Genomic DNA, 144,179 nt, shown 5'->3' on the forward strand with positions numbered 1-144,179 from the left:
CCAAGGAGGTTTGAGGGCTTTGTTTATCTTGGGACTAAATGCTGGAGCCCGTGGCAGAAGCATTACAGTGCTAGGAAATTGCACACCTCTCTGTGTCTTTGGTTCCCTATACCTGAAGGAGTGAGAATAAAGATTTAAACAACTTTGATCTAAAGTATGCCTCTCGGGAATTACACATCCTATTTGATTTCAAAAATCCTTTCTATGCTTGTGCTTTTGATTACCCTAGGAATTGTTCTTACATGTTTAATCCATACTGCTTTTATTGTCTGTTAAGAATATCTATATATATTGTGTGTCTATACATAAAAGGTATATTAGGCTGGAAACTACTGAGTGAGGGCTACGCCCTGACAGACGCCTCTGCCTCTTTTGAGCCAAGCGTCGCTCTCGGAAGTCACAACGTCGTCGTACCATTTATGTTTTTTTGGCTAGTTTATAATTTAATCAAACAGTTTTCTAGAATAATTTTACTCTTCCTACCTATCTTTTACTTATACTTAGCCCTGTTTTACAAAGCTTTACATTACGGTAAAAGATTTAAACTATAGGAACTTATTCTAGCATCCTGTTCTTAGGAATCATAGTAATAGAGTTATTTGGATATTTTGTCTTTCTGCCAGAAAAATTAGAAAATATTCTAGAATCTTATATATTTTTAATTGCTAATATTAGAGTCAGAATTTTAGACGCATGATATTTGTTCTAATAGCTTTAGTGATAGTTATTTGTAATCTTTTCATTTTTAATTGTATCTGTTTTACTTTATCTTTATATTCCTATAGAAGGTTTGTAGAAACCCCTAGACAAGTTTTTACACCCAGAAGACAAAGACTTCAAACACAAAGACCTTCAAATACTCCTGATTTAAATAATCCTGATTAATTTAAATAGAGTACCCCCTTCAATTTGGTATCAGAGCCTATAAGACCTGGAACCTTTCAGAAAAATAGATTATTTAGACCTTAGACTTCCTACAAGATTTGATACAAAATATATAGGACCTAATACTCTTAGGTGTCATTTTAATAGTGAAGAACATATTCTACACAAAAATAACCCTCAGCTCAATAGCATTGTAGACCTTATTATAAGTCTAGGAAATAATCTACAAATTAAATTAACAGAAATAGAAATCAATTTAAACAAAATACAAGAATAAACAAGAAACTTAAGAATAAGAACAGACAAATTAGCAGGAAACCTAGATTATCTTAAAACGAGTAAAGGATCCTAGCAAAACATAGATAAAGAAATAGATTTAATTACCCAAAAATTAAATTTTGTCAAAATAGAACCTAGAATATCAACAACTACAAAATCATGACACTTTCACAGCGAGGTGAAGGAATCACCTCAGAAATAGGAAGTTCCTCTAGAAACCTTAATATAATAGATAGGATAACAGGAAGAAGAAGTGTAGATCAACGAGACATACAATTAGATTAAATAATAGATATATATCAAGATATTACTTTATTCAGTAACAATCAAGTTAACCTTCTTAATCCTAGACAACTATATAGAACAGGACCTTTAGATTTCAACACTGGATTATTTAGACATTATAGAGAAATTCAAATTAGCTGTGTAGGAAAAGATTCAGTAAACATAAATTTAATAGTAGAACAAGCCTTCAAAGAAATTAAGAAATTATATACTTTGATTCATTTAGGTTTAAAGGATTAGGGAGAAAACATTTAGGAACTAAAACTCTTCTTAGCATCTATGATGATAGATGGGCAGATCCTAAAAAGGCTATGTTAGGGATTACCGAAGTAGACATGAACTAGAACGGAGGAATATTTTATTGCTCCCCTGATTTTCTTATAGGATTACAAGATTTTAGGAAATATATTAAAATAGGTATTCAGACAAAAGGATATGAATCCTTTGTAGGAAACAATCTTTTATTATGCATTGGATTTTTAGGGAGATGCACTTGTTCTAGTACTACTAGGTTTAAAGTCAAGATAGACGATATAGTAAATCTAATAGGTAAGGGAATTAAACTAATTAAGTCCATCAAATATTCCCCAGATGTCTTAGCAGGATTAGAATGGAACCTGAAATTTAGAGAAGAAAAAATAATTAGTCCTGAAAAAAGTATTATGTACACTGATACAGAAGGTAATATAAATATTAGACTTAATAGTTATGAACAAAAGAGTACAGAAGATACAAAGTCAATTTCTAGTGAAAATTATGACTTAGTTGATATACAATTAGAAACAGATGAAATAATATACCCTAAAGAATTTGAATTAAAACTGACAGAAAGAGAACTTCTTCATCTAGAAGAAGACTTAATAAAAAATGGAAAAATCCAAGAAGAAGAATATCTCTATTATGACCAAGAAGCCAACATAAGAATAGGAAAAATGCCATTGGAACCTAAAGAAGATGAAAAAATAGAAACAGAAGAAACTCTTAAGTATCAAAGAATATATGGATGAAGAAAGCTCTAATTCTATTCCTCGTAATAGCTATACCACTTACCCAAGAACTCCTCCTAGAGAAGTATATTACTCAAGAAATATGCCAAGGATTCCTTATAGTGATCCAGTAAACTTCGATCATAGGATACGTCCTAAAGGAAAAAGAAAGGAGACAGAAAGACCTATAAAGTTTCAAGAAATGGACAAAGGAAAAATTCTTAATCTTTCAGCCCATGATCCTCAATAATGGACAACAGTATTAGATCTTTGGAAAAACCAGGTAGTCTCAAACTATATCCAAAACTTTCAATCCCAAGATTTAGAAGAAAAGTATAGATACTTAGAAACATTTTTAGGAGAAAGTGTAAAAGACTTATGGGAAAGCTACAAAAGAGGAAATCTAGAAGAATTTGGTCATTTAATGAGTCTTGGATCCAATCCATATAATTTTGTTAATAAAGTTTATCAGTTAGTAACAGGAGATGATCCCAACTTAGGATTCATTACATTACAAAAAGATGCAGTAGTTTACTTAGAACAATTTAGTCTCCATAATTACAAATATGTTAAGAAATTCCTCCAAGATTACTTTTATTATGCATGCATATCAAGGAATGCATTTAATAAAGATTTAGGTACAAAGTTATTCAGGAAATTACCAGGAGCCTTAGGAAAAGAAATTTATGACAAATGGCAAAATCTAGAAACAACAAACCCAACAGCAGTTTACTCTATAGGGCAAAGAACTAAATTCATTATGACCATTCTTCAAAAAAATGTACAGACATCTATAGGGCAAAGAACTAAATTCATTTTGATGAGGATCGTCGTGAAGGTATTACTTTTATTCGTTTTTTCGTTTTGTTATAGCTTTTTGTTTTTAGTTTACTTTAGGTGCTTGAATTGTGTTTATGGGTACGGAATATGGATCATGAAGATGAAAGCAAACTGACGAAGAGGGGATTTTCTAAACTTGAATTAAAGCCTGATCATGCAAACCGCCCTTTATGGGCTTGCGCTGATGGCCGGATCTTTCTTGAGACATTATCACCATTGTATAAGCAAGCCAATGATTTCCTCATTGCAATTGCTAAGCCCGTTTGCCGGTATTTAAGATGTCCTTCTATTTTCTTCTACTTAAAACTCTGTGTGGTTGCTCATTTTCATTTTGTTGGAAAAATGTTGTGCAGGCCAGAGTCTATGCATGAGTATAACTTGGCGCCTCATTCCTTGTATGGTGCTGTTTCTGTTGGGCTCGAGACTGAAACTATAATTACTGTTTTGAACAAGCTATCAAAGACTAAGCTCCCTAAAGAAATGATTGATTTCAATTATGCTTCAACTTCTAATTATGGGAAAGTAAAACTTGTACTTAAGAAGAACCGGTACTTTGTGGAGTCCCCTTTCCCGGAGGTGCGAATCTAGTCTCGTATTCTATCACAAGTGGTTTATTATTATTATTGATGTTGTTATTATCATTATTATTATTCTTATGGTGATGAGGGGAATTTGGAACTTATGCTTTAAATGATACTTGCAGGTGCTGAAGACTTTGCTGAAGGACGAGGTTATATCTAAAGAGAGAATTTATTCCAATGAGGTAATTTAGTTTGCTGTTATTTTCTTCATGCATGTCCACTATATTTTTCTGAGGTGTTATTCTGAGTTGTGCCTTTTTTTTTTTAGTCTTTTCTCTTATCTTTTTGGCGAGTGACATAAAATTTACATAGGAGTTTCTATGGATTCATCTATATGCCTATTCTTTACATATTTTACTATTATTCAAAATGGTTGAATTTACCATTTAAATCATGAAGTTGTTTGCTTGTTACAGTGGAAGAAAATAACTTCTGATCTTGTTCTTTTTCATAGAAGGGAAGTGGAGTTTGAACATCTCTTTTGAAAAAAAAAATTGTGTTGTTAAATAATTTAATCATTTTTTGCCTGCATAGTGAATCAAAACTATCATCTCCAAAGCCACTATCACACTACAGCATGGAGAGATTATTTGTCACTATGGCTAAACCTTCAGATAAATGGTTAAATTTCTATGATAGATCATGAGAACTTTGACACAATTCTGATGGTGATGCAAACTCTTGATCTACTGTTTAGGGTTCACAAGGAAGTGATGTATTTACAGTTAGCAAAGCTTTGAGTGAAATGGATGGTGGTGGTCATCAGAAGTTGTTCACTGATGCTGATGTGGCAGCAGTAGCTGAAGAGAAAGAAACCCATTCTTTTGAAATAGATCCTGCTCAGGTAGGGTGGTCTATGAATGATGATGTATATTTAAGTGATTAGTGGTTATAATTTTTTTGACCTAACTTAAACATTTACAGGTTGAAAGTGTCAAGCAAAGGTGCTTACCAAATGCATTAAATTATCCCATGTTGGAGGAGTATGACTTCAAAAATGATACAGTAAGCTTTATTTCTCACAAATGCTTGATGTTCTGCCAGTTTTGTTCCTTGTCACACATCATGGGTATGTTGTTGACTTGATGTTGCTAACTGCAGGTGAACCCTGACTTAAACATGGAATTGAAGGCTCAGCCACGCCCATACCAGGAAAAGAGTCTCAGTAAAATGTTTGGAAATGGTGAGGCCTATTGTAAGACAATATTTTTCAGGTCAATATAACTCTCCAGCAATATAATTCGTCATTTTTTAATTTAATTTTTTATATAGTTTGAACTTAGGTTTTGAATGTTTATTGAATCTGATTTGATAATTAATGTTTATTGAATATTTGTTTTCCGGATATTTGATTAAATTAGCTAATTAGGGTATGATTATAATTGAGGTTGGATTTTGGTATTTTAATCCGATTTTTGTCTTTCACTCTATGCGCCCGAGAGGGGCTAGACGCAAGGATTGAGAAATCGGATTTGTGGTTACGTGGCGCTCGAGAGAGGCACGAATCACCGTAAAATCCAAAATTGACGTTTCCTATTGTGCAAGTAGTTAACCAGATGATTGCTTGATAATTTAGGATATAATTAGTGTTTAGTTAATATTAATTCATCATATTTGGTTAGGCTAGTTGACTGAAGAATACACAAAATTCAGTCCTCCCTGTGGATATGACCCTCGGTTCCCGTTAAATTACATGAACGATTCGTACGCTTGCGAGGTATTAAAGCCGATGTAACTAAATTCTACATCAAGTTTTTGGCGCCGTTGCCGTTGATCACTATGAATAAATGTAAACTGTGAAATTGGTTTTAAACTATATATTTAGTTTTACACATTGGATTAATTGAAGAAACAAATACATACATAGGAATTAAGCAAAATCATTTAAAATTAAAAGCAAAAGTTAACAAACTTATTCACCACCCTTCTAAATTTGTTCCTTGTCAACCTTACAAACTATGCCTAATATATACAAAGCATGTGAGAGCATGTAACATATTGTGGCCTTTTATCTCCAACTCAGTTTTTTTTCTAAATTTCACATCTATTAAAATCCCAACCCCAAAGTTAGGAGTCTCACAATGAGAATCTGCACCAGATAGAAAAAGGAACTGTTGGCCATCTCTATGTAGGATCCCTTTTGTTCCTCGTAATAGACTACTCAGTCCCTCCCCCACCCCCCACCAAACACAAAAACCCTAGTTTCGATTTCCACGCTTTGATCCTCAGATCATCATTCCCATCATCATCGTCATCTTCGATATCATCTGTGACTGAGTCCTGGGCCCAGACTGACATCTTCTTGTCGCTATCAGCCACCATCGCCAACCAGCGCTTGCATGCCTGGCCATGTGTGCGCCAAAGGGCACGTCCATGTCTTCTCACAGTTCTTCGTTTCAGATGCACTTAGAACGAATTAGACACTCCATCTTCAGTTGTTTTAAGTTCAGTAAATCCATATCTGAGCTCTCAATGGGTACATCTATGTCTGCATGGATATGGTAAACCTTGGGAATTGACGTAGTCAATATAACAAACACATGCAGAAGCAGCATATACTGATCAACAAACCCAGATGCATCGCTAGCTCCGACTCCCGTGAGGGGTTCGGTTCTGGCATGCCATGTCCATGTCGACGATTCTACTTTCACGGTGGGGTTGTTTCCAGCTATGTTTCAGTTCCCCTCTACCTCCTTTTGTAGGCAGTAGAGTTATTGCTACTATTCCATTCTTGACCAGTTCTTACAATGGATGCCTGAAACAGCATCGTTCCTTGCTCTGTTGCAGTAGGTACATAGACACCTCTGTTGGCATTTCACCATTACAAGAAAGAGAAAAAAAGGGGTCTTGATTCCATTTCCATGGAGATTACATTTTCCTTCTTTTGAGTGGCTGCTCAACAAAATTCACATGTGAGACTGTCTTCCACTATCAAACAGTTGTTCAGAGAGAGCATGGTCCCAACAAAGTTACTCAGAGACCCAAATGATCTGTCTGATGAAAAAAAAGGAGGGTTTACAGTTCTTTCCATGAAGATCCAAGTCAAGGAGGACGACAAAGGACAGAGATGTTGTTTTCTAACGTGGGTTATTCACACTGTAGAGATTGGCATTGTATCAAGTCGAGACAAAAAGCCAAAACAAGAATGGTCAAGGAAGACAGGATTTCTTGATATCTGAAACGCATGGAGCTCAAGGACAGTATAAGAAGAATCTCAAGCAAAGCATATAATGAGAACGAGGTAAGTTAAAGCTGGAGAGTTTTTTAACTCTCTGTGAGAATTTTGAGGGTTTCTAATCTTTTAGAAACAAGAGCTATTCTGGAGTTTCTTCAATGGGATTCTCCTGAATTTTATTTTAAAAGCCCCTGATGGGAGTAAGGAATGTTAGCATGTGCTCTCATAATGCCCTTACTCAATTTGAATTGTGAACAAACTCGGGGCCTTATTTAAATGTGTTTTTGGAGTTCAACCAGTAGAGATGAAAGACAAATAGTAGGACATTTTTATCAAATTTTGAGCTTTTGGGGTTTGGAGAAGGAGACTCTCTCTCTCTCTCTCTCTCTCTCTCTCTTTTTCCCGACTATATTTGTTTTAAATTCATGCAAGTTAAAATGTCAGTGAGGAGAACCCAATCATTGCAAGAGATTGGACTTTCTAATGTGGGTAGGAGGGGCTGTTCGAGGCACCTGAGGGTCCCAAGGAGGTGAATTCATTCCAAAGAATCTCATGTGGTACTAACTTAAAAGGCTCTATTCTTGGAAAGATTTTTTTTTTAATTGGTTTTCTGCTGTTAATTTTGCTGGCACTGGGCTAATAGAGGCATGGCTTGTTAATAGACATTATATTTGGAAAAATTCAGATGACAAAATAAAGTTATGATCTTTTTTTAATTAAGAACATAAAAAAAATGAAGTAAGAGAGATGAAGATAAGGAAAAAGAAAGAAGTAAAGTAGTAGAAGACAAAGGAAGAAGAAGAAAGAAAAGAGAAACATTTAAAGAGGGCAAACTTGAAAAATTTGACTACACCTCACTCATGCATTGCATTTACTTAAATATGAGAGTGATTACATGATTACAAAATTACCCCCAAGGTTCTCAATAAACTACACTCGTACATATTTTAATTAACTTTTAACACTCCTCCTCAAGCTAAGAAATATGCATCAAATAATACCAGTTTGGAGCACGAGGTATCACACTAAGCTCCATGCAATGCCTTAGTAAATATATTTGTCAATTGATGTTCAATTCTCATATGAGGGGTTATGATTCTTCCACTTAGTACACTTAATCTTTGGTGAAATGACCATATAATTTGATGAACTTCGTTCGTTCATAAAAAACAAGATTATTGGCTATAAAGATAAAGGTCTGATTATCACTTGATAACTATCAATCAAATTTACCTCCACACCAAATTTTGACAAAAGAGATTGTATCTGGATCATTTCACAAGTGATAGGTGCCATAGATTTGCATTCAGCCTCTGTACTTGATCTTGTTATTACTTCTTGTTCATTTACTTTTCAATGCTCCAAATGTTCCCAACAAAGGTACAATAACCAGTGCTTGACTTCATGTCACCTTTCATCCAACATAGTCTCTAGCATAGTAGTCCATCACTTTTATGTGATGCTAATACTTACAAAATATTTTCTCCCTAGTCCTCCTTTTAGATGCTAAAGTATTCATTGAACAACCTTTGCATGAACTTTTCTATGTTTTCCCATAAACCTACTAACTAGTCCCACAACATACAATATATCAACCTCATCACCAATAACATATATGAGCTTTCCAACTAAGCATATATAAGAAGTTAGATCTTTTAAAGGAGGAGAACTAGCATAAAATAAATCAAGATTAGGTTCTAGTGGTGTATCAACTAGTTTAGCTCCCAATAATCCAATTTCACTTAGAAGATAAATTATAGATTTCCTTTGAGACAAAATAATACATGATTTGTTTCTTGCCACATCTATTTCCAAAAAAAGTATTTAAGAATCCCAATGTTTTTAATTTGAAAATGCTTTTGAAGATAGGCATTAATCTTAACAAGTCCACCTTTGTCATCTCCAGACAAAATTTTATCATCACTATCAATATCACACAACTTGTTACTCTTTCCAAAATAAATATAGATTGATCATAGTTACTTCTATGAAATCCAAACCCTAGAACAACACGATTGAATTGCTCAAACTATGATCGAAGGGTTTGTTTCAACCCATAAATGGCTTTATGCAATTTGCATGCTTTACTTAACTCTCCCTAAGCAACAAAACTAGGTGGTTGTTCTATATAGACTTTTGCATTGAGATCATTGTATTAAAAATGTCATCCAATTGTTGAAGTGAGCATCCCGTTTTCACAACCATAGATATCAAATTGGTTTGAATTTAATTTGGCAACTAGGAAAAATCTCACACGATAGTCAATGCCGTAAGTTTGTATGTAATCTTTAGTTACCAATTGATCTTTGACTTGAATGGTAAAGACCCATATGCAATCCACATTTTTGGCATTTAGGGGAGGAATATAAAGAGATACCAAGTACTCTAAGACACAAGAGCAATACTTTCATCTTCAATTCTAGATTTTCAATGAGGACTCTAAAAAGCTTCGACACAACTAATGGGAACACATGAAACATCAAGAGTAGACAAAACAAACCTTATAGCAAGAAGAGAATCAATCAAATGATGACAAAAACTTTGAGATGGGAAATCAAGTACATTGTCTAACTCCCTTCCTAATAACAACAAGCAAATGCAAATTAGGAAATAAGGAAGAGGAGGACTCTCCTTTGGAAGAAATGACTATAGGGAGCCTTGAAGAGGAGCATCACAATTTTCAACTCTGCCATTATCTATATCTTCCAATGCATTCATTGGTAGGACAATAAGTACTTCCCCATGAGAATGATATTTGAACATGTTGGGCCGGTAGTTAAGGATTATCTTAAAAGAAGGAAACATATATCGAAACATACTAAGTTCTACTTTGAGGGTCATAACATCTATATACCCTTTCTCAAATCTAGGGTAACCCATGAAAAACACTGAATGGATCAATAATACATTTTTTTCTTGGATGGACTTGAATTATTATTAAATTCCATGGTTTAATCCATATGAACTAGGTTTTATAACTTTATATAAAATTTGACTTTTACGATCTTTAAGGTCTTCCACTTTACTTGCCATCTTCATAATAGTTTTCTTTCAATTTTTTCTTTGGGGTATTGACTCAACAACTTAAATCTTCTATTTTCTCGCTCCAACTCATACCATAGACCACTAGAGTGTGTAATAAAGGGTATGTATCTAACAACATCAATACTTTTCTTCACTTCAATTTCCAATTTAATGCACAATTGATGGCAATTCAGCTGTTGTAAGAGATGATTTAGTTAATTTTGATAGTTGCATAAGACATTAACATCAATGCTTAACGATCATTTGTGTCGACTTAGGAAAATAAAACGGTGAGAAAATTATTTTTTCTTTTACTAATTTTCTCATTGGATGATGTTTTTATTGACAAATTCCCTTAGAAAATTTTCTTGCATTTGTGACGCCATTGAAAATAAAATAAAATAATAATTACGTAGCTGTAGTGTTTACAATTGGAACAAAATAAGAAATTAAATATAGAAAATGAGCGATCAACATAAATCTTCTTGGCTTACTTTTCCCATGATATCAGATTAAACAATAAGAAACATAGTTATTTTTTTTAAAGAAAAGAAGATAAAAAAGAAAACTTTTTCTATTCATTAAATAGTGCAAATATTAGAAAAAAATTCAAAAAAAAAATTCCTCTATTTATTTTTCTTATAATGTTCTATCGGCATATACACACCCTTAAATTTTTTATGACTCGTTACATGTAATCTCCATAACATAAGTAAAATATGTGCTAGCTAGGGTATACCTTGTTATTTTTCAATCATGTTTCTCATGACCTCCACAAACCTGAGGTTACATTGTCCTCATCAAAGACTCAGGTCCAACACATAATCAAAACTAGGAGTGTGCGAAAAAAAAAAAACTTAAATTTACTCCGTTGGGTGGAGAAGGGATAGAAGGGGAAAACCCTAAGTTCAGGTCAAGTTTGGGACTCGAGGTCCAACACATAATCAAAGTTAGGAGTGGGCAAAAAAAAAAAAAACTTAAATTCACTCCGTTGGGAGGAGAAGGGATGGAGGGAAAGAAACCGAAGTTGGAGGTAGGCTTGGGTTTTCCCAAATTTGACCTAAACTTGATGGAAATACCTTATTGATATTTTTTTAAAATTAAAATAACATATATATAAAACTTATCTATTTTTTTATTTTTTATTATTTATATTTTGACATTGTATAATAATTTTATGCATTGTATTCTTTAATTATTTTTATATTTAAAAAATATTTTAATTGGAGAATTACTAGGTTGATTTGGGAATGAGACAAAGGATAATGTTTGATTTCTAAACCGTTCGGGTCTCCGAGTTGGGGTTCGGGTTCTCAAAACCCGAACCATGCTTTCCCCTCTGAATTAACCCGCTTTTTCTTTGGCCGGACCAGCTCAAACGGCGTTGGTTAGACGAATCGAGGCCAGCAGGGTAAGAAGTCTGGGTAAGAAGTCTGTGTGTTTTTTTTCTCCCTCATTATTTGGGTTTTTATCGACCTCGCTCTGCAACTCTGCTGCTGTCTTCTCGTCGATGGCGGTTAGGGCGACAGTATCTCGTTTCCCGACCGATCCCGATGCACAGGAAGCCTCCGGCCTTCCTTGGGGAGTCACCGTTTCCCCATTTTCTCCAGTTGACGAGCTTGGTAACCCCCCTGTTTCCGGGTCCAACGGTAACCTTGTTCCTCGCTGCGATTAGGGCGACGGTATCTCGTTTCCCGACCGATCCCGATGCACAGGAAGCCTCCGGCCTTCCTTGGGGAGTCACCGTTTCCCCATTTTCTCCGGTTGACGAGCTTGGTAACCCCCCTGTTTCCGGGTCCAACGGTAACCTTGTTCCTCGCTGCGATAATTGCTGGGCTTATTTCAATTCCTACTGCGAGCTTGAACAATGGGCTGGGACTTGTTCTCTCTGTGGCACTCTTAATGGGTTAACGTCAGAAACAATCGTTCGTTACTCTCAACCGGAGTTATGTGCAGAGATGTGCTCTTCCTTCATAGATCTCGAGCTACCTGGTAGAGTTCCGTTTTATTATAATTGAACCCGAGTTTTACTAGATCATTTAGCTGTGAGAATTTAAGTCTAATAGCGTTTGATCTTACCAGATGACGGCGAGGAAGCTGTGAAGGCTCGGCCGGTTTATGTTGCAGCAGTGGATCTTGCATGTAAGATCCGATAGTCTTTGTGATGATACCCTTCATTTCATATGCGAACTTTGCTACATTTTATCTTTATCGATGTTACTACTGCATTTTGTTTTTTTTCGAAAGTGTTTATTAGTACCTTATATAGAGTTTGTATTTCGTAGATCGAGGTGTAAGTGTTGTAGGGGTGTCTTCTTTTGTTACTGTTAAATGTTTAACCATGGTTTACTGATAAGATGGCTCATGTATTGAGGTGATTATGTTGCTATGTTTGTATGTTTACGTTACCTGTTAGGAGCCAAATGTTGCCTGAAGATTTATTGGGAGAAAAGATAATTGGCATTCTTCTTTTTTCATTTTTGGTGTCATCAAGCATTAACAAATGGCTACTTCATTAAAGATACTGTTCATGTTTCAGGAACATTGTATAGTTCAATCACTTGAATGCTCATCCACTAAATATTTATGACCCTACATCCATTATGGTATTGCATTACAGTTCTTCTAGCCTTTTTTATTTTTTCTAAATGGATCATAGTAAGCAAAACTTTCTCAAAGATGTCTCAAAAGCCCATCTAAAAGTTGTTTGCGGCTGTGATGCAAAAGCAAGATGATGAGGGTAATCTTGTGTTCATGGTTATCATTCATGGATATTACATGGAGGCGGAATTATAATCATAAATCTTGTCTTCTACAAGTTCAACATGATGAGTTGGCATGAGGCTCAAAACTGTATTAATTATTTTGCACATTTATTAGTGATATAAAAATTTTAAGTTCTCAACATGCTCTATCCCTTACATTGTGCTAGAATTCACTTACTAGTTTTTTGTTGTACTTCTGAACATAAATGCAGCATCTGAGGAGTTTTTGGAGTTGATCAAAAGTGCGCTACTGGCTGCTTTAGAAGGTGGGCAATTGTTTATCTCAGTATTGGCCTTCATAAGGTGATCAATATTTTAGAAGATCACCCTCAGCTTTTCACACATTTGTGGTTGCATTGGTAATTATTTTTCTTGTTTATGATAATGTTTTAATACCAATTACCTTTTACATTTGCAGCACTTGGGCCGGGTTCTCTGTTTGGGCTTGTTATATTCAGTCATAAGATAGGCTTATACGATGTGCAAGGACCCATACCAGTTGTCAAAAATGTCTTTATTCCCCCCAGATACAGATGCTTCATTGCCCTTTGAGCTTGAAGATGCCATGCCATTGTTTTCTTTCTTGGCTCCTGTATGTTTATGATGGACAATGTCAACATACCCTTGACTTCAAATTGTTAAAAAAAAAAGAATCTCTACCAACACTACAATCAATTGGAAAATGGATTTTAGTGAAGGTTTGGTTCATTCTCCAAGGACTGAAGCCTTGGAAAGACCGAATAGCTGCAGCCTTGGAAACACTGAAACCTACAACTTCATGGGAAAGAACTATAGCTGCTGGACAAGGACTTGATGGTATATTATTAGGTGGCAGAGGTTTTGGTGCTGCAATGGAGGCTCTAATTAACTACCTTGGATCAGAATACGGAAATACATTTGCACTGGGTATGGTAAAGTCCAATTCTTACTTCCCTGTGCTTCTTTTACATTATCATGGACCAAAATAAATTAACATATGTTTCTTTTATAGTCATCTTTGTTCTAACTATTTAGTGATGTTTGTTGAAAATCAAGTAAATGCATATTACCTGTAAATGGATTTACAGAATGACATTTTGTTTCTTAGGAAGTGGTCTTGAATTGCAAAGCCTCCATCCTTGGATGAGAAAAGGCTATGAGGAAATTTCTGTTAATCTTTCAACTTATTGACATCTGGTGGCACCAGATTTAGATCATCAAACATTCTTGCAGTTACTGCCACCAAAGTGTGTCATCCATGTTTGATGTCTTCCTCTTTTCCATGCACAAGATATATCTGGTTCTATTTTCCTTATGGGTAGACTTATTCTTTCAACTAAAATCTATCATTAATTTTTTTCTAATAAAATCTTTTTCATTATTGAAAAAATGGCCTGTACCCCTTATTGCTGGATGCTCTCTCTTTAAAAAAGTTGAGTGTTTTCATTGTTCTTTTCCCATTGATGTTCATTAGTCATATGCATGCAACTTATTGTGAGGGATAAATCTGGAGAGTCATTCCTTGTTTTTCTATTCGTATTTTTGAAGATTTCTGCTTTGAATCTAGGATTGTCTTTATCCCTCACTATGAAAAGTATATGTTCATTCTATTAATTATGTCTTGTGAAACCATAATGGCTGGAAATGAGCTAAATGTTGCCAATTGAAAGAATTGGTTTTTCAATGGTTGATTATCGGTTTCCTGGAAAAGCACTGGTCACAATTTTTTTGGATACTTCCTCTTACCAGGTAATAACATGTTCTTTTCCTTGGGTGAAATGTTTCCTCTCAAGGGCGACAATAGGGGCCTGGAAGAATATCTTGTCTCAATTTACCTTTCTGAATTTTGTTTTCTTAAAATTGATTGTACTAATTGTATTAGTATTTATAAACATTCGTTTATTGGTTATGTGGCTCCAAAATCGACTGCATTAGTGACTATCAGCATTTGTTTATTAGATATTTATGTGGGTCAAAAATTGATTGCAGCTAGGGTTTTTACATTTTTGTCTGGTCCTCCTGATTATGGAGCTAGTCAATTAGATACAAGGCGTTATGGTGAGCAATATGCCAGTAAAGGAGAGGATGCAGACTGTACACTGCTTCCTGAGCAGACACCCTTCTACAAAGAACTGGTAAATTGCCTTATGCCTATATACACCCAAGTGCTGAAATGGTTGAGTTTTGTAGAATCTACAGATCTTTGGAAAAATAACCCATGATGACTTTGCACAGGCAGCTGTTGCTGTTCAATCGGGGGTTTGTGTGGACATATTTGCTGTTACCAATGAATATACAGACTTAGCTTCATTAAAATTCCTTAGCATCGAGAGTGGCGGTTCACTGTTTCTGTACTCTAATACTGATGACTCTACACTTCCTCAGGACATGTAAGTTGATTTGCTTATATCCATCATTTTGAGAAATCATACTTTTTTTTTTTTTTTTGTGAATGAACGTGGAATCACTTTTTTTGAATGATTAAAGAATAATTTTTTTTTTGAAATGATGTAGAATGACATTAACTGTTCATCTGCAATCAAGAGTAAAATTCACTCTTAATTACTCAGAAAATATTTTTTTCATAGGGATCATTTTTTTTTTAAATCGATTTTGGTGAGACGATTTGGCCTGCTCATTCATTCATGGGGTGCCATACTGTGAAAAGATCATGCTTGTAATGTTAGAGCTTAGGTGTTGCATGGGTTCAGTTATGCAGTGGAAAGTTGAATTTACTTTTACCTGTGTCGGCCTAGTTGCGTCCTTGGGATAACCCACACTAGTCAGCCTCCCTTGCATACAAATAGTTGGCACACAATAAACCTTTTCTCATATACACAAATCTGTCTACATACAAGATATTCGAGCGCTCCTTTAAGTCTCTATGTCAATGTCTGATTGATTGGCACTCATCCAGCCCCCCTAAATATAGTTGGGGAAATTGTTGGACACATGTCCCTTCGAATGGTCATGTGCTTCTTGGCGCATGCCTCCTCATGTACAACCGCCCCAGCTAACACCCTATGGCCCACGTGACTAGAAATCGTTTAGGAATCATTATAAGCTGAATTTTGATGGTAGCGCCTTTGGGAACCCGGGTTTGGATGATTTTGGAGGGGTGATTTTTGATCCGGGCGGCATTGCCATACTCTCTTACTGTGGCCCTCTCGGAATTGCTGACTCGACCATTGCTGAGCTCTCTGGTCTCCTTCACGGCTTGTGTATTTTTAATGATAGCTTTAGTGGTCTCCTTATCATGGAGGGAGACTCCAAGGTCGTCATCGGATGGTGCTCCACCTCATCCTTCCCCCCGTGGCGTCACTGGCAGATTTTTCTTGATATTTTGGATATTGTATCCACCATTTCTTGTACTTCGTCTCATATACTTAGATCAGCCATTTCGGTTGCTGATTTGTGTGCCTAGGTCCCCCCTTCAATCTCTTATTGTTAGGGGAGGTCTCCCTTGATGTATCTTCCCTTTCTTTAAAATAAGTTTATCATCATTAAAAAAAAAGTTGGCTGCCACTAATCTGACTTGCCTCCATGCCTTGGTGTTCAGGCACTAGCCTGTATGTGCCCAGCCTATACGTGCAGTGCCTAGGGGTGGCATCAAGTCGAGTCGAGCTGAGTTTGAATCTGCATATGTTCAAGCTGAGCTTGATTTAAATACTTCGAACTCAAGCTAGAGCCGAGCCCAGCCTTAAGCTTAAAATTGGAATTGAGCTTGAGCAGGGTTCAAGCTCCAACCTACATTTAAAACTTTGCATAAAATACAAGTCAAATAAACTGTGCATAAAATTATGCATAAATTTTACTTAAAATTGGGCATGACCTTTGTACATAAACTCTGCATAAAATTGTCTATAAACTCTGCATAAAATTGTTTATAAACACTGCATAATATTATGCCAATGTGACTTATATAAAAACATGACCTATATACAAAATGTGACTTTTATATACATTTCCCACTCTCTTGAGCCTACCCAAACTCGAACCTGTATATGTTCGAGCTTTGCTTGATTTGAATACTTTGAACTTGAGTTCGAGCTCAAGTTTAGCTTTGAGACTAAAATTGGAATCGAGCTCAAGCCCAAGAATTTTAACCAAATTTGAGCTCAAGCTCGAGTTGGGTTTGAACTTTAACCTACATTTAAAACTTTCCATAAAATACATATTTAATATTAAGTTCAAAGAATCCTAAATGTATGGAAAACAAATAGAGATAATCTTGCATATCAGAGTTATTAAGAAACGAAATATGACTAGATCTATAACTCATAAAGGATCTCCAAATAATTTGTATTGCATAAATTCTATACTACATTGCATGGAGAGAATAAGGATGAAGGAGATCAAATGGGAGAAATGAGCTTACCTGTGGCTGACATATATTCCGTGACTTTCGTCTGCAACGCCCAGGTCAGCAATGTCTAAATGCGGTTGTGCGATGAAGAGTTTGAAAGCGCTGAAGATGAAACATGGCAGAAATTGGTTGAGGAAGGACTGAAATACGAAACTTCTGTAAAAATCTGAGCATGCATATTACTAGTGGTTGGTAATATGCATGCTCTCTTTTATTTTCTTTTCCATTTTCCTTGTGCATCCAAACAAGAGAAACCACATTTCTCTTTTTTTCTCTCTTATTTTTCATGGGCATCCAAACAAGAGAATCGATCTTTTAGTCCCATTCCTCTTCTTGGGTAAATCTTTCTCAACGTCCGTCATTTTTGAATAACTGGTGCGCCCAACACTGTCAATAATACCATACGGTTTGACATTGTGCATAGCCCCTTTAGGGAAAAACCTCGCGGAAGGGAGCCAGTCCTGGTTATGAAAAAGCTGAGTCTCATCCCTCTCCAACCACAGATCGTAGCCTCCAGAAAACTGAGACCTGTTAGCCAAAGCCTTCAACTGCTCGTCGGCTTTGATGGAAAAGAGAGTTGGGGCTCGCTCAAGCTCAGAAACTGCGGCTCTTAAGTTCCGCCCACTGCTTCATTTTGTAAATCTGGCACTCACGGCAAAGACGGGCCTTTACGAGTTGTTTGGCTTTTGTGGCCTGCATCCGCTTCCACTGTCATTTCGAGACTCCGCCGAGGTAGGTACAAGGCCCCCCACCCAGTTTGTCACGAGGTCAGATGAGCCTAAACTCACTTAGGCTAGCGGAACTCCAACTCCCGTGATGGCCTACCTTCAATTTGTCAAAGGTAGTACAGCCTCTCACCCCTTAGATCAACGTTGCAAACTCCTTCCTCTCAAATGAAGCACTAGGAATGAAAAGATAGAAAGACAATGGAATAGGAAGAGAAAGTAACCTTGTAGTAATACTAGAGAAGATTACAAGGAGTGGCCGTCCAAGGTGGAAGGCCAGCACTCTACAAAAACTCTCTTTCTCGTCTATGCTGAATGAATCTACAACGGTTGAATGCCTTGGTATTTATAGGCTTCAACCCCTCCCTTCTCTCATGCTTCCGTCCAATGAGAGCAGAGCTCCTCCCTTATCAAATCTCCTTAATTTGCTCCTCCATTCAAATCCCTTGATTTGCTCCTTTTTCTTAAAATTCGTTTTACCATTGTTATTTTCCTTAGACACTTTGTTAGCCGAATCATTCTTTCTCTCATATTCGGTTAACTTTTCAGCAGTAGATAAAGCTGAAGCTAATGTCTTTACTTTCCGTCTTCTCAATTCTTGCTCAGCCCACGGGAAGTAAAGACATTAGCTTCAACTTTATCTACTGCTAAAAAGTTAACCGAATATGAGAGAAAGAATTATTCGGCTAACAAAGTGCCTAAGAAAAATAACAATGGTATAACGAATTTTAAGAAGAAGGAGAAAGGGGAGAAGAAGTCATGGGCAAAGGACGCCAAGGCTAGGTCGGAAGAGAAGAAACGAGGGGACAAACAGAAAAAGAAGGTCCATTGTTTCATATGCGAGGGATTGTCTTAGAAAGAGGTATACAATACTAAATTGGAAATTATGGCCAGAAAAATAGAAAACTGTGAGGCAGAAATAACTCTTCTCAAACATAGATTAGATAAAATAGAAAAAGATTCTTATGATGGTATCACTGTAGGGTTAGAAGAACCAGAAACTTCCTACGTACAACCAAGATAAATCTATTTCCAGTATCCTTGTTAGAGCAAAGATTATTTTCCCTAACAAACAGTCCCTCGTGTTAGATGCTTTAGTAGATTCCGGCTGTACCAAATGTATTATCCATAGAAGATTAGTTCCTCTTCAGTTCCTTAAGAAAACCAATAAATAAGTGTTTAGCCAACAGGTAGATGGTATCTATCACCCATATACAACCTATTTTGATGAAGGCAAAATCCAGTTCTTTACCAATTATTCAACTTTTTCTGGATCTTATCCTTTACCTTTAACATGGGTTAGAGATCTCAAAGTCAAAGTAGACTTTATTTTAGGTCTTAATTTTATTCTTTATAACAATGGTTCTCTTTACTTCTTGTTTGCAACGTCCTTTTTACAACTATCTTTAGAATTAATGTTCTGTCTTTTAGGGCAAGTGTTGGCTCAGTGTTCTGTCTGACAGAACATTAAAAGACAGAAGCGTTTTAGGAACTACCTTCTGGAAGTTTTTACAACTATCCTTTCCTTCTCTTACGATTGCTTTCATGCTTATACTTTTCATAATATTAGTACTTACTGCTTTTATTGTGTGTTGAGTATTTTCGTTTTTGTTCATATTTACTACTTTATTTTAAGACGTTATTACAGAAAGGTATATAAGGCTGGAAACTACTGGGTGAGGGCTAAGCCCTGACAAACGCCTCTGCCTCAGTTGAGCCAAGCGTTGCTCTCGGTTGTCACAACACCGCTGTACCTTTTTATGTATATTTGGTTAATTAATAAGATAATAAAACAGTTTTTGAGATTTGTTTTGCGAATATTACCTATATATTACTTATACTTGGGATTATTATATAATACCTTAAGAGATTATTGTGCAATATCATAGGAACTTATAGCTACATATTGTTCTTGGTAATAATAGCATTAGAATTATTTGGATATTTTATATTTCTCCCATAACAAGTAGATAATCTTTTAGCCTCTGATGTATTCTTATTCCTTAATATTTTAGCCAGAATCATAGATAGTACCTTAGATACATGATTTTTATCTTTATAGCTTTAACAATAGTCTTTTGTAATTTAGTTATTTTTATTTTTGTCTGTTTTACCTTATCTTTATATTCATACAGAAGATTTGTAGAGACTCCAAGGCAAATATTTATACCTAAAAGACAAGTAATTAGAAGAACCCCAAATAATTCACCTCTAAATACTCTAGATTAAAGCAGATTATAGCAGTACCCCTCCAAATTGGTATCTACAGGGAGGGAGGGAGGGAGGGAGGGAGGGAGGGAGGTTAAGTGTTCTGACAGAACAATAAAGACAAAAGTGTTTTAGGAACTACCTTCTGGTTAAGTGTTCTGACAGAACATTAAAATACAGAAGCGTTTTAGGAACTACCTTCTGGAAGTTTTTACAACTATCTTTTCCTTCTCTTACGATTGCTTTCATGCTTATACTATTCATAACTAGGCATCGTTCTTGTTACCTTAATACTTACTGCTTTTATTGTGTGTTGAGTATTTTCGTTTTTGTTCATATTTAATACTTTATTTTCAGACGTTATTACAGAAAGGTATATAAGGCTGGAAACTACTGGGTGAGGGCTAAACCCTGACAAATGCCTCTGCCTCAGTTGAGCCGATCATTGCTCTCGGTTGTCACAACGCCGCTGTACCTTTTTATGTATATTTGGTTAATTAATAAGATAATAAAACTGTTTTTGAGATTTGTTTTGCGAATATTACCTAGATATTACTTATACTTAGGATTATTATATAATACCTTAAGAGATTATTGTGCAATATCATAGGAACCTATAGCTACATATTGTTCTTGGTAATAATAGCATTAAAATTATTTGAAAATTTTATTTTTCTCCCTAACGAGTAGATAATCTTTTAGCCTCTGATATAATTTTATTCCTTTATATTTTGGCCTGAATCATAGATAGAACCTTAGATACATGATTTTTATCTTTATAACTTTAACAATAGTCTACTGTAATTTAGTTATCTTTAGTTTTATTTGTTTTACCTTATCTTTATCTTCATACAGAAGATTTGTAAAGACTCCTAGGCAAATATTTATACCTAGAAGACATGTAATTAGAAGAACCCCAAATAAATCACCTCTAAATACTCCAGATTAAAGCCGATTAAAGTAGTACCCCTCGGGAGGGAAAGAGGAAGGGAGGCTAAGTGTTCTGTCTGACAGAACATTAAAAGACAAAATCGTTTTAGGAATTACCTTCTGGAAGTTTCTACAACTATCTTTTCCTTCTCTTACGATTGCATTAATGCTTATACTTTTCATAATATTAGGCATCGTTCTTGTTACCTTAATACTTACTGCTTTTATTGTGTGTTGAGTATTTTTCGTTTTTGTTCATATTTACTACTTTATTTTAAGACGTTATTACAGAAAGGTATATAAGGCTGGAAACTACTGGGTGAGGGCTAAGCCCTGACAAACGCCTCTGCCTCAGTTGAGCCAAGCGTTGCTCTCGGTTGTCACAACGCCGCTGTACCTTTTTATGTATATTTGGTTAATTAATAAGATAATAAAACAGTTTTTGAGATTTGTTTTGCGAATATTACCTATATATTACTTATACTTAGGATTATTATATAATACCTTAAGAGATTATTGTGCAATATCATAGGAACTTATAGCTACATATTATTCTTGGTAATAATAGCATTAGAATTATTTGGATATTTTATATTTCTCCCAGAACAATTAGATAATCTTTTAGCCTCTGATATATTCTTATTCCTTAATATTTTTGCCAGAATCATAGATAGAACCTTAGGTACATGATTTTTATCTTTATAGCTTTAACAATAGTGTTCTGTAATTTAGTTAACTTTAGTTTTGTCTGTTTTACCTTATCTTTATATTCATACTGAAGATTTGTAGAGACTCCAAGGCAAATATTTATACCTAAAGGACAAGCAATTAGAAGAACCCCAAATAATTCACCTCTAAATACTCCAGATTAAAGCAGATTAAAGTAGTACCCCTCCGAATTGTTATCTAGAGGGAGGGAGGGAGGGAGGCTAAGTGTTCTGACAGAACATTAAAAGTCAGAAGCGTTTTAGGAACTACCTTTTGGCTAAGTGTTCTGACAGAACATTAAAAGACAGAAGCGTTTTAGGAACTACCTTCTGGAAGTTTTTACAGCTATCTTTTCCTTCTCTTCCGATTGCTTTCATGCTTATACTTTTCATAATATTAGGCATCGTTCTTGTTACCTTAATACTTATTGCTTTTATTGTGTGTTGAGTATTTTCGTTTTTGTTTATATTTACTACTTTATTTTAAGACGTTATTACAGAACGGTATATAAGGCAGGAAACTACTGGGTGAGGGCTAAGCCCTGACAAACGCCTCTGCCTCAGTTGACCCAAGCGTTGCTCTTGGTTGTCACAACACCGCTGTACCTTTTTATGTATATTTGGTTAATTAATAAGATAATAAAACAGTTTTTGAGATTTGTTTTGCGAATATTACCTATATATTACTTATACGTAGGATTATTATATAATACCTTAAGAGATTATTGTGCAATATTATAGGAACTTATAGCTACATATTGTTCTTGGTAATAATAGCATTAGAATTATTTGGATATTTTATATTTCTCCCAGAACAATTAGATAATCTTTTAGCCTCTGATATATTCTTTTTCCTTAATATTTTAGCCTGAATCATAGATAGAACCTTGGATACATGATTTTTATCTTTATGGCTTTAACAGTAGTCTTCTGTAATTTAGTTATCTTTAGTTTTGTCTTTTTTACCTTATCTTTTTATTCATACAGAAGATTTGTAGAGGCTCCATGGCAAATATTTATACCTAGAAGACAAGTAATTAGAAGAACCCCAAATAATTCACCTCTAAATACATCAGATTAAAGCAGATTAAAGTAGTACCCCTCGGGAGGGAGGGAGGCTAAGTGTTCTGTCTGGCAGAACATTAGAAGACAGAAGCGTTTTAGGAACTACCTTTTGGAAGTTTTTAGAACTATCTTTTCCTTCTCTTACAATTGCTTTCATGCTTATACTTTTCATAATATTAGGGACAGAACATTAAAAGACAGAAGCGTTTTAGCAACTACCTTCTGGAAGTTTTTACAACTATCTTTTCCTTCTCTTATGATTGCTTTCATGCTTATACTTTTCATAATATTAGGCATCGTTCTTGTTACCTTAATACTTACTGCTTTTATTTTGTGTTGAGTATTTTCGTTTTTGTTCATATTTACTACTTTATTTTAAGACATTATTACAGAAAGGTATATAAGGCTAGAAACTTTTGGGTGAGGGCTAAGCCCTGACAAACGCCTCTGCCTCAGTTGAGCCAAGCGTTGCTCTCGGTTGTCACAATGCCGCTGTACCTTTTTTATGTATATTTGGTTAATTAATAAGATAATAAAACAGTTTTTGAGATTTGTTTTGCGAATATTACCAATATATTACTTATACTTAGGATTATTATATAATACCTGAAGAGATTATTGTGCAATATCATAGGAACTTATAGCTACATATTGTTCTTGGTAATAATAACATTAGAATTATTTGGATATTTTATATTTCTCCCAGGACAAGTAGATAATCTTTTAGCATCTGATATATTCTTATTCCTTAATATTTTAGCCAGAATCATAGATAGATCCGTAGATACATGATTTTTATCTTTATTGCTTTAACAATAGTCTTCTGTAATTTAGTTATCTTTAGTTTTATCTGTTTTACCTTATCTTTATATTCGTACAGAAGATTTGTAGAGACTCCTAGGCAAATAGTTATACCTAGAAGACAAGTAATTAGAAGAACCCCAAATAATTCACCTCTAAATACTCCATATTAAAGCAGATTAAAGTAGTACCCCTCCGAATTGGTATCTACAGGGAGGGAGGGAGGGAGGGAGGGAGGCTAAGTGTTTTGACTGAACATTAAAAGACAATAGTGTTTTAGGAACTACCTTCTGGCTAAGTGTTCTGACAGAACATTAAAAGACAGAAGCGTTTTAGGAACTACTTTCTGGAAGTTTTTACAACTATCTTTTCCTTCTGGTTGCGATTGCTTTCATGCTTATACTTTTCATAATATTTGGCATCGTTTTTGTTACCTTAATACTTATTGCTTTTATTGTGTGTTGAGAATTTTTCGTTTTTGTTCATATTTACTACTTTATTTTAAGACGTTATTACAAAAATAGGATTAGATACAAGGTGAAGGATTTACCTTGGAAATTGGAAGTTCTTCTAGAAATCTTAATATAATAGACAAAATAACATGTAGGAGAAGTGTAGACCAAAGAGATATACAATTAGACGAAATAATAGATATAGATCAAGACATTACTATATTTAGCAAGAATTAATTAAACCTTCTTAACCCCAAACAATTATATAGAACAGGACCATTAAACTTTAATACCGGATTATTTAGACATTACCGAGAAATCCAGATTAGTTGTGTAGGACAAGATTCTGTTAACATTAACTTAATAGCAGAACAAGCCTTTAAAGAAATAGGGGTAAAAGGATTCATTTAGGTCTGATTGTAATAGGGGTAAAAGGATTAGGACGAAAATATCTAGGAACTAAAACCTTACTTAGTATCTACGATGATAGATGGGCAGACCCTAAAAAGGCAATGTTAGGAATCATTGAGGTAGATATGAATCAAAATGGAGGAATATTTTATTGCTCCCCAGACTTCCTTTTTGGACTACAAGATTTTAGAAAATATATCAAAATAGGTATTCAGACAAAAAGATATGAATCCTTCGTAGGAAACAATCTTTTATTGTGTATTGAATTCTTAGGAAGGTGTACTTGTTCTAGCACTACTAGGTTCAAGGTTAAAATAGACGATGTAGTTAATTTAATAGGAAACAAAGGAATAAAATTAATTAAGCCTATTAAATATTCTCCAGACATTTTAGCAGGATTAGAATGGAACCTTAAATTTATAGAAGAAAAAATAATCAGTCCTGAAGAAAGTATCATGTACACAGATACTAAAGGTAACATAAATATTAGATTTAATAGCTATGAACAAAAGAATATAGAAGATACGGAATCAATCTCTAGTGAAAATAATGACCTAGTCAATATAGAATTAGAAACAGATGAGATAATATACCCTAAAGAATTATATGTATATATATATATATATATATATATATATATATATATTCAGAGAGAGAGAGAGAGAGAGAGAGTCTGGTCTGTAGCTTTTATACCTAGGGCTTTTTAATAGGGATCATTTTTTTTTAAATCGATTTTGGTGAGGCAATTTGGCCTGCTCATTCATTCATGGGGTGCCATACTGTGAAAAGATCATGCTTGTAATGTTAGAGCTTAGGTGTTGCACGGGTTCAGTTATGCAGTGGAAAGTGGAATTTACTTTTACCTGTGTCGGCCTAGTTGCGTCCTTGGGATAACCCACACTAGTCAGCCTCCCTTGCATACAAATAGTTGGCACACAATAAACCTTTTCTCATTTACACAAATCTGTCTACATACAAGATATTCGAGCGCTCCTTTGAGTCTCTATGTCAATGTCTGATTGATTGGCACTCATCCAGCCCCCCTATATATAGTTGGGGAAATTGCTGGCCACATGCCCCTTCGAATGGTCATGTGCTTCTTGGCGCATGCCTCCTCATGTACAACCGCCCCAGCTAACACCCCATGGCCCACGTGACTAGAAACCATTTAAGAACCATTATAAGCTGAATTTTGATGGTAGCGCCTTTGGGAACCCGGGTTTGGATGATTTTGGCGGGGTGATTTTTGATCCGGGCGGCACTGCCATACTCTCTTACTGTGGCCCTCTCGGAATTGCTGACTCGACCATTGCTGAGCTCTCTGGTCTCCTTCACGGCATGTGTATTTTTAAGGATCGCTTTAGTGTCTCCTTATCATGGAGGGAGACTCCAAGGTCGTCATCGGATGGTGCTCCACCTCATCCTTTCCCCCATGGCGTCACTGGCAGATTTTTCTTGATATTTTGGATATTGTATCCACCATTTCTTGTACTTCGTCTCATATACTAAGATCAGCCATTTCGGATGCTGATTTGTGTGCCTAGGTCCCCCCTTCAATCTCTTTTTGTTAGGGGAGGTCTCCCTTGATGTATCTTCCCTTTCTTTGAAATAAGTTTATTATCATTAAAAAAAAAGTTGGCTACCACTAATCTGACTTGCCTCCATGCCTTGGTGTTCAGGCACTAGTCCGTATCTGCCCAGCCTATACGTGCAGTGCCTAGGGGTGACATCGAGTCGAGTCGAGCCGAGTTTGAATCTGCATATGTTTTAGCTGGGCTTGATTTAAATACTTCAAACTCAAGCTAGAGCCGAGCCCAGCCTTAAGCTTAAAATTGGAATTGAGCTTGAGCAGGGTTCAAGCTCCAACCTACATTTAAAACTTTGCATAAAATACAAGTCAAATAAACTGTGCATAAAATTATGCATAAATTTTACTTAAAATTAGGCATGACCTTTGTACATAAACTCTGCATAAAATTGTCTATAAACTTTGCATAAAATTGTTTATAAACACTGCATAATATTATGCCAATGTGACTTATATAAAAACATGACCTATATACAAAATGTGACTTTTATATACATTTCCCACACTCTTGAGCCTACCCAAACTCGAACCTGTATATGTTCGAGCCTAGCCAAACTCGAACCTGTATATGTTCGAGCTTTGCTTGATTTGAATACTTTGAACTTGAGTTCGAACACAAGCTTAGCTTTGAGACTAAAATTGGAATCGAGCTCTAGCCCAAGAATTTTAACCAAATTTGAGCTCAAGCTCGAGTTGGGTTTGAACTTTAACCTACATTTAAAACTTTCCATAAAATACTTATTTAATATTAAGTTCAAAGAATCCTAAAAGTATGGAAAACAAATAGAGATAATCTTGCATATCAGAGTTATTAAGAAACGAAATATGACTAGATCTATAACTCATAAAGGATCTCCAAATAATTTGTATTGTATAAATTCTGTACTACATTGCATGGAGAGACTAAGGATGAAGGAGATCAAATGGGAGAAATGAGCTTACCTGTGGCTGACATATATTCTGTGACTTTCGTCTGCGACGCCCAGGTCAGCAATGTGTAAATGCGGTTGTGCGATGAAGAGATTGAAAGCGCTGAAAATGGAACATGGCGGAAATAGGTTGAGGAAGGACTGAAATACGAAACTTCCGTAAAAATCTGAGCATGCATATTACTAGTGGTTGGTAATATGCATGCTCTCTTTTCTTTTCTTTTCCATTTTCCTTGCGCATCCAAACAAGGGAAACCACATTTCTCTTTTTTTCTCTCTTATTTTTCATGGGCATCCAAACAAGAGAATCGATCTTTTAGTCCCATTCCTCTTCTTGGGTAAATCTTTCTCAACGTCCGTCATTTTTGAATAACTGGTGCACCCAACACTGTCAATAATACCATACGGTTTGACATTGTGCATAGCCCCTTTAAGGAAAAACCTCGCGGAAGGGAGCCAGTCCTGGTTATGAAAAAGCTGAGTCTCATCCCTCTCCGACCACAGATCGTAGCCTCCAGAAAACTGAGACCTATTAGCCAAAGCCTTCAACAGCTCGTCGGCTTTGATGGAAAAGAGAGTTGGGGCTCGCTCAAGCTCAGAAACTGCGGCTCTAAGTTCCGCCCACTGCTTCATTTTGTAAATCTGGCACTCACTGCAAAGACGGGCCTTTACGAGTTGTTTGGCTTTTGTGGCCTGCATCCGCTTCCACTGTCATTTCGAGACTCCGCCGAGGTAGGTACAAGGCCCCCCACCCAGTTTGTCACGAGGTCAGATGAGCCTAAACTCACTTAGGCTAGCGGAACTCCAACTCCCGTGATAGCCTACCTTCAATTCGTCAAAGGTAGTACAACCTCTCACCCCTTAGATCAACGTTGCAAACTCCTTCCTCTCAAATGAAGCACTAGCAATAAAAAGATAGAAAGACAATGGAATAGGAAGAGAAAGTAACCTTGTATTAATACTAGAGAAGATTACAAGGAGTGGCCGTCCAAGGTGGAAGGCCAGCACTCTACAAAAACTCTCCTTCTCGTCTATGCTGAATGAATCTACAAGGGTTGAATGCCTTGGTATTTATAGGCTTCAACCCCTCCCTTCTCTCATGCTTCCGTCCAATGAGAGTAGAGATCCTCCCTTATCAAATCTCCTTAATTTGATCCTCCATTCAAATCCCTTGATTTGCTCCTTTTTCTTAAAATTCGTTTTACCATTGTTATTTTCCTTAGACACTTTGTTAGCCGAATCATTCTTTCTCTCATATTCGGTTAACTTTTCAGCAGTAGATAAAGCTGAGGCTAATGTCTTTATTTCCCGTCTTCTCAATTCTTGCTCAGCCCACGGGAAGTAAAGACATTAGCTTCAACTTTATCTACTGCTGAAAAGTTAACCAAATATGAGAGAAAGAATTATTCGGCTAACAAAGTGCCTAAGAAAAATAACAATGGTATAACGAATTTTAAGAAGAAGGAGAAATGGGAGAAGAAGTCATGGGCAAAGGACGCCAAGGCTAGGCCGGAAGAGAAGAAACGAGGGGACAAACAGAAAAAGAAGGTCCATTGTTTCATATGCGAGGGATTGTCTTAGAAAGAGGTATACAATACTAAATTGGAAATTATGGCCAGAAAAATAGAAAACTGTGAGGCAGAAATAACTCTTCTCAAACATAGATTAGATACCATTGAAAAAGATTCTTATGATGGTATCACTGTAGGGTTAGAAGAACCAGAAACTTCCTACGTATGTAACCAAGATAAATCTATTTCCAGTATCCTTGTTAGAGCAAAGATTATTTTCCCTAACAAACAATCCCTCGTGTTAGATGCTTTAGTAGATTCCGGCTGTACCAAATGTATTATCCATAGAAGATTAGTTCCTCTTTAGTTCCTTAAGAAAACCAATAAATAAGTGTTTAGCCAACACGTAGATGGTACCTATCACCCATATACAACCTATTTTGATGAAGGCAAAATCCAGTTCTTTACCAATTGTTCAACTTGTTCTGGATCTTATCCTTTACCTTTAACATGGGTTAGAGATCTCAAAGTCAAAGTAGACTTTATTTTAGGTCTTAATTTTATTCTTCATAACAATGGTTCACTTTACTTCTTGTTTGCAACGTCCTTTTTACAACTATCTTTAGAATTAATGTTCTGTCTTTTAGGGCAAGTGTTGGCTAAGTGTTCTGTCTGACAGAACATTAAAAGACAGAAGCGTTTTAGGAACTACCTTCTGGAAGTTTTTACAACTATCTTTTCCTTCTCTTACGATTGCTTTCATGCTTATACTTTTCATAATATTAGGCATCGTTCTTGTTACCTTAATACTTACTGCTTTTATTGTGTGTTGAGTATTTTCGTTTTTGTTCATATTTACTACTTTATTTTAAGACGTTATTACAGAAAGGTATATAAGGCTGAAAACTACTGGGTGAGGGCTAAGCCCTGACAAACGCCTCTGCCTCAGTTGAGCCAAGCGTTGCTCTCGGTTGTCACAACACCGCTGTACCTTTTTATGTATATTTTGTTAATTAATAAGATAATAAAACAGTTTTTGAGATTTGTTTTGCGAATATTACCTATATATTACTTATACGTACGATTATTATATAATACCTTAAGAGATTATTGTGCAATATTATAGGAACTTATAGCTACATATTGTTCTTGGTAATAATAACATTAGAATTATTTGGATAGTTTATATTTCTCCCAGAACAATTAGATAATCTTTTAGCCTCTGATATATTCTTTTTCCTTAATATTTTAGCCTGAATCATAGATAGAACCTTAGATACTTGATTTTTATCTTTATAGCTTTAACAGTAGTCTTCTGTAATTTAGTTATCTTTAGTTTTGTCTTTTTTACCTTATCTTTTTATTCATACAGAAGATTTGTAGAGGCTCCATGGCAAATATTTATACCTAGAACATAAGTAATTAGAAGAACCCCAAATAATTCACCTCTAAATACTTCAGATTAAAGCAGATTAAAGTAGTACCCCTCGGGAGGGAGGGAGGGAGGGAGGCTAAGTGTTCTGACTGACAGAACATTAGAAGACAGAAGCGTTTTAGGAACTACCTTCTGGAAGTTTTTAGAACTATCTTTTCCTTCTCTTACAATTGCTTTCATGCTTATACTTTTCATAATATTAGGGACAGAACATTAAAAGACAGAAGCGTTTTAGCAACTACCTTCTGGAAGTTTTTACAACTATCTTTTCCTTCTCTTATTATTGCTTTCATGCTTATACTTTTCATAATATTAGGCATCGTTCTTGTTACCTTAATACTTACTGCTTTTATTTTGTGTTGAGTATTTTCGTTTTTGTTCATATTTACTACTTTATTTTAAGACGTTATTACAGAAAGGTATATAAGGCTAGAAACTACTGGGTGAGGGCTAAGCCCTGACAAACGCCTCTGCCTCAGTTGAGCCAAGCGTTGCTCTCGGTTGTCACAACGCCGCTGTACCTTTTTTATGTATATTTGATTAATTATTAAGATAATAAAACAGTTTTTGAGATTTGTTTTGCGAATATTACCTATATATTACTTATACTTAGGATTATTATATAATACCTTAAGAGATTATTGTGGAATATCATAGGAACTTATAGCTACATATTGTTCTTGGTAATAATAGCATTAGAATTATTTGGATATTTTATATTTCTCCTAGAACAAGTAGATAATCTTTTAGCATCTGATATATTCTTATTCCTTAATATTTTAGCCAGAATCATAGATAGATCCTTAGATACATGATTTTTATCTTTATAGCTTTAATTTAGTTATATTTAGTTTTGTCTGTTTTACCTTATCTTTATATTCATACAGAAGATTTGTAGAGACTCCTAGGCAAATAGTTATACCTAGAAGACAAGTAATTAGAAGAACCCCAAATAATTCACCTCTAAATACTCCATATTAAAGCAGATTAAAGTAGTACCCCTCCGAATTTGTATCTACAGGGAGGGAGGGAGGGCGGGAGGGAGGCTAAGTGTTCTGACTGAAAATTAAAAGACAGTAACGTTTTAGGAACTACCTTTTGGCTAAGTGTTCTGACAGAACATTAAAAGACAGAAGCGTTTTAGGAACTACCTTCTGGAAGTTTTTACAACTATCTTTTCCTTCTCTTACAATTGCTTTCATGCTTATACTTTTCATAATATTTGGCATCATTTTTGTTACCTTAATACTTACTGCTTTTATTGTGTGTTGAGAATTTTTCGTTTTTGTTCATATTTACTACTTTATTTTAAGACGTTATTACAAAAATAGGATTAGATACAAGGTGAAGGATTTACCTTGGAAATTGGAAGTTCTTCTAGAAATCTTTATATAATAGACAAAATAACATGTAGGAGAAGTGTAGACCAAAGAGATATACAATTAGACGAAATAATAGATATAGATCAAGACATTACTATATTTAGCAAGAATTAATTAAACCTTCTTAACCGCAGACAATTATATAGAACAGGACCATTAAACTTTAATACCGGATTATTTAGACATTACCGAGAAATCCAGATTAGTTGTGTAGGACAAGATTCTGGTAACATTAACTTAATATCAGAACAAGCCTTTAAAGAAATAGGGGTAAAAGGATTCATTTAGGTCTGATTGTAATAGGGGTAAAAGGATTAGGACGAAAACATCTAGGAACTAAAACCTTACTTAGTATCTACGATGATAGATGGGCAGATCCTAAAAAGGCAGTGTTAGGAATTATTGAGGTAGATATGAATCAAAATGGAGGAATATTTTATTCCTCCCCAGACTTCCTTATTGGACTACAAGATTTTAGAAAATATATCAAAATAGGTATTCAGACAAAAGGATATGAATCCTTCGTAGGAAACAATCTTTTATTGTGTATTGAATTCTTAGGAAGGTGTACTTGTTCTAGCACTACTAGGTTCAAGGTTAAAATAGACGATGTAGTTAATTTAATAGGAAACAAAGGAATAAAATTAATTAAGCCTATTAAATATTCTCCAGACATTTTAGCAGGATTAGAATGGAACCTTAAATTTATAGAAGAAAAAATAATCAGTCCTGAAGAAAGTATCATGTACACAGATACTAAAGGTAACATAAATATTAGATTTAATAGCTATGAACAAAAGAATATAGAAGATACGAAATCAATCTCTAGTGAAAATTATGACCTAGTCAATATAGAATTAGAAACAGATGAGATAATATACCCTAAAGAATTATATGTATATATATATATATATATACAGAGAGAGAGAGAGAGAGAGAGAGAGAGAGAGTCTGGTCTGCAACTTTTTTACCTAGGGCTTTTAGACAAGGGATGCAAGCTTCTAGGGAACACTGATTGCATTTTAGCTCTTTGTTTTTTGCTAGGATACAAAGCACATTAAGACAAGGATTACTATCTAACCCTGTATTCCATGACCACGCATGTACACATTCTGAAGTAGTGTCCACTCTTAAGGTTCTTAATTACTCAGAAAATATTTTTTTAATAGGGATCTTTTTTTTTTAAATCGATTTTGGTGAGGCGATTTGGCCTGCTCATTCATTCATGGGGTGCCATACTGTGAAAAGATCATGCTTGTAATGTTAGAGCTTAGGTGTTGCACGGGTTCAGTTATGCAGTGGAAAGTTGAATTTACTTTTACCTGTGTCGGCCTAGTTGCGTCCTTGGGATAACCCACACTAGTCTGCCTCCCTTGCATACAAATAGTTGGCACACAATAAACCTTTTCTCATTTACACAAATCTGTCTACATACAAGATATTCAAGCGCTCCTTTGAGTCTCTATGTCAATGTCTGATTGATTGGCACTCATCCAGCCCCCCTATTTATAGTTGGGGAAATTGCTGGCCACATGCCCCTTCGAATGTTCATGTGCTTCTTGGCGCATGCCTCCTCATGTACAACCGCCCCAGCTAACACCCCATGGCCCACGTGACTAGAAACCGTTTAGGAACCATTATAAGCTGAATTTTGATGGTAGTCCCTTTGGGAACCCGGGTTTGGATGATTTTGGCGGCGTGATTTTTTATCCGGGCGGCACTGCCATACTCTCTTACTGTGGCCCTCTCGGAATTGCTGACTCGACCATTGCTGAGCTCTCTGGTCTCCTTCACGGCATGTGTATTTTTAAGGATCGCTTTAGTGTCTCCTTATCATGGAGGGAGACTCCAAGGTCGTCATCGGATGGTGCTCCACCTCATCCTTTCCCCCATGGCGTCACTGGCAGATTTTTCTTGATATTTTGGATATTGTATCCACCATTTCTTGTACTTCGTCTCATATACTAAGATCAGCCATTTCGGATGCTGATTTGTGTGCCTAGGTCCCCCCTTCAATCTCTTTTTGTTAGGGGAGGTCTCCCTTGATGTATCTTCCCTTTCTTTGAAATAAGTTTATTATCATTAAAAAAAAAGTTGGCTACCACTAATCTGACTTGCCTCCATGCCTTGGTGTTCAGGCACTAGTCCGTATCTGCCCAGCCTATACGTGCAGTGCCTAGGGGTGACATCGAGTCGAGTCGAGCCGAGTTTGAATCTGCATATGTTTTAGCTGGGCTTGATTTAAATACTTCAAACTCAAGCTAGAGCCGAGCCCAGCCTTAAGCTTAAAATTTGAATTGAGCTTGAGCAAGGTTCAAGCTCCAACCTACATTTAAAACTTTGTATAAAATACAAGTCAAATAAACTGTGCATAAAATTATGCATAAATTTTACTTAAAATTGGGCATGACCTTTGTACATAAACTCTGCATAAAATTGTCTATAAACTCTGCATAAAATTGTTTATAAACACTGCATAATATTATGCCAATGTGACTTATATAAAAACATGACCTATATACAAAATGTGACTTTTATATACATTTCCCACTCTCTTGAGCCTAGCCAAACTCGAACTTGTATATGTTCGAGCTTTGCTTAGATTTGAATACTTTGAACTTGAGTTCGAGCTCAAGCTTAGCTTTGAGACTAAAATTGGAATCGAGAAAAGAATTTTAACCAAATTTGAGCTCAAGCTCGAGTCGGGTTTGAACTTTAACCTACATTTAAAACTTTCCATAAAATACATGTTTAATATTAAGTTCAAAGAATCCTAAAAGTATGGAAAACAAATAGAGATAATCTTGCATATCAGAGTTATTAAGAAACGACTAGATCTATAACTCATAAAGGATCTCAAAATAATTTGTATTGCATAAATTCTGTACTACATTGCATGGAGAGAATAAGGATGAAGGAGATCAAATGGGAGAAATGAGCTTACCTGTGGCCGACATATATTCTGTGACTTTCGTCTGGAACGCCCAGGTCAGCAATGTCTAAATGCGGTTGTGCGATGAAGAGATTGAAAGCGCTGAAGATGGAACATGGCGGAAATAGGTTGAGGAAGGACTGAAATACGAAACTTCCGTAAAATTCTGAGCATGCATATTACTAGTGGTTGGTAATATGCATGCTCTCTTTTCTTTTCTTTTCCATTTTCCTTGTGCATCCAAACAAGAGAAACCACATTTCTCTTTTTTCTCTTTTTTCCTTGCTTTCATGCTTATACTTTTCATAATATTAGGCATCGTTCTTGTTACCTTAATACTTACTGCTTTTATTGTGTGTTGAGTATTTTCGTTTTTGTTCATATTTACTACTTTATTTTAAGACGTTATTACAGAAAGGTATATAAGGCTGGAAACTACTGGGTGAGGGCTAAGCCCTGACAAACGCCTTTGCCTCAGTTGAGCCAAGCGTTGCTCTCGGTTTTCACAACGCCGTTGTACCTTTTTATGTATATTTGGTTAATTAATAAGATAATAAAACAGTTTTTGAGATTTGTTTTGCGAATATTACCTATATATTACTTATACTTAGGATTATTATATAATACCTTAAGAGATTATTGTGCAATATCATAGGAACTTATAGCTACATATTGTTTTTGGTAATAATAGCATTAGAATTTTTTGGATATTTTATATTTCTCCCAGAACAAGTAGATAATCTTTTAGCCTCTGATATATTTTTATTCCTTAATATTTTAGCCAGAATCATAGATAGATCCTTAGATACATGATTTTTATCTTTATAGCTTTAACAATAGACTTCTGTAATTTACTTATCTTTAGTTTTGTCTGTTTTACCTTATCTTTATATTCATACGGAAGATTTGTAGAGACTCCTAGGCAAATATTTATACCTAGAAGACAAGTAATTAGAAGAACCCCATATAATTCACCTCTAAATACTCATTAAAGCAGATTAACGTAGTACCCCTCCGAATTGGTATCTAGAGGGAGGGAGGGAGGGAGGCTAAGTGTTCTGACAGAACATTAAAAGACAGAGGCGTTTTAGGAACTACCTTTTGGCTAAGTGTTCTGACAGAACATTAAAAGACAGAAGCGTTTTAGGTACTACCTTCTGGAAGTTTTTACAACCATCTTTTCCTTCTCTTCCGATTGCTTTCATGCTTATACTTTTCATAATATTAGGCATCGTTCTTGTTACCTTAATACTTACTGCTCTTATTGTGTGTTGAGTATTTTCGTTTTTGTTCATATTTACTAGTTTATTTTAAGATGTTATTACAGAAAGGTATATAAGGCTGGAAACTACTGGGTGAGGGCTAAGCCCTGACAAACGCCTCTGCCTCAGTTGAGCCAAGCGTTGCTCTCGGTTGTCACAACGCCGCTGTACCTTTTTATGTATAGTTTGTTAATTAATAAGATAATAAAACAGTTTTTGAGATTTGTTTTGCGAATATTTCCTATATATTACTTTTACTTAGGATTATTATATAATTCCTTAAGAGATTATTGTGGAATATCATAGGAACTTATAGCTACATATTGTTCTAGGTAATAATAGCATTAGAATTATTTGGATATTTTATATTTCTCCCAGAACAAGTAGATAATCTTTTAGCCTCTGATATATTCTTATTCCTTAATATTTTAGCCTGAATCATAGATAGATCCTTAGATACATGATTTTTATCTTTATAGCTTTAACAATAGTCTTCTGTAATTTAGTTATCTTTAGTTTTGTCTGTTTTACCTTATCTTTATATTCATACAGAAGATTTGTAGAGACTCCTAGGCAAATATTTATACCTAGAAGACAAGTAATTAGAAGAACCCCAAATAATTCACCTCTAAATACTCCATATTAAAGCAGATTAAAGTAGTACCCCTCCGAATTGGTATCTACAGGGAGGGAGGGAGGGAGGGAGGCTAAGTGTTCTGACAGAACATTAAAAGACAGAGGCGTTTTAGGAACTACCTTCTGGCTAAGTGTTCTGACAGAACATTAAAAGACAGAAGCGTTTTAGGAACTACCTTCTGGAAGTTTTTACAACCATCTTTTCCTTCTCTTCCGATTGCTTTAATGCTTATACTTTTCATTATATTAGGCATCGTTCTTGTTACCTTAATACTTACTGCTTTTATTGTGTGTTGAGAATTTTTCGTTTTTTTTCATATTTACTATTTTTTTTAAGACGTTATTACAGAAAGATATATAAGGCTGGAAACTACTGGGTGAGGGCTAAACCCTGACCAACGCTTCTACCTCAGTTGAGCCAAGCGTTGCTCTAGGTTGTCACAACGCCGCTGTACCTTTTTATGTATATATGGTTAATTAATAAGATAATAAAACAGTTTTTGAGATTTGTTTTGCGAATATGACCTATATATTACATATACTTAGGATTATTATATAATACCTTAAGAGATTATTGTGCAATATCATAGGAACTTATAGCTACATATTGTTTTTAGTAATAATAGCATTAGAATTATTTGGATATTTTATATTTCTCCCAGAACAAGTAGATAATCTTTTAGCCTCTGATATATTCTTATTCCTTAATATTTTAGCCAGAATCATAGATAGATCCTTAGATACATGATTTTTATATTTATAGCTTTAATTTAGTTATATTTAGTTTTGTCTGTTTTACTTTATCTTTATATTCATACAGAAGATTTGTAGAGACTCCAAGGCAAATATTTATACCTAGAAGACAAGTAATTAGAAGAACCCCAAATAATTCACCTCTACATACTCCAGATTAAAGTAGTACCCCTCGGGAGGGAGGGAGGGAGGGAGGGAGGCTAAGTGTTCTGTTCCCAGAACAAGTAGATAATCTTTTAGCCTCTGATATATTCTTATTCCTTAATATTTTAGCCAGAATCATAGATAGATCCATAGATACATGATTTTTATATTTATAGCTTAAATTTAGTTATATTTAGTTTTGTCTGTTTTACCTTAACAGAAGATTTGTAGGGACTCCAAGGTAAATATTTATACCTAGAAGACAAGTAATTAGAGGAACCCCAAATAATTCACCTCTACATATTCCAGATTAAAGTAGTACTCCTCCGGAGGGAGGGAGGGAGGGAGGGAGGCTAAGTGTTCTGTCTGACAGAACATTAAAAGACAGAAGCGTTTTAGGAACTACCTTTTGGAAGTTTTTACAACTATCTTTTCCTTCTCTTACGATTGCTTTCATGCATATACTTTTGATAATATTAGGCATCGTGTTTGTTTCCTTAATACTTACTGCTTTTATTGTGTATTGAGTATTTTCGTTTTTGTTCATATTTACTACTTTATTTTAAGACGTCATTACAGAAAGGTATATAATGCTGGAAACTACTGGGTGAGGGCTAAGCCCTGACAAACGCCTCTGCCTCAGTTGAGCCAAGCGTCTCGGTTGTCACAACGCCGCTGTACCTTTTTATGTATATTTGGTTAATTAATAAGATAATAAAACAGTTTTGAGATTTGTTTTGCGAATATTACCTATATATTACTTTTACTTAGGATTATTATGTAATACCTTAAGAGATTATTGTGCAATATCATAGGAACTTTAGCTACATATTGTTCTTGGTAATAATAGCATTAGAATTATTTGGATAGTTTATATTTCTCCCAGAACAAGTAGATAATCTTTTAGCCTCTGATATATTCTTATTCCTTAATATTTTAGCCAGAATCATAGATAGATCCTTAGATACATGATTTTTATCTTTATAGCTTGAACAATAGTCTTCTGTAATTTAGTTATCTTTAGTTTTGTCTGTTTTACCTTATCTTGATATTCATACAGAAGATTTGTAGAGACTGCTAAGCAAATATTTATACCTAGAAGACAAGTAGTTAGAAGAACCCCAAATAATTAACCTCTAAATACTCCATATTAAAGCAGATTAAAGTAGTACCCCTCCGAATTGGTATCTAGAGGGAGGGAGGGAGGGAGGCTAAGTGTTCTGACAGAACATTAAAAGACAGAAGCGTTTTAGGAACTTCCTTCTGGCTAAGTGTTATGACAGAACATTAAAAGACATAAACGTTTTAGGAACTACCTTCTGGAAGTTTTTACAACTATCTTTTCCTTCTCTTACGATTGCTTTCATGCTTATACTTTTCATAATATTAGGCATCGTTCTTGTTACCTTAATACTTACTGCTTTTATTGTGTGTTGAGAATTTTTCGTTTTTGTTCATATTTACTACTTTATTTTAAGACGTTATTACAGAAATAGGATTAGATACAAGGTGAAGGATTTACCTCGGAAATAGGAAGTTCTTCTAAAAACCTTAATATAATAGACAGAATAACAGGAAGGAGAAGTGTAGACCAAAGAGATATACAATTAGACGAAATAATAGATATAGATCAAGACATTACAAATTTGGCAATAACCAATTAAACCTTCTTAACCCCAGACAATTATATAGAACAGGACCATTAAACTTTAATACCGGATTATTTAGATATTACCGAGAAATCCAGATTAGTTGTGTAGGACAAGATTCTGTTAACATTAACTTAATAGCAGATCAAGCCTTTAAAGAAATAGGGGTAAAAGGATTCATTTAGGTCTGATTGTAATAGGGGTAAAAGGATTAGGACGAAAACATCTAGGAACTAAAACCTTACTTAGTATCTACGATGATAGATGGGCAGACCCTAAAAAGGCAATGTTAGGAATCACTGAGGTAGATATGAATCAAAATGGAGGAATATTTTATTGCTCCCCAGACTTCCTTATTGGACTACAAGATTTTAGAAAATATATCAAAATAGGTATTCAGACAAAAGGATATGAATCCTTTGTAGGAAACAATCTTTTATTGTGTATTGAATTCTTAGGAAGGTGTACTTGTTCTAGCACTACTAGGTTCAAAGTTAAAATAGATGATGTAGTTAGTTTAATAGGAAACAATGGAATAAAATTAATTAAGCCTATTAAATATTCTCCAGACATTTTAGCAGGATTAGAATGGAACCTTAAATTTAGAGAATAAAAAATAATCAGTCCTGAAGAAAGTATCATGTACATAGATACTAAAGGTAACATAAATATTAGATTTAATAGCTATGAACAAAAGAATATAGAAGATACGGAATCAATCTCTAGTGAAAATTATCACCTAGTCAATATAGAATTAGAAACAGATGAGATAATATACCCTAAAGAATTATATATATATATATATATATAGAGAGAGAGAGAGAGAGAGAGAGAGAGAGTCTGGTCTGCAGCTTCTATACCTAGGGCTTTTAGACAAGGGATGCAAGCTTCTAGGGAACACTGATTGCATTTTAGCTCTTTGTTTTTTGCTAGGATACCGAGCACATTAAAAAGAGGATTACTATCTAACCCTGTATTCCATGACCACGCATGTACACATTCTGAAGTAGTGTCCACTCTTAAGGTTCTTAATTACTCAGAAAATATTTTTTTAATAGGGATCAATTTGTTTTAAATCGATTTTGGTGAGACGATTTGGCCTGCTCATTCATTCATGGGGTGCCATACTGTGAAAAGAACATGCTTGTAATGTTAGAGCTTAGGTGTTGCATGGGTTCAGTTATGCAGTGGAAAGTTGAATTTACTTTTACCTGTGTCGGCCTAGTTGCGTCCTTGGGATAACCCACACTAGTCAGCCTCCCTTGCATACAAATAGTTGGCACACAATAAACCTTTTCTCATATACACAAATCTGTCTACATACAAGATATTCGAGCGCTCCTTTGAGTCTCTATGTCAATGTCTGATTGATTGGCACTCATCCAGCCCCCCTATATATAGTTGGGGAAATTGCTGGCCACATGCCCCTTCGAATGGTCATGTGCTTCTTGGCGCATGCCTCCTCATGTACAACCGCCCCAGCTAACACCCCATGGCCCACGTGACTAGAAACCGTTTAGGAACCATTATAAGCTGAATTTTGATGGTAGCGCCTTTGGGAACCCGGGTTTGGATGATTTTGGCGGGGTGATTTTTGATCCGGGCGGCACTGCCATACTCTCTTACTATGGCCCCCTCGGAATTGCTGACTCGACCATTGCTGAGCTCTCTGGTCTCCTTCACGGCTTGTGTATTTTTAAGGATCGCTTTAGTGGTCTCTTTATCATGGAGGGAGACTCCAAAGTCGTCATCGGATGGTGCTCCACCTCATCCTTCCCCCCGTGGCGTCACTGGCAGATTTTTCTTGATATTTTGGATATTGTATCCACCATTTCTTGTACTTCGTCTCATATACTTAGATCAGCCATTTCGGTTGCTGATTTGTGTGCCTAGGTCCCCCCTTCAATCTCTTATTGTTAGGGGAGGTCTCCCTTGATGTATCTTCCCTTTCTTTGAAATAAGTTTATCATCATTAAAAAAAAAGTTGGCTCCACTAATCTGACTTGCCTCCATGCCTTGGTGTTCAGGCACTAGTCCGTATGTGCCCAGCCTATACGTGCAGTGCCTAGGGGTGGCATCGAGTCGAGCCGAGTTTGAATCTGCATATGTTCAAGCTGGGCTTGATTTAAATACTTCGAACTCAAGCTAGAGCCGAGCCCAGCCTTAAGCTTAAAATTGGAATTGAGCTTGAGCAAGGTTCAAGCTCCAACCTACATTTAAAACTTTGTATAAAATACAAGTCAAATAAACTATGCATAAAATTATGCATAAATTTTACTTAAAATTGGGCATGACCTTTGTACATAAACTCTGCATAAAATTGTCTATAAACTCTGCATAAAATTGTTTATAAACACTGCATAATATTATGCCAATGTGACTTATATAAAAACATGACCTATATACAAAATGTGACTTTTATTTACATTTCCCACTCTCTTGAGCCTAGCCAAACTCGAACTTGTATATGTTCGAGCTTTGCTTGATTTGAATACTTTGAACTTGAGTTCGAGCTCAAGCTTAGCTTTGAGACTAAAATTGGAATCGAGCTCTAGCCCAAGAATTTTAACCAAATTTGAGCTCAAGCTCGAGTCGGGTTTGAACTTTAACCTACATTTAAAACTTTCCATAAAATACATGTTTAATATTAAGTTCAAAGAATCCTAAAAGTATGGAAAACAAATAGAGATAATCTTGCATATCAGAGTTATTAAGAAACGACTAGATCTATAACTCATAAAGGATCTCAAAATAATTTGTATTGCATAAATTCTGTACTACATTGCATGGAGAGAATAAGGATGAAGGAGATCAAATGGGAGAAATGAGCTTACCTGTGGCTGACATATATTCCGTGACTTTCGTCTGCAACGCGCAGGTCAGCAATGTCTAAATGCGGTTGTGCGATGAAGAGATTGAAAGCGCTGAAGATGGAACATGGCGGAAATAGGTTGAGGAAGGACTGAAATACGAAACTTCCGTAAAAATCTGAGCATGCATATTACTAGTGGTTGGTAATATGCATGCTCTCTTTTCTTTTCTTTTCCATTTTCCTTGTGCATCCAAACAGGAGAAACCACATTTCTCTTTTTTTTCTCTCTTATTTTTCATGGGCATCGAAACAAGAGAATCGATCTTTTAGTCTCATTCCTCTTCTTGGGTAAATCTTCCTCAACGTTCGTCATTTCTGAATAACTGGTGCGCCCAACACTGTCAATAATACCATACGGTTTGACATTGTGCACAACCCCTTTAGGGAAAAACCTCGCGGAAGGGAGCCAGTCCTGGTTATGAAAAAACTGAGTCTCATCCCGCTCCGACCACAGATCGTAGCCTCCAGAAAATTGAGACCTGTTAGCCAAAGCCTTCAACTGCTCGTCGGCTTTGATGGAAAAGAGAGTTGGGGCTCGCTCAAGAACCTCCCACGGTCGCTCAAGCTCAGAAACTGCGGCTCTAAGTTCCGCCCTCTGCCTCATTTCGTAAATCTGGCACTCACGGCAAAGACGGGCCTTTAGGAGCTGTTTGGCTTTTTTGGCCTGCATCCGTTTCCACTGCCATTTCGAGTCTCCGCCGAGGTAGGTACAAGGCCCCCCACCCAGTTTGTCACGAGGTCAGATGAGCCTAAACTCACTTGGGCTAGCGGAACTCCAACTCCTGTGATGGCCTACCTTCAATTCGTCAAAGGTAGTACAGCCTCTCACCCCTTAGATCAACGTTGCAAACTCCTTCCTCTCAAATGAAGCACGAGCATTGAAAGATAGAAAGACAATGGAATAGGAAGAGAAAGTAACCTTGTATTAATACTAGAGAAGATTACAAGGAGTGACCGTCCAAGGTGGAAGGCCAGCACTCCACAAAAACTCTCCCTCTCGTCTATGCTGAATGAATCTACACGGGTTGAATGCCTTGGTATTTATAGGCTTCAACCCCTCCCTTCTCTCATGCTTCCGTCCAATGAGAGCAGAGATCCTCCCTTATAAATTCTCCTTGATTTGATCCTCCATTCAAATCCCTTTATTTGCTCCTTTTTTTTAAAATTCGTTTTACCATTGTTATTTTCCTTAGACACTTTGTTAGCCGAATCATTCTTTCTCTCATATTCGGTTAACTTTTCAGCAGTAGATAAAGCTGAAGCTAATGTTTTTACCTCCCGTGGGCTTAGCAAGAATTGAGAAGACGGGAAGTAAAGACATTAGCTTCAGCTTTATCTACTGCTGAAAAGTTAACCGAATATGAGAGAAAGAATTATTCGGCTAACAAAGTGCCTAAGGAAAATAACAATGGTATAACGAATTTTAAGAAGAAGGAGAAAGGGGAGAAGAAGTCATGGGCAAAGGATGCCAAGGCTAGGCCGGAAGAGAAGAAACGAGGGGACAAACAGAAAAAGAAGGTCCGTTGTTTCATATGCGAGGGATTGTCTTAGAAAGAGGTTCCTCAATGCTGCTCAAACTGAGGTGAACAATGAAGGGATTGAGCCTAGGTATGGCTCCTTAACACTTCTCCATGCTATTGTCCATTCAAAGGAGGAAGGCTGCTCCACTTCCGGTAAGACCCTTGAGAGAACTTATTTTTATCTGTCTAACACTTGCTGGACGTATTGTTAGAGTAGTGGTGGACACTGGCGCCACCCACAACTTCCTTTCGTCGGTGGAGGCTAGGCGCCTAAATAAACGAGGAGAGAAAGATGGGAGCAAAATGAAAGCTGTAAATTCTGCTACTCGTGAAGTCCAAGGCATTGCCAAGAACGTCCCGGAGGAGATAGGCAAGTGGGTTGGATTTCTGAATTTTACTATTGTTGTCATGGATGATTTCAATGTGATTTTGGGAATGGAGTTTTTCACGGTTTGTAAGGCATTTGTAATGCCGCATGTTGGGGTGGTGGGGATTATGGACGAGCAAAGTCCTTGTACTATTTCTGAACTTGACAACAATGATGTAACAAAAAAGGACTTAATGCTATCAGCCCTCCAGCTTAAGAAAGGTCTTAAGCAGGGCCGCTCTACTTACATTGCTTTTATTTGTGCTGGTAGAGGTCATGCCTACCCCTAAAGAGATACAAGCCGTACTGCATGAATATAGATATGTCATGCCTGAACAACTTCCAGCGAGGTTGCCACCTAGGAGAGGGGTGGACCATCGCATAGAGCTTGAGCTCGGAGCAAGAAAGCCAGCACAAGCACCATACCGAATGGCGCCCAAAGAGCTGGACGAACTGCGAAGACAACTCAGTGAGCTGTTGGACGCTGGGTTCATAAGGCCAAGCAAAGCACCTTATGGGGCCCCTATACTGTTTCAGACTAAGAAGGATGGAAGTATGAGACTGTGCATCGATTGTAGGGCGCTCAACAAGGTAACTATAAAGAATAAGTACCCTATTCCTCTTATCGCAGATCTCTTTGATCAGTTGAAAGAGGCGCAAGTTTTCTCCAAATTGGATTTTCGAAGTGGTTATTACCAAGTCCGTATTGCTGAAGGAGACGAGGGGAAGACTGCTTGTGTAACCAGATATGGGGCTTACGAATTCATGGTAATGTCCGTTGGCCTAACCAATGCACCTGCAACATTTTTCACTCTCATGAGCGAGGTATTTTCCGAATACTTGGACAAGTTTGTCGTTGTTTATTTTGATGACATCGTGGTGTACAACAAGAGTATGGACGAGCACAAGAAACACCTTCGAAACGTTGAGAAATAATCAGCTGTATGTCAAGGAGGAGAAGTGCTCCTTTGGGTTGCAAGAGGTGTCCTTTCTTGGACATTGGATAGGGGGAGGACGGATATGGATGGACAGCAAGAAGGTGGAGGCTGTGCATGACTGGTCGATCCCTTCCAAGGTGATTGAGCTTAGGAGTTTCCATGGTCTTGCAAATTATTACAGGAGGTTTATCAAGGGCTTCTCAGCTATAGCAGCCCCCTTGACCGACCTTCTCAAGAAAGACCAAAAGTGGCAATGGACGGACTCATGCCAAAGAGCATTCCAACGGCTAAAGGACACCATGGTGGCTGAACCAGTGCTGCACCTTGCTGATTTCAACAAGCCGTTTGAGGTAAATACAGATGCCTCCAAACAAAAGGATATGAATCCTTTGTAGGAAATAATCTATTATTATGTATTGGATTCTTAGGAAGATGGACTAGTTCTAGTACCACCAGGTTTAAAGTTAAGGTAGATGATGTAGTAAATGTAATAGGTAATAAAGGAATCAAATTACTTAAACCTATTAAATATTCTCCAGATATTTTGGTAGGACTAGAATGGAATCTTAAATTTAGAGAAAAAAAATAATTAGTCCCGAAGAAAGTATCATGTATACAGACACAAGGGGTAACATAAACATTAGATTTAATAGCTACGAACAGAAAAATACAGAGGACACTGAATCAGCCTCCAGTGAGAACTATGATTTAGTTAATATTGAATTAGAAACAGATGAAATAATATATCCTAAGGAACTAGAATTAAAACTGGTAGAAAGAGAACTTCTTCACCTGGAAGAAGATCTGATAAAAAACAAGAGGATAAAAGAAGAAGAATACTTGTATTACGACAGTGAAATGAACATTAGAATAGGAAAAATGCCTTTAGAACCAAAAGAAGATGAAACCTTTAGTATCAAAGAGTATATGGATGAAGAAAGTTCTACTAATATTCCTGGAAGTAGTTATACTACGTATCCAAGACCTCCACCTAGAGAAGTATATTATTCAGGCAACATGCCTAGGATTCCTTATAGTGAACCCATAAATTTGGATAGAAAAATACATCCAAAGGGAAAACAGAAAAGAAATAGAAAGACCTATAACTTTTCAGGAAAAGGGCAAAGGAAAAATTCTTAATCTTTCAGCCCATGATCCTCAAGAATGGACAACTGTATTAGACCTTTGGAAAAACCAAGTAGTATCAGATTATATCTAGAACTTTTCATCCCAAGATGTAGAAGAAATGTATAGGTACTTAGATACACTCCTAGGAGAAAGCGTTAAAGCTTTATGGGAAAGCTACAAAAGAAGTAATCCAGAAGAATTTGGTCATTTAATGGGCCTAGGATCCAACCCTTATAATTTTGTTAACAAAGTTTACCAGTTAGTAACAGGAGATGACCCTAATTTAGGTTCTATAACACTACAAAAAGATGTTGTAGTTTACTTAGAACAACTTAGTTTACATAATTATAAATATGTTAAAAAATTCCTACAAAACTACTTTTATTATACCTGCATTTCAGGTAATGCCTTTAACAAAGACTTAGGAATCAAATTATTTAGAAAACTACCTGGAGCTTTAGGAAAAGAAATTTATGACAATGGCAAAACATAGAATCAGCAAACCCTACATCGGTATACTCCATCGGACAGAGAACAAAATTCATTATGACAGTTCTCCAAGAAAAATGTACAGATATCTAGATACAAAGACAGCTTAAGGGAAATGACTTTGGCTTCTGCAAACAGATATATACTACTCAAGCTTATGGTCTAAAAGATTAAAGACAAAAACCTAGAAATAAAAGATATTTTAAGAAAGGATATTTTATCCGAAGATCTAAGAGTAGAAAGCCTTACCTGAACAAAGACAGACATGTCAGAAGATACAACCCAAAAAGAACTTATAAAAATAAATTATCATGTTATATTTGTGGTCAGACAGAACACTTAGCCAACACTTGCCATAAAAGACAGAACATTAATTCTAGAAGATCCACCCTTGTAGAAAACGTACAACAAGATCTTATAGAAGTAGATGAATATATGTCAGACACAGAATCCATCTATAGTATTGTAAGCATACCCAATGCTCCTTTAGATACATCAAACTCTGATGAAGATCTTGTCCTAGACCTTAATATTGAAGAAAACCTTGACCTTATGGATACAGTAATAGAATGTACCCATACCTGGTCCTGGAATACTGGTTTAGACAGTAACCCCTGCTTTAAATGCTCCTGGTATCCTCGTAAGAAACAAAGAGCAATATGCACTCAATGTTTCCTAGAAGCTTGTATTCCTTGCTTAAAACTCTTAGGTATTGAACATGTAGAATCCCTAATCATAATAAGGTATACAATACTAAATTGTAAATTATGGCCAGAAAAATAGAAAACTGTGAGGCAGAAATAACTCTTCTCAAACATAGATTAGATACAATAGAAAAAGATTCTTATGATGGTATCACTGTAGGATTAGAAGAACCAGAAACTTCCTACGTATGTAACCAAGATAAATCTTTTTCCAGTATCCTTGTTAGAGCAAAGATTATTTTCCCTAACAAACAATCCCTCGTGTTAGATGCTTTAGTAGATTCCGGCTGTACCAAATGTATTATCCATAGAAGATTAGTTCCTCCTCAGTTCCTTAAGAAAACCAATAAACAAGTGTTTAGCCAACATGTAGATGGTACCTATAACCCGTATACAACCTATTTTGATGAAGGCAAAATCCAGTTCTTTACCAACTGTTCAACTTTTTCTGGATCTTTTCCTTTACCTTTAACATGGGTTAGAGATCTCAAACTCAACGTAGACTTTATTTTAGTTCTTAATTTTATTCTTCATAACAATGGTTCTCTTTACTCCTTGTTTGCAATGTCCTTTTTACAACTATCTTTAGAATTAATGTTCTGTCTTTGAGGGCAAGTGTAGGCTAAGTGTTCTGTCTGACAAAACATTAAAAGATAGAAGCGTTTTAGGAACTACCTTCTGGACGTTTTTACAACTATCTTTTCCTTCTCTTACGATTGCTTTCATGCTTATACTTTTCATAATATTAGGCATCATTCTTGTTACCTTAATACTTACTGCTTTCATTGTGTGTTGAGTATTTTCGTTTTTGTTCATATTTACTACTTTATTTTAAGACGTTATTGCAGAAAGGTATATAAGGCTGAAAACTACTGGGTGAGGGCTAAGCCCTGACAAACGCCTCTGCCTCAGTTGAGCCAAGCGTTGCTCTCGGTTGTCACAAGGCCACTGTACCTTTTTATATATATTTGGTTAATTAATAAGATAATAAAACGGTTTTTGAGATTTGTTTTGCGAATATTACCTATATATTACTTATACTTAGGATTATTATATAATGCCTTAAGAGATTATTGTGCAATATCATAGGAACTTATAGCTACATATTGTTCTTGGTAATAATAGCATTAGAATTATTTGGATATTTTATATTTCTCCCAAAACAATTAGATAATCTTTTAGCCTCTGATATATTCTTATTCCTGTATATTTTAGCCTGAATCATAGATAGAACCTTAGATACATCATTTTTATCTTTATAGCTTTAAGAATAGTCTTCTGTAATTTAGTTATCTTTAGTTTTGTCTGTTTTACCTTATCTTTATTTTCATACAGAAGATTTGTAGAGACTCCTAGGCAAATATTTATACGTAGAGGACAAGTAATTAGAAGAACCCCAAATAATTCACCTCTAAATACTCCAGATTAAAGCAGATTAAAGTAGTACCGCTCCGAATTGGTATCTAGAGGGAAGGGAGAGAGGGAGGGAGGGAGGCTAAGTGTTCTGACAGAACATTAAAAGACAGAAGCGTTTTAGGAACTACCTTCTGGCTAAGTGTTCTGACAGAACATTAAAAGACATAAGCATTTTAGGAACTACGTTCTGGAAGTTTTTACAATTATCTTTTCCTTCCCTTACGATTGCTTTCATGCTTATACTTTTCATAATATTAGGTATCGTTCTTGTTACGTTAATACTTACTGCTTTTATTGTGTGTTGAGTATTTTCGTTTTTGTTCATATTTACTACTTTATTTTAAGACGCTATTATAGAAAGGTCTAGAAGGTTGGAAACTACTGGGTGAGGGCTAAGCCCTGACAAACACCTCTGCCTTAGTTGAGCCTAGCGTTGCTCTCGGTTGTCACAACGCCGCTGTACCTTTTTATGTGTATTTGGTTAATTAATAAGATAATAAAACATTTTTTGAGATTTGTTTTGCGAATATTACCTATATATTACTTATACTTAGGATTATTATAAAATACCTTAAGAGATTGTTGTGCAATATTATAGGAACTTATAGCTACATATTGTTCTTGGTAATAATAGCATTAGAATTATTTGGATGTTTTATATTTCTCCCAGAACAAGTAGATAATCTTTTAGCCTCTGATATATTCTTATTCCTTAATATTTTAGCCAGAATCATAGATAGAACCTTAGATACATGATTTTTATCTTTATTGCTTAGCAATAGTCTACTGTAATTTTGTTATCTTTAGTTTTGTCTGTTTTACCTTATCTTTATATTCATACAGAAGATTTGTAGAGACTCCTAGGCAAATATTTATACCTAGAAGACAAGTAATTAGAAGAACCCCAAATAATTCACCTCTAAATACTCCAGATTAACGCAGATTAATGTAGTACCCCTCCGAATTGGTATCTAGAGGGAGGGAGGGAGGGAGGGAGGGAGGCTTAGTGTTCTGACAGAACATTAAAGACAAAAGCGTTTTAGGAACTACCTTCTGGAAGTTTTTACAACTATCTTTTCCTTCTCTTACGATTGCTTTCATGCTTATACTTTTGATAATATTAGGCATCGTTCTTGTTACCTTAATACTTACGGCTTTTATTGTGTGTTGAGTATTTTCGTTTTTGTTCATATTTACTACTTTATTTTAAGACGTAATTGCATAAAGGTATATAAGGCTGAAACTACTGGGTGAGGGCTAAGCCTTGACAAACGCCTTTGCCTCAGTTGAGCCAAGCGTTGCTCTCAGTTGTCACAACGCCGCTGTACCTTTTTATGTATATTTTGTTAATTAATAAGATAATAAAACAGTTTTTGATATTTGTTTTGCGAATATTACCTATATATTACTTATACTTAGGATTATTATGCAATATCATAGGAACTTATAGCTACATATTGTTCTTGGTAATTATAGCATTAGAATTATTTATATATTTTATATTCTCCCAGAACAAGTAGATAATCTTTTAGCCTCTGATATATTCTTATTCTTTAATATTTTAGCCAGAATCATAGATAGAACCTTAAATACATGATTTTTATCTTTATAGCTTTAACAATATTCTTCTGGAATTTAGTTATCTTTAGTTTTGTCTGTTTTACCATATCTTTATATTCGTACATAAGATTTGTAGAGACTCCTAGGCAAATTATTATACCTAGAAGACAAGTAATTAGAAGAACCCTAAATAATTCACCTCTTAATACTCCAGATTAAAGCAGATTAAAGTAGTACCCTTCCGAATTGGTATCTAGAGGGAGGGAGGGAGGGAGGCTAAGTGTTCTGACAGAACATTAAAGACAGAAGTGTTTTAGGAACTACCTTCTGGCTAAGTGTTCTGACAGAAAATTAAAAGACAAAAACGTTTTAGGAACTACCTTCTGAAAGTTTTTACAACTATCTTTTCGTTCTCTTACGATTGCTTTCATGCTTATACTTTTCATAATACTAGGCATCGTTCTTGTTACCTTAATACTTACTGCTTTTATTGTGTGTTGAGTATTTTCGTTTTTGTTCATATTTACTACTTTATTTTAAGACGTTATTATAGAAAGGTATATAAGGCTGGAAACTACTGGGTGAGGGCTAAGCCCTGACAAACGCCTTTGCCTCAGTTGAGCCAAGCGTTGCTCTTGGTTGTCACAACGCCGTTGTACCTTTTTATGTATATTTAGTTAATTAATAAGATAATAAAACAGTTTTTGAGATTTGTTTTGCGAATATTACCTATATATTACTTATACTTAGGATTATTATATAATACCTTAAGAGATTATTGTGCAATATGATTGGAACTTATAGGTACATATTGTTCTTGGTAATAATAGCATTAGAATTATTTGGATATTTTATATTTCTCCCAGAACAAGTTGATAATCTTTTAGCCTCTGATATATTCTTATTCGTTAATATTTTAGCCAGAATCATAGATAGAACCTTAGATACATGATTTTTATCTTTATAGCTATAACAATAGTGTTCTGTAATTTAGTTATCTTTAGTTTTGTCTGTTTTACCTTATCTTTATATTCATACAGAAGATTTGTAGAGACTCCTAGGCAAATATTTATACCTAGAAGACAAGTAATTAGAAGAACCCCAAATAATTCACCTCTAAATACTCCAGATTAAAGCAGATTAAAGTAGTACCCCTCCGAATTGGTATCTAGAGGGAGAGAGAGAGAGGGAGGGAGGGAGAGAGAGAGAGTGAGATGGAGAGAGAGAGAGAGCAGCCTATCCATAATAGGATACATAACACTAAGTTAGAAATTATGGCCAGAAAAATAGAAAACTGTGAATTACTCTCCTCAAATATAGATTAGATACAATCGAAAAAGACTCCTTTGATGGGATTACTGTTGGCATAGAAGACCCAGAAACTTTTTACGTTCGCAACCAAGACATATCTTTTTCTAGCATACTTGTCAGGGCCAAGATTGTTTTCCCTAATAAACAATCCTTAATATTAGATGCCTTAGTAGACTCTGGCTGTACAAAATGTATCATCTATAGAAGACTCGTTCCCCCTCGATGAAGGAAAGATCCAATTCTTTACCAACTGCTCCAGTTTTTCTGGATCTTATTCTTTACCTTTGAAATGGGTTAGAGCGTTGCTAATATACTTTTATGTATTATGTATTAAACACACACCATCTATAAAACTTAGGAAACAATAAACGCAGTAAGTATTAAAGCGATAAGAACAATTCCTAAGGTTATGAAAAGCACAAGCATAGAGATTTTTTTAGGTTCCTATATATTCTTAATTATTAATATTATAGTTAGAATCGTAGATACATGATCTTTGTCTTTATAGCCTTAGTAATAGTTTTCTGTAATTTGGTTATTTTTAGTTTTATCTGTTTTACTTTGTCTTTATATTCTTATAGAAGATTCGTAGAAACCCCTAGGCAAATCTTTATACCTAGAAGACAAATAGTAAGGAGACCTGCAAATCATTCAGCTTTAAATACTCCAGATTAATCAGTACCCCCTCCAAATTGGTATCAGAGCCCTAAGACCTGGAACCCTCCAAAAAACTAGATTATTTAGACCTTAGACTTCCATCAAGATTTGAGATAAAATATATAGGACCTAATTCCCTTAGGTGTCATTTCAACAGTGAAGAACATATTTTACACGGGAATAATCCCCAATTAATACTATCACAGATCTTATTATAAGTCTAGGTAATAATCTTCAAACAAAGTAACTGAAAAAGAATTCACTTTAACTAAGATACAAGACGAAATTAAGACTTTAAAATTAAAAACAGAAAAACTCTCTGAGAATTTAGACTATCTAAAAAGTAGTAAAGGATCACAACAAAATATTGATAAAGAAATAGATTTAATATCCCAGAAATTGAAAGGCATCACAATAGAACCCAAAACCTCCTCAGCTAAAAAACCATGGCACTTTCACAGCAAGGTGAAGGATTTACCTCGGAAATAGAAAGTTCTTCTAGAAATCTTAATATAAAAGACAGAATAACAGGAAGGAGAAGTATAGACCAAAGAGATATACAATTAGACGAAATAATAGATATAGATCAAGACATTACTATATTTAGCAATAACCAATTAAACCTTCTTAACCCCAGACAATTATATAGAACATGACCATTAAACTTTAATACCGGATTATTTAGACATTACCGAGAAATCCAGATTAGTTGTGTAGGACAAGATTCTGTTAACATTAACTTAATAGCAGAACAAGCCTTTAAAGAAATAGGGGTAAAAGGATTCATTTAGGTCTGATTGTAATAGGGGTAAAAGGATTAGGACGAAAACATCTAGGAACTAAAACCTTACTTAGTATCTACGATGATAGATGGGCAGACCCTAAAAAGGCAATGTTAGGAATCACTGAGGTAGATATGAATCAAAATGGAGGAATATTTTATTGCTCCCCAGACTTCCTTATTGGAATACAAGATTTTAGAAAATATATCAAAATAGGTATTCAGACAAAAGGATATGAATCCTTTGTAGGAAACAATCTTTTATTGTGTATTGAATTCTTAGGAAGGTGTACTTGTTCTGGCACTACTAGGTTCAAGGTTAAAATAGATGATGTAGTTAATTTAATAGGAAACAAAGGAATAAAATTAATTAAGCCTATTAAATATTCTCCAGACATTTTAGTAGAATTGGAATGGAACCTTAAATTTATAGAAGAAAAAATAATCAGTCCTGAAGAAAGTATCATGTACACAGATACTAAAGGTAAATCATGGGCATCCAAACAAGAGAATCGATCTTTTAGTCCCATTCCACTTCTTGGGTAAATCTTCCTCAACGTCCGTCATTTCTGAATAACTGGTGCGCCCAACACTGTCAATAATACCATACGGTTTGACATTGTGCACAGCCCCTTTAGGGAAAAACCTCGCGGAAGGGAGCCAATCCTGGTTATGAAAAAGCTGAGTCTCATCCCGCTTCGACCACAGATCGTAGCCTCCAGAAAATTGAGACCTGTTAGCCAAAGCCTTCAATTGCTCGTCGGCTTTGCTGGAAAAGAGAGTTGGGGCTCGCTCAACAGCCTCCCACGGTCGCTGAAGCTCAGAAACTGCGGCTCTAAGTTCCGCCCTCTGCCTCATTTCTTAAATCTGGCACTCACGGCAAAGACGGGCCTCTAGGAGCTGTTTGGCTTTTTGGGCCTGCATCCGCTTCCACTGCCATTTCGAGACTCTGCAGAGGTAGGTACAAGGCCCCCCACCCAGTTTGTCACGAGGTCAGATGAGCCCAAACTCACTTGGGCTAGCGGAACTCCAACTCCCGTGATGGCCTACCTTCAATTCGTCAAAGGTAGTACAGCCTCTCACCCCTTAGATCAACGTTGCAAACTCCTTCCTCTCAAATGAAGCATGAGCAATGAAAAGATAGAAAGACAATGGAATAGGAAGAGAAAGTAAACTTGTATTAATACTAGAGAAGATTACAAGGAGTGACCGTCCAAGGTGGAAGGCCAGCACTCTACAAAAACTCTCCCTCTCGTCTATGCTGAATGAATCTACAAGGGTTGAATGCCTTGGTATTTATAGGCTTCAACCCCTCCCTTCTCTCATGCTTCCGTCCAATGAGAGCAGAGATCCTCCCTTATAAAATCTCCTTGATTTGATCCTCCATTCAAATCCCTTGATTTGCTCCTTTTTCTTAAAATTCGTTTTACCATTGTTATTTTCCTTAGTCACTTTGTTAGCCGAATCATTCTTTCTCTCATATTCGGTTAACTTTTCAGCATTAGATAAAGCTGAAGCTAATGTCTTTACTTCCCGTGGGCTGAGCAAGAATTGAGAAGACGGGAAGTAAAGACATTAGCTTCAGCTTTATCTACTGCTGAAAAGTTAACCGAATATGAGAGAAAGAATTATTCGGCTAACAAAGTGCCTAAGGAAAATAACAATGGTAAAACAAATTTTAAGAAGAAGGAGAAAGGGGAGAAGAAGTCATGGGCAAAGGACGCCAAGGCTAGGCCGGAAGAGAAGAAACAAGGGGACAAACAAAAAAAGGTCCATTGTTTCATATGCGAGGGATTGTCTTAGAAAGAGGTTCCTCAATGCTGCTCAAACTGAGGTGAACAATGGAAGGATTGAGCCTAGGTTGGGCTCCTTAACACTTCTCCATGCTGTTGTCCGTTCAAAGGAGGAGAAGGCTGCTCCACTTCTGGTAAGACCCTTAAGAGAACATCTTTTTATCTCTCTAACACTTGCTGGACGTATTGTTAGAGCAGTGGTGGACACTGGCGCCACCCACAACTTCCTTTCGTCGGAGGAGGCTAGGCGCCTAAATATACGAGGAGAGAAAGATGGGAGCAAAATGAAAGCTGTAAATTCTGCTGCTCGTGAAGTCCAAGGCATTGCCAAGAACGTCCCGGTGGAGATAGGCAAGTGGGTTGGATTTCTGAATTTTACTATTGTTGTCATGGATGATTTCAATGTGATTTAGGGAATAGAGTTTTTCACGGTTTGTAAGGCATTTGTAATGCCGCATGTTGGGGTAATGGGGATTATGGACGAGCAAAGTCCTTGTACTATTTCTGAACTTGACAACAATGATGTAACAAAAAAGGACTTAATGCTATCAGCCCTCTAGCTTAAGAAAGGTCTTAAGCAAGACTGCTCTACTTACATTGCTTTTATTTGTGTTGGTAGAGGTCATGCCTACCCCTAAAGAGATACAAGCCGTACTGCATGAATATAGAGATGTCATGCCTGAACAACTTCCAGCGAGGTTACCACCTAGGAGAGGGGTGGACCATTGCATAGAGCTTGAGCCCGGAGTAAGAAAGCCAGTACAAGCACCATACCGATTGGCGCCCAAAGAGCTGGATGAACTGCGAAGACAACTCAGTGAGCTGTTGGACGCTGGGTTCATAAGGCCAAGCAAAACACCTTATGGGGCCCCTATACTGTTTCAGACTAAGAAGGATGGAAGTATGAGACTATGCATCGATTGTAGGGCGCTCAACAAGGTAACTATAAAGAATAAGTACCCTATTCCTCTTATTGCAAATCTCTATGATCAATTGAAAGAGGCACAAGTTTTCTCCAAATTGGATTTGCGAAGTGGTTTTTAAAAAATTCGGATTGCTGAAGGAGACGATCTGAAGAATCTAAAGGTGCATTTTGGATACTTACTATGCTATAAATAGATTCCGTATCTGACATGTATTCATCTACTTCTATGAGATCTTGTTGGACATTTTCTACAAGGGTGGATCTCTTAGAGTTAATGTTTTGTCTTTTGGGACAGGTGTTGGCTAAGTGTTCTGTTTGGCCACAAATATAGCAAGAAAGTTTATTCTTTTAGGTTCTTTTTGGGTTAAATCTTCTAACATGTCTATCTTTGTTTAAATATGGTTTCCTACTTTTGAATCTACGGATAAAGTATCCTTTCTTGAAGTATTTTTTATGTTTTCGTAGTTTCTGTCCCGAGTCTTTTAGACCATAAGCTTGGGTAGTATATATCTGCTTACAGAACCCATAATCATCTCCTTTAAGTTGTCTTTGTATTTGAATGTCTGTACATTTTTCTTGAAGGATAGTCATAATAAACTTGGTTCTTTGTCCTATTGAATACACTGCTATAGGATTTGTTGTTTCTACGTTTTGCCATTTATCATATATTTCTTTTCCTAGTGCTCCTGGTAATTTCCTAAATAACTTTGTGCCTAAGTCTTTGTTGAAAGCATTTCCTGAAACACAGGTATAATAAAAGTAATCTTGGAGAAATTTCTTAACATATTTATAATTATGTAAACTAAGTTGCTCTAAATAAACTACTGCATCTTTTTGTAATGTTACAAATCCTAGATTAGGGTCATCTCCTGTTACTAATTGATAAACATTATTAACAAAATTATAGGGATTGGATCCTAGGCTCATTAGATGGCCAAATTCTTCTGGATTCCCTCTTTTATAACTTTCCCATAAAGCTTTTATGCTTTCTCCTAAAAATGTCTCCAAGTATATGTACATTTCTTCTACATCTTGAGACTGAAAGTTTTGAATATAGTCTGACACTACCTGATTTTTCCAAAGGTCTAATACTGTTGTCCATTCTTGGGGATCATGGGCTGAAAGATTAAAAAAATTTCCTTTGCCCATTTCTTGAAACTTTATAGGTCTTTCTATTTCTTTTCTTTTTCCTTTGGGACCTATCTTGTGATCAAAAGTTACTGGGTCACTATAAGGAATCCTTGGCATATTACCAGAATAATATACTTCCCTTGGAGGTTCTGTTTGGACGGAAACTTGAACTAAGCCTGTATGTACTACTGCTTCAGGCAAAGTCTGGGAGTGTTGGATAGGAACTTCTGTTAGGGCTTCATCTATTTCTTCGTAGCATAACAATTTATTATCTAATTTGACTATGGAGTTGTCTATCTGTTGTTCAAGGGCAAGAATTGTAGAATTATTGGGTTGTTTACAGCTTCCTGGAACTTTACAGGGACAAGATGTTGATTCTGATACCAATTTAAAGGGGGTACTAATTTAATTTAATCTAGTCTGGAGTATTTAAAGGTGAATTATTACGAGATTTTCTTATTACTTGCCTTCTAGGTATAAATATTTGCCTAGGGGTTTCTGCTACTCTTCTGTAGGAATAAAGGATAATATAAGACAGATAATACTAAATATGAAAATATTACAAATAACTATTGTTAATGCTATAAAAACAAAGATCATGTATCTAATATTCTACCTATAGTATTAGCAATTAAAAATATGTAAGAAACTAAAAGGTTTTCTAATTGTTATGGCAGGAAAACAAAGTAATTAAATAATTCAACCACTAATATAAATAAAAACAGGATACTAGTATAAGTTCCTATATTTTAAATCTTCTACCGTAATATATGGAGTTGTAAAAAATAGCTAGATATATATAGTATATAGGTAATATGGGTAAGATTATTCTAAAAAACTGTCTTAATATTTTATTAACTAACCAAATAAACATAAAAGTATAGCAGCGTTGTGCTTCCGGGAGCAACGCTTGGCTCCGAAGAGGCAGAGGCATTTGTCAGCCCTCACCCAGCAGTTTCCAGCCTCATATACCCTTATGTATAAACACAAAAACAAACACCAAGCCACACAATCTATAAAACTTAGCAGACAATAAAAACAGTGAGGATTAAACAGATAAGAACAATACCTAAAGTTATAAAAAGCACAAGCATGGAGATGATTACGAAAAATAAGTAAGAAGTGTAATTCCCGAGGGGTTTATCTTTAGATCAAAGTTGTTTAGATCTTTATGCTTACTCCTTCAGGTATGGGAAACCCAAGACACAGAGAGGTGTGCAATTTCCTAGCATTAAGCTTCTGCCACGGGCTCCAACATTTTGTCCCAAGAAAACAAAGCCCTGAAACCTCCTTGGGTATAAACGGGCAGAAACAAGGGACGCATGGACCGTGAAGCATCAAAGGAATACCGCAATGCTTTTACTCTGTGCTTGGGATTAACCCCGGGTTAGGGGAAGGTACAGATCTAAACAGACAGAGATATTCTTTGATTAAATATCTTTGGGTTTGAGGATCTTCCTCTTGATCAATGTTCTTAAGCACAAGTTGTTGTTCATTCGTAAGAACATTAATCTGATGCATTTGTGCCATAGATTGTAGATGAGAACAGCTACAATCTTGGTCTTCTTCTGATTGGCTGGATGAGGCATAATCAATATCATCCCCAGAATCAGAGTTTAAGAGAATTTTGGCCAACTGAATTCTTAATCCTTCATCAATCTGAAGTTTGTTAAGTTTCTCTTTAGTTTTGCATCTATTTGAATAGTGGCCTAATTTACCACATTTGTAACAGACAATTTTCTTTTTGTCTGGAGGATTTCTTCTAGGAGGTGGTCTCTGACGAGGAGGAGGTCTCCTAGATTCATGACGAGTCTTTTGATGAGACTGTCTTTTTGGATATCTCCTACTCTGGTGTGAATAGGGTTCATGTCTCTTAGAGTGAGAGACTTTACCTTTTCCCTTCCTTTGATTGGAAGGTGATGGACCTGTGTCACAAGCAAATTGTTCACAGAATTCACCAAGCTCACGCTTTCCAGTAAGATTTTGTTTCTTAAGCTGAGCTTGAAGCTTTAAATCATTACATAAGGTCAGCCCTTCTTGGATGATAGCACTAGTAAGGAGACCATATGTATATTGATGGTAGTTTATAATTCCTACCTTATTACCTAACCTTTTTCTTACCTTGCTGGCAAAAAGAGTTGGTAAACCATCAATAAATTTTGCTTTCCAATATTCATTATTGGCATCTGGTCTTTGCATAACCTTAGTGAGGAAAACATCTTTATACCAGCAAAACTGGCTAAGTGTTCGACACCTAAGATTTTTCAAAACCTCTCTTCCCTTATCTGATTGGGAAGTCAGATTTCCAATGAAATGATGAACAATACAGGAAATCAAGGTATAAACTGCATCGTCCTCACCTAGGTAGGCTTGGCCAGATTCAGTTTTGATAACCTTCTTTGAATTATAAATTTCCTGATGTTGTTCAGGGGTGAGGATATTATCCCACCAACCTTTGAGAGTTCCAGAAAACCCTACAGTAAGCATTTCTGCAATTCCTTGATCGAAATTCTTATGTTACCGACAGATTGTACAATACATAAGCATTCGGTGACAATGTTCCAATATCTGATATTCAGATAATCCATCTATATTCCATTCATAAATGGATTTGCCATCATAAGATTTTTTATCTAAATAAACATTCTCTTCATACAATAGGTCTTGAGGTGTAGGCCTATGGTAATAGAGTTTGTTAGGTAGATCCCATTTCCGAGTAGACTTTTTCTCATAATCCAATTTTTGGATACTCGGATCTTGTATCATGTCTTGAAGAATTTCTTCAGTCTGATTGACATTGGTTAAACCTAAATCGTTGAGATTAGAGTTTTGACCAATATCAGAATCAGAATATGCTGAAGGAGTTAAATCCTCAGAATTTTGAGATGAAAAATCTTCATTTAGATCTTCGTGAGATTCTAATGTTTGAATACTTTTCAAAATCTTCGCAGCTTTTGCTTCTTTGGCTTGTTTTAGTTGATCTTCAGAAAGATTCAATCTTCCAAGCTGAGATAATAATTCATCAACAACTTTAGAATTATTATCCCATTTAAAGTTCCTAATAGGAACGGGTGGTTTGATGAGCGGTTTATTGTTCATCAACAAAGGTAATTTTCGAGAAGATAAGTCATAAGGATTTTGATAATATTTCTCTGGATTTTACCTTTATCCAAAAAATCTTCAATACGAATTAGCTGTTGGCCAATTGTTTTGAGATTTAAATTGGTAAAATTGTTTTGTCTCCTGATTTGACCCATAGGATTAAGAGTGGAGAGAGAGAGAGAGATGCTCGTGCTTGTCAGCCAACCAGATGATTATTGTCGGAGAGTAGACAGTTAATGACCCTATGTGCTGTCTTTCCAAACCATGAGGTCAACAACCTGTCCTAAGAATGTATCTGTTCTCAAGGTGGTTAAGAAGGTTTCTTGCCTCATCCATCCCAGTGTTGGTCAAAGCACGCCTCTGATTAAGGTCTCAAGGACAAAATGTACCACTGTGATGAAGGGAATTTTGGACCTTAACTTGAGCGTGTTTGGCATATGCATGTAGACCTCTGACCCAGGATCAAGCAAACATCTGGTGAAGTTATCTTTCTGGACATCAATTCGTAATCCACTAAAAAACTGAGTGAGCTTGCAGATGGATTTCATAGCACTAAATGCAGAGTGAGGGAGGGGATGTGGAGGAAACCATGAGACTGTTCAAGCATTGTGGCCTCTGCTTCATGGTTTGAGGCTGTCTAGAGATTGCTTTTTCATCTTGCTTAGACTTGAAGGAGCCTCTTCAAATGTCACCTAGTGGGTTTAGGCTAGATCCCTCCATTTTGGAAGCTCTCACATATGTTTAAGGAGATCGATGACAAGTTTTTTTAAAAAAAAGTTCTCTTGCTGTTTCTTGGGTATGCACCCCTCGCTCAGCAATTCTCCATGATATTTCTTTCGTTGGGAGTGACTACAGCAGTCAATCCTATCATGGGTGATTGCATTCCCCTCGTATAGATGGACTGGCGATGATGGGCTCCTTGCAGTCATCTAATGTTTTTAGTAGGCTCATGTATCTATTTCTCTACTATCTAAAATAAAAATGACAGAGAGAAGGAAAAGGAAGTGCTGTGCAGTGATGGGGAAGATGCAGTCATTAGATTTTGTTGGTTCTCTTATAAATGTTTCTTGGGAAGGGGCTTAGAAACTCTGTTTGTGCACCAATTGGTGTATTGGTCTTTGTTTCACCCTTATGATGTTATTTGTGGTTGTGATTTGGAGCTTGGATGCAGGTGGTATGAAGCTGAAAGCTGCTTAGCCTTTGCATGCATCCGCTCTTTGCCCTTGATTTCTCATAGTGGAAGACATAAAGGCAGATTATGTTGTTGTTGTTTTTTCTATTGAATTTCTTTAATATTACATAAAAAATTTATGGGAGAGGAAGGGAGGAGGGGAAATTAACAGATTAGTGGCTGGAGTGCCAAAAAATGTAAAAAAGGGCTTGTCGTCTTTGCTGCCTGCCACAATGGCAATGAGGCTCTGTGCTTTCATGGACATTTTGATTGTGTGGTCACTACCTTCTCCATTGATTACATGAAAATTTTGCGTTATCTTTATTCTTAAATAAAACATCTATGAGTAAGCTGATTGGTAGTGAGTGCTAGATTACCCTCAAACTGGTTTGTTTGACTGTTTTATTAATTCAAAGAGGGTGAAGCTTTATTCCGATATTACATGTATGACTCAACACAAGTATATGACTCATAATGGGCAAGGATAAGCTATAGTCCACTACTGTCTATATTTTGACAGTTTCATGGGTAGCTTAATCTAAGTTCATTTTTGAAGATATAATTGATGTTTCAGATACCGGATGCTTAGCCGTTCATATGCCTTTCGATGCATACTAAGATTGAGAACATCCTCTGATTTCCAGCCAGGACGCTCGGTATGGTCTTGGAGATCTTCAAAAACATTTAAGTTTTGCTTCTGATTCATATCTAACTAAGAGCTGCTCTTATGTGGTCTGATTTACTTTTTTCTTCTATAGTATGGTCATTTCTTTGTAGATCCTCAGTATGAGAACGTTCAGCACATTATATGTTGCGACTTTTATGCCACTTATGGTTATGACTTTGATTTTTCTAATTCTGTGGGATTCTCGAGGTATTCAGATCCTGTCTTGATGTCATATACTGAGAAGGATGGGTCTTTATTTAAGAAATATGAAACAATGTCTTAAATCATGTACAGACACACAGAGCCTCCTGTGATACAAATTGCTTTCCAGTATACTGTCATTGTGCCACCTGAGGAATCTTCAGTTTCAGGATCAAGTGCTGAAAACAAGTACGTATAACCAGCTGCCATGTGCTAGGAAGTCCTTGTCTTTTCATTTGTGGTCATTCTGTGTTTTAATCGACTAAAATTTATAATTGCTCTTACCTACAGTTAAAGTTGTGTAAACATCAAAGTTTTTTTAACCCAGAATCATATGTATTTTAGGTTTCTTGTACTATGTCATCACAAGGATTTCTCTGGTTTTTCATATTATATTGTAATTATTATTATAGAAGCAATGTATGGAGATCAGAAATTGGTCTAATATTAGAGTTTCTTGGGAAGAGGAGTAATAAGCTGTTCTCTATCTCTTTTTTCGTTTTTTGTATAAAAGCGAGTAATTTATTAGTAGAGAGAGGTACAAGATGTTAAAAGCAAACTTAAAAAGCATACAACTGAATAGTTATTAGCTGTTCTCTATCTCTTTTTTCTTTTTTTGTATAAAAGCGAGATAGTAATTTATTAGTAGAGAGAGGTACAAGATGTTAAAAGCAAACTTAAAAAGCATACAACTGAATAGTTATTAGAGGACATCAAAGAAAACAAATACAATAGCACAACCAATCTATTACAATGTTAAGCAATGGGAAGGGAATCTCCCACAATGAGTTGTTGTTCCAAGAAATCAGTTAGATGATTCACATCCCCATAGAGTGGCATCCAGCTCTTCCATCAAATGCCTATAAAGGTCGACAATTTTCTCAAAAATCAGAATTAAGCATCAAGGTGAGGACTTCCCTAAACATCCTGCTTGAAACAACAGCCAAATCACCTCAATGATGGCAGGATTAGAAAAAAGAGTTGGTAAACACTCTTAAGGCCTATGAGGAGGATCAAAAACTCTGCCTCAATGGGTAACACTACATCCACCAGCTAGGCTAGGATTGCTCTGAGATCAAAATTGTGCTTTTACCACCTGTTCTATGGTGGTATCTACTCCTTGATTGTCTCCATTCTAGCAGTCAAATGTGAGGCAATCAGCTTTCTGTTTCTCTCTGAATGGATCCAAGGAGATGAAAAAGGTCAGGAATTTCACTGGACCAAAATTTTATAGATTGTTTTGCTTCACCTACTAATACTAATGTTATTTGGTGCAGGCCTCTTGCGAACAACAATTAACAAACTGAAACAAGATAGAAGTATCACTCCAAAGCTCACATTTATTCAAGGGGGACAGGACGATGCCACTGTGTTCGAAAACTATCTCATAGAAGAGCAGGATGTTGATGGTAATGGTTTAACAAGTGTGGTAGGCTTTGTATCCTTCTTGGATGAAGTGACTCAGCGGGTGGCGGAGTATCTTGCATAAATGAGTTAGCTAGATAAATGTTCTTGCAGTACCAAATCATGCTTTGTGTCAAAACCCATAGAGCATTGGTATTCTGCTTCCTCGTCTTTTAGTTTCTGCTCTTTCCAGAGGCGGTAGTCAGAAGGGGCGACGAACGAGTCGTCCACCCCTATAATCGCTTTCGAGTGAAGAAAGAAATAGGTCCCTCATCTGTGTCCCTTAGAGTGAGCGACAGAGAACTAATTAGAATCGAGAATACTGAAACCGAAAAGTATTTCTTCCCTTTTTAGAAGCAACTCGTTCATTTTGACGGTTACTACATCGAACTGTGGGACTCATAAAATATGGCTGGACATGGTACTACTTTCTTTCTTTCTCCTAATTATTCAATCCTATGGTTCAATTCTCTGCGAGCTGAAATGTCTTCATGTCTCTTCATTTGCAAGGGAAAAAGGTCGGCCTAGTAAGAAGCTCAGGACTTCCACTAAGGTTTTATAATTTTGAAAACCCCAACTCTCGTTATGTATTTGGTTGCTCTCCTGTTCTTCCCCTGATTGTTTTTTCTTGGCAGGAGGATTATCGAATTGCTATTGTTGATGATGATGTTGATTATGCCGAAGATTTTAGTGAGGATCGTCGTGAAGGTATTACTTTTGCTCGTTTTTTCGTTTTGTTTTAGCTTTTTGTTTTTAGTTCACTTTAGGTGCTTGAATTGTGTTTATGGGTACGGAATATGGATTATGAAGATGAAAGCGAACTGACGAAGAGGGATTTTTCTAAACTCGAATTAAAGCCTGATCATGCAAACCGCCCTTTATGGGCTTGCGCTGATGGCCGGATCTTTCTTGAGACATTCTCACCGTTGTATAAGCAAGCCTATGATTTCCTCATTGCAATTGCTGAGCCCGTTTGCCGGTATTTAAGATGTCCTTCTATTTTCTTCTACTTAAAACTCTGTGTGGTTGCTCATTTTCATTTTGTTGGAAAAATGTTGTGCAAGCCAGAGTCTATGCATGAGTATAACTTGACGCCTCATTCCTTATATGCTGCTGTTTCTGTTGGGTTCGAGACTGAAACAATAATTACTGTTTTGAACAAGCTATCAAATACTAAGCTCCCTAAAGAAATGATTGATTTCATTTATGCTTCAACTTCTAATTATGGGAAAGTAAAACTTGTACTGAAGAAGAACCGGTACTTTGTGTAGTCCCCTTTCCCAGTGGTGCGAATTTGGTCTCGTATTCTATCACAAGTGGTTTATTATTATTATTGATGTTGTTATTATCATTATTATTATTCTTATGGTGATGAGGGGAATTTGGAACTTATTGCTTTACATGATACTTGCAGGTGCTGAAGACTTTGCTGAAGGACGAGGTTATATCTAAAGCGAGAATTTATTCCAATGAGGTAATTTATTTTGCTGTTATTTTCTTCATGCATGTCCACTTTATTTTTCTGAGGTGTTATTTTGAGTTGTGCCTTTTTATATTTTGTCTTTTATCTTATCTTTTTGGCGAGTGACAGAAAATTTACATAGGAGTCTCTATGGATTCATCTATATGCCTATTCTTTACATATTTTACTATTATTCAAAATGGTTGCATTTACCATTTAAATCATGAAGTTGTTTGCTTGTTACAGTGGAAGAAAATAACTTCTGCTCTTTTTCTTTTTCATAGAAGGGAAGTGGAGTTTGAACATCTCTTTTGAAAAAAAAAAACTGTGCTGTTAAATAATTTAATCATTTTTTGCCTGCATAGTGAATCAAAACTCATTTGAATTGAAATTATGAAATCATCTCCAAAGCCACTATCACACTGCAGCATGGAGAGATTATTTGTCACTATGGCTAAACCTTCAGATAAATGGTTAAATTTCTATGATAGATCATGAGAACTCTGACAAAAGTCTGATGGTGATGCAAACTCTTGATCTACTGTTTAGGGTTCACAAGGAAGTGATGTATTTACAGTTAGCAAAGCTTTGAGTGAAATGGATGGTGGTGGTCATCAGGAGTTGTTCACTTGTGCTGATGTGGCAGCAATAGCTGAAGAGAAAGAAACCCATTCTTTTGAAATAGATCCTACTCAAGTAGGGTGGTCTATGACTGATGATGTATATTTAAGTGATTAGTGGTTATAATTTTTTTGACCCAACTTAAACATTTACAGGTTGAAAGTGTCAAGCAAAGGTGCTTACCAAATGCATTAAAGTATCCCATGTTGGAGGAGTGTGACTTCAGAAATGATACAGTAAGCTTTATTTCTCACCAAATGCTTGATTTGTGGCAGTGATTGGATTCGGGTTCTTCAGAGTGTAAAGAAAAATCAAAAGGTGAATTTCTTTGATCAATTCTTTATTATGATATTTTTTAGTATATTTTTTAGTTTTATTTATTAACATTTTGTTTTATGATTACAGCCTGAGAAGAAGAGTGTAGAGATAATGCTACCTGCTACATGATTTTTCATGTTTCTCTCATCATGGTAATTTTAATATTTTTAACGACATTAAGTAACTAGTAATAGAAGAGTATTTTTTTATCTGACAATAACTAATTTTATTTTTTTGTTTTTGTCGTAGGTGGAGATTTTGCTCATGCAAGGACGTATATTATTTTCTAGCATTAAGAGAAACAATTATAGTTTGTAATTTTATAATGGATTTATAGTTTTTATTTGGGTGATTGTAAATTGATAGCGATATTTCATTTAATTTTGTTGTGTTTGATTATTGTATGAAGTTTATTTATAATATTATGCAGTGTATAAAGTGTTTAGACTATTTTATGGAGTGTTTATGGAATGTATAGATAATTTTATGGAGTGTTTATGGAGTTTTTATGGAGTGTTTATGGAGCATTTATGGAGTGTTTATACAGGTATTATGTATATTGATTATGCCGAATTTTAAGTAGAGGTCATGCCGAATTTTATACAGGTATTATATACATAAATTATTCTCAATTTTAAGAAGAGGTTATGCCTCAATCTTATACATGTATTATATATATAGGTTATGCTTAATTTTTTGTAGAGGTCATGTCCAATTTTATATAAAATGTATGTATAATTTTATATATAATTTATTTGATATATATTTTTTGAAAATTTTTAAATGTATGTGAGGCTCGAGTTCGGCTCGAAGCTCGGCTCGAGCTCGGTTAAAATTTTTGGGGTCGAGCTCGATAACAATTTTAGGCTCGAGACGAGGCTCGGCTCGAAATATTTAAATCAAGTTCGACTCGAACATAGGCAGGTTCGGGCTCGGCTCGGCTCAATGCCACCCCTAATTACACATTGGTTATCCATGATTTCATCCAATTTCATGTATAATCTTACTTCATCTTGGTACTGTGATTATATTGATTGTCACATAGGCTAAACATAATCATGCTTACCGGTGGACATCTCCATCATGATAGGGGCAATTTCAATTAATTTTTCTATTACCAAAAATTTAAAGAATCATGTAGTTGGAAGTAGGCTGCTCTCTTTTGTAGTGTGGAATACCAAATGTCTGACATGGTCTATTTAAAGTAACTTATCAAGAACTTTGGTGGTGATGCTATTGGATGAAAAAATTTAAATTTCAGAACTTCTGTTGTGGTTGCCAGTCATTTGGAGTTGTTGTACTGACGTAGTGCTTGGTGATATCTTATATCGCGATCTATATCATATAAGATTCTATATCAAGAATATGTTAATGAAGCATAATATTATCATATCCATTCTTGATAATCCTTTTTTACATTTGCTTTCATTTTTCTCCTATCAAATAGTCAGGCTGTTCCATGTATTTCTTAATAAATTCTTTCTTTTTTCTTGTTGTCATTGAAAAAAAATTCTTGTTGTGCCTTGGTTTTTGTGTTTTTTGCCACAAATTAGTTGAGCTGCATTTTACTGATTGGTGTTCTGCATCTTGTCCAAGCATATTGATTTGTTGTACGTTTATATTTGAACTTTTTTTCTTATATTACCTGACCTTGTAGATGCAATGTCGAGAACCTGTGTGGCTCGATTATTTGCTATTTTGAGGGTTCCAGTTTTGGATGTACCACCCAAGAGGTGGCCTAGAGTTGGTTGGTCAATGCTACCACATGCTTGCACTTGCAAAGACATCATGATACTGAGTTATGTAGGAGTTTGTCCTATGTAGTGGATTGAATAATGTGGCAATGATGAGGTTGTCAATTTGCTCTAACATGAGCGAGCCTCTTCATGGTATAAACCCTCCATTGGTGGGTGCAAGCTGTCGATTGTCAGTCACTTGTTAGAAATAATGTTGGTTTTGAAGAAGACCACCTTGGATGTGTATACCTTGAGGATTTCATTTAAGAAATGATCTTTAAATAGGATGCTAGGTTCACACCTACATATATGAGTCCATGTTAAAAGTCAGTTTTCTACAATGACAACCATATATATGATTTTTTTTAGTATTATGTTGGTATTTATCAAATAAATATTTATTTTCTTCTATTTTAAAAGAACAAAACCCTCTTTGGATATGTGCTTAATGCTGATCAGTTCTTCTCTATTAAGGGTAAAACAAAGCATCAATTATGGCTTGATAGATAGATAGATAGATAAATAAATGTTCTTGTAGTACCAAATCATGCTTTGTGTCAAAACCCATGGAGCAGCCTTTGATATCGCATTGGTATTCTGCTTCTTCGTCTTTTAGTTTCTGCTCTTTCCAGAGGCAGTGGTCAGAAGGGGCGACGAACGAGTCCTCCACCCCTGTAATCACTTTCAAGTGAAGAAAGAAATAGGTCCCTCTTCTGTGTCCCTTACAGTGAGCGACAGAGAACTAATTAGAATCGAAAAGTATTTCTTCCCTTTTTAGAAGCAACTCGTTCGTTCATTGTCTAACTCCCTTCCTAATAACAAGAAGCAAATGCAAATTAGGAAATAAGGAAGAGGACTCTCCTTCGGAAGAAATGATTATAGGGAGCCTTGAAGAGGAGTATCACAATTATCAACTCTGCCTATCTTCCAATGCATTCATTAGTAGGACAATAAGTACTTCTTCATGAGAATGATCTTTGAACATGTTGGGCCGATAGTTAAGGATTATCTTAAAAGAAGGAAACATATGTCGAAACATACCAAGTTCTACTTTGAGGGTCATAACATCTATATACCATTTCTCAAATCTAGGGTAACCCATGAAAAACACTGAATGGATCAATAATACATTTTTTTTTTTTGTGGATGGACTTGAATTATTGTTAAATTCCATGGTTTAATCCATATGAACTAGGTTTTATAACTTTTATATAAAATTTGACTTTTACGATCTTCTATTTTCTCACTCCAACTCATACCATAGACCACTAGAGTGTGTAATAAAGGGTATGTATCTAACAACACCAATACTTTTCTTCACTTCAATTTCCAATTTAATGCATAATTGATGGCAATTCAGCTGTTGTAAGAGATGATTTAGTTAATTTTGATAATTGCATAAGACATTAACATCAACGCTTAAGGATCATTTGTGTCGACTTAGGAAAATAAAACGGTGAGAAAATTATTTTTTCTTTTACTAATTTTCTCATTGGATGATGTTTTTATTGACAAATTTTCTTGCATTTGTGACGCCATTGAAAATAAAATAAAATAATAATTACGTAGCTGTAGTGTTTACAATTGGAACAAAATAAGAAATTAAATATAGAAAATGAGCAATCAACATAAATCTTCTTGGCTTACTTTTCCCATGATATCAGATTAAGCAATAAGAAACATACTTATTTTTTTTTAAAGACAAGAAGATAAAAAAGAAAACTTTTTCTATTCATTAAATAGTGCAAATATTAGAAAAAAATTCAGAAAAAAAAAATTCCTCTATATATTTTTCTTATAATGTTCTATCGGCATATACACACCCTTAAATTTTTTATGACTCGTTACATGTAATCTCCATAACACAAGTAAAATATGTGCTAGCTAGGGTATACCTTGTTATTTTTCAATCATGTTTCTCATGACCTCCACAAACCTAAGGTTGCATTGCCCTCATCAAAGACTCAGGTCAAACACATAATCAAAACTAGGAGTGTGCGAAAAAAAAAAAAACTTAAATTCACTCCATTGGGTGGAGAAATAGAAGGAAATAACCCTAAGTTCAGGTCAAGTTTGGGACTCGAGGTCCAACACATAATCAAAGTTAGGAGTGGGCGAAAAAAAAAAACTTAAATTCACTCTGTTGGGAGGAGAAGGGATGGAGGGAAAGAACCCTAAGTTAGAGATAGGCTTGGGTTTTCCCAAATTTGGCCTAAACTTGATGGAAATACCTTATTGATATTTTTTAAAAATTAAAATAACATATAAATAAAACTTATCTATTTTTATTTTTTATTATTTATATTTTGACATTGTATAATAATTTTATGCATTGTATTCTTTAATTATTTTTATATTTAAAAAATATTTTAATTGGAGAATTACTAGGTTGACTTGGGAATGAGATAATGGATAATGTTTGATTTCTAAACCGTTCGGGTTTTCGAGTTGGGGTTCGGGTTCTCAAAACTAGACCCATGCTTTCCCCTCTGAATTAACCCACTTTTTCTTTGGCCGAACCAGCTCAAACAGCGTTTACTAGATCGCTGGTTTAGACGAATAGAGCCAAGCAGGGAAAGAAGTTTGTGTTTTTTTTGCTTCCTCATTATTTGGGTTTTTATCGATCTCGCGACTTTGCAACTCTACTGTTGTCTTCTCGTCGATGGCAGTTAGGCCGACAGTATCTCATTTCCCGACCGATCCCAATGCACTGGAAACCTCCGGCCTTCCTTGGGGAGTCACCGTTACCCCATTTTCTCTAGTTGACGAGCTTGGTAACCCCCCTGTTTTCGGGTCCAATGGTAACCTTGTTCCTCGCTGCGATAATTGCTGGGCTTATTTCAATTCCTACTGCGAGCTTGAACAATGGGCTTGGACTTCTTCTCAATTCTTACACAGCCCACGGAAAGTAAAGATGTTAGCTTCACCTTTATCTACTACTGAAAAGTTAACCGAATATGAGAGAAAGAATTATTCGGCTAACAAAGTGTCTAAGGAAAATAACAATGGTAAAACAAATTTTAAGAAGGAGAAAGGGGAGAAGAAGTCATGGGCAAAGGAAGCCAAGACTAGGCCGGAAGAGAAGAAACGAGGGGACAAACAGAAAAAGAAGGTCCATTATTTCATATGCGAGGGATTGTCTTAGAAAGAGGTTCCTCAATGCTGCTCAAACTGAGGTGAACAATGGAGGGATTAAGCCTAGGTTGGGCTCCTTAACACTTCTCCATGCTATTGTCCGTTCAAAGGAGGAGAAGGTTGCTCCACTTTCGGTAAGACCCTTAAGAGAACTTCTTTTTATCTCTCTAACACTTGCTGGACGTACTGTTAGAGCAGTGGTGGACACTGGCACCACCCACAACTTCCTTTCGTCGGAGGAGGCTAGGCGCCTAAATATACGAGGAGAGAAAGATGGGAGCAAAATGAAAGCTGTAAATTCTGCTGCTCGTGAAGTCCAAGGCATTACCAAGAACGTCCCGATGGAGATAGGCAAGTGGGTTGGATTTCTGAATTTTACTATTATTGTCATGGATGATTTCAATGTGATTTTGGGAATGGAGTTTTTCACGGTTTGTAAGGCATTTGCAATGCCGTATGTTGGGGTAGTGGGGATTATGGACGAGTAAAGTCCTTGTACTATTTCTGAACTTGACAACAAAGATGTAACAAAAAAGGACTTAATGCTATCAGCCCTCCAGCTTAAGAAAGGTCTTAAGCAGGGTCGCTCTACTTACATTACTTCTATTTGTGCTATAGAGCAGGTAGAGGTCATGCCTACCCCTAAAGAGATAGAAGCCGTACTGCATGAATAGAGATGTCATGCCTGAACAACTTCCAGCGTGGTTACCACCTAGGAGAGGGATGGACCATCGCATAGAGCTTGAGCCCGGAGCAAGAAAGCCAGCACAAGCACCATACCGAATGGCACCCATAGAGTTGGACGAACTGCGAAGACAACTCAGTGAGCTGCTGGACGCTGGGTTCATAAGGCCAAGCGAAGCACCTTATGGGGCCCCTATACTGTTTCAGACTAAGAAGGATGGAAGTATGAGACTGTGCATCGATTGTAGGGCACTCAACTAGGTAACTATAAAGAATAAGTACCCTATTCCTCTTATTGCAGATCTCTTTGATCAGTTGAAAGAGGCGCAAGTTTTCTCCAAATTGGATTTGCGAAGTGGTTATTACCAAGTCCGGATTGCTGAAGGAGACGAGGGGAAGACTGTCAGAGTGGTTCCGTCCACTCTTGTTAGAGTTTGTGTTCTGAGTTAGATACTTGGCTTTCCGCACCTTAAATGGCTAGTCTTTTCTGGTTGTATTGGCTAGGTATCTGACTCAGAACTTTGTAGTTAAGCGAGTTTGGGCGAGAGTAATTCTAGGATGGGTGACCTCCTGGGAAGTACTCTTGCCTAGGACTTTGACATGGTATCAGAGCTAGGCACGCCACGGCCCGCGTTCGTATCCCGTGAGAAGCGGCTCCAGAATGGGCGGGGTGGGTGTCAGAGTGGTTCCGTCCACTCTTGTTTGAGTTTGTGGTCTGAGTTAGGTACTTGGCTTTCCGCACCTTAAACGACTAGTCTTTTCGGGTTGTATTGGCTAGGTATCTGACTCAGAACTTCGTAGTTAAGCGAGCCTGGGCGAGAGTAATTCTAGGATGGGTGACCTCCTGGGAAGTACTTTTGCCTAGGACTTTGACATGGTATCAGAGCTAGGCACGCCACGGCCCGCGTTCGTATCCCGTGAGAAGCGGCTCCAGAATGGGCGGGGGGTGGGTGTCAGAGTGGTTCCGTCCACTCTTGTTAGAGTTTGTGGTCTGAGTTAGGTACTTGGCTTTCCGCACCTTAAACGACTAGTCTTTTCGGGTTGTATTGGCTAAGTATCTGACTCAGAACTTCGTAGTTAAGCGAGCTTGGGCGAGAGTAATTCTAGGATGGGTGACCTCTTGGGAAATACTCTTGCCTAGGACTTTGACATGGTATCAGAGCTAGGCACGCCACGGCCCGCGTTCGTATCCCGTGAGAAGCGGCTCCAGAATGGGCGGGGTGGGTGTCAGAGTGGTTCCGTCCACTCTTGTTAGAGTTTGTGTTCTGAGTTAGATACTTGGCTTCCCGCACCTTAAATGGCTAGTCTTTTCGGGTTGTATTGGCTAGGTATCTGACTCAGAACTTTGTAGTTAAGCGAGTTTGGGCGAGAGTAATTCTAGGATGGGTGACCTCCTGGGAAGTACTCTTGCCTAGGACTTTGACAAAGACTACTTGTGTAACCAAATATGGGGCTTACGAATTCATGGTTATGCCCTTTGGCCTAACCAATGCACCTGCAATATTTTGCACTCTCATGAGCGAGGTATTTTCCGAATACTTGGACAAGTTTGTCATTGTTTATTTGGATGACATCGTGGTGTACAACAAGAGTATGGACGAGCACAAGAAACACCTTCGAAAGGTGTTCAAAACGTTGAGAAATAATCAATTGTATGTCAAGGAGGAGAAGTGCTCCTATGGGTTGCAAGAGGTGTCCTTTCTTGGACATTGGATAGGGGGATGGTGGATATGGATGGACAGCAAGAAGGTGAAGGTTGTGCGTGACTGATCGATCCCTTCCAAGGTGCATGAGCTTAAGAGTTTCCTTGGTCTTGCAAATTATTACAGGAGGTTTATCAAGGGCTTCTCAGCTATAGCAGCCCCCTTGACTAACCTTTTCAAGAAAGACCAAAAGTGACGATGGACGGACTCATGCCAAAGAGCTTTCCAACGGCTAAAGGACACCATGGTGGCTGAACCAGTGTTGCACCTTGCTGATTTCAACAAGCCGTTTGAGGTAAATATAGATGCCTCGAACTATGCCATTGGAGGTGTACTAGAACAAGACAGACACCCAATCGCTTATGAGAGTAGGAAGCTGAATGAAACTGAGCAACGCTATATTGTACAAGAGAGAGAGATGACGACTATAGTACATCGTTTACGTCTTTGGAGGCACTATCTTTTAGGCTCCAAATTTACTGTAAAAACTGACAATGTCGTATCTAGCTACTTTCTTACGCAGAAAAAGCTCAATCCAAAGTAGGCTCGGTGGCAAGATTTATAGGAAAGGGACTTCTAACTGATCCTAACATATTTTAAATGTGGTGGACATGCATGCCAGAAACATGTTGCGGATGCAAATGACCTAATGATCCAAAAATTTCGAGTAGAAAAACTCAAATTCTCATGTGGTTGGATATTTACCAGAGCTAAACAACCCACTTTTTGCTTATCCTTAAAAATCACAGATACTTTTTGGAATTATCTTTCTCAGCATTTGTGCATTTTCATTTTGGATGTTCAAATTTTTTTTCAGATCCAAAACTCACTCTCCTATTTTTCTCGTAAACAAAAAATATATGAGACATAACAAAATGAAAATTTTATGCAAAAAAAATTGAAAATTATAATAAATGTAAGAGAACACACTAAAAATGAACTCCAAGGTTTTGTTATCCATGTTTGGGAAATTCGACAAATACAACCCTTAATAATAAGCTTGGTGGAATTTTATAGGAAAGGACTTCCAACTGATCCAAACATGCTTTAAATGTGGTGGACATGCATGCCAGAAACATGTTGAGGATGCAAGTGACCTAATGATCCAAAAATTTCAAGGAGTAGAAAAAATCAAATTCTCAAGTGGTTGGATATTTACCAAAGCCAAACAACCCACTTTTTGCCTATCCTTAAAAATCACATATACATTTTGGGATTATCTCTCTCAGCATTTGTGCATTTCCATTTTGGATGTTCAAATTTTTTTTCAGATCCAAAACTCACTCTCCCATTTTTCTCGTAAACAAAAAAGATATGAGGCATAACAAAATGAAAATTTAAGAGTTCATGTGTGAAATTTTTTTTGAAAACTATAATAAATGTAAGTGAACGCACTAAAAATGAACTCCAATGTTTTGTTATCCATGTTTGGGAAATTCCACTAGTACAACCCCTAATAATAAGCTTGGTGGAATTTTATAGGAAAGGGACTTCTAACTGATCCTAACATGCTTCAAATGTTGTGGACATGCATGCCAGAAACATGTTGAGGATGCAAGTGACCTAATGATCCAAAATTTTCAACGAGTAGAAAAAATCAAATTCTCAAGTGGTTGGATATTTACCAGAGCCAAACAACCCACTTTTTGGAATTATCTCTCTTAGCATTTGTGCATTTCCATTTTGGATGTTCAATTTTTTTTCAGATCCAAAACTCACTCTCCCATTTTTCCGAATACTTGGACAAGTTTGTCGTTGTTTATTTGGATGACATCGTGGTGTACAACAAGAGTATAGACGAGCACAAGAAACACCTTTGAAAGGTGTTCGAAACGTTGAGAAATAATCAGCTGTATGTCAAGGAAGAGAAGTGCTCCTATGGGTTGCAAGAGGTATCTTTTCTTGGACATTGGATAGGGGGAGGACGGATATGGATGGACAACAAGAAGGTGGAGGTTGTGCATGACTGGTCGATCCCTTCCAAGGTGCGTGAGCTTAGGAGTTTCCTTGGTCTTGCAAATTATTACAGGAGGTTTATCAAGGGCTTCTCAGCTATAGCAGCCCCCTTGACTGACCTTTTCAAGAAAGACCAAAAGTGACGATGGACGGACTCATGCCAAAGAGCATTCCAACGGCTAAAGGACACCATGGTGGCTGAACCAGTGTTGCACCTTGCTGATTTCAGCAAGCCGTTTGAGGTAAATACAGATGCCTCGAACTTTGCCATTGGAGGTGTACTAGAACAAGACAGACACCCAATCGCTTATGAGAGTAGGAAGCTGAATGAAACTGAGCAACGCTGTATTGTACAAGAGAGAGAGATGACGACTGTAGTACATTGTTTACGTCTTTGGAGGCACTATCTTTTAGGCTCCAAATTTACTGTAAAAACTGACAACGTCGTATCTAGCTACTTTCTTACGCAGAAAAAGCTCAATCCAAAGCAGGCTCGGTGGCAAGATTTCTTGGCTGAGTTTGACTTTCAGATGATGTATAAAGCAGGGAAGGCCAATGGTGCTACAGACGCACTGGGCAGGATGGTGGACGCACCTAACTCTTACGAGGAAGAGACTAGCATGAGCTTGGCGCACATGGTGCAACTAGCACCAGCAAGTGCAGTCTTGGCGCACGCAGCAACCCTTCCAACTTGTGCGGCAACCAGGTGCAAATGAAAAGGGCGCAGCAGCTGCTGGCAAGGGCACAGACGCACACGGTGCAGCAAACTGGAGCAACATGTGTGTGCGCGACTAAGGAGGAAACGTGTGCGGCACATTGCTTTCGAGCGGCTGCAACCCCGCATACCACAGCAAGCGGCACTTGCTTCACGGGTGGTGCAGTAGCATCAGAACATGAAGAGGCGCGATGAGAAGGACCGGGGAAGCGTGGTAGTTGTCACACTCCCTGCCTTCCAAAGGTGCCTAGAGGACGGGCCAGATGCAGCAGAGCGACGACCTGGGAGCGGATTCCCCACCGGCAGTGGGACAGGAGACGACCATCTCGAGGCACATCATGACCTACCGGCAACACCGGCGAGACCCAGTTTGGCAACCCGATTGGGAGTCAGGGGATCCATAGTACCTACTACCTCCCGAACTTCATCTTAATCATTTTGAAATGCGGGGGTATGGGAACCCGTGTTGGCTTTTATAGAGAGGCATTTGACATGTATGTCGACAAAAGAATGTTACTATCACTCTATTTGGAAAATATTTTTATATTTCCAACAACACATGAGATTTGGCCGCTTGCCGCCATAATAATGGAAGACAGCTGGTTCAAAGCAATTGGCCCTCCGGCAGTACCAAAGACAGCTAGATATATAATAATGGCAAGGTCCACTTAGAGAACCTACAACCTCAATAATGGAGGCATCATGTTACATTTTTATTGGTGGACTTGTAAAAAAGTTTTATCCACCTTTGCAAGCTCCATCTATATAAGGAGCGTTGTTTTATTGTAGAAGGTATCATTTGGAAAATAATTTTCTCTGTCTCCAAGGTTGCTTAGCAGTGTGCTTGTTTTTTGCAGTTTAAATTGTAAGTTTGTTTTCCTTCTTTTCTTGTTGTTTTTAAAGTTGAATTTTCTTCGCTTTCTGTGTATTAATTTTTTTTTGAATTCGATATTCAACTAATTGTGAATTCTTCACAGATCTTCTACTACTAGAAGCCATTGGAACTAAATTGAAATGAATGTTCTATATGACTATTGATGTTTTATGAAAATTATAAAATAAGAGGAAGTGTGTTAATCAAAGCATAGCAAATTAAACCTCTATTCTACTGTTCATTATACAGTACATGTCTATCAATGATTTAAGAGTATGCACGGCTTTCAAAGCCTTTCTGGCAACACGGCCTAACTCAACTCGACTTGGGTGACGTCCCATACTTTCTCAGGAAGATGGTGAGCAGAAGAAACGATGTTTAAGCAACAAGCTTGAATAAACACATTACTAATTATGATATAAGAAACCTAGAACATCATAGAGTCATATAGAAACATTCTTATTTAGCAAATCATGACTCTGATATCATACACGAAAAGCGAAGGAAATTCAACTTTAAAAACAACAAGAAAAGAAGGAAATCAAACTTACAATTTAAACTGTAAAACACAAACACATTGCTAAGCAACCTGGGAGACAGAGAAGATTATTTTCCAGGTGATGCCTTCTCTAGTAAAACAATCCTCCTTATATAGATGGAGCTTACAAAGGTGCATTCAAATTTTTTACAAGTCCACCAATAAAAATGTAACACGATGCCTCCATAATTGAGGCGGTTGATGCCTCTATTATTGAGGCGGCAGGTTCTCTGAGTGGACCTTGCCATCATTATATATCCAACTGTCTTTGGTACTATTGGAGGGCTAGTTGCTTTGCACCAACTGTCTTCCATAATTATGGCGACTAGTGGCCAAATCCCTTGTGATGTTAGAAATATAAAAAGATTTTCCAAATAGAGTGATAGTGACATTCTTTTGTCGACATACAGGCCAACTGTCCACTAGTTGTGGATAAGATTTTTTCTTTTTTTCTTTGAGAGAGAGAGAGAGAGAGAGAGAGAGACTTTAAATATTCTCTGATTTTTTTTTTTTGTCTTTTTAGTCTTTTCTATCCAGTCTCTTTTCTAAAGTACTATGTCTTTTAGTCTTTTCTATCCAGTCTCTTTTGTAATGAAGTGTCTTATTTGCCATCAAGTGTAGTCAAATTATGGATGGCCTCTGAGTCATAATCAAAATCTTCGTCTTCATCTTGAGAATAGCATTGGAGAGTCTGGGTACCGGTTCCAGTGGAGCCAATTTTACTAGAAGTGTCTGAATTATTCTTTTCATACCCTTGTTCTTTAAGATATTCTTGAAAATAGTCTTGCATCATCTTCTTGATGTCCGCTGAGTCTGTATACTGTTTTTCTTCAGTCTTTTCTTGCTTCTTGTCTTTTGACATTTTTGGCAAATGTCTAGCCATCAACGGACTTGATGTGTCTTTACCGGCTGCCGTTTGAGCCGGACTAGCTAGTGAAAACCCTGCACTAGTAGGGATCTAGGTACAAATAGTACCTGTTGTCTTTGCCTTAAGTCTTCTATTCTCTTCTTCTAAAGTCTTGATATATTATTTCTGGAAGTCATTTTTCTCTTCTAGTAATCTTCTCTTCTCATTGAGTCTTTGAATAGTCTTGGCCAGGGTATCACAATGGTCACAAAATATAATTCTTTTTGTATCCTTGGCAACACCGTAGGATACTTGGTCTTCTCTCATATGTCTTAAGGAAGGGGCTATGTAGTAATTGGTGCCAATAATTAATTTGGCTGCCTCTAGTGCTTCTTGAAGGTTATTAAAGCCTTTGTAAATGGGTCTTTTAAAATTCTGGATACTTTCAACAACTTCTATCCAGGAATGACAAACTCCTGGAGTGTGACCTTGGAAAACAACATAAAAATTAAAACTTTTCTTTTTCTGTGAAAAATATTCTGAAAGTTCGTTAATGATAGCTAAAAAATATTTCTGGTCTTTGGGAATTCTCTGGTAAGAAAGCCATAAGTTATCTAATAAACATTGTTCTTCTTTTGTAATTGAAATACTTGGTAAAGTCTTAAAAGTAATATTAGATTTTGGAAAAACTACTAATTTCTGATTACCAAAGCTGAGAAATTCTTGTCCATAATTATTGAATCTGGAGGAAGATGATCTGGAAGAGCCGTGGTCTAGAAAATCCATCTGTTCAATTAGTCATAATATGTGTGTCAAAAAATCTTCTACTAAGAGTATCTGCAAGGCTATTATTTTTACCTTTAATCTGTTCAAATTCAATCTTGTACCCATTACCTGTAATAATATCGACAAGGTTTAACCATCTTCTCCTACTTATCTTATTTTCTTTGCTTCTTTGGAAATATTTTACTATAGCTTTGTAGTCTGTTCTTAGGGTAAATTCTTGTTTGTTAATAATAAACAATCTAAAAGATTCTAAGGAATAAATTACTGCTAAAATCTCAGAATCTATGCTACTCATGTTGCTTTTTTCTTTAAATTTTCCACTAGCGTAGCCACAAATTTTTTCTTCTTCTTTTTCACTATATTTGTTGGGTTTGGCAATAAGGACTCCGCCCCATCCAAGATTACTACCATCTGTCTCTATGATTAGATAATCTAAATCTAAAGGTATTTGTAATTTGGATAATGTCTGGATTTTCTCTTTAACCTTTTTAACCAGATTTTTATCTTCTTGGTTAAAGAATTTTTGGCCTGTTGGAGATGTTTTTCCATACAAAGGGCCAATAATTTTTCCTATGTCTTTAATAAAAGGTCTGGCATAATTGACCAATCCTAAAAACCTGTGTAATTGTTTTGTATCCGATAAGTCATCTGGCATTTCTAATATTTTCTTAGAAATATGATATTGTAATTCTATATGTCCTTGTCCTATATTTACTCCTAAGAATTTTATATATTCTTTGAATAATTCAATTTTTATTTTGCTAATAATGATTCCTTCTTGCATAAAGGTGGCTAATACTAATTGTAAATGACCTATATGTTCTTCAATAGTTTTGCTAAACACTAAGATGTCATCTATATATACTAGCACAAATGTATCATATTTCTTGAATATATTATCCATTTTTCTCTGGAAAATAGCTGGTGCATTTTTTAATCCAAAAGGCATTACTAACCATTCGAAATGTCCTACTGGACATGTGAATGTGGTCCATTCTATGCTATCTAGATGCATTTTTACCTACCAAAATTCTGATTTACAATCAAATTTACTAAATATTTTTTTATCTTGAATCCTATTAATTAATTGAGATTTATCTGGTATGTTATAACTATCTGTGACTGTATTATCATTTAGTCTTTTGTAATTAATAACCATTCTAGACTTTCCTCTTTTTTGTTCACTATGTTTTCTAACTATAAAGGTTGTTGATCTATGGGGACTTATGGATTTTCTAATAATTCCTAGGTTTAATAATTCTGTGATATGAAGTTTAAAGTCTTCTTTGTCTAAATTTGTAGCTTCTATGTTGGCTGTTTTTACTATGTAATTAGGATTTAATAATTCTAGCCTGCACTGTATATGATTATTTTCCCAATGTTTTAAGGGATTTTCTCTGAAATATTCTAATTGATCTAATTTGTCTATGATCTGTTGCAAGTGTTGTTTATCTTTATGATGGACATTAATTATTTCTAAATAAAATTTTTCTGTATCTAAAAAGGTGTAATCTAGGTCTATCATCCGTTCTATCCAATCATCAAAGTCTTCATTTTCTCCCATTATTTCTTCTGGATAATCCTGTGGACTTGGTAATGGTTGGATATAAGGTTCTGGTTGGACTGAGACTTGGACTAAGCCTGTATGTGCTACTGCTTCAGGAAAAGTCTGGGAGTGTTGTATTGGAACTTCTGTTAAGTCTTCATCTATTTCTTCATAACAGAAGAGCTTATTATCTAATTTAACAATATTATTATCTAATTGTTGTTCTAAGGCTAAAATTGTAGGATTGTTAACTTGTTTGCAGCTTCCTAAAATTTTACATTGACAACTAGTTTCTTTTGCTTTGTCAGTTTCTGTATCTAGGGGACCACCACGCTCTGCTGTAGAGGTGAGAGTTGGTGAATAAGTGGTTTGGACAGGAATAGTACTAGAGTTCTTGTGAAATTGTAAATAGTCTCGGGAAATAGTAAGGAAGCCATTATTATGTAAGATGAAATTAAGACCTAAAATAAAGTCTACTTTAAGTTTGAGGTCTCTAACCCATGTTAAGGGTAAAGAATAAGATCCAGAAAAGGTAGAGCAATTAGTAAAAAATTGGATCTTGCCTTCATCGAAATAGGTGGTGTAAGGGTTATAAGTACCATATACCTGTTGGCTACATACTTGCTTAGTTGTTTTCTTAAGAAACTGAGGGGGAACTAGTCTCCGGTGAATAATACATTTTGTGCAGCCAGAGTCTACGAGAGCATCTAATATGAGGGATTGTTTATTAGGGAAAAGGATCTTAGCCCTAACAAGTATGCTGGAAAAAGATTTATCTTTACAGACGTAAGAGGTTTCTGGGTCTTCGATGCCTATAGTAATCCCATCGTAGGAGTTTTTTTCGATTGTATCTAATCTATGTTTGAGGAGAGTAATTTCTGCTTCACAATTTTCTATTTTTCTGGCCATGATATCGAGTTTAGTGTTATGTATCCTATTATGGATAGTCTGGTCGACGGGTTCTATTCTTAAGATTTTGAGGCAAGGGATACAGGCTTCTAAGGAACATTGATTTCACTTTGCTCGTTGTTTCTTACTGGGATACCAGGCACACTTAAAACAAGGGTTGTTGTCTAACCCAGTATTCCAAGACCAGGTATGTGTGCATTCTGAAGTTGTATCCATAAGATCAAGGTTTCCTTCTATGTCTAAGACTAAGTCTTCATCGGAATCTTATAAGTCTAGAGGAGCATTTTGTATGCTTACAATGATGTAAATGGATTCTGTGTTTGACATATATTCGTCAACTTCTATAAGGTCTTATTGGACATTCACTACAAGGGTAGATCTTCTAGAGTTAATATTTTGTCTTTTAGGCAGGTGTTGGCTAAATGTTCAGTTTGTCCGCAAATATAGCAAGATAATTTATTCTTATAGGTTCTTTTTGGGTTAAATCTTCTAACATGTCTATCTTTATTTAAATATGGTTTTCTACTTTTCAATCTTCGGATAAAATATCCTTTTTTGAAATATCTTTTGTTTTTTCTAGGTCTTTGTCCTGAGTCTTTTAAACCATAAGCTTGGGTGGTATATATCTGTTTACATAACCCAAAGTCATCTCCTTTGAGTTGTCTTTGTATTTGGATATCTGTACATTTTTCTTGAAGGATAGTTATTATGAATTTTGTTCTTTGTCCTATTGAATTTAGGATTTGCAATTTCTAAGTTTTGCCATTTATCATAAATTTCCTTTCCTAATGCTCCTGGTAATTTTCTAAACAGTTTAGTACCTAAATCTCTATTGAATGCATTTCCTGAAATGCAGGTATAGTTGAAGTAATCTTGGAGAAATTTCTTCACATATTTGTAATTGTGTAAACTAAGTTGTTCTAGATAAACTACCGCATCTTTTTGTAATAGGATCATCTCCTATTACTAATTGATAGACTTTGTTAACAAAGTTATATGGGTTAGATCCTAAACTCATTAAATGACCAAATTCTTCGGGATTACTTCTTTTATAGCCTTCCCATAAAGCTTTTACACTTTCTCCTAAAAATGTTTCTAAGTACCTATACATTTCTTCTACATCTTGGGATTGAAAGTTCTGAATGTAGTCTGAAACTACTTGGTTTTTCCAGAGGTCTAGGACTATTGTCCACTCTTGAGGGTCATGGGCTGAAAGATTAAGAATTTTTCCTTTGCCCAATTCTTGGAATTTTATAGGTCTTTCTATTTCTTTTCTTTTTCCTTTGGGATGTATCTTTTGATCATAAGTTACTGGTTCACTATAAGGAATCCTTGGCATATTACCTGAGTAATATACTTCCCTAGGAGGGGTTATTGGGTAAGTTGTATAGCTACTTCTGGGAATAGTGTTAGAATTTTCTTCAACCATATATTCTTTAATACTTAAGGTTTCTTCTCTTTCTATTTTTTCATCTTCTTTTGGTTCTAGGGGCATTTTTCCTATTCTAATATTAGCTTCATTATCATAATATAGGTATTCTTCTTCTTTTATTCTTCTATTTTTTGTCAGATCTTCTTCAAGATGAAGTTCTCTTTCTGATAATTTTAATTCTAATTCTTTAGGATATATTATCTCATCTATGTCTAATTCTATATTGAGTAGAAATTGATTCAGCATCTTCTATATTCTTTTGGCCATAGCTATTAAATCTAATATTGATGTTACCCTTTGTATCTGTGTACATAATACTTTATTCAGGACTAATTATTTTTTCTTCTCTAAATTTAATATTCCATTCTAAGCCTGCTAAAATGTCTAGGGAATACTTAATAGGTTTGATTAATTTAATTCCTTTATTCCCTATTAAATTAACAACATCATCTATTTTAACTTTGAACTTAGTAGTACTAGAACAAGTACTTCTCCCTAAGAATCCAATACATAGTAAAAGATTATTTCCTACAAAGGATTCGTATCCTTTTGTCTGAATGCCTATTTTTATATATTTTCTAAAATCTTGTAATCCAATAAGGAAGTCTGGGGAGCAATAAAATATTCCTCCATTCTGATTCATATCTACTTTAGTAATTCCTAACATTGCTTTTTTAGGATCTGCGCATCTATCATCGTAAATGCTAAGTAAATTTTTGGTTCCTAGATGTTTTCGTCCTAATCCTTTTACGCCTATTACAATTAAACCTAAATGAATTAAAGTATTTAATTTTTTAATTCCTCTAAAAGCTTGTTTTGCTAGTAGGTTAATGTTAACAGAATCTTGTCCTACACAACTAATCTGGATTTCTTTGTAATGTCTGAATAATCCTGTATTAAAGTTTAATGGTCCTGTTCGATATAATTGTCTAGGGTTAAGGAGGTTTAATTGATTATTGCTGAATAAGGTAATGTCTTGGTCTATCTATGATTTCATCTAATTGTATATCTCTTTGGTGTATACTTCTTCTTCCTGTTATTCTATCTATAATATTTAAGTTTCTAGAGGAACTCCCTATTTCCGAGGTGCATCCTTCACCTCGTTGTGAAAGTGCCATGATTTTTTAGGCCGGGTTGTTCTAGGTTGTTCTATTTTAACAGCTTTTAATTTTTGAGTTATTAAATCTATTTCCTTATCAATGTTCTGTTGGGATCCTTTACTAGTTTTTAGATAGTCTAAATTTTCGGCTAATTTGTCTGTTTTTATTCTTAAGTTTCTTATTTCTTCTTGTGTTTTGCTTATACTAACTTCTATTTCTGTTATTTTACTCTGCAGATTATTTCCTAAACTTATAATAAGATCGATAATACTCTTGAGTTGAGGGTTATTTTCGTGTAGACTATGTTCTTCACTATTAAAGTGACACCTAAGAGTATTAGGTCCTATGTATTTTGTGTCAAATCTTGTCAGAAGTCTAAAGTCTAAATAATCTATTTTTCTAAAGGGTTCCGGGTCTTATGGCTTTGATACCAAAATGAGAGGGGTACTAATTAAGGTTCTAATTAATCTAGAGTATTTAAAGATGAATTATTTGCAGGTCTCCTTACTATTTGTCTTTTGGGTATAAAGATTTGCCTAGGAGTCTCGACAAATCTTCTATAAGAATATAAAGACAAAGTGAAACAGATAAAACTAAAAATAACCAGATTACAGAAAACTATTATTAAGGCTATAAAGACAAAGATCATGTATCTATAATTCTGACTAAAATATTAATAATTAAGAATATATAGGAAACTAAAAGATTCTCTAGTTGTTCTGGGAGGAATACAAAATAGCTGAATAATTCTACTGCTATTACTAATAAAAACAGAATGTAAGTATATGTTCCTATAGCTTTAATCTTAAGGTGTTGTAAAATAGACCTAGATTTAAGTAATATATGGGTAATATGCGTAGGATAATTCTAAAAAACTGTCTTAATATTCTATTTACTAACCAAATAAACATAAAAGTATTGCGGCATCGTGGCTTCCGGGAGCAACAATTGGCTCCGAAGAGGTAGAGGCGTTTGTCAGGGCTTAGCCCTCACCCAGCAGTTTCCAGCCTAATATACTTTTATGTATAAACACAAGCACACACAATCTATATAATCTTAGTAGACTATAAAGGCAGTAAGAATCAAACAGGTAAGAACGATGCCTAAAGTTATGAAAAGAACAAGCATGAGATTAATACGGAAAAGAGATAAGAAGTGTAATTCCCGAGGAGTTTTACTTTAGATCAAAGTTGTTTAGATCTTTATGCTTCCTCCTTCAGGTATGGAGAACCCAAGACACAGAGAGGTGTGCAGTTTCCTAGCATTAAGCTTCTGCCACGGGCTCCAGCATTTAGTCCCAAGAAAAAACAAAGCCCTGAAACCTCCTTGGGTATAAATGGGCAGAAACAAGGGATGCATGGACCGTGAAGCATCAGAGGAATACCACAATGCTTTTACTTTTTGCTTGGGATTAACCCCGGGTTAGAGGAAGAAGGTACAGATCTAAACAGACCGAGATCTAAAGCTTCCCCTTAGGGAAGTCCCGAAAACTGAACGAAAAAGGCGGAGAGTAACACTTACTTTAAAAACAGGGGTGTTCGTGAGGAAGACGTAGGTTGAGAAGAAGATGGAATTCATGGGTTGAAACAAGATAATGCTCTGAAACACTCTTTCATTCATGTCCTTTGTAATGTACAAGGGGGGCTATTTATAAGCAAACTCTACCGACACACTTGGAAAAAGAGGTGTTTATCCCGGTGCTCATTGGGCCCCATCGACAATAAACTTTCCCCAGAATCTTCCAAGTGGACGGTGAGAGTTATTCCAAGCCAAAAAAATGAAAAAGTACACTTTTTACAAGTCAAAAACAAGGTGCCCAAAACAGCGGGGGAAATTAAAAACCACTATCTTTTACATAACCATGGGTTATAAACCATGGGCTTAAACTATGTGTCTGCAAACCGGAGATCTGGCAAATAGTAGATTTCAAAAACCATGTGTTTTTGTAAATCAGTGTACTGGAGAGTACCGGGTTGCTTTTTGGAGAGCCTTCTAGTGTTCTGAGTTCTTGAGTTCTTGAGTTCTTGAGAGCTCTTCTTTTTTTTTTTTTCTTGAGAGAGAGAGAGAGAGAGAGAGAGAGCTACCTATCCATAATAGGATACATAACACTAACTTAGAAATTATGGCCAGAAAAATAGAAAACTGTGAATTACTCTCCTCAAACATAGATTAGATACAATCGAAAAAGACTCCTATGAGGGGATTACAGTAGGCATAGAAGACCTAGAAACTTCCTACGTCTGCAACCAAGACAAATCTTTTTCTAGCATACTTGTCAGGGCCAAGATTATTTTCCCTAATAAACAATCTTTAATATTAGATGCCTTAGTAGACTCTGGCTGTACAAAATGTATCATCCATAGAAGAATCGTTCCCCCTAAGTTTTTGAAGAAAACAACTAAACAAGTTTTTAGCCAACAAGTAGATGGTACTTATAACTCATATACCACCTATTTCGATGAAGGAAAAATCCAATTCTTTACCAACTGCTCCACCTTTTCTGGATCTTATTCTTTACCTTTGACATGGGTTAGAGCGTTGCTAATATATTTTTTTGTATTATGTATTAAACACGCACAATCTATAAAACTTAGCAAACAATAAACGCAGTAAGTACTAAAGCGATAAGAACAATTCCTAAGGTTATGAAAAGCACAAGCATAGAGAATCTTTTAGGTTCCTATATATTTTTAATTATTAATATTATAGTTAGAATCGTAGATACATGATCTTTGTCTTTATAGCCTTAGTAATAGTTTTCTGTATTTTAGTTATTTTTAGTTTTATCTGTTTTACTGTCTTTATATTCTTATAGAAGATTCGTAGAAACCCCTAGGCAAATCTTTATACCTAGAAGACAAATAGTAAGGAAACATGCAAATCATTCAGCTTTAAATACTCCAGATTAATCAGTACCCCCTCCAAATTGGTATCAGAGCCCTAAGACCTGGAACCCTCCAAAAAACTAGATTATTTAGACCTTAGACTTCCATCAAGATTTGAGATAAAATATATAGGACCTAATTCCCTTAGGTGTCATTTCAACAGTGAAAAACATATTTTACACGGGAATAATCCCCAATTAAATACTATCACAGATCTTATTATAAGTCTAGGTAATAATTTTCAAACAAAGTAACCAAAATAGAATTCACTTTAACTAAGATACAAGACGAAATTAAGACTTTAAAAATAAAAACAGAAAAACTCTCTGAGAATTTAGACTATCTAAAAAGTAGTAAAGGATCGCAACAAAATATTGATAAAGAAATAGATTTAATATCCCAAAAATTGAAAGGTATCACAATAGAACCCAAAACCTCCTTAGCTAAAAAACCATGGCACTTTCACAGCGAGGTGAAGGATTTACCTCGGAAATAGGAAGTTTTTCTAGAAACCTTAATATAATAGACAGAATAAGAGGAAGGAGAAGTGTAGACCAAAGAGATATACAATTAGACGAAATAATAGATATAGATCAAGACATTACTATATTTAGCAATAACCCAATTAAACCTTCTTAACCCTAGACAATTATATAGAACAGGACCATTAAACTTTAATACCGGATTATTTCGACATTACCGAGAAATCCAGATTAGTTGTGTAGGACAAGATTCTGTTAACATTAACTTAATAGCAGAACAAGCCTTTAAAGAAATAGGGGTAAAAGGATTAGGACGAAAACATCTAGGAACTAAAACCTTAGTATCTACGATGATAGATGGGTAGACCCTCAAAAGGCAATGTTAGGAATCACTGAGGTAGATATGAATCAAAATGGAGAAATATTTTATTGTTCCCCAGACTTCCTTATTGGACTACAAGATTTTAAAAAATATATCAAAATAGGTATTCAGACAAAAGGATATGAATCCTTTGTAGGAAACAATCTTTTATTGTGTACTGGATTCTTAGGAAGATGTACTTGTTCTAGCACTACTAGGTTCAAGGTTAAAATAGATGATGTAGTTAATTTAATAGGAAACAAAGGAATAAAATTAATTAAGCCTATTAAATATTCTCCAGACATTTTAGCAGGATTAGAATGGAACCTTAAATTAGAGAAGAAAAAATAATCAGTCCTGAAGAAAGTATCATGTACACAGATACTAAAGGTAACATAAATATTAGATTTAATAGCTATGAACAAAAGAATACAGAAGATACAGAATCAATCTCTAGTGAAAATTATGACCTAGTCAATATAGAATTAGAAACAGATGAGATAATATACCCTATATATATATATATATATATATATATATATATATAGAGAGAGAGAGAGAGAGAGAGAGAGAGAGAGAGAGTCTGGTCTGCAGGTTCTATACCTAGGGCTTTTAGACAAGGGATGCAAGCTTCTAGGGAACACTGATTGCATTTAGCTCTTTGTTTTTTGCTAGGATACCAAGCACACTTAAAACAAGGATTACTATCTAACCCTGTATTCCATGACCACGTATGTATACATTCTGAAGTAGTGTCCATAAGGTCAAGGTTTTCTTCTAGGCTTATGACTAAATCTTCATCTGAATCTAAAGGTGCATTTTGGATACTTACTATGCTATAAATAGATTCCGTATCTGACATGTATTCATCTACTTCTATGAGATCTTGTTGGACATTTTCTACAAGGGTGGATCTCTTAGAGTTAATGTTTTGTCTTTTGGTACAGGTGTTGGCTAAGTGTTTTGTTTGGCCGCAAATATAGCAAGAAAGTTTATTCTTATAGGTTCATTTTGGGTTAAATCTTCTAATATGTCTATCTTTGTTTAAATATGGTTTCCTACTTTTGGATCTACGAATAAAGTATCCTTTCTTGAAGTATTATGTATGTTTTCTTACTTTTTGTCCTGAGTCTTTTAGACCATAAGCTTGGGTAGTATATATCTGCTTACAGAACCCATAATCATCTCCTTTAAGTTGTCTTTGTATTTGAATGTCTGTACATTTTTCTTGAAGGATAGTCATAATAAACTTGGTTCTTTGTCCTATTGAATACACTCCTGTAGGATTTGTTGTTTCTACGTTTTGCCATTTATCATATATTTCTTTTCCTAGAGCTCCTGGTAATTTCCTAAATAACTTTGTGCCTAAGTCTTTGTTGAAAGCATTTCCTGAAATACAGGTATAATAAAAGTAATTTTTTAGAAATTTCTTAACATATTTATAATTATGTAAACTAAGTTGCTCTAAATAAACTACTGCGTCTTTTTGTAATGTTACAAATCCTTGATTTGGGTCATCTCTTGTTACTAATTGATAAACTTTATTAACAAAATTATAGGGATTTGATCCTAGGCTAATTAGATGGCCAAATTCTTCTGGATTCCCTCTTTTATAACTTTCCCATAAAGCTTTTACGCTTTCTCCTAAAAATGTCTCTAAGTATCTGCACATTTCTTCTACATCTTGAGACTGAAAGTTCTGAATATAGTCTGACACTACCTGATTTTTCCAAAAGTCTAATATTGTTGTCCATTCTTGGGGATCATGGGCTGAAAGATTAAAAAAATTTCCTTTGCCCAATTATTGAAACTTTATAGGTCTTTCTATTTCTTTTCTTTTTCCTTTGGGACGTATCTTGTGATCAAAAGTTACTGGGTCACTATAAAGAATCCTTGGCATATTACCAGAATAATATACTTCCCTAGGAGGAGTTCGTGGATAAGTGGTATAACTATTTCGGGGAATAGTATTAGAGCTTTTTTCATCCATGTATTCTTTGATACTTATAGTTTCTTCATCTTTTGTTGGCTCTAGAGGCATTTTTCCTATCTGATGTTAGTTTCTTAGTCATAGTACATATATTCTTCCTCTTGGATTTTTCCATTTTTAATTAAGTGTTCTTCTAAATGAAAAAGTTCTTTTTCTGTTAATTTTAATTCTAGTTCTTTAGGGTATATTATTTCATCTGTCTCTGATTCTCCTTCTATGTGAACTAAATTGTAATTTTTGCTAGAAATTGATTTTGTGTCCTCTGTATTCTTTTGTTTATAACTATTAAATCTAATATTTATATTACCTTTTGTATCTGTATACATAATACTTTCTTCAACACTAATTATTTTTTCTTCTTTGAATTTAAGGTTCCATTCTAATCCTGCTAAGATATCTGGGGAATATTTGATAGGCTTAATTAATTTAATTCCCTTGTTACCTATTAAATTAACTACATCATCTATTTTAACTTTAAACCTAGTAGTACTGGAGCTAGTACATCTTCCTAAAAATCCAATACATAATAAAATATTATTTCCTACAAAGGATTCATATCCTTTTGTCTAAATACCTATTTTAATATATTTTCTGAAATCTTGTAGTCCTATGAGGAAATCAGGGGAGCAATAAAATATTCCTCCGTTCTGATTCATATCTACTTCGGTGATTCCTAACATAGCTATTTTAGGATCGGCCCATCTATCATCATAGATGTTGAGCAGAGTTTTGGTTCCTAGATGTTTTCGTCCTAATCCTTTTACCCCTATGACAATTAAACCTAAATGAATTAAAGTATATAATTTCTTAATTTCTTTGAAAGCTTGTTCTGCTATTAAGTTTATGTTGACGGAATCATGTCCTACACAACTAACTTGAATTTCCCTATAGTGTCTGAATAATCCAGTATTAAAATTCAAAGGTCCTGTTCTATATAACTGTCTAGGATTAAGGAGAATTAATTGATTATTACTGAAGAAAGTAATATCTTGGTCTAAGTCGATTATTTCGTCTAACAGAATATCTCTTTGGTCTACACTTCTTCTTCCTGTTATTCTATCTATTATATTAAGATTTCTAGAAGAACTTCCTTTTTCCGAGGTAAATCCTTCACCTCGCTGTGAAAGTGCCATGGTTTTGTTGATGATGAAGTTCTAGGTTCTATTTTGACAGCTTTTAATTTCTGAGTTGTTAAATTTATCTCTTTATCAATATTTTGTTGCGATCCTTTACTAGTTTTTAGATAATCTAAATTTCCAGAGAGTTTTTTTGTTTTTACTCTTAAGGTTCTTAATTCGTCTTGTAGTTTGTTCAAAGTAAATTCTATTTCTGTTACTTTGCTTTGTAGATTATTGCCTAAACTTGCGCTAGTATTTAATTGTGAATTATTTCCGTGTAATATGTGTTCTTCACTATTAAAATGACACCTAAGACAATTAGGTCCTAAGTATTTTATATCAAATCTTGATGGAATTCTTATGTCTAAATAATCTACTTTTTTAAAAGGTTCCAGGTCTTAAGGCTCTGATACCAAATTTAGGGGGTACTAATTTAATTTATTCTTAAGTATTTAAAGGAGAATTATTAGGAGATCTTCTTATTACTTGCCTTCTGGGAATAAAAACTTGCCTAGGGGTTTCTACTATTCTCCTACGGGAATAGAGGGATAAAGTGAAACAGATAATACTAAATATGAAAAAGTTACAAATAACTATTGTTAATGCTATAAAAACAAAGATCATGTATCTAGGATTCTCCAGCCAAATAAACATAAAAGTACGGCGGCGTTGTGGCTTCCGGGAGCAACGCTTGGTTCCGAAAAGGCAAAGGCGTTTGTCAGGGCTTAGCCATCACCCAGCATTTTCCAGCCTAATATACCTTTATGTATAAGCACAAAAAACAAACACAAGCACACAATCTATAAAACTTAGCAAACAATAAAAGCGGTAAGTATTAAACAGATAAGAACAATACTTAAAGTTATAAAGAGCACAAGCATGGAGAGGATTTCGGAAAATAAGTAAGAAATATAATTCCCGAGGGGTTTGACTTTAGATCAAAGCTGTTTAGATCTTTATGCTTACTCCTTCAGGTATGGGGAACCCAAGACATAGTGAGGTGTGCAGTTTCCTAGCATTAAGCTTCTGCCACGAGCTCCAGCATTTAGTCCCAAGAAAAATAAAGCCATGAAACCTCCTTGGGTATAAACAGGTAGAAACGAGGGACGCATGGACCGTGAAGCATCAGAGGAATACCACAATGCTTTTACTCTGGGCTTGGGATTAACCCCGGGTTAGAGGAGGAAGGTACAGATCTAAACAGACATAGATCTAAAGCTTCCCCTTAGGGAAGTCCCGAAAACTAAACGAAAATGGTAGAGAGTAACACTTATTGTTTAAAACAGGGGTGTTAGTGAGGAACGCTTAGGTTAGAAGAAGATGGAACTCATGGGTGGAAGACGAAGGATGCTCTGAAAGACACTCTTTCATTCATATGGTTTAAATGTACACAAGGCTATTTATAGCCAAGAGCTGCTGACACTAGGAGACAATGAGAATCACCTGGGTGCTCATTGGGCCCCATCGTCAGTGATGTGTCTCATGATGCTTTCCAAGTGTGCGGTTTACAAAATAATCTTTACAAAAGAGGTACAAAAAGTCAAAAAGTACAAGATATTATCTTGAAAAACCATGTGTTGTCTTGAAAACTGTGTGCCAAAACTGGGTGTTGGAGAAACTGCTTCTGGAAACCTATGTGCCGAAACTGGGTGCTGGAAAAACTGCTTCTGGATACCGTGTGGTTAGTGGTCTTTTGAATAATCTTTTGTGTTGTTTTTTTTTATTATCTTGTCTCTTTTCTAAGTTTTTCTTTTTAGTCTTTTCTATCCTGTCTCTTTTTTATAGTACAGTCTTACTGCTTTATCTATTTGCCATCAATTGTTATTAAATTATGGATGGCCTCTGAGTCATAATCAAAGTCTTCGTCTTCTTCTTGGGAATAACATTGGAGAGTCTGAGTATCAGTTCCGGTGGAGCCGGTTTTACTGGAAGTGTCTGAATTATTCTTCTCATAACCTTGTTCTTTCAAATATTCCTGAAAATAGTCTTACATCATCTTCTTGATTTCTTCTGGGTCTGTGTATGTTTTTTCTTTACTGTCTTCCTACCGTTTGACTTTTTTCTTTTCATTTGACATTTTTGGCAAATGTCCAGCCATCAACGGACTTGATTTGTCTTTACCGGCTACCGTTTGAACTGGACTAGCTAGTGAAAACCCTTCACTAGTAGGGATCTGGGTACAAATAGTACTTGTGGACTTGGCTTTGATCCTTCTATTTTCTTCTTCCAAAGTCTTAATATATTCTTTTTGAAAGTCATTCTTTTCTTCGAGCAGTCTTTTTTCTTCATTGAGTCTTTGAATGGTCTTGGCTAGAGTATCACAATGGTCACAAAATATAATTCTTTTATTATCGTTGGCAACACCATAGGATACTTGGTCTTCTCTCATATGTCTCAAAGAAGGAGCTATGTAATAATTGATGCCAATAGTTAACTTGGCTGCCTCTAGTGCTTCTTGAAGATTATTAAAGCCTTTGTAAATAGGTCTGTTGAAATTTTGAATACTTTTGACAACTTCTGTCCAAGAATGAAAAACTCCTGGAGTGTGACCTTGGAAAACTACATAAAAATTAAAACTTTTCTTTTTCTATGAAAAATATTCTGAAAGACCGTTAATACTGGCTAAAAAGTATTTCTGATCTTTGGGAATTCTTTGGTAAGAAAGCCATAAGTTATCTAATAAACACCGTTCTTCTTTTGTAACTGAAATGCTAGGTAAAGTCTTAAAAGTAATATTAGATTTTGGAAAAACTACTAATTTCTGATTGCCAAAACTAAGAAATTCTTGTCCATAATTATTGAATCTAAAGGGTGTTGGTCTGGAAGAGTCGTGGTCTGGAAAATCCATCTGTTCAATTAATCATAATATTTGTGTCAAAAAATCTTCTACTTAGAGTATTTGCAAGACTATTATTTTTACCTTTAATATGTTCAAATTCAATCTTGTACCCATTTCCTGTAATAATGTCTACAAGATTTAACCATCTTCTTCTACTTATCTTATTTTCTTTGCTTCTTTGGAAATATTTTACTATAGCCTCACAGTCTGTTCTTAAAGTAAATTCTTGTTTATTAATAATAAACAGTCTAAAAGATTCTAGGGAATAAATTACTGCTAGAATCTCAGAATCTATGCTACTCATGTTTCCTTTTTCTTTAAATTTTCCACTAGCATAACTACAAATTTTTTCTTGTTCTTTCTCACTATATTTGTGGGGTTTGGCTATAAGAACTCCACCCCATCCTAGATTACTCCCATTTGTTTCAATGATTAGATAATCAGAATCTAAGGGCATTTGTAATTTTGATAATGTTTGAATTTTTTCTTTAACTTTTTTAACCAAATTCTTATCTTCATTGGTTAAAGAATTGTTGGCCAGTTGGAGAAGTTTTTCTGTATAGAGGGCCAATAATTTTTCCTATGTCTTTAATAAAAGGTCTGGCATAATTGACCAATCCTAAAAATCTTTGGAGTTGTTTTGTATCTGATAAATCATCTGGCATTTCTAATATTTTCTTAGAAATATGATCTTGTAGTTCTATCTGACCTTGTCCTATATTTACTCCTAAGAATTTTATGTATTCTTTAAATAGTTCAATTTTTGTTTTACTAATAATGATTCCTTCTTGCATAAAGGTGGCTAATACTAATTGTAAGTGACCTAAATGTTCTTCAATGGTTTTGCTAAACATTAAGATATCATCTATGTATACTAGTACAAATGTATCATATTTCTTGAATATATTATCCATTTTTCTCTAAAAAATAGCTGGTGCATTTTTTAACCCAAAAGGCATTACTAACCATTCAAAATGTCCTTCTGGACATGTGAATGTTGTCCATTCTATACTATCTGGATGCATTTTTACCTGCCAAAATCCTGATTTGCAATCAAACTTACTAAATATCCTTTTATCTTGAATCCTATTAATTAGCTGAGACTTATCTGGTATGTTATAACTATATATAACTGTATTATCATTTAGTCTTTTGTAATTAATAACTATTCTAGATTTTCCCCTTTTATGTTTGTTATTTTTCTAACTATAAAGGCTGCAGATCTATGGGGGGGGGGGGGGGGGGGGTTTATGGATTTTCAAATAATTCCAAAATTTAATAATTCTGTGATATGAAGTTTAAAGTCTTCTTTGTCTAAATTTGTAGCTTCTATGTTGGCTGTTTTCACTATGTAATTAGGATTTAATAATTCTAACCTGCACTGTATGTGATTATTATCCCAGTGTTTTAAGGGATTTTCTCCAAAATATTCTGATTGGTCTAATTTGTCTATAATTTGTTGTAAGTGTTGTTTATCTTTACGTTGAACATTAATTATTTCTAAATAAAGTTTTTCAGTATCTAAAAAGGTATATTCTAAATCTATCATTATTTCTATCCAATCATCAAAGTCTTCATTTTCTCCCATTACTTCTTCTAGATAATCATGGGGACTTGGTAATGGTTGGATATAAGGTTCTGGTTGGACGGAAACTTGAACTAAGCCTGTATGTGTTACTGCTTTAGGAAAAGTCTAGGAGTGGTGTATAGGAACTTCCGTTAAAGCTTCATCTATTTCTTCATAACATAATAACTTATTATCTAATTTAACAATATTGGTTTCTATTTGTTTTTCTAAGGCTAGGATTGTAGGATGATGTATTTGTTTGCAGCTACCTGGAACCGGACAATGACAACTAGTGGTTTCTTTGTCTTTTGCTTCTAGGGGACCACCACGCTCCGCTGAAGAGGTGAGAGTAGGAGAATAGGTGGTTTAGATAGGAATAGTACTAGAATTCTTATGAAATTGAAGATAATCTCGGGAAATGGTAAGGGAGCCATTATTATGTAAAATGAAATTAAGGCCTAGGATGAAGTCTACTTTAAGTTTAAGGTCTCTAACCCATGTTAAGGGCAACAGATAAGATCCAGAAAAGGTAGAACAGTTGGTATAGAATTGGATCTTGTCACCACCCTTCTAAATTTGTTCCTTGTCAACCTTACAAACTATGCCTAATATATACAAAGCATGTGAGAGCATGTAACATATTGTGGCCTTTTATCTCCAACTCAGTTTTTTTTCTAAATTTCACATCTATTAAAATCCCAACCCCAAAGTTAGGAGTCTCACAATGAGAATCTGCACCAGATAGAAAAAGGAACTGTTGGCCATCTCTATGTAGGATCCCTTTTGTTCCTCGTAATAGACTACTCAGTCCCTCCCCCACCCCCCACCAAACACAAAAACCCTAGTTTCGATTTCCACGCTTTGATCCTCAGATCATCATTCCCATCATCATCGTCATCTTCGATATCATCTGCGACTGAGTCCTGGGCCCAGACTGACATCTTCTTGTTGCTATCAGCCACCATCGCCAACCAGTGCTTGCATGCCTGGCCATGTGTGCGCCAAAGGGCACGTCCATGTCTTCTCACAGTTCTTCGTTTCAGCTGCACTTAGAACGAATTAGACACTCCATCTTCAGTTGTTTTAAGTTCAGTAAATCCATATCTGAGCTCTCAGTGGGTACATCTATGTCTGCATGGATATGGTAAACCTTGGGGAATTGACGTAGTCAATATAACAAACACATGCAGAAGCAGCATATACTGATCAACAAACCCAGATGCATCGCTAGCTCCGACTCCCGTGAGGGGTTCGGTTCTGGCATGCCATGTCCATGTCGACGATTCTACTTTCACGGTGGGGTTGTTTCCAGCTATGTTTCAGTTCCCCTCTACCTCCTTTTGTAGGCAGTAGAGTTATTGCTACTATTCCATTCTTGACCAGTTCTTACAATGGATGCCTGAAACAGCATCGTTCCTTGCTCTGTTGCAGTAGGTACATAGACACCTCTGTTGGCATTTCACCATTACAAGAAAGAGAAAAAAAGGGGTCTTGATTCCATTTCCATGGAGATTACATTTTCCTTCTTTTGAGTGGCTGCTCAACAAAATTCACATGTGAGACTGTCTTCCACTATCAAACAGTTGTTCAGAGAGAGCATGGTCCCAACAAAGTTACTCAGAGACCCAAATGATCTGTCTGATGAAAAAAAAGGAGGGTTTACAGTTCTTTCCATGAAGATCCAAGTCAAGGAGGACGACAAAGGACAGAGATGTTGTTTTCTAACGTGGGTTATTCACACTGTAGAGATTGGCATTGTATCAAGTCGAGACAAAAAGCCAAAACAAGAATGGTCAAGGAAGACAGGATTTCTTGATATCTGAAACGCATGGAGCTCAAGGACAGTATAAGAAGAATCTCAAGCAAAGCATATAATGAGAACGAGGTAAGTTAAAGCTGGAGAGTTTTTTTACTCTCTGTGAGAATTTTGAGGGTTTCTAATCTTTTAGAAACAAGAGCTATTCTGGAGTTTCTTCAATGGGATTCTCCTGAATTTTATTTTAAAAGCCCCTGATGGGAGTAAGGAATGTTAGCATGTGCTCTCATAATGCCCTTACTCAATTTGAATTGTGAACAAACTCGGGGCCTTATTTAAATGTGTTTTTGGAGTTCAACCAGTAGAGATGAAAGACAAATAGTAGGACATTTTTATCAAATTTTGAGCTTTTGGGGTTTGGAGAAGGAGACTCTCTCTCTCTCTCTCTCTCTCTCTCTCTCTCTCTCTTTTTCCCGACTATATTTGTTTTAAATTCATGCAAGTTAAAATGTCAGTGAGGAGAACCCAATCATTGCAAGAGATTGGACTTTCTAATGTGGGTAGGAGGGGCTGTTCGAGGCACCTGAGGGTCCCAAGGAGGTGAATTCATTCCAAAGAATCTCATGTGGTACTAACTTAAAAGGCTCTATTCTTGGAAAGATTTTTTTTTAATTGGTTTTCTGCTGTTAATTTTGCTGGCACTGGGCTAATAGAGGCATGGCTTGTTAATAGACATTATATTTGGAAAAATTCAGATGACAAAATAAAGTTATGATCTTTTTTTAATTAAGAACATAAAAAAAATGAAGTAAGAGAGATGAAGATAAGGAAAAAGAAAGAAGTAAAGTAGTAGAAGACAAAGGAAGAAGAAGAAAGAAAAGAGAAACATTTAAAGAGGGCAAACTTGAAAAATTTGACTACACCTCACTCATGCATTGCATTTACTTAAATATGAGAGTGATTACATGATTACAAAATTACCCCCAAGGTTCTCAATAAACTACACTCGTACATATTTTAATTAACTTTTAACACTCCTCCTCAAGCTAAGAAATATGCATCAAATAATACCAGTTTGGAGCACGAGGTATCACACTAAGCTCCATGCAATGCCTTAGTAAATATATTTGTCAATTGATGTTCAATTCTCATATGAGGGGTTATGATTCTTCCACTTAGTACACTTAATCTTTGGTGAAATGACCATATAATTTGATGAACTTCGTTCGTTCATAAAAAACAAGATTATTGGCTATAAAGATAAAGGTCTGATTATCACTTGATAACTATCAATCAAATTTACCTCCACACCAAATTTTGACAAAAGAGATTGTATCTGGATCATTTCACAAGTGATAGGTGCCATAGATTTGCATTCAGCCTCTGTACTTGATCTTGTTATTACTTCTTGTTCATTTACTTTGCAATGCTCCAAATGTTCCCAACAAAGGTACAATAACCAGTGCTTGACTTCATGTCACCTTTCATCCAACATAGTCTCTAGCATAGTAGTCCATCACTTTTATGTGATGCTAATACTTACAAAATATTTTCTCCCTAGTCCTCCTTTTAGATGCTAAAGTATTCATTGAACAACCTTTGCATGAACTTTTCTATGTTTTCCCATAAACCTACTAACTAGTCCCACAACATATATATCAACCTCATCACCAATAACATATATGAGCTTTCCAACTAAGCATATATAAGAAGTTAGATCTTTTAAAGGAGGAGAACTAGCATAAAATAAATCAAGATTAGGTTCTAGTGGTGTATCAACTAGTTTAGCTCCCAATAATCCAATTTCACTTAGAAGATAAATTATAGATTTCCTTTGAGACAAAATAATACATGATTTGTTTCTTGCCACATCTATTTCCAAAAAAAGTATTTAAGAATCCCAAAGTTTTTAATTTGAAAATGCTTTTGAAGATAGGCATTAATCTTAACAAGTCCACCTTTGTCATCTCCAGACAAAATTTTATCATCACTATCAATATCACACAACTTGTTACTCTTTCCAAAATAAATATAGATTGATCATAGTTACTTCTATGAAATCCAAACCCTAGAACAACACGATTGAATTGCTCAAACTATGATCGAAGGGTTTGTTTCAACCCATAAATGGCTTTATGCAATTTGCATGCTTTACTTAACTCTCCCTAAGCAACAAAACTAGGTGGTTGTTCTATATAGACTTTTGCATTGAGATCATTGTATTAAAAATGTCATCCAATTGTTGAAGTGAGCATCCCGTTTTCACAACCATAGATATCAAATTGGTTTGAATTTAATTTGGCAACTAGGAAAAATCTCACACGATAGTCAATGCCGTAAGTTTGTATGTAATCTTTAGTTACCAATTGATCTTTGACTTGAATGGTAAAGACCCATATGCAATCCACATTTTTGGCATTTAGGGGAGGAATATAAAGAGATACCAAGTACTCTAAGACACAAGAGCAACACTTTCATCTTCAATTCTAGATTTTCAATGAGGACTCTAAAAAGCTTCGACACAACTAATGGGAACACATGAAACATCAAGAGTAGACAAAACAAACCTTATAGCAAGAAGAGAATCAATCAAATGATGACAAAAACTTTGAGATGGGAAATCAAGTACATTGTCTAACTCCCTTCCTAATAACAACAAGCAAATGCAAATTAGGAAATAAGGAAGAGGAGGACTCTCCTTTGGAAGAAATGACTATAGGGAGCCTTGAAGAGGAGCATCACAATTTTCAACTCTGCCATTATCTGTATCTTCCAATGCATTCATTGGTAGGACAATAAGTACTTCCCCATGAGAATGATATTTGAACATGTTGGGCCGGTATTTGAGGATTATCTTAAAAGAAGGAAACATATATCGAAACATACTAAGTTCTACTTTGAGGGTCATAACATCTATATACCCTTTCTCAAATCTAGGGTAACCCATGAAAAACACTGAATGGATCAATAATACATTTGTTTTCTTGGATGGACTTGAATTATTATTAAATTCCATGGTTTAATCCATATGAACTAGGTTTTATAACTTTATATAAAATTTGACTTTTACGATCTTTAAGGTCTTCCACTTTACTTGCCATCTTCATAATAGTTTTCTTTCAATTTTTTCTTTGGGGTATTGACTCAACAACTTAAATCTTCTATTTTCTCGCTCCAACTCATACCATAGACCACTAGAGTGTGTAATAAAGGGTATGTATCTAACAACATCAATACTTTTCTTCACTTCAATTTCCAATTTAATGCACAATTGATGGCAATTCAGGTGTTGTAAGAGATGATTTAGTTAATTTTGATAGTTGCATAAGACATTAACATCAATGCTTAACGATCATTTGTGTCGACTTAGGAAAATAAAACGGTGAGAAAATTATTTTTTCTTTTACTAATTTTCTCATTGGATGATGTTTTTATTGACAAATTCCCTTAGAAAATTTTCTTGCATTTGTGACGCCATTGAAAATAAAATAAAATAATAATTACGTAGCTGTAGTGTTTACAATTGGAACAAAATAAGAAATTAAATATAGAAAATGAGCGATCAACATAAATCTTCTTGGCTTACTTTTCCCATGATATCAGATTAAACAATAAGAAACATAGTTATTTTTTTTAAAGAAAAGAAGATAAAAAAGAAAAATTTTTCTATTCATTAAATAGTGCAAATATAAGAAAAAAATTCAAAAAAAAAATTCCTCTATTTAATTTTCTTATAATGTTCTATCGGCATATACACACCCTTAAATTTTTTATGACTCGTTACATGTAATCTCCATAACATAAGTAAAATATGTGCTAGCTAGGGTATACCTTGTTATTTTTCAATCATGTTTCTCATGACCTCCACAAACCTGAGGTTACATTGTCCTCATCAAAGACTCAGGTCCAACACATAATCAAAACTAGGAGTGTGCGAAAAAAAAAAAACTTAAATTTACTCCGTTGGGTGGAGAAGGGATAGAAGGGGAAAACCCTAAGTTCAGGTCAAGTTTGGGACTCAAGGTCCAACACATAATCAAAGTTAGGAGTGGGCAAAAAAAAAAAAAAAAACTTAAATTCACTCCGTTGGGAGGAGAAGGGATGGAGGGAAAGAAACCGAAGTTGGAGGTAGGCTTGGGTTTTCCCAAATTTGACCTAAACTTGATGGAAATACCTTATTGATATTTTTTTAAAATTAAAATAACATATATATAAAACTTATCTATTTTTTTATTTTTTATTATTTATATTTTGACATTGTATAATAATTTTATGCATTGTATTCTTTAACTATTTTTATATTTAAAAAATATTTTAATTGGAGAATTACTAGGTTGATTTGGGAATGAGACAATGGATAATGTTTGATTTCTAAACCGTTCGGGTCTCCGAGTTGGGGTTCGGGTTCTCAAAACCCGAACCATGCTTTCCCCTCTGAATTAACCCGCTTTTTCTTTGGCCGGACCAGCTCAAACGGCGTTGGTTAGACGAATCGAGGCCAGCAGGGTAAGAAGTCTGGGTAAGAAGTCTGTGTGTTTTTTTTCTCCCTCATTATTTGGGTTTTTATCGACCTCGCTCTGCAACTCTGCTGCTGTCTTCTCGTCGATGGCGGTTAGGGCGACAGTATCTCGTTTCCCGACCGATCCCGATGCACAGGAAGCCTCCGGCCTTCCTTGGGGAGTCACCGTTTCCCCATTTTCTCCAGTTGACGAGCTTGGTAACCCCCCTGTTTCCGGGTCCAATGGTAACCTTGTTCCTCGCTGCGATTAGGGCGACGGTATCTCGTTTCCCGACCGATCCCGATGCACAGGAAGCCTCCGGCCTTCCTTGGGGAGTCACCGTTTCCCCATTTTCTCCGGTTGACGAGCTTGGTAACCCCCCTGTTTCCGGGTCCAACGGTAACCTTGTTCCTCGCTGCGATAATTGCTGGGCTTATTTCAATTCCTACTGCGAGCTTGAACAATGGGCTGGGACTTGTTCTCTCTGTGGCACTCTTAATGGGTTAACGTCAGAAACAATCGCTCGTTACTCTCAACCGGAGTTATGTGCAGAGATGTGCTCTTCCTTCATAGATCTCGAGCTACCTGGTAGAGTTCCGTTTTATTATAATTGAACCCGAGTTTTACTAGATCATTTAGCTGTGAGAATTTAAGTCTAATAGCGTTTGATCTTACCAGATGACGGCGAGGAAGCTGTGAAGGCTCGGCCGGTTTATGTTGCAGCAGTGGATCTTGCATGTAAGATCTGATAGTCTTTGTGATGATACCCTTCATTTCATATGCGAACTTTGCTACATTTTATCTTTATCGATGTTACTACTGCATTTTGTTTTTTTTCGAAAGTGTTTATTAGTACCTTATATAGAGTTTGTATTTCGTAGATCGAGGTGTAAGTGTTGTAGGGGTGTCTTCTTTTGTTACTGTTAAATGTTTAACCATGGTTTACTGATAAGATGGCTCATGTATTGAGGTGATTATGTTGCTATGTTTGTATGTTTACGTTACCTGTTAGGAGCCAAATGTTGCCTGAAGATTTATTGGGAGAAAAGATAATTGGCATTCTTCTTTTTTCATTTTTGGTGTCATCAAGCATTAACAAATGGCTACTTCAGTAAAGATACTGTTCATGTTTCAGGAACATTGTATAGTTCAATCACTTGAATGCTCATCCACTAAATATTTATGACCCTACATCCATTATGGTATTGCATTACAGTTCTTCTAGCCTTTTTTATTTTTTCTAAATGGATCATAGTAAGCAAAACTTTCTCAAAGATGTCTCAAAAGCCCATCTAAAAGTTGTTTGCGGCTGTGATGCAAAAGCAAGATGATGAGGGTAATCTTGTGTTCATGGTTATCATTCATGGATATTACATGGAGGCGGAATTATAATCATAAATCTTGTCTTCTACAAGTTCAACATGATGAGTTGGCATGAGGCTCAAAACTGTATTAATTATTTTGCACATTTATTAGTGATATAAAAATTTTAAGTTCTCAACATGCTCTATCCCTTACATTGTGCTAGAATTCACTTACTAGTTTTTTGTTGTACTTCTGAACATAAATGCAGCATCTGAGGAGTTTTTGGAGTTGATCAAAAGTGCGCTACTGGCTGCTTTAGAAGGTGGGCAATTGTTTATCTCAGTATTGGCCTTCATAAGGTGATCAATATTTTAGAAGATCACCCTCATCTTTTCACACATTTGTGGTTGCATTGGTAATTATTTTTCTTGTTTATGATAATGTTTTAATACCAATTACCTTTTACATTTGCAGCACTTGGGCCGGGTTCTCTGTTTGGGCTTGTTACATTCAGTCATAAGATAGGCTTATACGATGTGCAAGGACCCATACCAGTTGTCAAAAATGTCTTTATTCCCCCCAGATACAGATGCTTCATTGCCCTTTGAGCTTGAAGATGCCATGCCATGCCATTGTTTTCTTTCTTGGCTCCTGTATGTTTATGATGGACAATGTCAACATACCCTTGACTTCAAATTGTTAAAAAAAAAAGAATCTCTACCAACACTACAATCAATTGGAAAATGGATTTTAGTGAAGGTTTGGTTCATTCTCCAAGGACTGAAGCCTTGGAAAGACCGAATAGCTGCAGCCTTGGAAACACTGAAACCTACAACTTCATGGGAAAGAACTATAGCTGCTGGACAAGGACTTGATGGTATATTATTAGGTGGCAGAGGTTTTGGTGCTGCAATGGAGGCTCTAATTAACTACCTTGGATCAGAATACGGAAATACATTTGCACTGGGTATGGTAAAGTCCAATTCTTACTTCCCTGTGCTTCTTTTACATTATCATGGACCAAAATAAATTAACATATGTTTCTTTTATAGTCATCTTTGTTCTAACTATTTAGTGATGTTTGTTGAAAATCAAGTAAATGCATATTACCTGTAAATGGATTTACAGAATGACATTTTGTTTCTTAGGAAGTGGTCTTGAATTGCAAAGCCTCCATCCTTGGATGAGAAAAGGCTATGAGGAAATTTCTGTTAATCTTTCAACTTATTGACATCTGGTGGCACCAGATTTAGATCATCAAACATTCTTGCAGTTACTGCCACCAAAGTGTGTCATCCATGTTTGATGTCTTCCTCTTTTCCATGCACAAGATATATCTGGTTCTATTTTCCTTATGGGTAGACTTATTCTTTCAACTAAAATCTATCATTAATTTTTTTCTAATAAAATCTTTTTCATTATTGAAAAAATGGCCTGTACCCCTTATTGCTGGATGCTCTCTCTTTAAAAAAGTTGAGTGTTTTCATTGTTCTTTTCCCATTGATGTTCATTAGTCATATGCATGCAACTTATTGTGAGGGATAAATCTGGAGAGTCATTCCTTGTTTTTCTATTCGTATTTTTGAAGATTTCTGCTTTGAATCTAGGATTGTCTTTATCCCTCACTATGAAAAGTATATGTTCATTCTATTAATTATGTCTTGTGAAACCATAATGGCTGGAAATGAGCTAAATGTTGCCAATTGAAAGAATTGGTTTTTCAATGGTTGATTATCAGTTTCCTGGAAAAGTATTGGTCACAATTTTTTTGGATACTTCCTCTTACCAGGTAATAACATGTTCTTTTCCTTGGGTGAAGTGTTTCCTCTCAAGGGCGACAATAGGGGCCTGGAAGAATATCTTGTCTCAATTTACCTTTCTGAATTTTGTTTTCTTAAAATTGATTGTACTAATTGTATTAGTATTTATAAACATTCATTTATTGGTTATGTGGCTCCAAAATCGACTGCATTAGTGACTATCAGCATTTGTTTATTAGATATTTATGTGGGTCAAAAATTGATTGCAGCTAGGGTTTTTACATTTTTGTCTGGTCCTCCTGATTATGGAGCTAGTCAATTAGATACAAGGCGTTATGGTGAGCAATATGCCAGTAAAGGAGAGGATGCAGACTGTACACTGCTTCCTGAGCAGACACCCTTTTACAAAGAACTGGTAAATTGCCTTATGCCTATATACACCCAAGTTGTCACGCGGTTAGATTTAGGCTAAGTCCGTCTAGCCTTGCGGAATATCTACCCCGTGCGGCCTAGCTCTTCCGAAGAACTAGTCAGCCTCCTTGAGCCTCGGATCCTCCAACCAATACTTCACACAAGAAGTTGTCAGCCAAATGGGACAATGAAAAGACCAAGATATAGAAGAGAAAAGCCTACTTTGTATTAAGAATACAAGATTACAAAGGATGGCCAAACACTCTTGAAGGCCAAGGCTAAAAACTCTCTCTATATACTTGAAAAGTAAAGAATACTAAGGATTTTCGACCTCCTTACAATGGGAGAGGCCCCTCTATTTATAACCTCTCCTTTGGCTTTAGAAATCTCTCAAAACGCCAAGAAATCCGCCAGAATCCGAAAAATCCGAATTCTGGCGTCTGGCGCCTGGAGTCCTGCTGGCGCTGGAGTCCTGGAAACCCCATTTCGCCCCGCCAGGACTCTGCTGGCGCGTGCCTGGCGCCTGGCGCCTGGAGTCCTGCTGGCGCTGGAGTCCTGGAAACCCCATTTCGCCCCGCCAGGACTCTGCTGGCGCGCTCCTGGCGCCTGGCGCCTGGAGTCCTGCTGGCGCTGGAGTCCTGGAAACCCCATTTCGCCCCGCCAGGACTCTGCTGGCACGCGCCTGGCGCCTGGCGCCTGGCGCCTGGAGTCCTGCTGGCGCTGGAGTCCTGGAAACCCCATTTCGCCCCGCCAGGACTCTGCTGGCGCCTGGAGTCCTGTTGGCGCTGGAGTCCTGGAAACCCCATTTCGCCCCGCCAGGACTTTGCTAGCGCCTGGCGCCTGGAGTCTGGAGTCCTGCTGGCGGTGGAGTCCTGGAAACCCCATTTCGCCCCGCCAGGACTCTGCTGGCGCCCGGAGTCCTGCTGGCGCTGGAGTGCTGGAAACCCCATTTCGCCCCGCCAGGACTCTGCTGGCGCCTGGAGTCCTGCTGGCGCTGGAGTGCTGGAAACCCCATTTCGCCCCGCCAGGACTCTATGGGCGCCAGCAACCCCATTTCGCCCCGCCAGAACTGTCTGTTGGCGTGCTGCCTTGTGTCTGGACTGGCTGCTGGGGTTGTTGTGCACCTTGTTGCTTGGCCATCCGTTTGGCAAGCTCAAGGGTGTCTTCCTTTGCTGCAGCTGATGCCGGGTCAGCCATATGTGTGTGCCCCTCTGGGCCGTGCCTTTGCACTTGGCCTTGGCCGTTGCTGCCATTACTGTGCACTGGACTTGCACAGTCATTTTCCTTGGTGTCTGGCCACACCATGGCTTCATCCTCCGTCTCATACTCCCACCGCCATAAGGCAGACGCCCTCGTCTGCAACCCCTGGCGATAGTCGGCCACCTCCTTTTCGAACTGCCATAACTCGGCAGCATCTTGCCATGTTGCCTCGCTTTCCGGTTGACCCAGCCACTTGACCAAGTATTGCGTCCTCCGGGGCTTGCCCCTTTGGCGTTCCTCTCGGTCTGCAATAATATACTCTACCCTATTGTCAAAGGTAGTAGATATATCCATGGGAGCTCTTGGATCAACTATTCTCTCCGGGTCCGGGTCTTCAAAATAAGGTTTAAGGTTTGATACATGAAAAACGTTGTGGAACTTAAACCTTTTCGGCAGCTGCAATTTGTAGGCGAGGTTGCCTACCCGTTCAATGATAGGAAAGGGTCCTTCATATTTCTTCAAAAGACCTTTGTTCTTGCTCCTTAGGTGACGAAATTGTTCAGGTCTAAGTTTGAGAAGGACCTGGTCACCAATATTGAACGAAGACTCCCTCCTCTTCAAATCAGCATGTTTCTTCATCTTTTTAGCTGCCTTATGCAATAAGACCCGTGCCAACTCCGTTTTCTCTTTCCACCTCTTCGCCAGCTAATGAGCTGCTGGACTTTTCCGTGAAGTGTCTGGAAAGAGACCCATGGGAGCCAAAGGCTGTCGTCCTGTCGCCAACTCGAAAGGACTGTGCCCGGTTGATTCCGATTTCTGCAAATTGTATGAAAACTGGGCCACGTCTAACAAGTCTGGCCAGTTTTTCTGATTTGCTGCAACAAAATGGCGTAAGTACTGTTCTAACAAAGCATTTACCCGCTCGGTTTGGCTGTCACTTTGTGGATGAAAACTAGTGGAAAAACATAGTGATGTTCCCAGTAGTTTGAATAACTCGGTCCAGAATTTTCCCGTGAATCTGGGGTCACGATCACTAATGATCGTTGTGGGCAAACCCCAATGCTTCACCACATGTGCCATGAAAGCTCTAGCTGCTCCGTCTGCTGTACAATCACTTGGCACCGCTACGAATGTTCCATACTTCGTAAATCTGTCTACCACCACCATGATAGACGCCAGCCCATCTTTCTTACGTAATCCAGAGATGAAGTCCATTGAAACAGACTCCCACGGCCGCTTTGGAATAGGTAAGGGCTGTAGCAAACCCCTCGGCTTGCGTTGTTCGATCTTATCTTGTTGACAAATAAGACACGTGCGCACAAACTCCTCCACATCATTCTCCATGTCTGGCCAATAATACTGGCCAGACAACAAGGCCAACGTCCTTCTTTGACCTGGATGTCCTGCCCACAAGGTATCATGGCATTCCCTCAAGAGGTCAAGCCGTAGGTTATCGTACTTAGGCACATAAAGTCGATTACCTTTGGTCTTGAGCAATCCGTCGTCAAGCCAGAATCTTCTCGTCTCGCCCAAGGCAGCAGCTTGTACAATGCTGTAAGCCTGGGCGTCTTGGCGAATTCCAATGCGAATCTTGTCTAGCAACGATGTACCAACCTGTGTAATTGCTACTAAGGCTTGTAATCGCAAAGTCCCATCTTCTGTTTCTGCGCCAAGATGGTCCCCCCTGCGCGCGCGCTTGCCTTGCGCAAAGCACATATCTCCTGCGCCTACGCTCGCGCCGCGCGCCTCTTCCTGTCCAGCTGCTACCGCACCGCGCGTGGTGCGCGTGAAGCAAGTACCGGCTACTGCGGTATGCTGGAATTCAGCCGCACGCGTCTTCTCCTCTGCCGCATGCGTGTATGATGCTGGTGCTTGCTGCGCCATGTGCGCTAAGCTCTGGCTGGTCTCTTCCTCATAAGAGTTAAGTGCGTCCACCTTCCTGCTCAGTGCGTCGGCAGCACCATTGGCCTTCCCCGCCTTGTACATCATCTCAAAGTCAAACTCGGCCAAGAAATCTTGCCACCGGGCCTGTTTTGGACTGAGCTTTTTCTGTGTAAGAAAGTAACTAGAAGCAACATTGTCAGTTCTTACAATAAATTTGGAGCCTAAAAGATAGTGCCTCCAAAGACGTAAACAATGCACTACCGCCGTCATTTCTCTTTCTTGTACAGTGTACCGTTGCTCAGTTTCATTGAGCTTCCTACTCTCATAAGCGACTGGGTGTCCTTCTTGTTCTAGCACACCCCCAATGGCATAATTTGAGGCATCGGTATGTACCTCAAATGGCTTGCTGAAATCAGCAAGGTGAAGCACCGGTTCAACCATCATGGTATCCTTAAGCCGCTGGAATGCTCTTTGGCATGAGTCCGTCCATCGCCATTTTTGGTCCTTCTTTAGGAGATCGGTCAAGGGGGCTGCTATAGCTGAGAAACCCTTGATAAACCTCCTATAATAGTTTGCCAAGCCAAGAAAACTTCTAAGCTCACGCACCTTGATAGGGATAGACCAATCACGCACAGCCTCCACCTTCTTGCTGTCCATCCATATCCATCCTTCCCCTATCCAATGTCCAAGAAAGGACACCTCTTGCAACCCAAAGGAACACTTCTCCTTCTTGACATATAGCTGATTGTGTCTCAATTTCTTGAACACTTTTCGAAGATGTTCTTTGTGTTCTTCCATACTCTTGCTATACACCACAATATCATCCAAATACACAACGACAAATTTGTCTAAGTACTCGGAAAATACCTCGTTCATGAGAGTGCAGAAAGTTGCTGGTGCGTTGGTTAGGCCAAAGGGCATAACCATGAACTCGTAAGCCCCATATCTCGTTACACAAGTAGTCTTCTCTTCGTCTCCTTCAGCTATTCGAACTTGGTAATAACCACTTCGTAAATCCAGCTTGGAGAAAACTCTTGCCTCCTTCAATTGATCAAAGAGATCAGCAATAAGGGGAATAGGGTACTTGTTCTTGATGGTTACCTTGTTGAGCGCCCTATAATCGATGCATAGTCTCATACTTCCATCCTTTTTAGTCTGAAACAGTATAGGAGCTCCATAAGGTGCTTTGCTTGGCTTTATGAACCCCGAATCCAGCAGCTCGCTGAGTTGTCTTCGTAATTCGTCCAACTCTTTGGGCGCCATTCGGTATGGTGCTTGTGCTGGCTTTCTTGCTCCGGGTTCAAGCTCTATGCGATGGTCCACCCCTCTCCTAGGTGGTAACCTCGCTGGGAGTTGTTCTGGCATGACGTCTCTGTACTCATGCAAAACGGTTTGTATCTCCTTAGGAGTAGGCGTGGCCTCATCCTGTTCTATAGCACAAAGAGAAGCAATATAAGTAGAACAGCCCTGCTTAAGACCTTTCTTAAGCTGGAGGGCTGATAGCATTAAATCTTTATTTTTTTCATCTTCAACTTCAGAAACAGTACAAGGACTTTTCTCGTCCATAATCCCCACTACCCCAACATGTGGCATAACAAAAGCCCTACAAACCGTGAAAAACTCCATTCCCAAAATTACTTTGAAATCATCCATATCAACAATGGTAAAATTCAGAAATCCTACCCACTTGCCTATCACCACCGGTACATTCTTGGCAATGCCTTGGACCTCACGAGCAGCAGAATTTACGGCTTTCATTTTGCTCCCATCTTTCTCTCCTCGTATCCTTAGGCGCCTAGCCTCCTCCTCCGAAAGGAAGTTGTGGGTGGCGCCAGTGTCCACCATTGCTTTAATAGTATGTCCAGCAAGTGTTAGTGATATAAAAAGAAGTTCTCTTGAGGGTCTTACCGGAAGTGGAGCAGCCTTCTCCTCCCTGGAACGGACAGCAGCATTGAGAAGGGTTAGAGAACCCATCCTAGGCTCAATTCCTCCATTGTCAGATTCTGTTTGAGCAGCATTGAGGAGTCTCTTTTTAGGACAATCCCTCGCATAGTGCTCTCCCTCGCATATAAAACAATGGACCTTCTTCCTCTGTTTGTCCCCTCTCTTCTTCTCTTCCGGCCTAGCCTTGGTATCTTTTACCCATGGCTTCTTCTCCCCTTTCTCCTTCCTCTTAAAATTTGTTTTACCATTATTTTCCTTGGACACCTTGTTAACCGAATCATTCCTCCTCTCGTATTCGGTTAACTTTTCAGCCGTAGATAACGCTGAAACTAGTGTCTTTACCTCTCGTCTTCTCAATTCTTGCTCAGCCCATGGACGAAGGCCAGCAAGAAAGGAGAAGAGACGGTCCTCATCCGTCATGTTGGAAATACAAAGCATAAGGGAAGTGAAGGATTGTACATACTCTTTAATTGTACCTTTCTGCGTCAATGCACGAAGTTCCTTCCTAGCTTGGTACTCGACATCCTCCGGAAAGAACTGCCTCCGCAGCTCCCTCTTGAAATCTTCCCAAGTGTGGACGGGGTCCTCTCCCTCTTGCTCATCTCCCATGCGTCTTCTCCACCAAAGAACAACATCATCAGACAAGAACATGGCAGCCGTACTAACCTTAGCTTGCTCGTCCGTGAGCTTGCTCGCATGGAAGTATTGCTCCACTTGCCATAGAAAATTATCTATGACCTTTGCGTCTCTCTTTCCACCGAAAGACTTTGGCTCAGGCACCTTTATCTTTGCTTGTGTGTGACCAGCCCCTCCATTGGCTAAGGCTAGTTCGCACAAAGAAAGTCTTGCCCGCAGCTCTCCAGTGAGGTCTTTGACATCCTTCCCCAATCGTTCCATCTCCACCCTCATGACAGCCATGGCAGAATGGACGTCCTCCTCAAATCCTCTCAGCCAATTCGGAGTTGGCTGATGCTCCTCAATCGTCCTTTGAACGAACTCCTCCCAGTTCGTACAAAGGTTTTCAACACTGTCCAAACGATGTTCAAGAGTAGAAAAACGAAAGTTAACATCACTTACTTGTTCTTTGCCTCTTGAAGCATCTTCTCCACTTGTGGAAGCCATTGATTGCAACGCACGCTCTGATACCAGTTGTCACGCGGTTAGATTTAGGCTAAGTCCGTCTAGCCTTGCGGAATATCTACCCCGTGCGGCCTAGCTCTTCCGAAGAACTAGTCAGCCTCCTTGAGCCTCGGATCCTCCAACCAATACTTCACACAAGAAGTTGTCAGCCAAATGGGACAATGAAAAGACCAAGATATAGAAGAGAAAAGCCTACTTTGTATTAAGAATACAAGATTACAAAGGATGGCCAAACACTCTTGAAGGCCAAGGCTAAAAACTCTCTCTATATACTTGAAAAGTAAAGAATACTAAGGATTTTCGACCTCCTTACAATGGGAGAGGCCCCTCTATTTATAACCTCTCCTTTGGCTTTAGAAATCTCTCAAAACGCCAAGAAATCCGCCAGAATCCGAAAAATCCGAATTCTGGCGTCTGGCGCCTGGAGTCCTGCTGGCGCTGGAGTCCTGGAAACCCCATTTCGCCCCGCCAGGACTCTGCTGGCGCGCGCCTGGCGCCTGGCGCCTGGAGTCCTGCTGGCGCTGGAGTCCTGGAAACCCCATTTCGCCCCGCCAGGATTCTACTGGCGCCTGGAGTCCTGTTGGCGCTGGAGTCCTGGAAACCCCATTTCGCCCCGCCAGGACTCTGCTGGCGCCTGGCGCCTGGAGTCTGGAGTCCTGCTGGCGGTGGAGTCCTGGAAACCCCATTTCGCCCCGCCAGGACTCTGCTGGCGCCTGGAGTCCTGCTGGCGCTGGAGTGCTGGAAACCCCATTTCGCCCCGCCAGGACTCTGCTGGCGCCTGGAGTCCTGCTGGCGCTGGAGTGCTGGAAACCCCATTTCGCCCCGCCAGGACTCTATGGGCGCCAGCAACCCCATTTCGCCCCGCCAGAACTGTCTGTTGGCGTGCTGCCTTGTGTCTGGATTGGCTGCTGGGGTTGTTGTGCACCTTGTTGCTTGGCCATCCGTTTGGCAAGCTCAAGGGTGTCTTCCTTTGCTGCAGCTGATGCCGGGTCAGCCATATGTGTGTGCCCCTCTGGGCCGTGCCTTTGCACTTGGCCTTGGCCGTTGCTGCCATTACTGTGCACTGGACTTGCACAGTCATTTTCCTTGGTGTCTGGCCACACCATGGCTTCATCCTCCGTCTCACAAGTGCTGAAATGGTTGAGTTTTGTAGAATCTACAGATCTTTGGAAAAATAACCCATGATGACTTTGCACAGGCAGCTGTTGCTGTTCAATCGGGGGTTTGTGTGGACATATTTGCTGTTACCAATGAATATACAGACTTAGCTTCATTAAAATTCCTTAGCATCGAGAGTGGCGGTTCACTGTTTCTGTACTCTAATACTGATGACTCTACACTTCCTCAGGACATGTAAGTTGATTTGCTTATATCCATCATTTTGAGAAATCATACTTTTTTTTTTTTTGTTGTGAATGAACGTGGAATCACTTTTTTTGAATGATTAAAGAATAATTTTTTTTTGAAATGATGTAGAATGACATTAACTGTTCATCTGCATTCAAGAATAAAATTCACTCTTAATTACTCAGAAAATATTTTTTTCATAGGGATCATTTTTTTTAAATCGATTTTGGTGAGACGATTTGGCCTGCTCATTCATTCATGGGGTGCCATACTGTGAAAAGATCATGCTTGTAATGTTAGAGCTTAGGTGTTGCATGGGTTCAGTTATGCAGTGGAAAGTTGAATTTACTTTTACCTGTGTCGGCCTAGTTGCGTCCTTGGGATAACCCACACTAGTCAGCCTCCCTTGCATACAAATAGTTGGCACACAATAAACCTTTTCTCATATACACAAATCTGTCTACATACAAGATATTCGAGCGCTCCTTTGAGTCTCTATGTCAATGTTTGATTGATTGGCACTCATCCAGCCCCCCTAAATATAGTTGGGGAAATTGCTGGACACATGCCCCTTCGAATGGTCATGTGCTTCTTGGCGCATGCCTCCTCATGTACAACCGCCCCAGCTAACACCCCATGGCCCACGTGACTAGAAACCGTTTAGGAACCATTATAAGCTGAATTTTGATGGTAGCGCCTTTGGGAACCCGGGTTTGGATGATTTTGGAGGGGTGATTTTTGATCCGGGCGGCACTGCCATACTCTCTAACTGTGGCCCTCTCGGAATTGCTGACTCGACCATTGCTGAGCTCTCTGGTCTCCTTCACGGCTTGTGTATTTTTAATGATAGCTTTAGTGGTCTCCTTATCATGGAGGGAGACTCCAAGGTCGTCATCGGATGGTGCTCCACCTCATCCTTCCCCCCGTGGCGTCACTGGCAGATTTTTCTTGATATTTTGGATATTGTATCCACCATTTCTTGTACTTCGTCTCATATACTTAGATCAGCCATTTCGGTTGCTGATTTGTGTGCCTAGGTCCCCCCTTCAATCTCTTATTGTTAGGGGAGGTCTCCCTTGATGTATCTTCCCTTTCTTGAAATAAGTTTATCATCATTAAAAAAAAAGTTGGCTGCCACTAATCTGACTTGCCTCCATGCCTTGGTGTTCAGGCACTAGTCTGTATGTGCCCAGCCTATACGTGCAGTGCCTAGGGGTGGCATCAAGTCGAGTCGAGCTGAGTTTGAATCTGCATATGTTCAAGCTGGGCTTGATTTAAATACTTCGAACTCAAGCTAGAGCCGAGCCCAGCCTTAAGCTTAAAATTGGAATTGAGCTTGAGCAGGGTTCAAGCACCAACCTACATTTAAAACTTTGCATCAAAAACAAGTCAAATAAACTGTGCATAAAATAATGCATAAATTTTACTTAAAATTGGGCATGACCTTTGTACATAAACTCTGCATAAAATTGTCTATAAACTTTGCATAAAATTGTTTATAAACACTGCATAATAGTATGCCAATGTGACTTATATAAAAACATGACCTATATACAAAATGTGACTTTTATATACATTTCCCACTCTCTTGAGCCTAGCCAAACTCGAACCTGTATATGTTCGAGCTTTGCTTGATTTGAATACTTTGAACTTGAGTTCGAGCTCAAGCTTAGCTTTGAGACTAAAATTGGAATCGAGCTCAAGCCCAAGAATTTTAACCAAATTTGAGCTCAAGCTCGAGTCGGGTTTGAACTTTAACCTACATTTAAAACTTTCCATAAAATACATATTTAATATTAAGTTCAAAGAATCCTAAAAGTATGGAAAACAAATAGAGATAATCTTGCATATCAGAGTTATTAAGAAACGAAATATGACTAGATCTATAACTCATAAAGGATCTCCAAATAATTTGTATTGCATAAATTCTATACTACATTGCATGGAGAGAATAAGGATGAAGGAGATCAAATGGGAGAAATGAGCTTACCTGTGGCTGACATATATTCCGTGACTTTCGTCTGCAACGTGCAGGTCAGCAATGTCTAAATGCGGTTGTGCGATGAAGAGATTGAAAGCGCTGAAGATGGAACATGGCAGAAATTGGTTGAGGAAGGACTGAAATACGAAACTTCCGTAAAAATCTGAGCATGCATATTACTAGTGGTTGGTAATATGCATGCTCTCTTTTCTTTTCTTTTCCATTTTCCTTGTGCATCCAAACAAGAGAAACCACATTTCTCTTTTTTTCTCTCTTATTTTTCATGGGCATCCAAACAAGAGAATCGATCTTTTAGTCCCATTCCTCTTCTTGGGTAAATCTTTCTCAACGTCCGTCATTTTTGAATAACTGGTGCGCCCAACACTGTCAATAATACCATACGGTTTGACATTGTGCATAGCCCCTTTAGGGAAAAACCTCGCGGAAGGGAGCCAGTCCTGGTTATGAAAAAGCTGAGTCTCATCCCTCTCCGACCACAGATCATAGCCTCCAGAAAACTGAGACCTGTTAGCCAAAGCCTTCAACTGCTCGTCAGATTTGATGGAAAAGAGAGTTGGGGCTCGCTCAAGCTCAGAAACTGCGGCTCTAAGTTCCGCCCACTGCTTCATTTTGTAAATCTGGCACTCACGGCAAAGACGGGCCTTTACGAGTTGTTTGGCTTTTGTGGCCTGCATCCGCTTCCACTGTCATTTCGAGACTCCGCCGAGGTAGGTACAAGGCCCCCCACCCAGTTTGTCACGAGGTCAGATGAGCCTAAACTCACTTAGGCTAGCGGAACTCCAACTCCCGTGATGGCCTACCTTCAATTTGTCAAAGGTAGTACAGCCTCTCACCCCTTAGATCAACGTTGCAAACTCCTTCCTCTCAAATGAAGCACGAGCTATGAAAAGATAGAAAGACAATGGAATAGGAAGAGAAAGTAACCTTGTATTAATACTAGAGAAGATTACAAGTAGTGGCCGTCCAAGGTGGAAGGCCAGCACTCTACAAAAACTGTCTTTCTCGTCTATGCTGAATGAATCTACAAGGGTTGAATGCCTTGGTATTTATAGGCTTCAACCCCTCCCTTCTCTCATGCTTCCGTCCAATGAGAGCAGAGATCCTCCCTTATCAAATCTCCTTAATTTGATCCTCTATTCAAATCCCTTGATTTGCTCCTTTTTCTTAAAATTCGTTTTACCATTGTTATTTTCCTTAGACACTTTGTTAGCCGAATCATTCTTTCTCACATATTCGGTTAACTTTTCAGCAGTAGATAAAGCTGAAGCTAATGTCTTTACTTTCCATCTTCCCAATTCTTGCTCAGCCCACGGGAAGTAAAGACATTAGCTTCAGCTTTATCTACTGCAAAAAAGTTAACCGAATATGAGAGAAAGAATTATTCGGCTAACAAAGTGCCTAAGAAAAATAACAATGGTATAACGAATTTTAAGAAGAAGGAGAAAGGGGAGAAGAAGTCATGGGCAAAGGACGCCAAGGCTAGGTCGGAAGAGAAGAAACGAGGGGACAAACAGAAAAAGAAGGTCCATTGTTTCATATGCGAGGGATTGTCTTAGAAAGAGGTATACAATACTAAATTGGAAATTATGGCCAGAAAAATAGAAAACTGTGAGGCAGAAATAACTCTTCTCAAACATAGATTAGATAAAATAGAAAAAGATTCTTATGATGGTATCACTGTAGGGTTAGAAGAACCAGAAACTTCCTACGTATGTAACCAAGATAAATCTATTTCCAGTATCCTTGTTAGAGCAAAGATTATTTTCCCTAACAAACAGTCCCTCGTTTTAGATGCTTTAGTAGATTCCGGCTGTACCAAATGTATCATCCATAGAAGATTAGTTCCTCTTCAGTTCCTTAAGAAAACCAATAAATAAGTGTTTAGCCAACAGGTAGATGGTACCTATCACCCAAATACAACCTATTTTGATGAAGGCAAAATCAAGTTTTTTACCAATTGTTCAACTTTTTCTGGATCTTATCCTTTACCTTTAACATGGGTTAGAGATCTCAAACTCAAAGTAGACTTTATTTTAGGTCTTAATTTTATTCTTCATAACAATGGTTCTCTTTACTTCTTGTTTGCAACTTCCTTTTTACAACTATCTTTAGAATTAATGTTCTGTCTTTTAGGGCAAGTGTTGGCTCAGTGTTCTGTCTGACAGAACATTAAAAGACAGAATCGTTTTAGGAACTACCTTCTGGAAGTTTTTACAACTATCCTTTCCTTCTCTTACGATTGCTTTCATGCTTATACTTTTCATAATATTAGGCATCGTTCTTGTTACCTTAATACTTACTGCTTTTATTGTGTGTTGAATATTTTCGTTTTTGTTCATATTTACTACTTTATTTTAAGACGTTATTACAGAAAGGTACATAAGGCTGGAAACTACTGGGTGAGGGCTTAGCCCTGACAAACGCCTCTGCCTCAGTTGAGCCAAGCGTTGCTCTCGGTTGTCACAACACCGCTGTACCTTTTTATGTATATTTGGTTAATTAATAAGATAATAAAACAGTTTTTGAGATTTGTTTTGCGAATATTACCTATATATTACTTATACTTAGGATTATTATATAATACCTTAAGAGATTATTGTGCAATATCATAGGAACTTATAGCTACATATTGTTCTTGGTAATAATAGCATTAGAATTATTTGGATATTTTATTTTTCTCCCATAACAAGTAGATAATCTTTTAGCCTCTGATATATTCTTATTCCTTAATATTTTAGCCAGAATCATAGATAGTACCTTAGATACATGATTTTTATCTTTATAGCTTTAACAATAGTCTTTTGTAATTTAGTTATTTTTATTTTTGTCAGTTTTACCTTATCTTTATATTCATACAGAAGATTTGTAGAGACTCCAAGGCAAATATTTATACCTAAAAGACAAGTAATTAGAAGAACCCCAAATAATTCACCTCTAAATACTCTAGATTAAAGCAGATTATAGCAGTACCCCTCCGAATTGGTATCTATAGGGAGGGAGGGAGGGAGGCTAAGTGTTCTGACAGAACAATAAAGACAAAAGTGTTTTAGGAACTACCTTCTGGTTAAGTGTTCTGACAGAACATTAAAATACAGAAGCGTTTTTGGAACTACCTTCTGGAAGTTTTTACAACTATCGTTTCCTTCTCTTACGATTGCTTTCATGCTTATACTATTCATAATATTAGGCATCGTTCTTGTTTCCTTAATACTTACTGCTTTTATTGTGTGTTGAGTATTTTCGTTTTTGTTCATATTTAATACTTTATTTTCAGACGTTATTACAGAAAGGTATATAATGCTGGAAACTACTGGGTGAGGGCTAAACCCTGACAAATGCCTCTGCCTCAGTTGAGCCGACCGTTGCTCTCGGTTGTCACAACGCCGCTGTACCTTTTTATGTATATTTGGTTAATTAATAAGATAATAAAACAGTCTTTGAGATTTGTTTTGCGAATATTACCTATATATTACTTATACTTAGGATTATTATATAATACCTTAAGAGATTATTGTGCAATATCATAGGAACCTATAGCTACATATTGTTCTTGGTAATAATAGCATTAGAATTATTTGAAAATTTTATATTTCTCCCTAACAAGTAGATAATCTTTTAGCCTCTGATATAATTTTATTCCTTTATATTTTTGCCTGAATCATAGATAAAACCTTAGATACATGATTTTTATCTTTATAACTTTAACAATAGTCTACTGTAATTTAGTTATCTTTAGTTTTATTTGTTTTACCTTATCTTTATCTTCATACAGAAGATTTGTAAAGACTCCTAGGCAAATATTTATACCTAGAAGACATGTAATTAGAAGAACCCCAAATAAATCACCTCTAAATACTCCAGATTAAAGCCGATTAAAGTAGTACCCCTCGGGAGGGAAAGAGGAAGGGAGGCTAAGTGTTCTGTCTGACAGAACATTAAAAGACAAAATCGTTTTAGGAACTACCTTCTGGAAGTTTTTACAACTATCTTTTCCTTCTCTTACGATTGCATTAATGCTTATACTTTTCATAATATTAGGCATCGTTCTTGTTACCTTAATACTTACTGCTTTTATTGTGTGTTGAGTATTTTTCATTTTTGTTCATATTTACTACTTTATTTTAAGACGTTATTACAGAAAGTATATAAGGCTGGAAACTACTGGGTGAGGGCTAAGCCCTGACAAACACCTCTGCCTCAGTTGAGCCAAGCATTGCACTCGGTTGTCACAACGCCGCTGTACCTTTTTTATGTATATTTGGTTAATTAATAAGATAATAAAACAGTTTTTGAGATTTGTTTTGCGAATATTACCTATATATTACTTATACTTAGGATTATTATATAATACCTTAAGAGATTATTGTGCAATATCATAGGAACTTATAGATATTGTTCTTGGTAATAATAACATTAGAATTATTTGGATATTTTATATTTCTCCCAGGACAAGTAGATAATCTTTTAGCATCTGATATATTCTTATTCCTTAATATTTTAGCCAGAATCATAGATAGATCCTTAGATACATGATTTTTATCTTTATTGCTTTAACAATAGTCTTCTGTAATTTAGTTATCTTTAGTTTTGTCTGTTTTACCTTATCTTTATATTCGTACAGAAGATTTGTAGAGACTCCTAGGCAAATAGTTATACCTAGAAGACAAGTAATTAGAAGAACCCCAAATAATTCACCTCTAAATACTCCATATTAAAGCAGATTAAAGTAGTACCCCTCCGAATTGGTATCTACAGGGAGGGAGGGAGGCTAAGTGTTCTGACTGAACATTAAAAGACAGTAGCGTTTTAGGAACTACCTTCTGGCTAAGTGTTCTGACAGAACATTAAAAGACAGAAGCATTTTAGGAACTACTTTCTGGAAGTTTTTACAACTATCTTTTCCATCTCTTACGATTGCTTTCATGCTTATACTTTTCATAATATTTGGCATCGTTTTTGTTACCTTAATACTTATTGCTTTTATTGTGTGTTGAGAATTTTTCGTTTTTGTTCATATTTACTACTTTATTTTAAGACGTTATTACAAAAATAGGATTAGATACAAGGTGAAGGATTTACCTTGGAAATTGGAAGTTCTTCTAGAAATCTTTATATAATAGACAAAATAACATGTAGGAGAAGTGTAGACCAAAGAGATATACAATTAGACGAAATAATAGATATAGATCAAGACATTACTATATTTAGCAAGAATTAATTAAACCTTCTTAACCCCAGACAATTATATAGAACAGGACCATTAAACTTTAATACCGGATTATTTAGACATTACCGAGAAATCCAGATTAGTTGTGTAGGACAAGATTCTGTTAACATTAACTTAATATCAGAACAAGCCTTTAAAGAAATAGGGGTAAAAGGATTCATTTAGGTCTGATTGTAATAGGGGTAAAAGGATTAGGACGAAAACATTTAGGAACTAAAACCTTACTTAGTATCTACGATGATAGATGGGCAGACCCTAAAAAGGCAATGTTAGGAATCATTGAGGTAGATATGAATCAAAATGGAGGAATATTTTATTCCTCCCCAGACTTCCTTATTGGACTACAAGATTTTAGAAAATATATCAAAATAGGTATTCAGACAAAAGGATATGAATCCTTCGTAGGAAACAATCTTTTATTGTGTATTGAATTCTTAGGAAGGTGTACTTGTTCTAGCACTACTAGGTTCAAGGTTAAAATAGACGATGTAGTTAATTTAATAGGAAACAAAGGAATAAAATTAATTAAGCCTATTAAATATTCTCCAGACATTTTAGCAGGATTAGAATGGAACCTTAAATTTATAGAAGAAAAAATAATCAGTCCTGAAGAAAGTATCATGTACACAGATACTAAAGGTAACATAAATATTAGATTTAATAGCTATGAACAAAAGAATATAGAAGATACGGAATCAATCTCTAGTGAAAATTATGACCTAGTCAATATAGAATTAGAAACAGATGAGATAATATACCCTCAAGAATTATATGTATATATATATATATACAGAGAGAGAGAGAGAGAGAGAGAGAGAGAGAGAGAGAGAGAGAGAGAGAGAGAGAGAGAGAGAGTCTGGTCTGTAGCTTTTATACCTAGGGCTTTTTAATAGGGATCATTTTTTTTTAAATCGATTTTGGTGAGGCGATTTGGCCTGCTCATTCATTCATGGGGTGCCATACTGTGGAAAGATCATGCTTGTAATGTTAGAGCTTAGGTGTTGCACGGGTTCAGTTATGCAGTGGAAAGTGGAATTTACTTTTACCTGTGTCGGCCTAGTTGCGTCCTTGGGATAACCCACACTAGTCAACCTCCCTTGCATACAAATAGTTGGCACACAATAAACCTTTTCTCATTTACACAAATCTGTCTACATACAAGATATTCGAGCCCTCCTTTGAGTCTCTATGTCAATGTCTGATTGATTGGCACTCATCCAGCCCCCCTATTTATAGTTGGGGAAATTGCTGGCCACATGCCCCTTCGAATGGTCATGTGCTTCTTAGCGCATGCCTCCTCATGTACAACCGCCCCAGCTAACACCCCATGGCCCACGTGACTAGAAACCTTTTAGGAACCATTATAAGCTGAATTTTGATGGTAGCGCCTTTGGGAACCCGGGTTTGGATGATTTTGGCGGGGTGATTTTTGATCCGGGCGGCACTGCCATACTCTCTTACTGTGGCCCTCTCGGAATTGCTGACTCGACCATTGCTGAGCTCTCTGGTCTCCTTCACGGCTTGTGTATTTTTACGGATCGCTTTAGTGTCTCCTTATCATGGAGGGAGACTCCAAGGTCGTCATCGGATGGTGCTCCACCTCATCCTTTCCCCCATGGCGTCACTGGCAGATTTTTCTTGATATTTTGGATATTGTATCCACCATTTCTTGTACTTCGTCTCATATACTAAGATCAGCCATTTCGGATGCTGATTTGTGTGCCTAGGTCCCCCCTTCAATCTCTTTTTGTTAGGGGAGGTCTCCCTTGATGTATCTTCCCTTTCTTTGAAATAAGTTTATTATCATTAAAAAAAAAGTTGGCTGCCACTAATCTGACTTGCCTCCATGCCTTGGTGTTCAGGCACTTGTCCGTATGTGCCCAGCCTATACGTGCAGTGCCTAGGGGTGACATCGAGTCGAGTCGAGCCGAGTTTGAATCTGCATATGTTCAAGCTGGGCTTGATTTAAATACTTCAAACTCAAGCTAGAGCCGAGCCCAGCCTTAAGCTTAAAATTGGAATTGAGCTTGAGCAGGGTTCAAGCTCCAACCTACATTTAAAACTTTGCATAAAATACAAGTCAAATAAACTGTGCATAAAATTATGCATAAATTTTACTTAAAATTAGGCATGACCTTTGTACATAAACTCTGCATAAAATTGTCTATAAACTTTGCATAAAATTGTTTATAAACACTGCATAATATTATGCCAATGTGACTTATATAAAAACATTACCTATATACAAAATGTGACATTTATATACATTTCCCACTCTCTTGAGCCTAGCCAAACTCGAACCTGTATATGTTCGAGCCTAGCCAAACTCGAACCTGTATATGTTCGAGCTTTGCTTGATTTGAATACTTTGAACTTGAGTTCGAACACAAGCTTAGCTTTGAGACCAAAATTGGAATCGAGCTCAAGCCCAAGAATTTTAACCAAATTTGAGCTCAAGCTCGAGTTGGGTTTGAACTTTAACCTACATTTAAAACTTTCCATAAAATACATATTTAATATTAAGTTCAAAGAATCCTAAAAGTATGGAAAACAAATAGAGATAATCTTGCATATCAGAGTTATTAAGAAACGAAATATGACTAGATCTATAACTCATAAAGGATCTTCAAATAATTTGTATTGTATAAATTCTGTACTACATTGCATGGAGAGACTATGGATGAAGGAGATCAAATGGGAGAAATGAGCTTACCTGTGGCTGACATATATTCCGTGACTTTCGTCTGCGACGCCCAGGTCAGCAATGTCTAAATGCGGTTGTGCGATGAAGAGATTGAAAGCGCTGAAAATGGAACATGGCCGAAATAGGTTGAGGAAGGACTGAAATACGAAACTTCCGTAAAAATTTGAGCATGCATATTACTAGTGGTTGGTAATATGCATGCTCTCTTTTCTTTTCTTTTCCATTTTCCTTGTGCATCCAAACAAGGGAAACCACATTTCTCTTTTTTTCTCTCTTATTTTTCATGGGCATCCAAACAAGAGAATCGATCTTTTAGTGCCATTCCTCTTCTTGGGTAAATCTTTCTCAACGTCCGTCATTTTTGAATAACTGGTGCGCCCAACACTGTCAATAATACCATACGGTTTGACATTGTGCATAGCCCCTTTAAGGAAAAACCTCGCGGAAGGGAGCCAGTCCTGGTTATGAAAAAGCTGAGTCTCATCCCTCTCTGACAACAGATCGTAGCCTCCAGAAAACTGAGACCTATTAGCCAAAGCCTTCAACTGCTCGTCGGCTTTGATGGAAAAGAGAGTTGGGGCTCGCTCAAGCTCAGAAACTGCGGCTCTAAGTTCCGCCCACTGCTTCATTTTGTAAATCTGGCACTCACGGCAAAGACGGGCCTTTACGAGTTGTTTGGCTTTTGTGGCCTGCATCCGCTTCCACTGTCATTTCGAGACTCCGCCGAGGTAGGTACAAGGCCCCCCACCCAGTTTGTCACGAGGTCAGATGAGCCTAAACTCGTCAAAGGTAGTACAGTCTCTCACCCCTTAGATCAATGTTGCAAACTCCTTCCTCTCAAATGAAGCACTAGCAATGAAAAGATAGAAAGACAATGGAATAGGAAGAGAAAGTAACCTTGTATTAATACTAGAGAAGATTACAAAGAGTGGCCGTCCAAGGTGGAAGGCCAGCACTCTACAAAAACTCTCCTTCTCGTCTATGCTGAATGAATCTACAAGGGTTGAATGCCTTCGTATTTATAGGCTTCAACCCCTCCCTTCTCTCATGCTTCCGTCCAATGAGAGCAGAGATCCTCCCTTATCAAATCCCCTTAATTTGATCCTCCATTCAAATCCCTTGATTTGCTCCTTTTCCTTAGACATTTTTATTTTCCCGTCTTCTCAATTCTTGCTCAGCCCACGGGAAGTAAAGACATTAGCTTCAACTTTATCTATTGCTGAAAAGTTAACCGAATATGAGAGAAAGAATTATTCGGCTAACAAAGTGCCTAAGAAAAATAACAATGGTATAACGAATTTTAAGAAGAAGGAGAAATGGGAGAAGAAGTCATGGGCAAAGGACGCCAAGGCTAGGCCGGAAGAGAAGAAACGAGGGGACAAACAGAAAAAGAAGGTCCATTGTTTCATATGCGAGGGATTGTCTTAGAAAGAGGTATACAATACTAAATTGGAAATTATGGCCAGAAAAATAGAAAACTGTGAGGCAGAAAATAACTCTTCTCAAACATAGATTAGATACAACAGAAAAAGATTCTTATGATGGTATCACTGTAGGGTTAGAAGAACCAGAAACTTCCTACGTATGTAACCAAGATAAATCTATTTCCAGTATCCTTGTTAGAGCAAAGATTATTTTCCCTAACAAACAATCCCTCGTGTTAGATGCTTTAGTAGATTCCGGCTGTACCAAATGTATTATCCATAGAAGATTAGTTCCTCTTTAGTTCCTTAAGAAAACCAATAAATAAGTGTTTAGCCAACACGTAGATGGTACCTATCACCCATATACAACCTATTTTGATGAAGGCAAAATCCAGTTCTTTACCAATTGTTCAACTTTTTCTGGATCTTATCCTTTACCTTTAACAGGGGTTAGAGATCTCAAACTCAAAGTAGACTTTATTTTAGGTCTTAATTTTATTCTTCATAACAATGGTTCTCTTTACTTCTTGTTTGCAACGTCCTTTTTACAACTATCTTTAGAATTAATGTTCTGTCTTTTAGGGCAAGTGTTGGCTAAGTGTTCTGTCTGACAGAACATTAAAAGACAGAAGTGTTTTAGGAACTACCTTCTGGAAGTTTTTACAACTATCTTTTCCTTCTCTTACGATTGCTTACATGCTTATACTTTTCATAATATTAGGCATCGTTCTTGTTACCTTAATACTTACTGCTTTTATTGTGTGTTGAGTATTTTCGTTTTTGTTCATATTTACTACTTTATTTTAAGACGTTATTACAGAAAGGTATATAAGGCTGGAAACTACTGGGTGAGGGCTAAGCCCTGACAAACGCCTCTGCCTCAGTTGAGCCAAGCGTTGCTCTCGGTTGTCACAACACCGCTGTACCTTTTTATGTATAATTTGTTAATTAATAAGATAATAAAACAGTTTTTGAGATTTGTTTTGCGAATATTACCTATTTATTACTTATACGTAGGATTATTATATAATACCTTAAGAGATTATTGTGCAATATTATAGGAACTTATAGCTACATATTGTTCTTGGTAATAATAACATTAGAATTATTTGGATATTTTATATTTCTCCCAGAACAATTAGATAATCTTTTAGCCTCTGATATATTCTTTTTCCTTAATATTTTAGCCTGAATCATAGATAGAACCTTAGATACTTGATTTTTATCTTTATAGCATTAACAGTAGTCTTCAGTAATTTAGTTATCTTTAGTTTTGTCTTTTTTACCTTATCTTTTTATTCATACAGAAGATTTGTAGAGGCTCCATGGCAAATATTTATACCTAGTAGACAAGTAATTAGAAGAACCCCAAATAATTCACCTCTAAATACTTCAGATTAAAGCAGATTAAAGTAGTACCCCTCGGGAGGGAGGGAGGGAGGGAGGCTAAGTGTTCTGTCTGACAGAACATTAGAAGACAGAAGCGTTTTAGGAACTACCTTCTGGAAGTTTTTAGAACTATCTTTTCCTTCTCTTACAATTGCTTTCATGCTTATACTTTTCATAATATTAGGGACAGAACATTAAAAGACAGAAGCGTTTTAGCAACTACCTTCTGGAAGTTTTTACAACTATCTTTTCCTTCTCTTATTATTGTTTTCATGCTTATACTTTTCATAATATTACGCATCGTTCTTGTTACCTTAATACTTACTGCTTTTATTTTGTGTTGAGTATTTTCGTTTTTGTTCATATTTACAACTTTATTTTAAGACGTTATTACAGAAAGGTATATAAGGCTAGAAACTTCTGGGTGAGGGCTAAGCCCTGACAAACGCCTCTGCCTCAGTTGAGCCAAGCGTTGCTCTCGGTTGTCACAACGCCGCTGTACCTTTTTTATGTATATTTGATTAATTATTAAGATAATAAATCAGTTTTTGAGATTTGTTTTGCGAATATTACCTATATATTACTTATACTTAGGATTATTATATAATAGCTTAAGAGATTATTGTGCAATATCATAGGAACTTATAGCTACATATTGTTCTTGGTAATAATAACATTAGAATTATTTGGATATTTTATATTTCTCCTAGAACAAGTAGATAACATTTTAGCTTCTGATATATTCTTATTCCTTAATATTTTAGCCAGAATCATAGATAGATCCTTAGATACATGATTTTTATCTTTATATCTTTAATTTAGTTATATTTAGTTTTGTCTGTTTTACCTTATCTTTATATTCATACAGAAGATTTGTAGAGACTCCTAGGCAAATAGTTATACCTAGAAGACAAGTAATTAGAAGAACCCCAAATAATTCACCTCTAAATACTGCATATTAAAGCAGATTAAAGTAGTACCCCTCCGAATTTGTATCTACAGGGAGGGAGGGAGGGCGGGAGGGAGGCTAAGTGTTCTGACTGAAAATTAAAAGACAGTAGCGTTTTAGGAACTACCTTTTGGCTAAGTGTTCTGACAGAACATTAAAAGACAAAAGCGTTTTAGGAACTACCTTCTGGAAGTTTTTACAACTATCTTTTCCTTCTCTTACGATTGCTTTCATGCTTATACTTTTCATAATATTTGGCATCATTTTTGTTACCTTAATACTTACTGCTTTTATTGTGTGTTGAGAATTTTTCGTTTTTGTTCATATTTACTACTTTATTTTAAGACGTTATTACAAAAATAGGATTAGATACAAGGTGAAGGATTTACCTTGGAAATTGGAAGTTCTTCTAGAAATCTTTATATAATAGACAAAATAACATGTAGGAGAAGTGTAGACCAAAGAGCTATACAATTAGACGAAATAATAGATATAGATCAAGACATTACTATATTTAGCAAGAATTAATTAAACCTTCTTAACCCCAGACAATTATATAGAACAGGACCATTAAACTTTAATACCGGATTATTTAGACATTACCGAGAAATCCAGATTAGTTGTGTAGGACAAGATTCTGTTAACATTAACTTAATATCAGAACAAGCCTTTAAAGAAATAGGGGTAAAAGGATTCATTTAGGTCTGATTGTAATAGGGGTAAAAGGATTAGGACGAAAACATCTAGGAACTAAAACCTTACTTAGTATCTACGATGATAGATGGGCAGACCCTAAAAAGGCAATGTTAGGAATCATTGAGGTAGATATGAATCAAAATGGAGGAATATTTTATTCCTCCCCAGACTTCCTTATTGGACTACAAGATTTTAGAAAATATATCAAAATAGGTATTCAGACAAAAGGATATGAATCCTTCGTAGGAAACAATCTTTTATTGTGTATTGAATTCTTAGGAAGGTGTACTTGTTCTAGCACTACTCGGATCAAGGTTAAAATAGACGATGTAGTTAATTTAATAGGAAACAAAGGAATAAAATTAATTAAGCCTATTAAATATTCTCCAGACATTTTAGCAGGATTAGAATGGAACCTTAAATTTATAGAAGAAAAAATAATCAGTCCTGAAGAAAGTATCATGTACACAGATACTAAAGGTAACATAAATATTAGATTTAATAGCTATGAACAAAAGAATATAGAAGATACGGAATCAATCTCTAGTGAAAATTATGACCTAGTCAATATAGAATTAGAAACAGATGAGATAATATACCCTAAAGAATTATATGTATATATATATATATACAGAGAGAGAGAGAGAGAGAGAGAGAGTCTGGTCTGCAGCTTTTTTACCTAGGGCTTTTAGACAAGGGATGCAAGCTTCTAGGGAACACTGATTGCATTTTAGCTCTTTGTTTTTTGCTAGGATACAAAGCACATTAAAACAAGGATTACTATCTAACCCTGTATTCCATGACCACGCATGTACACATTCTGAAGTAGTGTCCACTCTTAAGGTTCTTAATTACTCAGAAAATATTTTTTTAATAGGGATCATTTTGTTTTAAATCGATTTTGGTGAGACGATTTGGCCTGCTCATTCATTCATGGGGTGCCATACTGTGAAAAGATCATGCTTGTAATGTTAGAGCTTAGGTGTTGCACGGGTTCAGTTATGCAGTGGAAAGTTGAATTTACTTTTACCTGTGTCGGCCTAGTTGCGTCCTTGGGATAACCCACACTAGTCAGCCTCCCTTGCATACAAATAGTTGGCACACAATAAACCTTTTCTCATTTACACAAATCTGTCTACATACAAGATATTCAAGCGCTCCTTTCAGTCTCTATGTCAATGTCTGATTGATTGGCACTCATCCAGCCCGCCTATTTATAGTTGGGGAAATTGCTGGCCACATGCCCCTTCGAATGTTCATGTGCTTCTTGGCGCATGCCTCCTCATGTACAACCGCCCCAGCTAACACCCCATGGCCCACGTGACTAGAAACCGTTTAGGAACCATTATAAGCTGAATTTTGATGGTAGCGCCTTTGGGAACCCGGGTTTGGATGATTTTGGCGGGGTGATTTTTGATCCGGACGGCACTGCCATACTCTCTAACTGTGGCCCTCTCGGAATTGCTGACTCGACCATTGCTTAGCTCTCTGGTCTCCTTCACGGCTTGTGTATTTTTAAGGATCGCTTTAGTGTCTCCTTATCATGGAGGGAGACTCCAAGGTCGTCATCGGATGGTGCTCCACCTCATCCTTTCCCCCATGGCGTCACTGGCAGATTTTTCTTGATATTTTGGATATTGTATCCATCATTTGTTGTACTTCGTCTCATATACTAAGATCAGCCATTTCGGTTGCTGATTTGTGTGCCTATGTCCCCCCTTCAATCTCTTATTGTTAGGGGAGGTCTCCCTTGATGTATCTTCCCTTTCTTTGAAATAAGTTTATCATCATTAAAAAAAAGTTGGCTGCCACTAATCTGACTTGCCTCCATGCCTTGGTGTTCAGGCACTAGTCCGTATGTGCCCAGCCTATACGTGCAGTGCCCAGGGGTGACATCGAGTCGAGTCGAGCCGAGTTTGAATCTGCATATGTTCAAGCTGGGCTTGATTTAAATACTTCAAACTCAAGCTAGAGCCGAGCCCAGCCTTAAGCTTAAAATTGGAATTGAGCTTGAGCAGGGTTCAAGCACCAACCTACATTTAAAACTTTGCATCAAAAACAAGTCAAATAAACTGTGCATAAAATAATGCATAAATTTTACTTAAAATTGGGCATGACCTTTGTACATAAACTCTGCATAAAATTGTCTATAAACTTTGCATAAAATTGTTTATAAACACTGCATAATAGTATGCCAATGTGACTTATATAAAAACATGACCTATATACAAAATGTGACTTTTATATACATTTCCCACTCTCTTGAGCCTACCCAAACTCGAACCTATATATGTTCGAGCTTTGCTTGATTTGAATACTTTGAACTTGAGTACGAACACAAGCTTAGCTTTGAGACTAAAATTGGAATCGAGCTCAAGCCCAAGAATTTTAAACAAATTTGAGCTCAAGCTCGAGTCGGGTTTGAACTTTAACCTACATTTAAAACTTTCCATAAAATACATATTTAATATTAAGTTCAAAGAATCCTAAAAGTATGGAAAACAAATAGAGATAATCTTGCATATCAGAGTTATTAAGAAACGAAATATGACTAGATCTATAACTCATAAAGTTTCTCCAAATAATTTGTATTGTATAAATTCTGTACTACATTGCATGGAGAGACTAAGGATGAAGGAGATCAAATGGGAGAAATGAGCTTACCTGTGGCTGACATATATTCCGTGACTTTCGTCTGCAACGCCCAGGTCAGCAATGTCTAAATGTGGTTGTGCGATAAAGAGATTGAAAGCGCTGAAGATGGAACATGGCGGAAATAGGTTGAGGAAGGACTGAAATACGAAACTTCCGTAAAAATCTGAGCATGCATATTACTAGTGGTTGGTAATATGCATGCTCTCTTTTCTTTTCTTTTCCATTTTCCTTGTGCATCCAAACAAGAGAAACCACATTTCTCTTTTTTTCTCTCTTATTTTTCATGGGCATCCAAATAAGAGAATCGATCTTTTAGTCCCATTCCTCTTCTTGGGTAAATCTTCCTCAACGTCCGTCATTTTTGAATAATTGGTGCGCCCAACACTGTCAATAATACCACACGGTTTGACATTGTGCACAGCCCCTTTAGGGAAAAACCTCGCGGAAGGGAGCCAGTCCTGGATATGACAAAGATGAGTCTCATCCCGCTCCGACCAAGATCGTAGCCTCCAGAAAACTGAGACCTATTAGCCAAAGCCTTCAACTGCTCGTCGGCTTTGATGGAAAAGAGAGTTGGGGCTCGCTCAAGCTTAGAAACTGCAGCTCTAAGTTCTGCCCTCTGCCTCATTTCGTAAATCCGGCACTCACGGCAAAGACGGGCCTTTTGGAGGTTTTTGGCTTTTGTGGCCAGCATCCGCTTCCACTGTCATTTCGAGACTCCGCTGAGGTAGGGACAAGGCCCCCACCCAGTTTGTCACGAGGTCAAATGAACCTAAACTCACTTAGGCTAGCGGAACTCCAACTCCCATGATGGCCTACCTTCAATTCGTCAAAGGTAGTACAGCCTCTCACCCCTTAGATCAACGTTGCAAACTCCTTCCTCTCAAATGAAGCACGTGCTATGAAAAGATAGAAAGACAATGGAATAGGAAGAGAAAGTAACCTTGTATTAATACTAGAGAAGATTACAAGTAGTGGCCGTCCAAGGTGGAAGGCCAGCACTCTACAAAAACTGTCTTTCTCGTCTATGCTGAATGAATCTACAAGGGTTGAATGCCTTGGTATTTATAGGCTTCAACCCCTCCCTTCTCTCATGCTTCCGTCCAATGAGAGCAGAGATCCTCCCTTATCAAATCTCCTTAATTTGATCCTCCATTCAAATCCCTTGATTTGCTCCTTTTTCTTAAAATTCGTTTTACCATTGTTATTTTCCTTAGACACTTTGTTAGCCGAATCATTCTTTCTCTCATATTCGGTTAACTTTTCAGCAGTAGATAAAGCTGAAGCTAATGTCTTTACTTCCTGTCTTCTCAATTCTTGCTCAGCCCACGGGAAGTAAAGACATTAGCTTCAGCTTTATCTACTTCTGAAAAGTTAACCGAATATGAGAGAAATAATTATTCGGCTAACAAAGTGCCTAAGAAAAATAACAATGGTATAACGAAGTTTAAGAAGAAGGAGAAAGGGGAAAAGAAGTCATGGGCAAAGAATGCCAAGGCTAGGCCGGAAGAGAAGAAACGAGGGGACAAACAGAAAAAGAAGGTCCATTGTTTCGTATGCGAGGGATTGTCTTAGAAAGAGGTATACAATACTAAATTGGAAATTATGGCCAGAAAAATAGAAAACTGTGAGGCAGAAATAACTCTTCTCAAACATAGATTAGATACAATAGAAAGAGATTCTTATGATGGTATCACTGTAGGATTAGAAGAACCAGAAACATCCTACGTATGTAACCAAGATAAATCTTTTTCCAGTATCCTTGTTAGAACAAAGATTATTTTCCCTAACAAACAATCCCTCGTGTTAGATGCTTTAGTAGATTTCGGCTGTACCAAATGTATTATCCGTAGAAGATTAGTTCCTCCTCAGTTCCTTAAGAAAACCAATAAATAAGTGTTTAGCCAACAGGTAGATGGTACCTATAACCCATATACAACCTATTTTGATGAAGGCAAAATCCAGTTCTTTACCAACTGTTCAACTTTTTCTGGATCTTATCCTTTACCTTTAACATGGGTTAGAGATCTCAAACTCAAAGAAGACTTTATTTTAGGTCTTAATTTTATTCTTCATAACAATGGTTCTCTTTACTCCTTGTTTGCAATGTCCTTTTTACAACTATCTTTAGAATTAACGTTCTGTCTTTTAGGGCAAGTGTTGGCTAAGTGTTCTGTCTGACAGAACATTAAAAGATAGAAGCGTTTTAGGAACTACCTTCTGGAAGTTTTTACAACTATATTTTCCTTCTCTTACGATTGCTTTCATGCTTATACTTTTCATAATATTAGGCATCGTTCTTGTTACCTTAATACTTACTGCTTTTATTGTGTGTTGAGTATTTTCGTTTTTGTTCATATTTACTACTTTATTTTCAGACATTATTACAGAAAGGTATATAAGGCTGGAAACTACTGGGTGAGGGCTAAACCCTGACAAACGCCTTTGCCTCAGTTGAGCCAAGCGTTGCTCTCGGTTTTCACAACGCCGTTGTACCTTTTTATGTATATTTGGTTAATTAATAAGATAATAAAACAGTTTTTGAGATTTGTTTTGTGAATATTACCTATATATTACTTATACTTAGTATTATTATATAATACCTTAAGAGATTATTGTGCAATATCATAGGAACCTATAGCTACATATTGTTCTTGGTAATAATAGCATTAGAATTATTTGGATATTTTATATTTCTCCCAGAAAAAGTAGATAATCTTTTAGCCTTTGATATATTTTTATTCCTTAATATTTTGGCCTGAATCATAGATAGAACCTTAGATACATTATTTTTATCTTTATAGCTTTAATTTAGTTATATTTAGTTTTGTTTGTTTTACCTTATCTTTATATTTATACAGAAGATTTGTAGGGACTCCAAGGCAAATATTTATACCTAGAGGACAAGTAATTTGAAGATCCCCAAATAATTCACCTCTAAATACTCTAGATTAAAGCAGATTAAAGTAGTACCCCTCCGAATTGGTATCTAGAGGGAGGGAGGGAGGGAGGGAGGGAGGCTAAGTGTTCTGACAGAACATTAAAAGACAAAACCGTTTTAGGAACTACCTTCTGGAAGTTTTTACAACTATCTTTTCCTTCTCTTACTATTGCTTTCATGCTTATACTTTTCATAATATTAGGCATCGTTCTTGTTACCTTAATACTTACTGCTTTTATTTTGTGTTGAGTATTTTCGTTTTTGTTCATATTTACTACTTTATTTTAAGATGTTATTACAGAAAGGTATATAAGGCCGGAAACTACTGGTTGAGGGCTAAGCCCTGACAAACGCCTCTACCTCAGTTGAGCCAAGCATTGCTCTCGGTTGTCACAACACAGCTGTACCTTTTTATGTATATTTGGTTAATTAATAAGATAATAAAACAGTTTTTGAGATTTGTTTTGCGAATATTACCTATATATTACTTATACTTAGGATTATTATATAATACCTTAAGAAATTATTGTGCAATATCATAGGAACTTATAGCTACATATTGTTCTTGGTAATAATAGCATTAGAATTATATGGATATTTTATATTTCTCCCATAACAAGTAGATAATCTTTTAGCCTCTGATATATTTTTATTCCTTAATATTTTAGCCAGAATCATAGATAGATCCTTAGATACATGATTTTTATCTTTATAGCTTTAACAATAGTCTTTTGTAATTTAGTTATCTTTAGGTTTGTCTGTTTTACCTTATCTTTATATTCATACAGAAGATTTGTAGAGACTCAAGGCAAATATTTATACCTAGAGGACAAGTAATTAGAAGTACCCCAAATAATTCACCTCTAAATACTCCAGATTAAAGCATATTATAGTAGTACCCCTCCGAATTGGCATCTACAGGGAGGGAGGGAGGGAGGGAGGCTAAGTGTTCTGACAGAACATTAAAGACAAAAGCGTTTTAGGAACTACCTTCTGGCTAAGTGTTCTTACAGAACATTAAAAGACAGAAGCGTTTTAGGAACTACTTTCTGGAAGTTTTTACAACTATCTTTTCTTTCTCTTACGATTGCTTTCATGCTTATACTATTCATAATATTAGGCATCGTTCTTGTTACCTTAATACTTACTGCTTTTATTGTGTGTTGAGTATTTTCGTTTTTGTTCATATTTAATACTTTATTTTCAGACGTTATTACAGAAAGGTATATAAGGCTGAAAACTACTGGGTGAGGGCTAAGCCCTGACAAACGCCTCTGCCTCAGTTGAGCAAGCGTTGCTCAAGGTTGTCACAACGCCGCTGTATTTTTTTATGTATATTTGGTTAATTAATAAGATAATAAAACAGTTTTTGAGATTTGTTTTGCGAATATTACCTATATATTACTTATACTTAGGATTATTATATAAAACCTTAAGAGATTATTGTGCAATATCATAGGAACTTATAGCTACATATTGTTCTTGGTAATAATAGCATTAGAATTATTTGGATATTTTATATTTCTCCCAGAACAAGTAGATAATCTTTTAGCCTCTGATATATTTTTATTCCTTAATATTTTGGCCTTAATCATAGATAGAACCTTAGATACATTATTTTTATCTTTATAGCTTTAATAATAGTTTTCTGTAATTTAGTTATCTTTAGTTTTATCAGTTTTACCTTACCTTTAGATTTATACAGAAGATTTGTACAGACTCATAGGCAAATATTGATACCTAGAAGACATGTAATTAGAAGAACCCCAAATAAATCACCTCTAAATACTCCAGATTAAAGTAGATTAAAGTAGTACCCCTCGGGAGGGAGGGAGGAAGGGAGGCTAAGTGTTCTTTCTAACAGAACATTAAAAGACAGAAGCGTTTTAGGAACTACCTTCTGGAAGTTTTTACAACTATCTTTTCCTTCTCTTACGATTGCTTTAATGCTTATACATTTCATAATATTAGGCATCGTTCTTGTTACCTTAATACTTACTGCTTTTATTGTGTGTTGAGTATTTTCATTTTTGTTCATATTTACTACTTTATTTTAAGACGTTATTATAAAAAGGTATATAAGGCTGAAAACTACTGGGTGAGGGCTAAGCCCTGACAAACGCCTCTGCCTCAGTTGAGCCAAGCGTTGTTCTCGGTTGTCACAACGCCGCTGTACCTTTTTATGTATATTTGGTTAATAATAAGATAATAAAATAGTTTTTGACATTTGTTTTGCGAATATTACCTATATATTACTTTTACTTAGGATTATTATATAATACCTTGAGAGATTATTGTGCAATTTCATAGGAACTTATAGCTACATATTGTTTTTGGTAATAATAGCATTAAAATTATTTGGATATTTTATATTTCTCCCAGAACAATTAGATAATCTTTTAGCCTTTGATATATTCTTAGTCCTAAATATTTTAGCCAGAATCATAGATAGAACCTTAGATACATGATTTTTATCTTTATAGCTTTAACAATAGTGTTCTGTAATTTAGTTATCTTTAGTTTTGTCTGTTTCACCTTATCTTTATATTCATACAGAAAATTTGTAGAGACTCCCAGGCAAATATTTATACTCAAAGGACAAGTAATTAGAAGAACCCCAAATAATTCACCTCTAAATACTCCAGATTAAAGCAGATTAAAGTAGTACTCCTCGGGAGGGAGGGAATGAGGGAGGCTAAGTGTTCTGTCTGACAGAACATTAAAATACAGAAGCGTTTTAGGAACTACCTTCTGGAAGTTTTTACAACTATCTTTTCCTTCTCTTACTATTGCTTTCATGCTTATACTTTTCATTATATTAGGCATCGTTCTTGTTACCTTAATACTTACTGCTTTTATTGTGTGTTGAGTATTTTCGTTTTTGTTCATATTTACTACTTTATTTTAAGACATTATTATAGAAAGGTATGTAAGGCTGGAAACTACTGGGTGAGGGCTAAGCCCTGACAAACGCCTTTGCCTCAGTTGAGCCAAGCGTTGCTCTCGGTTGTCACAAAGCCGCTGTACCTTTTTATGTATATTTTGTTAATTAGTAAGATAATAAAACAGTTTTTGAGATTTGTTTTGCGAATATTACCTATATATTACTTATACTTAGGATTATTATATAATACCTTAAGAGATTATTGTGCAATATCATAGGAACTTATAGCTACATATTGTTTTTGGTAATAATAGAATTAGAATTATTTGGATATTTTATATTTCTCCCAGAACTAGTAGATAATCTTTTAGCCTCGAATATATTTTTATTCCTTAATATTTTAGCCAGAATCATTGATAGATCCTTAGATACATGATTTTTATCTTTATAGTTTTAACAATAGTCTTCTATAATTTAGTTATCTTTTGTTTTGTCTGTTTTACCTTATCTTTATATTCATACAGAAGATTTGTAGAGACTCCTAGGCAATTATTTATACCTAGAAGACAAGTAATTAGAAGAACCCCAAATAATTCACCTCTAAATACTCCATATTAAACCAGATTAAAGAAGTACCCCTCCGAATTGGTATCTAGAGGGAGGGAGGGAGGGATGGTGGGAGGGAAGCTAAGTGTTCTGACAGAACATTAAAAGACAGAGGCGTTTTAGGAACTACCTTTTGGCTAAGTGTTCTGACAGAAAATCAAAAGACAGAAGCGTTTTAGGAACTACCTTCTGGAATTTTTTACAACCATCTTTTCCTTCTCTTCCGATTGCTTTCATGCTTATACTTTTCATAATATTAGGCATCGTTCTTGTTACCTTAATACTTACTGCTTTTATTGTGTGGTGAGTATTTTCGTTTTTGTTCATATTTACTACTTTATTTTAAGATGTTATTACAGAAAGGTATATAAGGCTGGAAACTACTGGGTGAGGGCTAAGCCCTGACAAACGCCTCTGCCTCAGTTGAGCCAAGCGTTGCTCTCGGTTGTCACAACGCCGCTGTAGCTTTTTATGTATATTTTGTTAATTAATAAGATTATAAAACCGTTTTTGAAATTTGTTTTGCGAATATTTCCTATATATTACTTATACTTAGGATTATTATATAATTCCTTAAGAGATTATTGTGCAATATCATCGGAAGTTATAGCTACATATTGTTCTAGGTAATAATAGCATTAGAATTATTTGGATATTTTATATTTCTCCTAGAACAAGTAGATAATCTTTTAGCCTCTGATATATTTTTATTCCTTAATATTTTAGCCTGAATCATAGATAGATCCTTAGATACATGATTTTTATCTTTATAGCTTTAACAATAGTCTTCTGTAATTTAGTTATCTTTAGTTTTGTCTGTTTTACCTTATCTTTATATTCATACAGAAAATTTGTAGAGACTCCTAGGCAAATATTTATGCTTACAAGACAAGTAATTAGAAGAACCCCAAATAATTCACCTCTAAATACTCCAGATTAAAGCAGATTAAAGTAGTAGCCCTCCGTATTGGTATCTAGAGGGAGGGAGGGAGGGCTAAGTGTTCTGAGTGAACATTAAAAGACAGAGGCGTTTTAGGAACTACCTTCTGGCTAAGTGTTCTGACAGAACATTAAAAGACAGAAGCGTTTTAGGAACTACCTTCTGGAAGTTTTTACAACTATCTTTTCCTTCTCTTACGATTGCTTTCATGCTTATACTTTTCATAATATTAGGCATCGTTCTTGTTACCTTAATACTTACTGCTTTTATTGTGTATTGAGTATTTTTCGTTTTTGTTCATATTTACTACTTTATTTTAAGACGTCATTACAGAAAGGTATATAAGGCTGGAAACTACTGGGTGAAGGCTAAGCCCTGACAAACGCCTCTGCCTCAGTTGAGCCAAGTGTTGCTCTCGGTTGTCACAACACCGCTGTAGCTTTTTATGTATATTTGGTTAATTAATAAGATAATAAAACAGTTTTTGAGATTTGTTTTGCGAATATTACCTATATATTACTTTTACTTAGGATTATTATGTAATACCTTAAGAGATTATTGTGCAATATCATAGGAACTTATAGGTACATATTGTTCTTGGTAATAATAGCATTAGAATTATTTGGATATTTTATATTTCTCCCAGAACAAGTAGATAATCTTTTAGCCTCTGATATATTCTTATTCCTTAATATTTTAGCCAGAATCATAGATAGATCCTTAGATACATCATTTTTATCTTTATAGCTTGAACAATAGTCTTCTGTAATTTAGTTATCTTTAGTTTTGTTTGGTTTACCTTATCTTTATATTCATACAGAAGATTTGTAGTGACTGCTAAGCAAATATTTATACCTAGAAGACAAGTAGTTAGAAGAACCCCAAATAATTCACCTCTAAATACTCCATATTAAAGCAGATTAAAGTAGTACCCCTCCGAATTGGTATCTAGAGGGAGGGAGGGAGGGAGGCTAAGTGTTCTGACAGAACATTAAAAGACAGAAGCGTTTTAGGAACTTCCTTCTGGCTAAGTGTTATGACAGAACATTAAAAGACATAAACGTTTTAGGAACTACCTTCTGGAAGTTTTTACAACTATCTTTTCCTTCTCTTACGATTGCTTTCATGCTTATACTTTTCATAATATTAGGCAACGTTCTTGTTACCTTAATACTTACTGCTTTTATTGTGTGTTGAGAATTTTTTGTTTTTGTTCATATTTACTACTTTATTTTAAGACGTTATTACAGAAATAGGATTAGATACAGGGTGAAGGATTTACCTCGGAAATAGGAAGTTCTTCTAAAAACCTTAATATAATAGACAAAATAACAGGAAGGAGAAGTGTAGACCAAAGAGATATACAATTAGACGAAATAATAGATATAGATCAAGACATTACAAATTTGGCAATAACCAATTAAACCTTCTTAACCCCAGACAATTATATAGAACAGGACCATTAAACTTTAATACCGGATTATTTAGATATTACCGAGAAATCCAGATTAGTTGTGTAGGACAAGATTCTGTTAACATTAACTTAATAGCAGATCAAGCCTTTAAAGAAATAGGGGTAAAAGGATTCATTTAGGTCTGATTGTAATAGGGGTAAAAGGATTAGTACGGAAACATCTAGGAACTAAAACCTTACTTAGTATCTACGATGATAGATGGGCAGACCCTAAAAAGGCAATGTTAGGAATCACTGAGGTAGATATGAATCAAAATGGAGGAATATTTTATTGCTCCCCAGACTTCCTTATTGGACTACAAGATTTTAGAAAATATATCAAAATAGGTATTCAGACAAAAGGATATGAATCCTTTGTAGGAAACAATCTTTTATTGTGTATTGAATTCTTAGGAAGGTGTACTTCTTTTAGCACTACTAGGTTCAAAGTTAAAATAGATGATGTAGTCAGTTTAATAGGAAATAATGGAATAAAATTAATTGAGCCTATTAAATATTCTCCAGACATTTTAGCAGGATTAGAATGGAACCTTAAATTTAGAGAATAAAAAATAATCAGTCCTGAAGAAAGTATCATGTACACAGATACTAAAGGTAACATAAATATTAGATTTAATAGCTATGAACAAAAGAATATAGAAGATACGGAATCAATCTCTAGTGAAAATTATCACCTAGTCAATATAGAATTAGAAACAGATGAGATAATATACCCTAAAGAATTATATATATATATATATATAAAGAGAGAGAGAGAGAGAGAGAGAGAGTCTGGTCTGCAGCTTCTATACATAGGGCTTTTAGACAAGGGATGCAAGCTTCTAGGGAACACTGATTGCATTTTAGCTCTTTGTTTTTTGCTAGGATACCGAGCACATTAAAAAGAGGATTACTATCTAACCCTGTATTCCATGACCACGCATGTACACATTCTGAAGTAGTGTCCACTCTTAAGGTTCTTAATTACTCAGAAAATATTTTTTTAATAGGGATCATTTTGTTTTAAATCGATTTTGGTGAGACGATTTGGCCTGCTCATTCATTCATGGGGTGCCATACTATGAAAAGATCATGCTTGTAATGTTAGAGGTTAGGTGTTGCATGGGTTCAGTTATGCAGTGGAAAGTTGAATTTACTTTTACCTGTGTCGGCCTAGTTGCGTCCTTGGGATAACCCACACTAGTCAGCCTCCCTTGCATACAAATAGTTGGCACACAATAAACCTTTTCTCATATACACAAATCTGTCTACATACAAGATATTCGAGCGCTCCTTTGAGTCTCTATGTCAATGTCTGATTGATTGGCACTCATCCAGCCCCCCTATATATAGTTGGGGAAATTGCTGGCCACATGCCCCTTCGAATGGTCATGTGCTTCTTGGCGCATGCCTCCTCATGTACAACTGCCCCAGCTAACACCCCATGGCCCACGTGACTAGAAACCGTTTAGGAACCATTATAAGCTGAATTTTGATGGTAGCGCCTTTGGGAACCCGGGTTTGGATGATTTTGGCGGGGTGATTTTTGATCCGGGCGGCATTGCCATACTCTCTTACTATGGCCCCCTCGGAATTGCTGACTCGACCATTGCTGAGCTCTCTGGTCTCCTTCACGGCTTGTGTATTTTTAAGGATCGCTTTAGTGGTCTCTTTATCATGGAGGGAGACTCCAACGTCGTCATCGGATGGTGCTCCACCTCATCCTTCCCCCCGTGGCGTCACTGGCAGATTTTTCTTGATATTTTGGATATTGTATCCACCATTTCTTGTACTTCGTCTCATATACTTAGATCAGCCATTTCAGTTGCTGATTTGTGTGCCTAGGTCCCCCCTTCAATCTCTTATTGTTAGGGGAGGTCTCCCTTGATGTATCTTCCCTTTCTTTGAAATAAGTTTATCATCATTAAAAAAAAAGTTGGCTGCCACTAATCTGACTTGCCTCCATGCCTTGGTGTTCAGGCACTAGTCCGTATGTGCCCAGCCTATACGTGCAGTGCCTAGGGGTGGCATCGAGTCGAGCCGAGTTTGAATCTGCATATGTTCAAGCTGGGCTTGATTTAAATACTTCGAACTCAAGCTAGAGCCGAGCCCAGCCTTAAGCTTAAAATTGGAATTGAGCTTGAGCAGGGTTCAAGCTCCAACCTACATTTAAAACTTTGTATAAAATACAAGTCAAATAAACTGTGCATAAAATTATGCATAAATTTTACTTAAAATTGGGCATGACCTTTGTACATAAACTCTGCATAAAATTGTCTATAAACTCTGCATAAAATTGTTTATAAACACTGCATAATATTATGCCAATGTGACTTATATAAAAACATGACCTATATACAAAATGTGACTTTTATATACATTTCCCACTCTCTTGAGCCTAGCCAAACTCGAACTTGTATATGTTCGAGCTTTGCTTGATTTGAATACTTTGAACTTGAGTTCGAGCTCAAGCTTAGCTTTGAGACTAAAATTGGAATCGAGCTCTAGCCCAAGAATTTTAACCAAATTTGAGCTCAAGCTCGAGTCGGGTTTGAACTTTAACCTACATTTAAAACTTTCCATAAAATACATGTTTAATATTAAGTTCAAAGAATCCTAAAAGTATGGAAAACAAATAGAGATAATCTTGCATATCAGAGTTATTAAGAAACGACTAGATCTATAACTCATAAAGGATCTCAAAATAATTTGTATTGCATAAATTCTGTACTACATTGCATGGAGAGAATAAGGATGAAGGAGATCAAATGGGAGAAATGAGCTTACCTGTGGCTAACATATATTCCGTGACTTTCGTCTGCAACGCCCAGGTCAGCAATGTCTAAATGCGGTTGTGCGATGAAGAGATTGAAAGCGCTGAAGATGGAACATGGCGGAAATAGGTTGAGGAAGGACTGAAATACGAAACTTCCGTAAAATTCTGAGCATGCATATTACTAGTGGTTGGTAATATGCATGCTCTCTTTTCTTTTCTTTTCCATTTTCCTTGTGCATCCAAACAAGAGAAACCACATTTCTCTTTTTTTTCTCTCTTATTTTTCATGGGCATCGAAACAAGAGAATCGATCTTTTAGTCCCATTCCTCTTCTTGGGTAAATCTTCCTCAACGTTCGTCATTTATGAATAACTGGTGCGCCCAACACTGTCAATAATACCATACGGTTTGACATTGTGCACAACCCCTTTAGGGAAAAACCTTGCGGAAGGGAGCTAGTCCTGGTTATGAAAAAACTGAGTCTCATCCCGCTCCGACCACAGATCGTAGCCTCCAGAAAATTGAGACCTGTTAGCCAAAGCCTTCAACTGCTCGTCGGGTTTGATGCAAAAGAGAGTTGGGGCTCGCTCAAGAACCTCCCACGGTCGCTCAAGCTCAGAAACTGCGGCTCTAAGTTCCGCCCTCTGCCTCATTTCGTAAATCTGGCACTCACGCCAAAGACGGGCCTTTAGGAGCTGTTTGGCTTTTTTGGCCTGCATCCGTTTCCACTGCCATTTCGAGTCTCCGCCGAGGTAGGTACAAGGCCCCCCACCCAGTTTGTCACGAGGTCAGATGAGCCTAAACTCACTTGGGCTAGCGGAACTCCAACTCCTGTGATGGCCTACCTTCAATTCGTCAAAGGTAGTACAGCCTCTCACCCCTTAGATCAACGTTGCAAACTCCTTCCTCTCAAATGAAGCACGAGCATTGAAAGATAGAAAGACAATGGAATAGGAAGAGAAAGTAACCTTGTATTAATACTAGAGAAGATTACAAGGAGTGACCGTCCAAGGTGGAAGGCCAGCACTCCACAAAAACTCTCCCTCTCGTCTATGCTGAATGAATCTACAAGGGTTGAATGCCTTGGTATTTATAGGCTTCAACCCCTCCCTTCTCTCATGCTTCCGTCCAATGAGAGCAGAGATCCTCCCTTATAAATTCTCCTTGATTTGATCCTCCATTCAAATCCCTTTATTTGCTCCTTTTTTTTAAAATTCGTTTTACCATTGTTATTTTCCTTAGACACTTTGTTAGCCGAATCATTCTTTCTCTCATATTCGGTTAACTTTTCAGCAGTAGATAAAGCTGAAGCTAATGTTTTTACCTCCCGTGGGCTTAGCAAGAATTGAGAAGACGGGAAGTAAAGACATTAGCTTCAACTTTATCTACTGCTGAAAAGTTGACCGAATATGAGAGAAAGAATTATTCGGCTAACAAAGTGCCTAAGGAAAATAACAATGGTATAACGAATTTTAAGAAGAAGGAGAAAGGGGAGAAGAAGTCATGGGCAAAGGATGCCAAGGCTAGGCCGGAAGAGAAGAAACGAGGGGACAAACAGAAAAAGAAGGTCCGTTTGTTTCATATGCGAGGGATTGTCTTAGAAAGAGGTTCCTCAATGCTGCTCAAACTGAGGTGAACAATGAAGGGATTGAGCCTAGGTATGGCTCCTTAACACTTGTCCATGCTGTTGTCCATTCAAAGGAGGAAGGCTGCTCCACTTCCGGTAAGACCCTTGAGAGAACTTATTTTTATCTGTCTAACACTTGCTGGACGTATTGTTAGAGTAGTGGTGGACACTGGCGCCACCCACAACTTCCTTTCGTCGGTGGAGGCTAGGCGCCTAAATAAACGAGGAGAGAAAGATGGGAGCAAAATGAAAGCTGTAAATTCTGCTGCTCGTGAAGTCTAAGGCATTGCCAAGAACGTCCCGGAGGAGATAGGCAAGTGGGTTGGATTTCTGAATTTTACTATTGTTGTCATGGATGATTTCAATGTGATTTTGGGAATGGAGTTTTTCACGGTTTGTAAGGCATTTGTAATGCCGCATGTTGGGGTGGTGGGGATTATGGACGAGCAAAGTCCTTGTACTATTTCTGAACTTGACAACAATGATGTAACAAAAAAGGACTTAATGCTATCAGCCCTCCAGCTTAAGAAAGGTCTTAAGCAGGGCCGCTCTACTTACATTGCTTTTATTTGTGCTGGTAGAGGTCATGCCTACCCCTAAAGAGATACAAGCCGTACTACATGAATATAGAGATGTCATGCCTGAACAACTTCCAGCGAGGTTGCCACCTAGGAGAGGGGTGGACCATCGCATAGAGCTTGAGCTCGGAGCAAGAAAGCCAGCACAAGCACCATACCGAATGGCGCCCAAAGAGCTGGACGAACTGCGAAGACAACTCAGTGAGTTGTTGGACGCTGGGTTCATAAGGCCAAGCAAAGCACCTTATGGGGCCCCTATACTGTTTCAGACTAAGAAGGATGGAAGTATGAGACTGTGCATCGATTGTAGGGCGCTCAACAAGGTAACTATAAAGAATAAGTACCCTATTCCTCTTATCGCAGATCTCTTTGATCAGTTGAAAGAGGCGCAAGTTTTCTCCAAATTGGATTTTCGAAGTGGTTATTACCAAGTCCGTATTGCTGAAGGAGACGAGGGGAAGACTGCTTGTGTAACCAGATATGGGGCTTACGAATTCATGGTAATGTCCGTTGGCCTAACCAATGCACCTGCAACATTTTTCACTCTCATGAGCGAGGTATTTTCCGAATACTTGGACAAGTTTGTCGTTGTTTATTTTGATGACATCGTGGTGTACAACAAGAGTATGGACGAGCACAAGAAACACCTTCGAAACGTTGAGAAATAATCAGCTGTATGTCAAGGAGGAGAAGTGCTCCTTTGGGTTGCAAGAGGTGTCCTTTCTTGGACATTGGATAGGGGGAGGACGGATATGGATGGACAGCAAGAAGGTGGAGGCTGTGCATGACTGGTCGATCCCTTCCAAGGTGATTGAGCTTAGGAGTTTCCATGGTCTTGCAAATTATTACAGGAGGTTTATCAAGGGCTTCTCAGCTATAGCAGCCCCCTTGACCGACCTTCTCAAGAAAGACCAAAAGTGGCAATGGACGGACTCATGCCAAAGAGCATTCCAACGGCTAAAGGACACCATGGTGGCTGAACCAGTGCTGCACCTTGCTGATTTCAACAAGCCGTTTGAGGTAAATACAGATGCCTCCAAACAAAAGGATATGAATCCTTTGTAGGAAATAATCTATTATTATGTATTGGATTCTTAGGAAGATGGACTAGTTCTAGTACCACCAGGTTTAAAGTTAAGGTAGATGATGTAGTAAATGTAATAGGTAATAAAGGAATCAAATTACTTAAACCTATTAAATATTCTCCAGATATTTTGGTAGGACTAGAATGGAATCTTAAATTTAGAGAAAAAAAAATAATTAGTCCCGAAGAAAGTATCATGTATACAGACACAAAGGGTAATATAAACATTAGATTTAATAGCTACGAACAGAAAAATACAGAGGACACTGAATCAGCCTCCAGTGAGAACTATGATTTAGTTAATATTGAATTAGAAACAGATGAAATAATATATCCTAAGGAACTAGAATTAAAACTGGTAGAAAGAGAACTTCTTCACCTGGAAGAAGATCTGATAAAAAACAAGAGGATAAAAGAAGAAGAATACTTGTATTACGACAGTGAAATGAACATTAGAATAGGAAAAATGCCTTTAGAACCAAAAGAAGATGAAACCTTTAGTATCAAAGAGTATATGGATGAAGAAAGTTCTACTAATATTCCTGGAAGTAGTTATACTACGTATCCAAGAC

General features: G+C 36.6%; 6 protein-coding genes across 6 annotated transcripts; 4 read left to right on the top strand and 2 right to left on the bottom strand.

Annotated features, from left to right (window-relative positions):
* The first annotated feature begins 13,147 nt into the window (after positions 1-13,147).
* LOC137938843 (protein transport protein SEC23 D-like) lies at positions 13,148-62,733 on the top strand. Its single transcript, XM_068783909.1, has 7 exons — positions 13,148-13,726; positions 14,789-14,934; positions 15,035-15,189; positions 61,125-61,206; positions 61,309-61,424; positions 61,512-61,607; positions 62,696-62,733. The coding sequence occupies exons 1-7, from the start codon at positions 13,354-13,356 to the stop codon at positions 62,715-62,717; spliced, it is 990 nt and encodes a 329-aa protein (XP_068640010.1). The 5' UTR covers positions 13,148-13,353; the 3' UTR covers positions 62,718-62,733.
* Positions 41,793-42,281, bottom strand: LOC137939330 (probable DEAD-box ATP-dependent RNA helicase 48; the record flags this gene model as incomplete). Its single annotated transcript, XM_068784613.1, has 1 exon — positions 41,793-42,281. A coding segment is annotated over one exon (489 nt), but the record flags the coding sequence as incomplete, so codon positions are not given.
* A 442-nt stretch (positions 62,734-63,175) lies between the features above and the next one.
* Positions 63,176-65,557, top strand: LOC137938844 (uncharacterized). Its single transcript, XM_068783910.1, has 6 exons — positions 63,176-63,243; positions 63,333-63,375; positions 63,458-63,530; positions 64,237-64,296; positions 65,061-65,223; positions 65,473-65,557. Exons 1-5 carry the CDS (start codon positions 63,231-63,233, stop codon positions 65,181-65,183), a joined length of 312 nt encoding a protein of 103 aa, XP_068640011.1. The 5' UTR covers positions 63,176-63,230; the 3' UTR covers positions 65,184-65,223; positions 65,473-65,557.
* Positions 65,558-100,923: 35,366 nt separating this feature from the next.
* LOC137938386 (protein transport protein SEC23 D-like) lies at positions 100,924-102,606 on the top strand. The gene is made up of 4 exons (XM_068783354.1): positions 100,924-101,269; positions 101,360-101,419; positions 102,255-102,308; positions 102,461-102,606. Exons 1-4 carry the CDS (start codon positions 100,924-100,926, stop codon positions 102,592-102,594), a joined length of 594 nt encoding a protein of 197 aa, XP_068639455.1. The 3' UTR covers positions 102,595-102,606.
* Position 102,607: 1 nt separating this feature from the next.
* On the top strand, positions 102,608-104,218 carry LOC137938387 (protein transport protein SEC23 D-like). The gene is made up of 2 exons (XM_068783355.1): positions 102,608-102,953; positions 104,016-104,218. The coding sequence occupies exons 1-2, from the start codon at positions 102,608-102,610 to the stop codon at positions 104,216-104,218; spliced, it is 549 nt and encodes a 182-aa protein (XP_068639456.1).
* Positions 104,219-104,516: 298 nt separating this feature from the next.
* LOC137938389 (uncharacterized) lies at positions 104,517-105,996 on the bottom strand. Its single transcript, XM_068783356.1, has 2 exons — positions 105,282-105,996; positions 104,517-104,629 (listed from the first exon to the last, which is right to left on the bottom strand). The coding sequence occupies exons 1-2, from the start codon at positions 105,994-105,996 to the stop codon at positions 104,517-104,519; spliced, it is 828 nt and encodes a 275-aa protein (XP_068639457.1).
* Positions 105,997-144,179: the final 38,183 nt, after the last annotated feature.

The sequence above is a fragment of the Aristolochia californica genome, unplaced genomic scaffold, assembly GCF_029961685.1.
Source record: "Aristolochia californica isolate CCGP_79_NKW_82.1479 unplaced genomic scaffold, dmAriCali1.0.hap1 SCAF_8, whole genome shotgun sequence".
NCBI classification, from domain to species: domain Eukaryota; kingdom Viridiplantae; phylum Streptophyta; class Magnoliopsida; order Piperales; family Aristolochiaceae; genus Aristolochia; species Aristolochia californica.

Bases quoted from the DNA above. Each gene is read 5' to 3' on its own strand.
- LOC137938843 (XM_068783909.1), top strand. From the start codon at position 13,354: ATGCTTCATTGCCCTTTGAGCTTGAAGATGCCATGCCATTGTTTTCTT. The intron at 14,935-15,034 runs GTAAATTGCCTT...GACTTTGCACAG, and splicing joins CACCCTTCTACAAAGAACTG to GCAGCTGTTGCTGTTCAATC. The intron at 15,190-61,124 runs GTAAGTTGATTT...TTGATGTTTCAG, and splicing joins TCTACACTTCCTCAGGACAT to ATACCGGATGCTTAGCCGTT.
- LOC137938844 (XM_068783910.1), top strand. The intron at 63,531-64,236 runs GTATTACTTTTG...TGATACTTGCAG, and splicing joins TAGTGAGGATCGTCGTGAAG to GTGCTGAAGACTTTGCTGAA. The intron at 64,297-65,060 runs GTAATTTATTTT...AAACATTTACAG, and splicing joins CGAGAATTTATTCCAATGAG to GTTGAAAGTGTCAAGCAAAG.
- LOC137938386 (XM_068783354.1), top strand. From the start codon at position 100,924: ATGGTAACCTTGTTCCTCGCTGCGATTAGGGCGACGGTATCTCGTTTC. The intron at 101,270-101,359 runs GTAGAGTTCCGT...TGATCTTACCAG, and splicing joins CATAGATCTCGAGCTACCTG to ATGACGGCGAGGAAGCTGTG. The intron at 102,309-102,460 runs GTGGGCAATTGT...TTACATTTGCAG, and splicing joins GCTACTGGCTGCTTTAGAAG to CACTTGGGCCGGGTTCTCTG.
- LOC137938387 (XM_068783355.1), top strand. From the start codon at position 102,608: ATGCCATGCCATTGTTTTCTTTCTTGGCTCCTGTATGTTTATGATGGA. The intron at 102,954-104,015 runs GTATGGTAAAGT...AATTGATTGCAG, and splicing joins CGGAAATACATTTGCACTGG to CTAGGGTTTTTACATTTTTG.
- LOC137938389 (XM_068783356.1), bottom strand. From the start codon at position 105,996: ATGAAGAAACATGCTGATTTGAAGAGGAGGGAGTCTTCGTTCAATATT. The intron at 104,630-105,281 runs GTGCACAACAAC...TGGGGTTTCCAG, and splicing joins ACGGATGGCCAAGCAACAAG to GACTCCAGCGCCAGCAGGAC.